Below are 144,179 nucleotides of genomic sequence, written 5' to 3'. Positions count from 1 at the left end.
GAGGAGGATTGCCCTTCCCTAGGTCACTGTCCCCACCCCGATTCTGGAATCAGAAGTAATCTGGAGACTCCACTTCCTTTGTGTGGGTGTATTGAAATACCACCTTTAGTCCAAATGACCTGGTGGGTCTCACTTCCACAAGGTGGGAGCTTGGATGCTGAGGGAGCTATCTGCTCACCCCGTGTTTGGCTGGCGTTGCCTCATTTAGCAGGTCACGATCTACATATTCTTAGCCCCACACACAAGCTCTGGCTTCCGAACACACAGTGCGCTTCTGTTATGAATTGAATCGTGTCTCTTGCAAATTCTTATTTTGAAGCCCTCATCCTCAGGGTGACTGTATTTGGGAAAGGGGGCTTTAGGGCGGTCATTAAGGTTAAATGGGGATAAGGACACCAATAGGACTGGTGTCCTTATAAGAAGAGGCAGAGATACCAGATCTCTCCCTCTTTCCCCCTGCCCCTCCCCACCCACCCCAGCTCACAGAGAACAATGGGGGCACACAGCAAGAAGGCAGCCATCTATGAGCCAGAAAGAGGGGCTTTACCAGAAGTCGAATCTGCTGGCACTTCGATCTGAGACCTCTAGGCTCTCTAAGCATAGGAAATAATTTTCTATGGTTGAAGCGCCTCAGTCTGTGGTACTTGGTCATGGCGGCCTGAGCTGACGAATAGAGCCTTTTAAATGGATGTATGAATGGATTTTTTTTTTCAATCAGTTGTAGAATTGTTGTTTTTCATTTTGTTTTGTGTGGTTTTGTTTTAGGCAGGCTCCATGCCCAGCGTGGAGCCCAGTGCGGGGGTTGAACTCACAGCCCTGAGTCCGAGATGTGAGCTGAGATCAAGATTGGACACTCAACCCACTTAGCCACCCAGGGATCTCAATTTAAGAATTTTTAAAAGGGTGTCAAACCTAATATACTGAATTTCTTTGGGTCCTACATTCTTTTTAATGCCTTCCTTATAGCCCCCTTGTCTCCCGCCTTTCTTAGAAAATTCAGTCACCTTTCTTTTATCTTTGCAGTTCTATACAACATATTTTACACGCATCTGGCAATTAAAACAATGGAGAGGTCACCTCTCAGTCAGTAGACTAGAGGTGGTGGTTGAAGTCATGGGAAGATCTGACAGCCCGAGGAAGAAAGGCAAGGCTGCTTATGGTCTCCAAAGCTGCAGGGGGACCACGCAAGATTAAGAAAAGATCCTGAGGTTTGTTACTAAGACATCACTAGGGAGTCGTGAGGAGTCATCTTTAGCTAAGTGGGAGAGGCAAAGGGCAAGGCTGAGTGCTGCAAAAGATGTCATAAGTAAACTAGACTAGTTTCACAGGACATTGAGCAGAAGAGAAGAGAAAGAGGCTGAGAGCTTCTGATGACAGCTGGTACTGGGCCAGGGCAGGGCCCGGGACACATGTATTTAATACAGGAGACAGTATGATAAGGCAGGGTGGAGAGAGCACCCTTGATGGAGCATGGTCCCAAAGACAGACATTAATCACTTTGGGACACCACTGAAGGGTAAAGACCCTTCTCTCCTTGCTCCTAATTTGAGGATGAGCATTAAGCAAGGAACACATACTATACCAGATTCCGCTAAGCTTCCCCTGCTGGTGGGGAGAGCTCAGAGCAGGGACTGAAGAGCAATTGTGGGGAAAAACAATTTCGGGCACAGGAGGAAACAGGGTCATCTGCGAGTCACTGTCTGCCCTATGAAAATCTGTGGATTCCGTGAGTGGAACCGGAAGAGTCTGAGGATGAATGAACTCAGCATTTGGGGATGGCAGTCATCCTAGTTCTCTCTCGTTTGTGTCTCACAATCATCCTGTGACATTGTTTAATCTACAGTTTTAGAGAGTAAGCTCAGAAGTTAAGTGACTTGCCCAAAAAGGCAGAGTCGCTCGGTGATGGAAGCCATCTCTGCGTCTCTTGGCTCTGAATTCAGTGTTGTCTGCACAACACAAGAGTCTCCTTTTCAAGCTCGTCTCTTTAACAACCATGTCACATAAGGTCACAGAATAGGAGCATCAACACAACAGACCATTAAAATGACATCACCATGAGAGCTCCTCCCTCTTGGACACTTCATCTCCTATTGTGGGTGATTCCCTGAAAATGCACCCCATTTACTCCTGGAGAGGCGGTTCCTGCCTGAATCCTGCCCCCTTTCCCAAAACTAGGAAACACCTTGGGACAAGCTATAAGAAAGTGTCCAATCGCCCCTTTCCTGGAGGTGAAAGGCAGGCCGCAGGTCCTGCCCCTGATTGTCCGCCTTCCCGCCAGCATTCCTCTGACCCTCTGTGGTCACAGGAGGTTCCCAAACAGAAGGCATCCAAAGTCCAAGGGAGGGATCACATGTATGAGGAGGAGGGACTCAGAATGGCCTTGAATGCTAGGAGCCACGACCCAAACGATACTGCGTGGGATTTCCCCAAACCAGCCAGTTAGCTTTTAAAATAGTCACAAGTGTGGCATCATCCCAAGATGTACTTTTACATGTAAGATCACCTCAAATTCAGATGTCTCTAAATTCTAATGAAGACATACATATACCTCATTTAGATGACTGTGAAGTTCAAAGACCTGCACAGCTTGATTGAAAACATATTTAAATACCTAAAAAACTAAAAAGAAACACAAATTCCAAGCAAGTAATCATTCTAGGTGGGAGCTGCTGATATCTGATGTTTGGATGAGAAACAAGTAATGTGTGTACCTTGACTCCTGGACCAGGGGCTCTGTGAGCTGTGAGACCAATGCCTTTAAAGCCTTGTAGCCCATGAGCCAGCATTTCTAAAAAGACACTCTTTGGGCTCAGTGAGTGGGAGTCGACAGCAGGAGATCTCTTCTATGGACAAACTCTGTCACTCGAAATTATCTCAGCAAATTGGATGCGCAGTGGACCATGTTTCCTTTGTGTCACACACTGCCAGCTCCAGAAGGTTTGGAATTAAATGTAAAAAGGTGTAAGAAGTCCAAACCACATATGTATATAACAGGTAACAATATGCTTGTAATGGTCTCTTAGTGTGATCACCTTCTTTCTCTCTATCACATTATGTGATTGATGAATCAGTTTAGATCCTTCATTTGTTTATTTATTTATTTAGGATTTAATTGATCAGAGAAAGAGAGAGAGAGAGAGCACAAGCAGTGGGAGGGGCAGAGGGAGAAGTAGGCTTCCCACTGAGCAGAGAGCCCTATGCGGGACTCCATCCCAGGACTTTGGGATCATGACCTGAGCTGAAGACAGAGGCTTAACCAACTGAGGTACCCAGGCATCCCTAGGCCCTATTTTGAAACCTTAATAAATTCATCCAAATTTAAAACATTTAAGAGAACTTTAAATCACACACACACACACACACACACACACACACACTCAAGTAATTTGCCCAAGAAATAAAAACAAGTAGAAAGTATTATCTCATAGGATGGCCCTGCCCTATTCTGTCCCCAAGGAGGCTCCAGTGAATGGGACAGGACATGGGATGCTGGTGGTTCAGTAGACAAAGCTCTTTGGGGCTTTCCGACATATGATTCATTTTGTACCAAGCATTTTGATTCAATAGACACTTATTAAATGTATTAAGAGGGTCCATGCTAGGTTCTAGAGACATTAAAACTATTTCACCTTCCCAGTGGAAAGCAGAAGAATGAGGTGGGTGGGTTTGTTTTATTATTGAACTTTTTACTTTGAGATCATTGTGGCTTCTTGTGGACTTGTAAAAAATGGTACACAGTAATCCTGTGTACCTTTTACCCAATTTCCCCTCAAGATGCCATCTTGCAAGACCATAATACAACATCAGTGTATTGACATTGATGCAGACAATACACAGAGCATTTCTGTCACCTGTCCTTCTGTACCCCACTGACCTTCCTCCTGAACCCCACCCTCCTTGACCAACAGCAACCACTCCTCTCTCTCCACTTCTATAATTGTGTCACTTCAAGAATGTAATATGAGTGGGGTCCTATAGCATGTTAACTTTTGGGATGGGCCTTGTTCACTCGGTGCAATTCTCTGGAAATTCACCCAGGTTGTTTGTCTACCAAGACCGCATATCCCGCCGCATGGACGTAGCATCGTTTGTACAACATGCAACCCTAAAGAACATCTGGGGGCTTGTTATGGATCGGATGTCTCTGCCCCCACCAAAATTCCATGTGGAAGTCCTACCTCTGAATGTGACGGTGGTGGGAGGCAGAGCTTTTAGGAGGTGATCAGATGAGGATGGAGCCCTCAGGAATGGGATTAGTGCCTTTATCAAAGAGATCCCGAAGAACTCTTTCTCCACCACATGAAGAAGCACCCAGAAAATAACCACCTGCAAACATGAAGGGGCTCTCACCAGAACCCAACCATGCTGGCCCCCTGAGCTCAGATTTTCAGCTTCCAGAAGATAATAAATAACTTTCTGGGGCTTACAACAGGCTCTGGTGAGCAGTTAGGACCCCAACAGACTCAGCAGAGCTTTTAAAAAAGAGGCTGTGAACATTTGTGTCCAGGTTTTCATTTCTCCTGGATAAACACTCCAGCGTGCAGCAGCTGGACCCTAGGGTAGCCGCATGTTTCATTTTTAAAGAAACTGTCTTTTTTCTAGAGTTGGATGGATCCTTTTGCATTCCTCCAGCGGTGTGTGACAAGCCAGCTTCTCTACAGGTACTGTCCCTACTCGGATGTCAGACGATTCATGCGTGTCCATCGTCTGGGTTCTGGCATCTACTGATGGACTCTCTTCATTCCATTTGGGGCCTTCCTCGTTCTCGGTATGATGTGTGATTTTCCATGGAAACCCGGACCTTTTGAGTGGTTTGTTCTGAGACGCGGGATCTCATTTAAACCTGTTCTGGCTGGCTTCCTCTGACATCACGCCTGTGGGGGAAGCAGGGGTGCCACATGTCCATGAACACCTGAGGAGGGGGGCTCCCTCCTACAGCTGGGAAGGGGCGGGAGCCCGGAGGCCTGTGGGGTGTTGGATCCGGTGATACATCCTTCACAGGGACAGACAGTGAAGCTCTGTATTGTCCCCAGGTAGTCTCCACTGACACTGGGTGGGGTGGCCTCATCTCTACTGGGGGTGGGGCAGGAGAAAAAGTCCTGACTCTCCAACAGGCCTTCTTGGACTCTCCCCTGGGGAGAAGGGTAGGCACCTAATTTCTGCTAGGTGGGGATGAAAGTCCTGGCTTCTTATTCCACCTTCTCTGAATCTTCCCGGATGAGGTGTTGGACAGTCTCATAGCCTGGCCAGGGGGAGGCTAGGTCATCCCACTCTGCCTTTACTAGTAGGGTAAGGGGTGGGGGACTGCAGTATTTTCTTTGATGTTTGGCTGGAGTAGAGCAGTGATTGTCTATTTTACTATCATTCTTTTTCTTTTTTAAAAAGATTTATTTACTTGAGAGAGAGAGAGAGAATGCACGTATATAGGGGAGAGGCAGAGAGAGAGAGAGGCAGAGTCCTCAAGCAGACTCCTGGCCAAGTGCCAGGCCCCATGCCAGGCTCAATCTCATGACCTTGAGATCTTGACCTGAGCCGAAATCAAGAGCTGACTATTTATACTGACCAAGCCACCCAGGAGCCCCTTTACTTTTCTGTCTTAATAGACTGCCCTTTTCTTGGTCTTTGCCAGAGAAAGCAGGCTTTTGTTTGGGTTTTTGTTTGTCTGCACCTTTCCAAGTTCCTGGCTTTTCAGTCCAGATCTGGAATATAAGAGGCCGAAAGGGAACCCAGGAAATTCACTCTGGTCTGCTTTTTCTACCTTTCGGAGTCTCTGTATATTTGTTTTATACATGCAGGAGGAATAGTACATGGACTCCAGCTTCCCAGAAGTGAATGTTTGGCAAGAACTAAGTTTTTAAGGGTTCAGATCCCTAGTTCCAAGGCATGAGTGGTTCTCCCACACCATCACCACTGACGCCAGCTCCTGCACCAGCGGGGGTCTTTGCCTCAACTCCAGGCCGATGCTTCCCTGAGACAGTGTCAGACTCTGCGGGGTGAGGGCTCAAGCCCACAGGACTGCCGATCTGCCCATCCCAAGCCCAGTTGTCACCCGTGCCCCTGTCCAGCTGGCTAGAGATCAGAGATTCCCATGCCCCCCTCCTTGGGAGTGATACATTTGCTGGAGTAGCTCAGAATTTGGAGAAATGTTTAACCTATTAGAATACCCGTCTAGGGACGCCTGGGTGGCTCAGTGGGTTAAGCAGCTGCCTTCGGCTCAGGTCATGATCACAGCGTCCTGGGATCAAGTCCCACATCGGGCTCCTTGCTCCTCAGGGAGCCTGCTTCTCCCTCTGACTCTGCCTTCCACTCTGTCTGTCTGTGCTCGACTCTCGCTCACTCTCTCTGACAAATAAATAAAATCTTTAAAAAAAAAAAAAAAAGAATACCCGTCTATTGTAAAAGGACAAGGGGCACAGAACAAGGTACTGGGAAGGGCACAGAGCTCCCACGTCCTTTTCCTGTGCTCCCCTCTCCCCACATGACACATGTCTGCCCACCTGGAAGCTCTCTGAATCCCATCCTTTGGGGTTTCTTTTTTTTTTTTTTTTTCCTTTGGGGTTTCTATGGAGGCTTCATCGCACAGGCGTGATTGATTAAATCATTGCCTATTGGTGATAGAACTCAAACTCTAGCCCTTCCCTGCTCCCCCAGAGGTAGGGTTCTCCTGGCAACTGGTTCCCACCCTTGAGGTGCCCCCCAGCCACCTCCTTAACATAACAAAAGACACTTGGATCCCCCTCTTCCCTTAGGAAATTCCAAGGATTTTGTGCCAGGGACAGCAGGGACAAAGATCAAATGCCTATTTCTTATTATAAATTACAATATCAGAGTTTTACAATTCAATTTAACCCTGAAAATGGAGCTTCCAGTTAATGGGAGTGTTTAGCTCCAGGGAAGGAAATGCTGATGCTCTCTGTCTCAGGGGGTCACATAAACTCCACTCCTGTCCTTTACCGGTCCGCGTTCTGGCCCCTCATTTCTCAACAGCCTCCAGAGGAACTCAAAAAATACCAGCCAGAGCAAACTGCTTGGATGTCTCCAAATTAGTATTTCCAATTCAACTACAAATTCTGCTAATGAATCCCAAGCTGTCTGGACGGCGGGTTCAAACTCAGTTTGTCGCTGCACATCCATCACGTCAGGGGAGTTAGCCGTGAGGCTCCTGTCTTTAAAGAAGGCCGGGATGGGGCCCCAGAATGGATGCCAGCAGGCCTTCCATCAATGTCCGCACTGCCGCCAAGTAGCCTTGCGCCCCGGGCCCTCGGGGGCTTTTGACTTGATTTCCTTAAATTAAAATATCCATCCCTATATCCATGTATACCCCTTGAATTCTGAGGAACTCCAAGGCATCCATTGTAATGTAACAACCCCAAAATGTTGAAGGGTTTGAAGCCAATGTTGAGCTGGGTTACATTTCTGCACTAGCATCCATGGGGTCAATCAATTTCATTTCTGCACTAGCATCCATGGGGTCAACTCAATTTCAGTGCATTGAGTTCATCTTTACAGGAACAAGGGATTAAGGAAGGCCTGTGCTCAGAAGAAACTGTAAGTCACATCTGTTTGCATTTACTGGCATTAACGTTTGGTGAGATCTTTTTTCAGAAAGGGTGTTCCAGGTCCCCTCCCCAACCAATTGGTAAAAGAAGCCCATTGTGGAGAGCCCATGCCATAGGAATCATGGAGCCAATCCCATTCTTATCCATCACAGAGGTGACATGACCCAGGCATGACCAACAAGCAGACCATTTTCCTGGCCTCACTGAGTGGTGCAGAGAGAGCATGTGACCACAGGTGGTCAATCAAGGTCTTTTCTACAACCCAATGTGCAAAACTAAGAGAGACTAAGAGCCCAGCATTCACAATGCTTATCCCTCCTGTGCTGCCAAGGGAGCTAGCCTGGGGCTGGGCCTCCACAGAGGAGAAGACAGCTGACAGAGGAGGAACTGATGGCGATCTTGTGGCTGGAAGATTTCCTAGAAGGAATTACTTGTCTTTCCTGCTACTTCTGAGATTTATTTTCCATGGGAAACTTCACAGGTGTGGTTTAATGATAGTGAGCTTGCTAGAAAGAGCCAGGAGAAGGCCTCCTTTTCTCTGAGAGCTTCCTGACTGTGAAGGAATCCATTTCGAAGTTCCTCTTGCTACTGTCAAGACTAGACCTGTCCTCTCAGGCTAAGGCTTAACCACATAGCCAAAGCCTTGATTATTTGAAAGGAAACCAGTTCAGCTCCTGTTTGCAAAAGAACAGAGAACCTGCGGTTCTTTCTAGACATCCCCTTGCCGCCGGCGAGACCTTCAGTCAGGGAAGCACCAACTCCACTCCAATGGAGAAAAGGCTTTGCAGGGTCTGCATCTACCTTGGAGGAAACTCCATCTTGAGTCACATCCAAATTCCAGTAAGGTTATCTCCTTGACTTCCTCCCAAAAACTCGAGGGCTCTGTCCATTCTAGAGGCAGGTTTTTTTGAGAAAGGTGAGACAAAGTTCATTTGATAGAGAGAAATTTTCATGAAACAGAGAAAGATACTACGATGTCCTATCCTAGAGACACAACGGTCATTCTCATGAATTCCATGGTCATGATAGAAGTATACACAAGATGTCAGGAAGTCAGTCTCCGCCTTGGGACAGAGAAGCCTGTCTGTGTGTTGTGCATAAGACCTCCAAGATTAAGGATGCCTAAGTGGCTCAGTCGGTTAAGCATCTGCCTTCAGCTCAGATCATGATCCCAGGGTCCTGTGATCAAGCCTGGCATCGGGCTCCCTGTTCAACGGGGAGTCTGCTTCTCCCTCAACCTCTCCTTCCTGCTCATTCTCTCTCTCTCAAAAATAAATAAGTAAATTCTTAAAAAAAAAAATTAAAAGAAAGAAGAAACTCTTAAAAAAAAAATACCTCCAAGTTTATGTCCTATGAACAAGTTACAAGTTGACAGTACTGAGTAGGGACCTCAAAGAGGTTTCGATTCCCATATCAACTCTAGACAGTTGGGTGGGAGATGCTTGCATAAAGATTGGGGAGCTGTGTGTGGCTTCGGTAAGACAGGACCTCAGTGTGTACCCACACCTGCCGTGGGGGCCCACAGCCGCGGCAATATGCCACACTGCACGTGGGCTATGTTACCTTAGAGGTCGTCCCAGCCCCCCTGCCCTTTCTGAGTTTACCTGATTCCGCGGATCCAAAGTTTGAGTTCATGCACGTCCAAGTGTTTATGCTCTGTAAGTCCCATCTTCCCTCTAAGAGTAAGAGAAGATGTCACGATGGGGCCCCACCTTATGTGGCAAACGATTTGACAATCCAATGACTCAAGAGTCACCACTTTACTTCCCCTCAGACAGACTTGCTCTTTGGGGCCCTGAGTTCGGAAAAATCATGGAGACTTTTGGGATGTTTTGGGCACTGTTTCTTCACCACCCTTCTTCTCCAAATGTCAGCCATCTGAGAATGGACTCTGGGAACCAGCTGGGATCCAAGTATGGCTTTTTAGCTGCTGGTCAGAGCCTATTATAAATCTTTTTTCCAAGGGGAACCCTCCTACACTGTTGGTGGGAATGCAAGCTGGAGCAGCCACTCTGGAAAACAGTATGGTGGTTCCTCAAAAAGTTGAAAGTAGAGCTACCCTACGACCCAGCAATTGCCCTACTGGGTATTTACCCTAAAGATACAAATGTAGTGATCTGAAGGGGCACCTGCACCCCAATGCTTATAGCAGCAATGTCCACAATAGCCGAACTATGGAAAGAGCCCATATGTTCATCAACAGAAGAATGGATAAGGAAGATGTGATACACACACACACACACACACACACACAGAGAGAGAGAGAGAGAGAGAGAGAGAGAGAGAGAGGAATACTATGCAGCCATTAAAAAGCATGAAATCTTGCCATTTGCAATGACATGGATGGAGCCAGAGTGTATTATGCTGAGCAAAATAAGTCAATCAGAGAAAGAAAATTATCATATGATCTCTCTGATATGAGGAATTTGAGAAACAAGACAAGATTGTAAGGGAAGGGAGGGAAAAATGAAACAAGACAAAACCAGAGAGGGAGACAAACCATAAGAGACTCTTAATCTGAGGAAACAAACTGAGTTTTGCTGGGGGGTGGGGGGTAGGGATAGAGTGGCTGAGTGATGGACATTGGAGAGGGTATGTGCTATGGTAAGTGCTGTGACTCTGTAAGACTGAAGATTCAGACTTGTACCCCTGGGGCAAATAATACATTATATGTTAAGAAAAAAACATAAGCACCTTTGTCCAGGTGCAGGATGGAAGGTTTGACTCCTCGTCCTTGAACACTGGCCCCCTGAGCCAAGCCTCAGAATCCCACTTAGATTGCAGGAAGAACCTTGACACAGGGAACAGAGGCTGGGATTTCCCTGGGGCGGGCCTTGGCGATCTGCTCAGGGGTGAAAAGAAAGCCCCAGCCAGCCCTTAAAGCACAGGAGCGTGCAAGAGGAACGGGTCTCTCATTGGACAATCCCCCCCTAGTGAAATGAACCATTGGACTAGCACATCCCCTCTGAGGGGGTTGGGAGAAGACTGAAGACCACTGCAGAGCTCCAGAGCCAGGGCCTGGGGGGAAACGTCCTCTTTATGCTTCTAGAAAAGACTCAGAAGGGAAAGAAGCGTTTCTGCCACAGGAATCCCCAGCCGCTGAAGGAGGAAGATCTGGGATGCCCTGTGCTCTTGTGCTCTTTGCAGTCTGGAGAGGCGAGGAGTGAACCCTGCCTGCTGCAGCTGGAGGTGGGAGGCTTCTGGAAGCCTGCATCCTGTACACGATGGAGGGACAATTTTGGGTTTTGTCGCTCCCTGGTGAATTCCAATAAGAAGCAGAGAGAGCCTCCATCCAAGTTAGTCCCCTGACCAGAGCCCCTTGCAGTGCAAAGACAAGGGCCATACCCTCTTCTCTGGCTGCAGGAAGAGGAAGTGTGCCAGGTTCCAGAGGGTCTGAGACCCTGCCCTGTGCGAGCAGTCTCCAAAACAGTTCTGTTGTGGTTAACGCCCCTGTTATACACCATTACAAAGGCCATTAAAATCACAGTCACTGATACTCAGGAAAAATATTCAACACTCAGAAATAAGTCAGAAAAGATGATCTCATTACCTTTTAGTTTCAGGCTAAATGATTTTCTAATGAGCGTGTCTGAAGGTCATCTGACTCTCGGGGAATACGCTGGTCTGAATAACAATTGATCAAGGCTGGGGTGCCTGAAGATAGAAAGACAGACCTGGGAGGCAAGGTTGCCCTGCAAGTTACAGATAATTGCCCTGCAGGAAGGTTAACCAGTCACACACCTAAATCGCCAGGTCTGATCCTGCATTCTTTTCTTTACGGACTTCGTGTCTCATGCCTACACAGACCCTTTGAAGCAGGTCCATTATTCCTGTTCCTTCATCTGTGAGTTCAAACCAGCTCTCCCGTGTGCTTCTCTTTATGTTTATGAGAATTGCAATTTTAACAACTTAAGAATTACCCTTGATCAAGGATTTGTTTTCATTTGTGAAAACGCATAAAATGTCATATTCATTTATAAATCTATCCATAGATCTGAATATAATCTCTCTCCTCTTGGATATATTTATCCATCTATGTCATCAATTCTGTATCCATCTGTCCATCCATCTCCCCATTCATAACTGTGCAGGAAAGAAGGCAGCGTCTGAAGTCTGGCTCTTGGGTTTTATTAAGCCTCTGCTAATTCCATTCTAAATTCTAACCACATGATTTTGGGCACATGTCTTGAAGCTAAAGGGGAAGTAAAAGGGGAGTGGTCAGGGACCACGGAATATAAAAAAGAACATCTACATAAAGCCCTCGGGGCAGCACCTGGTTCTCCCCCTTCAGTCACTATGTTCTTCCTAACATCTGTAGTCTCATCCAGAGATAAATAAGTCAAAGGAGAAGAAGGTTTGACAAAAAGTAAGCATGGCTTATCTGGGAACTTGGGGAGTCAGTTCTTGACGAGGGCTTGGAAATAAATCATCGTTCCTGTCCTTAGAGAAGGGAAAACCTGGACAAACGGAAAAGGGATGACTGTTCTGGGACCATTCTGAGAACCGAGGGCACAGGGCAAATGGCCTCACCCAAATCTGGAGAAAAAGGAGAATTTGGGGGGACAAGTCTCAAATCAGCTCTCCTAGAGCAGGAACTGCTGGAGCCGTCCACTGGCGGGACACTTAAGTGGGAATTGTGTCGGGCTACTGGAGGTTGAGTGTGTCCTACACTGAGAGAGAAGCTCCTGGAAGCTCTGGTCTTCGGGGCTTGCACATGTCCATGGGTTTTATCTGCAGGGGCTTCTGTGGGTTCTCAAGGTGAAGGTCTGAGAAAGACCCCTTCTTGGCTCTGGCAGGCAGAAGGGAAGAGTAATCATTATAAAATATTCCCAGACCCTTTTGCACAGCAGAGGTCTACTCCCCAGGGAAAAGACCTTGTCAGAGCCTCTGGAACATCTCAGGTAGGGGAAATGGATCCCTCTCACACAAGTGTTCTTAACTTTCTTATCCCATGACCAAGGGGCAGACACAACAAAGGCAGGAGGGATCCTGGTTTCAGGGACATAGACTGAAGATACTTCAGCTGGGGAAGGGGTGCAAGATGGGAGAGGAGGTCCCCAGGGGAGTGGTTCCTGGGAAGTTCAAAGGCCCACCAGAGATTAAGATTTTATCCCACTATCACAGAATGCCTCCCTCCCCACAATTACAGGTGCCCGTGAGGTATGAACCGTGGATGACGGGACAGAGCCACCAGTCGCATTGTCCCTCCTTAGAGGGACAATGCTTAGAGAATGCTTAGAGAAGCCCAAGGTCAGGATGGGAGACAAAAGGGAGTGGAAGAAAGAAGACCAGCAAGTAGAAAACAGCTACCCATGTGGCAGGTAGGGATCTAACCATATCAATAATCACTTGGGATGTGAATGGTCTAAATATAGCAATAAAATCAGATTGGATGATAAAACTAGACTCGTCTCCAGGCTGTCTACAAGACACCAGCTTTACATATAAAAAGTCAGGTTAAAAGTAGAGGGATGGAGGAGAACGCCATACTCTATGAAAACTCATCAGATGAAATCTGGGGTAGCTATATTCATTTCCAATGAAGATGACCAGGCCAGCCATGGGGGTGGGGAAGGGCAGTACATATTGGAAAAGGCAAACACCCAGGTTCCTACAAAAGCGCGTCAAAGTATGTGAAGACCTTCTCTGGTTAATGTGATTACGATGAGTCATTTGATTTCATTTGCCAGATATTCTCCGGCAAACGTGCATTAGTTTAAAATAAGCATGCCTCACTACCTCCCCATGTTGTACGCCCGCCCCTTCCCAGGGCGCCGGAATGGCTACGGCCATGGTCGTCCTGGAGGTCACATGTCCATTGAAAGATATTTTAAGAGCTCCTCTTTGCACTTGGCAAGTTCACCTTGTCTAGGAAGGAAAAAGAGCAGGAGCTCAGACTGAACAGATGGCCGCACAGGGGGTGCTCACCGCCGCAGAAATCTCAGAATATCAGCCTTTCAAAACCAAGTCTCTTTTCCTGGCATCCCAGTCGATCGAAGATCAACGGCCCTGTGGACAGGTTTTTGGGTAGTGTTTGGGCCACTGAAGCCAAATCACAGGGTGAAGAGTAGAGGCCTGGAAGCGTGTCGACTTGCACGTATTTGACCTTCAGAAGGATTTTAAACACTAACAGCAGGATGGTCCTCAGCCTTCAGGTGTGGGAGGGGGATGTGTGACCAGGGGCTTGGGCAGTGAGCCCCTCGCACACCTCACCTGGGAATGGAAAAGCTGGTTCCCGGGACTTATCATTCCTGAGCAGTCCTAAACATCGAGCGGTGATGCCAAATCCTCATTCTGGTGAAGAACGGTAAACCCTTGTCCTCAGAAAAATGCTATGCAATGTCCTGTCTTAGGGAAATCTTTAAAAAAGGACTTTTTTTTTTTCATTTGGGAACAAATCTTTCATATACCAAAATCTTGCTTAATGGGAAAACTTGAGAAGTAAACATACGAAGTTAAGATATGTTTCTGCCCACCTGAGAGTTCATAAAAAGACCTTTTGTTTTCACTCACATTGACAAGGAAATCTTCCCTGCTTTTTCCCCCAACACAGCTCCCCACTGGAGCCCTTTGTTGTTGTGAAATAATTAGGTCTTGCAATGACTCGTGCTTGTGGTTACCACGCTAAACACACGTCTTTCATCACTTAGCCAGGCCAGGGAGAATTAAGGAGAGTTACGTGAATATAACCTAATCCCAGGATCTACCATGATTTTTTTAGAGCCCTTATATCAATGCATTCATGATGATCCCAATGCACCCTGAAAGTAGATTGCAAATATTCTCCAAATCAGTAACAGCATCGCTGTACCAATGCTGGTGGATGGAGCCTTTCCATCACCATGTGTCCAACAGCCCTGGGCTGGAGCTGCGCCCATACATCATCCTGTGTCCTTGTTTGAGCCCCCACAGCTGCCACCACCCAGCCTCCAGGCAAGCATGGTGGACTCAGCGAGCAGAAGGTGGGAAGAAGCTGCCCCCCACTCCCTCACACAGGTGCTCACAGCCCACAAAGCTTCTCTTCTTGCCCCGGCCTGCCTGCCGTGAAATCATGATCTCATCTGGTTTTGAGCCCCGGTCCTCAAAGAGTTCAAAAACGGTTCCTTCAGTTAGCAAACACCCAGTGGCAACCTCCATGTGCCAGGCAATGTTTTAGAGACTAGGACTCTGGGGGGTCTCTGCTCTGTGGAGCTTGCATTCTGGCCAGAGAAGGCGGGAAATCATGATGAAACCAGTGAGGAAAACCTCAGTGGTAACACGAGGAACACCACAGAGGACATTCGACAGGGGTGGCGTTGGCACAGGTGATGCCACCTCAGGTAAGATGCTTAGAGGAGATGCTCATGGGAGTAGGACATGTGCACTGAGATGACAATGACAAGAAGCAGCCATTTCCACAAGGACTGGGAGAAAGAAGGGGAAACTGTGTCAAGAAACCACGTGCACTAATGGGCTGAGCTTGTGTGAAGAAGCAGCCCGGACCATACCAAGGGAGTAAGTTCTGAGAGGCCATGGAGAGGTGTTTGCTCATGGTGCGCTTCTCTGTGTTCCTCAACCTACAAACTGTGAAGACATTAGGCAGTGTTGAACTTCAGACATTCATGGTTCATGGCTGTTGCCAGGAGAAGGACAACAAAAAACCTCATGGAATAACATTACTTTGGCAACTGTGTGGGGAGGGACTGACCCCTCCCCTTCTCTCTGCCCATGGAGATTGTTCCCCCATCGTGGTGGGCACTGCTCGGGAGAGTGGTGCAGGGGTGAGGAGAGGAAGTGGCCCCAACCAGTGGTGGAAGGAGAGGGGGTAAGTCTTTAGCACCCACTGGAGGCCCAGCCTTCTCACTGTCAAGTTCATTTTCAAACGGGCTAATACTACGGTCCTGGGTGCTTCTTGGCACATCTCCTGTGTTATCCCTTATGGATGGATTTTTTAATTTCTTTTTTTTAGTATTATTTTTTTAAGATGTTATTTATTTATCTATTTGCCAGAGAGAGTGCACACAAGAAGGGGGGCAGCAGGCAGAGAGAGAAGCATGTTCCCTGCTGAGCAAGGAGCGCAATGTGGGGCTTGATCCCAGGACCCCAGGATCATGACCTGACTGAAGGCAGAGGCTCAGCCATCTATGCCACCCTGGTGTCCTGGTTTTTAAATTTTAAATAACATTTGGGGAAATTGTCTGTCTGATGGACACACAGTTTGACAACTCTATAATTTTTTTTTTTTTTAAGTGGACTAGAAGTGGACTAGAAGTACTGGGTGGTTTAGTCAGTTAAGCGTCTACCTTCAGCTCAAGTCATCTCAGGGTTCTGGGATAGAGTCCTGCATTGGGGGGGCGGGTCCCTGCTCAGCGGGGAGCCTGCTTATCTCTCTCTCTCCACCCTCCCTCCCTGCTCGTGCTCTCCCTCTCTAATAAATAAATAAAATCTTTAAAAAAGGAGAAAAGAAAAAGAAAAACAGGTCACCTCTATAGGTCTGTCCCTAAGGTTGTTTTGTGGTGGCTGATTGTACCCTGGTACAGGAGGAATCCCAAACTCATTGCAGAGCTCAGCCCTGGGAAGGAACACAGCCAGGATGGATGGTTTCACCTCTGTCTTTTCCTTTTACAAAGTTGTAATTCAATTTGTTTATTTCACCTAGTCTGCTCTGTAAGCTTCTGGTCTTAGTGTCTTATTTTGTTTATAGTGAAATGTCTGAAGCAGTTTTTGATTTCTCGACTAGTTCATGGCTCTTCCATTTTACCTGAATCTTATGGCTTTGATACTTTGGCCATGAGCCTCTCATCTCTGAAATGAACAAGTTTGATCCTTTGTATGTGGTTTCATTTCTCTCTCCACCTCCTCCCTCCGGAGTCCCGCTTGTTTTCATTGTCATTTCCCTTTAAGCTCCCGTCGCTTTAATGATCTGTCTCATCCAGCTGTTGTTTAATCATGATGTAGAGATTTGGCTCTCGATTTTGGGAATTGCAGTCATGGAGATCTGGTGGCAGGGTGACAGGTGTGGGAAAGTGTCACCTGACCCTGGACAATGTCCAACCCCACTTTATCGGGAGGCCGAGTGAAAATGGAACAGACACTTGTCACATTCACCCAGGGTCTCCAATGTGGGTCCTGTGACAGTGACTGAGAAGCATTTATTCCCATGAGAGCCAGAAAAAAGGAGGATCTAAAGAATTTATTTTCAGAATTCTGGTCTTTTGAAAATGTATAATATTAAAATTCTATAGGGAAAATATAAGTGTATTAGGGTGTGATATCATGGTTTATCATGAGTCATCAGAGAGAAGGCAGCATAGCCAAACCCTCATTTGAGGACTTAGGTTGTGTTATCTGAACAGAAGGGGGCAGATAGGAGAGGAGGCAGAGAAGCTATTTTAATAAATGGGCTTTAGCTCACTTAGAAAATCATGCACATGGATCACTTTCTCTAAATCAGATTTTCTTTCTTTCTTTCTTTCTTTTTAAAAGATTTTATCTATTTATTTGTGTGTGTGTGTGAGAGAGAGAGAGAGAGAGCACAAGCAGGGGGAGCAGCAGGCAGAGGGAGAAGCAGGCTCCCAACTGAGCAAGGAGCCCAATGCTGGACCCCATCCCAGGATCCTGAGATCATGACCGGAGCCAAAGGCAGACCCTTAACTGACTGAGCCACCAGGCGTCCCTCTAAATCAGATTTTCAGTAGGGACAGTCTGCTTTCCTGCTATCAAAGGCACTACAAGGTCAATAAAACTCTAAAGATCCTGCAGACCAACCAGATCTGCCAACCAGATCACCTCTGTGATCAAGCTCAGGATTCAGGGAGGACTTAGCCAAAGAGAGGGAAGCTCCTAATTCCCCTGGGATCGAGACCATGCCATTGCTGTCATCCAGACAACAAATCTTGAACTGGGTCCAACAGGACCATTCCACAATGCTGTATTTTAATTCCCAAGAGAGTTAAAAGTCTTTAGAAATCTCTCAAACAAGCCACAATGGTGAAAAGTCAGCGTTTCCTGCTCTGGATACACGTGCATTTATAACTGTCAAACATTTCACTGTATGTTGACAGAGCATGATGGCGATTAAGATGGTAGGAAAAATCGTCAAAACCGTAAAGGCAGAGAAAATTGAAGTGCAATGCATTCTGCAGACAGAAAATGGAAAAATAAATGGGTCTGATTCTCACTTCGGCAATTTGAGGGGAAATTTTTTGAAGTAATGAAGGGAACTAAAATTAGATAGGAGAAGAAATTGGCTCATGGATTGAAAAGCATCAGTCTGTGTCCTAAATAATAAGAAATTCCAGACATTGGTGAGAGGATTCACATTGCCTTCATATTATCTCAATAGAGTCTTCAAATGCTTAGTACATAAAGATGGAAAAAAATTCAGGCAAAATATATTAGCAAGAAGAGCATGGGATTGTAACAAAAACAAAAACAGGGGATGTTAAGTGTATACAATGTATCTGGCTGTGCCCTAAACATTTTAAGTGTCATTTCATCCTCTCAAGGGCTCTGTTGCTATAAACCAGGAATACGAACCTATATGGTTAAGCTCCTCAGTCGAGATTATACAGCTAGTATCGGGCAAAGCTAGGTTCTGAGGCAGGGATCTCTGAAAACAGGTACCTTGCCACTAGGTGTGACCTGTTGGTCAGCTCCGGAAACTCAGCCACTCTCAGCCACGTATTAGCTGTGTGATCCCCATGCTCCTCTTGGCTACCCAGCACCTGCTGTGAGCTGGACACTGAAGGAGGCGGGACTGAGAACTGGACAGACTGTTCCCACCTCAGCGGCCTCTTGCAAGCAGCCATTCTCTGTATCAGTCAGTGTGACTTCGGCAAAGCTGTTTCATTTCCTAGGCATCCAGTTTCTTTATCTGCAGAGTGAGAAATTTTTAACTATTACGTGGTTTGGAACTAAGGTCATACAGTATGACAAAATCACCTAACAAAGCTTTTCTTCTTTTTTAATTTTATCTTTTTTTTTTTTTTTTAAGGGAGGGAAAGAGAGTACTGGGGGAGAGAAAAAATCGAAAGAATCTCAAGCAGATTCCGAGATCGGAGTGGGGCTTGATCTCACAATCCTGAGATCATGAGCTGAGCCGAAATCAAGAGTTGGAAACTTACCCAACTGAGCCACCCAGGTGCCCCACCTAACAAATCTTTCATAAATAATGAAAATACTGGTTCAAGAAGATACATACACCCCTATGTGTGCTACAGCATTATCTACAATAGCCAAGATATGAAAGCAGCCCAAGAGTCCATCGACTGATGAATGGATAAAAAAGATGTGGTACATACATACAATGGAATATTATTTATCCATTAAAAAGAATGAAATTTTGCCTTTTCCAACAACATGAATGGAACTGGAGAGTATAATGCTAAATGAATTAAGTCAGTCAGAGAAAGACAAATGCTATATGGCTTCATACATATGTGGAATTTAAGAAATCAAACAAAGGAGCAAAGAAAAAAAGAGAGAGAGACAAAAAAGAAACAAAAACAAAACAAAACAAAAACAAAAACAAAAGCAAACTCTTAACTATAGAGAACAAATTGGTGGTTACCAGAGGAGAGGTGGGAGGAGGAATGGGTGAAACAGGTGAAGGGGATTGAGAGTATGTTCATTGTGATGATCACTGAGGAATGTACAGAATTGTGGAATCACTGTACTGTACGCCTCAAAATAATATAACACTGCATGTTAATTATATTTGAATTAAAAAAAAATTTTTCAACATAGTAACCAGGGTCCACTCCCAACCAGCTGAATCAAATTTGGGTTGAGATCTGAAGTGGAGTTAGGAAACTCTCAGTCAAGATGAATTTAAACCTGGATTTTGGGACAACTGCGTGGCTCAGTCAGTTAAGTGTCTGCTTTTGGCTCAGGTCATGATCCCAGGGTCCTGGGATGGAGTCCCACATGGGGATCCCTGCTCAGAGAAGAGCCTGCTTTTCCTTCTCCAGGAGAAGTGAGGAGAAGTGAGTCCCTGCTCACACACACACTCTCTTTCTTTCAAATAACTAAATTTAAAAAATAAAGCTATATTTTAAGAACCACTAAGAAAATGCTGACTCTAAATTTCTTTCCAGCTTTCACATTCTAGTCCTAACTTTAGCCAATCTTGAAATATCTCCCCGTGAGCCAGCACTCACACCTGCATGCTGGCAGGATATATCTAGTGGGTACCTTCTAAAATGGAGAATGATGAGGCATCTTTCAGTGGGCTGACCATGCTGAAACTCTCCCCTGAACAGAGTGCACAACCAACAAGACCCTTCTTTGTCAGGCAAGGAAGTGAAGACATCAGTGACTTGGATGCATTGTCCAGCCCATCCATGGTTTGGCCCCTTGGTACCATTTCAGAGACTTAGACCAGCACTTCCTATCCAGTGAGTCCTAGGCACCAGGTCTCTCACCAAAGAAATTCCAGTTCCAAAGACATTGTGGGTGGATGGGTTACTTTGAAATAAAAAGATGGAGTATTTGGCCCCAGATGATTGGGGAACCAAGATTAGGAATTTACAGAAAAGAACAGACAGGAAGTGAATCTCTCCAGACCATGCAGCTGGGGGTATGAGTCAGGCCGTATTGGTTTTTGGAACAGCAGAGACGCTGCCAACAGCATCCGGATTAAGTGTGTGTAAAACATCATTCTAGGAAATGTTTGCAGAAGCAGATAACTTCCAGCCCAAGCCACTTGCTATTCCAATGTGCTCCACCAGTGTCCACAGACTCTGTAATAAAGAAAGAAATGGAAGGCAGTGAACACAGAATCCCATCAATACACAAAAATCTGTGGGAAATATATATCAAAATCGGAGAAAATATAACCATAGAAAGTTACAATTCAAACTAGTACTAGACTGATTTTTTTTATTAAATTTTTTTCCCTTCTCTTCTATAAACTGAGTTCATGAGAATAGGGATTGCCTTCCCCTGATACCTGTGCCCTGATGGGATATCAGGATAATAGCAAGGTTAAACACTGGCAATTAGTGAAGGAAACACATGGGTGCTATGTGGAAATCCGTTCCCCATCTTCCTCCTTCATTATTTCCACACAGGCGCCTTATCTTCCATGAGCCCCAAAGGCCAATTCGGGAGGTCTTCTGGGATGTCACTAATGGTGGATCTCTAATAAGCCTGTCTGTTCCAAAAAGGGCACCACACGTTCATACACAGGAAGAGCAACCTAAACTTTGGCCCTCTCCACAGGTTAAAAATATCACCATTCCAGGGCTGTTCCTAGGCATGAACTAGGAGGACCCAAATTGGGGGACACATGGTACCAAGAAAATCTGGGAACAGTCCTTCTCCCCAATCCAAGAGAAGCAGAGCCAACATCTCAATGGCCACCAGCAGCCAAGTCTGAGCAATTAGAGCTAGTCAGGAATCTGCCAAGCAGACAAGGGAACGAGGATGCGACCTAAGGCTATCAATGGGATGTGCTGGCTTCCTTGCAGGGTACGGCAGGGTCCTCAGCACCTCTGGGATATGGATGCTTCTGAGAGATAGATGTGTGTGCTCTTTTTGGCACTGCTGGGCATCCCTACTGTAGTGGGATCCTACAGTAGTCTAACACCTATGGTTGGGCTACCTCTTCCCTGTAGGGACGCAGGGGCTGGTCATATATTGTGCCCCTTCTGGAAGCTTCCCAATACCTATATTGGACTGTCATTATTATCCTTCCCTTTGGGTCTGTGCGATGAAGTGTTTTGCAAAGTCAAAGCACCTATTCTTTACTATTTATTTGGTTATAAGCTTATAAAGTCCCCGAAGGAAATTATTTTTGTCTTGTTCATCTTTTTATTAATTGCAATCACACAATGTACTAAGAGCCGCTGGCTGACTCAGTGCACAAAATTCCCCCCAGTGGAATCCAAGGACTTGTACTTAGCTGCTAAATGGATGGCTCCCATTGACAGGAGGACTTCGAACTTCGGGTCTTATTGGTTCTGACCTTAGAGAATTCCAGAAGAAGTATTTTCTCCTTCCTTATGAAGGAGCAGAGAGTGGGTCCAACTGGTAGCCAGAGTCACAAGGGAGGTGTGAACCTCTTCCCAGACTGTCCACTTCTTGCTTGTGTTTGACTTGTGCTGTGGAGAACCCAGACTTGAGAAGAACACAGGCTCCCGCAGGCAGACTGCATAAATAGGAGCCCTCACAGAGAGGGGACTTTTGTGGCCCAGTATACCCAGCTTTGTCATTAAGACAATTTACTGAAGTATGTGACTCCAAAAATCCTTTAAAAAGAGAGAGAGAGAGAGAGAGAGAGAGAGCAAGAGATCAGATATATGGTCTTGTTTGATTTGATGACTACAGCAGGTCTCCGTGGAGAAACACGCCAAGTCTGGAGCAGCAGAGCTGGGTTCAAAGCCCAGCTCAGCCACTTGGGAGCCAGGGGACCTCAGCCACCAAAACCAGGGAAGCCTCAGGGTCTTCCTCTGTTTAATGGGGAGAAGTGGTTTGTGAGATCCTTCGTCTTCCTGCCTGAGATCAAATCACACCGTAGTAAGTGATAATCCCTAAGTAAATTTCATTATTGTTCTGTTATTAGCAGCAGGAAGGATTAGTCCCTAGGAGGCTAGAAATGAAAACGCAGTGGATGCAAAGCAAACACCCTAAGGAACCCATGCTGCCATCGAGGGAGGGCCGTGTGGGAGAGAGCCTCAGAGGACAGGGCTCAGGGCCAGGTGGTCGATCAACAGGGATGTCACTGGACTGGGCTCCAGACCCTGGAAGATGGCTGAAGTGAACCTCAGTCCCAGAGGCTCTGGGGTCTCCAAGTGAACCTCAAAGCAAGGGTTGAAACACAGAAGAGCAAGGCTCAGGTCCAGTGTCTGATGCTCTAGAAGGAGCTGCTTTCTGAAAATGAGGTGCTTGCCTCTCCCAGGGCTTAGCTGACCGGAAGCCTAGAGAGAAATCCCTCAGAGAAGACCACATACACGAAATGTAGCAGGTTTCCTGAGCACTGTGGCTGGCTCACAGGAGGCCCTCGATAGATGTCATTGCTGATGGCATGATCATCTTCATCGATAACATACTTAGAATCAAAGTAGGGGGTCCATCTGGACACCTTGTACTTGTTTTCTGCAGGGACCGATTCCCTCACATGTGGTCACAAGCTGCAAGGCAAGCACCTTCTAAGAAGGGAGGATATGCAACAAGACGCTTGGGCCATAGGCCGATGCCCACATCCCCTTTCTGTTCCAGCCCAGGGGTGGGACAGATCGTGTGGAGGGATGGCAAGGAGAGGCAGGAGTGGGGAGCAGGGATGCCCTCCTAACTCATACTTCATTCCAGTCAGGAGCCTTCCAAATTAAGGACTTCTTCCAGTTGTCTCTGGCTATGATGGCACAGTCGCTTTCTGAATGTGAAACCATTTGTTTTGAGCATTTGTTGCCTAAGCAGATGTGTTTTAACCTATCCTCTGTAGTTTAATGGACATTAAAAGAGTTCAGACTCTACCCTGCCAAGCCCCTGCAGACCTAGTTTTGAGAAAGGAGCTCCCAGGAGGTAAGGGCCCAGCACCCACACCTGCTCAGTGCCAGGGCTCTCACTGCATGGAGAGCACTAAGGTTTCTTACATGCTCCCCTTTAAATGAAGGCTCCGGTGCTCCCATACTCGAAGCACTGGTTGACATAAAGCCTGTGTCAGTAATCAATACACCCGGGCCATCCCAGCTGTAAGTCAGCCAGCTCACGTCAGCCTGGCCTTCCGGAGCAAGCAGCCTTCTCACTCTGGTCTGGGGACCTACGAAACCACAGGTTCTGGGACACCTGTGAACACTTAGCAGAGACTGACACTCCTGATGGTTCTCTGGAAGGTTAGGCGCCAGTCAAAGAGGCCCTCCCTCGCAGAGCACTGATAAGCAAACCCACGTCATAAAGACATGTGGGAAGGCTGTTAATCTGGTCTCCACCCTGGGGCCCTCCCCACAAACAAAGCAGCTCTGTGGAAGTCCAGTGACATCATTTTTATCAAAACTGCAGGGCTGAAGACTTGGGAGACCAGACAGCTTTTCAGCCCACACAGCGTGGGCTGGCCATGGTCATCTGACGTGTGTGGCCTGCCACCGGGCAGAGTCCTAAAATACAAGATGTTCAGCAATGAGTGAGGCTCCGCTCTCCCGGGCCTTTGAGCTTCCAAACTCAGACAGTGGTTGAGTGTGTGAAGACCTGGAGGTTCTCAGAGGAGTGTCCTGTGTGAGGGATGACAAACCCAAATCCTAATAGGGGCCCAAGAAGCCCCCCTATCCCCCTCTCATGTTTCCCTTGGCCCAGGGCAGGGCAGTAGCGAGACAGTGAAGGCCTACAGTGAGGGGCAGATTTGTGACAGAACTGGGGAAACTCCACTCCAACAAGCCAGTGCTGGCTGAATCTTCCTGCTTCAAGTTTCAGAGGGAAGCCTGACCTTTGACAAATCTCTCTGTGGTGTCCCCATCCTGGAAACTGGTGACGCAGAACCTGCCTGTCTGGGACGAGGCTGCCCCAGGAGTTTGTTCTGATGTTTTAAATCCCACAGAATGCTTGATCTCCTCAAGTCAGCTGACTCTCTGGAGCCAGGGAGATCATCATTAGTGAGTGTTTCGGCTGGGAACAGAAAAAGCCGTGGCTGCCATGCTGACCATCTGGAATTGGCCGGTCACTGCGTGCAGATTCATCTCTGAAGTGAGAACTGTGTTCTTGTCATCAACACAGACGGCACCCAGTTGACTTTTTTAGGACCCAGGTATTTGTAAGGAAGCAAGATTGAGTACCAAACACGTACCCAGGAGCCTAGAAGAAGCATTGGTCTTAATTATTGGGAATAATTGTGGCCTCCAAGATATGACCTGGAGAATCCATAAAGATTTTTTGGGTTAAAACCAACAGAAATTTAGGTCTTAGTAGTTGGAGCAAGAAGGAGGATTTATGAGAAGAAAATTGAGTTGTCTTATATAACAAAGTAAAGATGGGCTTCAGGAATAATTGTAACCAGGCAATTGACTGTCCACAGGACCCTACTCTCCTTCTCATGCCTCTGCTGTGCTCTGAGCATCAGCATCCCTTCTGGCCAGCACAGAAATGCTTCCTCCACATGGTGGAAAGTAAGGACACCAATACGGCCTGATAATTCAAATCTCATGGCTTCTACCACCAAAGAGCAACTGGCATTTCCCATGTCTGTTTCAAACCACTCCTAGAGAGAAACCCTAGTAGTCAGGCTTGGGTTAGGTCCATGCTTGGACCAAAAAGTTGAGGCCAAATGTGAAGAGCTCATATAGAAGGGAGAGCTGCCACAAGGAGAAGGGGGATGGTCTGGGCAGACCAGATGGTGGGGGAGGGGGCGTCCCAGACGCTGGGCTCATCCCTTCCTTGCTACAGCAGGGACTGGCAAAGGATAGCTCCCAGACAAAATCTGGCTGTCTGTTTCTGCTCATAAAGTTTTATTGAAACATAGCCACACTCCCTGTTCTCATACTACAATACCAGAGTTGAGTAGTTGTGACCACTTAACAGTAAAGCCTAAAATATTTACTATCTGCCCCTTAACAGAAAAAGTTTGCTGGCCTTTGGGTAAAGGTTAAGACATCCTGAAAGAGAGTCCAGTGGATGTTCACAAGGGCTGAAACAGATTCAAAAGGAGATAGTCATCCTCCTGCTTGCTATTTAGACGTATCCTGAGAAGAACTAAAATGGATACTTGGTGCCTTGGGCTGAATTTGTGGATGTGGAAGCTGCATGGCTATTTTCCTTGTATATCCTGTGACCCTCTGGGTCTCTGAAGACGTGCAGTGCAGGAAAGACCAGTGTTGGAGTAATGCTGCCCTTGAGGCTCTCAAGGGAACATGTCAGTTCCAGTGAAGTACAAGAAAAAAAAAAAAAAGGAGGCTATGGAGCAAAATGCATTTTTATCTATTTGATGACTTTGTATGAGGGATAATGGGGAAATAGTAAATTTCATGTAATAGCAAAATTGTGTCTTTTTTAAAGACTTTTTTTTTTTTTAAGGAAGTTTCAGGTTCACATAAAAATTGAGAAGAGAGTACAGGAATTTCCCATATTTCCCTGTGCCACACAAGCAAAGCCTCCCCCATTATCAATATCACTCATTGGAATGGTACACTTTTTACCAAAGATGAACCTACATTGACACACCATCATCATCCAAAGTCCCTAGTATACTTTAAGTTTCACTCTTGGTGTTGTACGTTCTGTGGGTTTGGACAAATGTGGACTGACATGTATCTATCATAATATACAGAATATTATTTTACTGCCCTAAAAATCCTCCGTGCTTCACTCATTTGTCCCTCTGCTGGCAATCACTCATCTTTTTACTATCCCCATAGTTTTGTCTTTTTTCCAAAATCTCATATAGTTGGAATCAAAAAGTACATCACCTTTTCAGATTGACTTCTTTCACTTACTGATATGTATTTGCGTTTCTTCCATGTCTTTTCATAACTTGAGAGCTTATTTGTTTTGAGTACTGAATAATGTTCTATTGTCTGGAGGCACCAGAGTTCATTTATCCATCCACCCATTGAAGGACATCATGGTGGCTTCCAAGTTTCCACAGTGATGAATAGAGTAGCCATAAACATCCAGTGCAGGCTCTGGTGTGGATGTAAGTTTTCAACTCTTTCAGGTCAATATCTATAATTGATGGATCATATGATAAGAATATGTTCAGTTTGTAAGGAACCCTTTGTATGTCTTGTAAAGAGGCTGTATCATTTTGCATTTCCACTAGCAAAGAATGAGAGTTCTTATTGCCTCACATTCTTGCCAGCACTTAGAGTTGTCTTTGTTCCAAAATTTGGGCATTCTGAGGAATGTCTAGTGGATCTGTGTCACTTTTCCTTCGCAGAATTGTATGATCTAACTTGTGATTCTCCACAGCGGTATCTCCGGAGGATCTCTGCAGATCCTGGGACTCAGAGTTGAGAGCAAAGGGGGTTTTCTCCACTTTGTATAGATGTCTGCTAGGCAACCTTCTCTGAAGGTGTGTCCTGGCCAACTTGAACACTTTTGGTGGAATTATAAAAGACATTCACTAATCTTTTATGGATGTGAGATATATTGGTAAGAACTGGAGAGGGTACCCCACAAAGGCTGGGCAGGTGTTCCCTGAAACACTGGTCATGTTCCCATCCCAGGGTTACAGGAAAAGCAACATGCCTGATAGACCCTAAAAACTAGCAATAAGTCCCTTGGCCTCTCAGAGAGAAAGCAAGTATAGAGGGACTACTTTTTTTGTTGTTGTTGTTTTTGTTTTGTTTTGTTTTACAGCGAGAGAGAGATCACAATTAGGCAGAGAAGCAGGCACAGAGAGAGGGGAAAGCAGGCTCTCTGCTGAGCAGACAGCCTGATGTGGGGCTCCATCCCAGGACCCTGAGATCGTGACCTGAGTTGAAGGCAGAGGTTTAACCCAGGCACCCCTGTAGAGGGACTTTTGACTCAAGGCTCTCTCCTTCCCCATTTCTTTCCCCATTCCCCCTTCCCCAGTTCACACAGAGAGGTAGGTAAAATAAATGAAAATTTCCACCCAGATCATGGCCCTAAAGTCAAGAAGCTAAAGGTCACACAAAGGATATAGAGCTCCTTTCTGGAGGATTTTCCTGTTAGTAGCTTGGCTGGATTCCCACACCACCTCTCTGTGGATTTTCTGAGCTGCCTTTGTCTTCTCCTTCATGTGTGAGCGTCCTTGACCTCAGGGTGGCCTGGGAGAAACATCCAGGGCCAACTACATCTCATTCTCAGGATGAAGTGGTTTCTCTGGCCTAATCTTTCAGGGCCAAGGTTGGGTCACCATGTGATTCAAACTTTCTCAGCTCCAAAGAATATGCTGGAGCTTAGTGCATGGGGTCAGAGGTCCAGCTAGTGATACTCTGACCCCTGAGATTGTCCTCTGAGCATAGGGCTCCATCAGAGACTTCCCAGGGAGGGGAGATGGGCTGAGGTAGAATTAGGGTACTTCTGGGTCTCCTAGCCCAATGTTATCTCATAATCTCACCTTCTTCGGCACAAATATCAGCCCTGATCATTACCCTGGACAAGAATGCTTCACCCAGAACCCAGAGTAGCCCACCACTGATCCCAACCTTCTGTCCACTTCTTTCCAGGCATGAGGGCAAGGAGTCATCCCAGGAATGTCCTGTTCTGAAGCTGGGAGGGTACCTTCTCTGTCAACTCAAAGATTTTGTCATAAAAAGAGAGGCAGAGTTGAAGATTTCATTTAAGAGAGAAAAAATGCATTTCAAGCTCATTTTCTGAGACATAAAACCCTTTCTGAGAAGCTTCCCAGAAGCTCTCCATGTCATTGAGTTTAGCGAATTCAGATGACTTGATTGTTTTCTGTTCACTCATCACCATTCTCAGCAATATTCATGGGTACAACAAAACAAAACAGACAGACAGACACTGCTAGGAAGCAAATCAAACATGGCGCACCAGACAAGGCAGAGTTCTTCTCCACAGCACGTTGCAGATGATGCAGAGCAACTGCCACCCAGTTGTCCCCCAGGCAGCTGACAATCTGAGAATGACACCCCAGCATGCTGAGGTCTCTCTATGAACCCATCGCGAGAACTCAATGTGTGCTCATGAACACTTGAGCCCTCCTAGAGGTGAGGCTCCTACACCTAGATGACCTAAGATGAGGAAAGATCACCTGCTTTCTGAAACGTCCCTGCACTGACCACACACCATCTCATTATGGGGGTGGGCTGCAGGCTAACCATTTACTATTTACTTCTCCTCCATAGGAAGGAGTACCAGAAGCAGAAGCTTCTTTTATTAATTGAAGTGGGTAAAATATCAGTGCTCTCTCAGTGGGAAATGCCTTCAGATCTCTGCAACAGAGAGCAACTTCCTTTAGCTCTCCTTAGTAGGATGATCCCTGAGACACGTCAGTCCTCAAAACAAGGTTAAGTGACCCCCAAGTACTCTCCTGATAGCTTCTTGATTTGCATCCTCATAGGTGAAAACTAGGTAAATGAAGAGGAAGTCTACCTTCCAGTCCTCAAAAAAAAAAAAAAAAAAAAGACAAAATAACAGCAACTTCAGTCTCTTTCAGGTGGATTGACAAGAGAAGATGGAATTGTCAAAATGCAAAAAAGCAACATGAGTGTATAAGTTGGTCTACGTTTTGCAGTTTTCATCAATCAGGTGGTGGACAACTTCTGCACGTGTATCTGCTCATCCCTGAGGGTGAAGCCTGATAAAAGCTGGCGGGAGGAGAGGCCAATTGCTCAAGTGGGAGCTCATTGTTTCCCATAGTTATTTGCTGTGTTTTCTTCCGGGGACAAAGACTGATGCACCTGTGCCAGAAAGAAAAGTCAGAGACTATTCAGTGAGCAGAATAAGCAGGCTTCCCTCCCGCTGTTTTGAACGCATTGCTTATTCTTGCAAGCAGAAACATGCTGCTGTAGCTTGCTTCCTAAACAAATGCCACCCAGTTGTTCCTGAATCTGACTGCACATTGGAAACACCTGGAAAGCTTGCTATAAATACACATTCTCAGACTCCACTCCCCCACTCCCCCACAATCCTCAACCAGTAGGTCTCTCTGGGACCCGGGAATCTGAATATTGAGCAAACACACCTGGCATCTTGGGGTGCTGGAATCCAGGTATCACATGATTTATCTCCAGTCTCAGACCCCACAACAGCATTTTTATTTTATTTTATTTATGTTCCCCAGAACATCGTTTTAGAGGAGAAAAAAAAGGGCCCTGGAGATCATCCCACTCAGCCTCTTTGTTTTACAGAGAAACAGCATTGAATCTGAGCAAAAAGACCTGGTTTGATCCAGCAGGGCTGTGACACTGTGTAACATGCGGTGTCTCTGCTGAGAAGCTATTGCCTCTCACCGGATTTAGAAGTTAGGAATGGGTTTCTGGAAAGGGTTAGAACCAAATGTCCTTATAGGGATAAAAAAGGTTATTAGAAGTCATCTATAGAGAAAGAAGCTTTTGTTAAGAAAAGATGGCTTTGAAAAAGCAAATGTTAGTGAAAGATGCTCCATCAGAGTAAGGCCCCGGGGCAGATCCGGCCCAGAGCACAAGGGCCACCCTTGTCCGGCCATCTGCAGTCTGCCTCTGAATGCCCATTGAAGGAGCAGGAGCTCTGACGCCTAATGGCTTTTGGACTCCAAATACAAGAGAAACAAAGCAGTTCTTAAATAAAAGAACTGCAGTCTGAAAGAAATTCTTAAGGAGAAAGAGCCGTATTGATGTGTATTCCTCCTAAATGGACCTTAATTAGGCCACACACACACTAAGACATCAGGGAGACACTGCAAGCCCAGTTCCCTCTTTATTGCTAAACCCAGGAGGAAGTCTGTGTGATTTGAGGCTGCCTCGGGAGCTCTACATGGATGATGTCCTTGGAACTACCCGTAATGACATGTAAACCCATATCCAAAAAACCTGGGCGCACTGTGCCCTCCCTGCAACCCAGTTCTTGAATCCCAGGATCTGGAAGAAAGACAGAGCTTTCTGAGCATCTCACCTGTGGGCCTGGAGGTAAGCAACGTGCAGATTGTGGGCTCAGTGTGGACCGACAGAGACTTAGCTATAATCAGTTCTGTACTTCTGGGCCTTTTCATCTCCATTCCACTGAAAATTCACCATGAAACAGGGGCCCTTTGAAGAATTCTTAACCAAGTGGAAGAGGATAGAGCAGAGCCTCCCTGAGGCCTTGCCCCAATCTGAAGGATTTGTAGAAAACTGTCATCCCCTGAGTTCACGATTTCAATTATTTTTAAAATTTTATTTATTTGACAGAGATCACAAGTACACAGAGAGGCAAGCAGAGAGAGAGAGAGAGAGGAGGAAGCAGACTCCCCGCTGAGCAGAGAGAATCTGATGTGGGGCTCAATCCCAGGACCCTGGCATTGTGACCTAAGCCAAAGGCAGAGGTTTTAATCCACTGAGCCACCCAGGTGCCCCCCAATTTCAGTTTTTAAAAAATGCCTACAGTTCACTTACCTGTGGATTTCTAACCCTGTGGTCCCCTATATACAGTTGACAAAATGGAGGCCCAGTTATTTGCCCTCTGGGTGTCAGTGACACAGCTGAATAAGACCTAGGTGTCCCAACACACATGCCTTCCACATCAATGTACAGATCTTCCAAATTAATTTCATAATTGTTAGTTTTATCCAAGTAACAGTGACATCTAGTCATGGTCCCCAAACCTGGATGGAATCGTTTAGAAGCTTTTGGTATACCTCTACAGGAAACACACCCTCGTGGACCCCCACTGAGCCATGCCCCATGCAATCCTTTCTTCTTGAGTGTAATTGGTACCTATGAGCTGTTTCTAACCAACAGAACAGCTCAGAGGGGATGGGCTGTCTCTTCTGGAGTGGATTATGTATGAGATAGTCACTCCCGTGACATTATGCTGTATAAAACTCCCTCATAGGCAACTAGAGTGAAAGATTCTCCTGCCGGCCTGAAGAAGCAAGCTCCACGCTGTGGGTGGGCCACATGACAAAGATGTGCTGGTGGCCTCTTGATGCTGAGAACAGGGCAGCCAGCAGCCAGCTAGAAAACAGGACCTCAGTCCCACAGCCACCACGGACTGAACTCTGCCAACCATCACCCATGCTTGGAGAACACCCAGGCCCCTCAGAGGAACATGGTTTGGCCGACATCTGCCTTTGAGCCCTTAAGCAGAGGATGCTGTTAAGCAGCCCCCCAGACTCCTGACTTACAGAAACTGTGAGATAATAAGTGCAATAAATGTACAGTCGATTCTCGCTTTTCACAGTCGTTACGTTCTACAATGTTGGTGTGAAAAGTGAATTCATGCCGTTGCTCCTAGGGGAAGTAGAGAGTTAGGGTCCTGCCAGCCTCTTGTGACGGCATTTTCTTTTCTTTTTAATTTAAATTTAAATTTTATTTTTTTCTAGATGTGAGACTTCTTTTTTAAATTTAAATTCAATTAATTAACATATAATGTATTATTAGTCTCAAAAGCAGATTCATCAGTTGCGTATAACACCCAGTGCTTTTCACATCACGTGCCCTCCTTAATGCCCAACCCCCCAGCTGCCCCATCCCCCATCCCCTCAGCAACCCTCAGTTTGTTCCCTATGATTGAGTCTCTTATCTTTTGTGATGACAGCATTTTCATCAATTGATCAATACATAACCTTGTTTTACGTGTGTTTCTGTTTAAAGACACCTTATTTAATGTACTGTGGATTCTTTAGCATTGAACTCACAGCCAACAGTGCTACAACGCATGTCTGAATGAAGGTCGTCTAGCACACAGATGACCTCCAGGAGGCACATCACAGCCTTGAGCTTGGCAGCACCAGAAAACACATTATTAGCACAATGCTTGGGGGCCACTTTAAACAGCAAAATTACCGATAAAAATCAAAAAAGGCAAAAGCGCAGCACAAAACAGACTACAAGAGGACTCTTGTTTGCAGTGTGAGTGCTGAAACCAGAAGACAGAGCATTGCCTTGTTCCACTGCCACTGGAAATGTGCACACTGGGTGACGTACTTTGCCGCTCTACCCGTATTTGCAAATGACTGTGAAAGCCTTGTGAGTACTGATTTTTTGAGGTTGCAGGTTAATTGTAGCCGATACAGAATCTGCTGATAAGGAGGATAGACTATAGGTTTGAAGCTGCTAAGTGTGTGGTAATTCATTATGCGACGAGATCCAATTAATGCAGCCTCTTCCTTCAGTTACACCCGTGGACATGCTCGTTCGCATCCCTGATGGCCTTTCCCCTTCACCTTGCCCCAGATGGGACTTCTGTTCTGTACCTATGAGGGCATGAAATACATTCTGTTCTTCTGTTATACACTGCTAGCTATTTGCATGGGTGAAGGAACATTCCCAGAACTTCCCAGCTTTATAAATGTATGAGGAGCCGGAAGCCTCTGCTGTACTTAGTGTAAGGTCTCTGTAACAGACACAACTCATTTTCTCAGCCTGGCTTAAGCATTAGGTCAAATCTTTGCTCTTAAATTCAAATGGTTCAAGCCTCCTCCTATCCTGTAAGGACGTCTTCTTCCCCTTCCTCCTCCTCTCCCCCTCCTTTCTCCTCCGCTCCCTCTTCCCCTCCTCCTCCTCCTCCTTCTCCCTCTTCTTTCTCTCCTTCATTTCTTTTCTAGGAATCCTACCTCCTTTCCCTGATGGTCAAAGAATCCAAGGGCTCCACTCATCATGATGCACCTGTCAAGTTCACCCGGATACAGAGATAATCAGGAAAGCTGTTCTGCTCTAGCCAGCCCAGGCCTCTGATGCAATGCCAGTGAGTGGTCTCTGCCCTGCTGCATTGCTCCTAAACCCCTGGCTGATGGGTCCCATCCCCTCTGCTCCTTACCATATATTGGCAGCAAATTGGATTTACACCTCAATAAGACTGACATAGGGCCTCTCCTCTTCCTCATCTGGTCCCTCTGTGCAGATACGCCTGCCACTGGACACAGCCTAGAATACTGGACAGGCCACACAGGCCTGCCTTGCTCTGCAGAACTGCAGCTCAGGGACCGCAGATGCCACGACCCCATAGCTCAGCCTCAGCTGTCTCCCCGGTAACTCGGCTGGTTGGGTTGGCTCATAGGCATAAATGCTTCTCCTAAGGCTCCTACAGACCAACAGGGAGGCTGTGTCTAATGTGCTTTCTGTTTTAGTCTCAATTCAGCTTTGTCTCAGAGACCCCCATCTAACTCTCCATATACGTGCCATTCCTTCGCCCTCCTCATCTGCTCCTTCCTCACTCTAGCTTCTCAAACCCAGCCTGTCCTCCAAGAAAAACATATATATGATACATAATATTAAATTATATTTTATAAATTCTAAATATTTATAAATATTAAATTAAAATTATTATTTATATATATATATATGGCATGGGACTTAGGCAAATAAAGCTATAAGAAGTTAAATTTGGAGAATGAAAGATAATACATAAAAATATATTTTTTCTCATATATAGTTGCATATATTCCAAATATTATGAAAAAGGGAACTTGGAATGATCTTTTTTTCATAACACAGTGTACACGTTGTTCACTTACACTCTACTATTACCATACACATCCATGGTCCTAACACATACATAGTACACTAACACCCTTACATTGGACTGCACCAAGTGCAGGACTTAGCCACATGAAGGGAACAAAGTCACCTTTATAAAAGGGGAAGAAAAATTGGATTGTCCACACACAATCAGTGATGCCTCCCCATTCCAAAGGCTACGTTCGCTTCGTAGTTTCCCCATGTTGCTAGGTTAATAATCATCATCTGCTTCAATGCAGCAAAATAGGAGGAGAATTAATGACCCATTTCACAGTACGCACTCACTACATCTCAGTGTATGCTCAGAATAGCCTCAAAAAGTAAATTACACAGACCTGCTGTGTGCTTTCAGAATGGAGGGAAGATCCAATAAAGCCATAATTTTCCCTTCTTTTAAGCCTCTGCACAAAATATATAGTTTTCCACTTCAGCTGATTTCCCCGGGGTTTTATATTGCCAGTGATTGATTTTCTTCATTTATTGTTATCAATTGATGCTATGTTCTCAGATCACTGAACATTAGCGGTGTCCCAATCCTGTTTACTGAAAGCTGTAACAAGTTAAATTTGGAGAATGAAGAACAATAATAAAAAGCATTCTAAAGCAAGTAAACTCTTTTACTTAAAAAAATTACAGATAATTGCAAAAATTTATAACATAATGCTGCTAGGACTTTGAGATTCCTTCTTCCAGAATTTTTAAATGAAATGAATTCTAAAATAATAAAAGGAACCAGAGAATAAAAGCAGAAGAAAATCCTTGATATAAAAATTACATAACCGTGGTATCCTTCAAGAAAAAAAAAGGGGGAATAGGACAAATCCATGCTCCAGTGATTACTTCCAACTCGGTCATTAACTCATTTGCATGACTTTATGATACATCACCTGCTTGTAATATTCCACCTGGCTTCCTGCTCCCAAATTCTCCTGCTCTCCAAGGATAAAATGATTTGACATTATTCTCATTTGACTTATTTATCCTAGACTTCTCCTTAATGGCTACCATCCAAACTATATTGAAAACTCACATAAGGCCATTCTAAAACAGATTGGAACCACTCATGGAAATCTGAAAGGATAAAGTAGCATTCCCTGAAATATTTCATTGGTATTCTTATTTATACTTCATCTTTTTCCAGAAAGGGTTTGAGATATCTCACTATTACACATATAATGAAATACAATTTTTTTTTAAGATTTTATTTACTTATTTGACAGACAGAGATCACAAGCAGGCAGAGAGGCAGACAGAGAGAGAAGGGGAAAGCAGACAGAGAGAGAAAGGAAAAGCAGGCTCCCTGACAAGCAGAAAGTCCGATGCAGGGCTCGATCCCAGGACCCTGAGACCATGACCCGAGCCGAAGGCAGAGGCTTCAACCCACTGAGCCACCCAGGCACCCCAATACAATTTCTTTTTAAGTAAGGGAAGAAAACAATGAGAATAATGGAAAATAAGGAAAAAAGGCGAGACAAAGTCTGTGTACCTGTATTAATAAACCAGTATTGTGTAAGTGCTATATGATGAACAATGACAAAATCTCAGTGGCATACAAGTTTTAACATCATTCTTGTTCAGTTTGTGAATCAGCCACAGAGCTCTTCAGATTTTGGTGTCTCTTATCTTCTTTCTGAGACCCAGGGCCAGTTGGTGCAAATTCTCCTTATTATGATGCCAGAAACTCAGGAAGGTAAATGGAGATGAACAATGTCTCTTAAGGCCTAGGTTCATAACTGCCTATTATCATTTCTACTTTCCATCTTGCATAAGTTCTTCTCATGGACAAACTCAGACAAAACTACAAGGAAAGGGATTCTGGGAAATGTAGTTCATGGCATCAGACATATATGGTGGTGATGGAGATGGTAATGATGGAGATGGTAGTGGTGGTGATGGTGATGATGGTAGTAATGCTGGTGATGGTGGTAGTGATAGTGATGATGGCACTAATGGTGGTGGTAATGATGATGGTGATGGTGTTGGTGGTGATGATAGTAGTGATGGTGATGGTGGTGGTGATGATAGTAGTGATAGTGGTGGTGGTGATGGTAGTGATGGTGGTGGTGGTGATGTGATGGTGATGGTGGTGGTGATGGTGATGGTGATGATGGTGATGGTGGTGGTGGTTATGGTGTTGATAGTAATGATTATGATGGTGGCAGTGATGATAGTGGTGGTGGTGGTGATAGTAATGATGGTGATGGTGATGATGGTGGTGGCAGTGATGATAGTGGTGATGGTGATGGTGGTGGTGATGATAGTAATGATAGTAATGGTTATGGTGGTGGTGGTGATGATACTGGTGGTGGTGGTCATGGTGATAATAATGATGATGATGGTGATGGTGGTGGTGGTAATGGTGGTAGTGATGGTGGCAATGGTGTTGATGATGGTGATGGGGATGATGGTATATTCAAACTCCTTCTCTAATAATAGGGCTAAATGGACTCACAATTAACATCACTTTAGAGTATTTTTAATATTTGGAAAAGCCATGTCCCCTCCTAATACTTCCTTTTCAAAATATTTAAAATTCAAGGTCATCACTTCATTCTTCCAAATGAACTTTGATATTATTTTGACAAGTCTCTCAAAAAGTATTATAGAGATTTTGTTTGCAATAACTCAAATCATGTAAACTGGGAAATTCTGTCATACAAAATAGTTAGTCTTATCATCCAGGACACATTTGGTAACCAATTGTTATTGCACATTTCTTGGTAAGTGTAATAAAAATATTTGTGTTAATAATTATGATGTTTTCTAAGTGGGTATAGAAGATACAAAGACTTGACATTTATTTATTACTTTCATTTTCACCCACTGAATCTACTGACAATGCTCATGTTGTTTTGATTGATGATGATGAGGTGTTTATGTATATTCATATTGGCTGGCAATAATAATACTTTCATCTTCATATCAAGTACATATTCTTTATTTCTGTCCTGTGTTTGGAGCCTTCAAAATAAGACAGCAATATAATGGTGGTAATGGGAGTTCTCATTTCTCATTTTGCTTTGCCATTGTTTCTCCATTTATTCTTTGATTACACTTGGCAGACGTGTTTATTATCTCTGCAAATAAATCACTTCTCATTTTACTTACCAATTCTACCTCTTTTCCAGCTGATTAATTTCTGCTTTTATATATTCCATGTTCTTTCTAATTAATTGCCTGCCTTGAATGATTATTTATATATTTCTTTTCTTTTCCACTAGATAATGAAAGAATTTAGGGGTAAGAATCAGCCTCTCCGGGGGCACCTGGGTGGCTCAGTGGGTTAAGCCTCTGCCTTCAGTTCAGGTCATGATCTCGGGGTCCTGGGATTGAGCCCCGCATAGGGCTTTCTGCTCGGCAGGGAGCCTGCTTCTGCCTCTCTCTCTCTCTCTGCCTGCCTCTCTGCCTACTTGTGATCTCTCTCTCTGTCAAATAAATAATTAAAAAAAAGAAGAATCAGCCTCTCCAGCTCTGTCTAACAGTCTTAGTAGTGTCCTCAGTTTTATGATTGCCTAAACCATCTGAAATAATATTTGGTGCCTTACTCATTATTTGGGACTCATTTTATTTTATTTATAATATCCAAGTAATTGGGTTATTCTTTCTAAATGTTTACTATAAATTTTGAATTTTAGAAGATTGTGACAGCAAATAATTTTTCTTTGAGGGTAATTATAAAGTCAAATTTATATCACTTTTGTAATTGCCCCATGGACACCTGAAAATAAGTAGTCCCATCAGGGTGAGCATGACCTTTGTCAAGTCTTACCATTATCATTGCAGTTGGTTGAGTGAGTAATGCTCCCAAATCCTAATCCCTGAAAACTGAGAACATTACTTAATACGACAAAAGAAATTTTGCAGATGCGATTAATAATCTCGAGATGGTGTGAGGGTCCTAGATTATCCAGATATGCTTTCATTGCAGTCACAAGTATCCTTATAAGAAGGTGGAGAGAGAGAGATCCAATATGGAAGAAGACAATGAGAGGACTCAAGGAAGCTGCCTTGCAGGCTCTGAAGAAGAAGAAAGGGGTCACCAGCCAAGGAATGTAGCCCCAGAGCAGGAGGAAGCAGGGAAACAGGGTTTCCTGCAGCCTCCAGAGGGAGTGGGCTCTGCCAACACCTTGGTTTCAGCCCAGTAAAACCAGTTACCGATTTTGAACTCCAGAACTGTCAAAGCATGAAGGTGTGTTCTTTTAAACAGTCAGGTGGGTAGAAATTTGTTACCGCAGCCACAGGCAACAAATACAACTGCAAAGCCTTATCTCCCTTCCCGGGCTTTTGATCTGTCACAGGGTGCTGGGATTGATAATTCTCCCTAACAATTATATTTTTGATCTTGACTTCTAAAGTATAAATTTAGAAATGCCAATGTAGTATACATTTATCAGTGCATGAAGGCTAACGACCATTTTCAGTATTGTGACCTCTCACAGCAAAACATGACTCTTATTACAACTATAAGGCTTCTTGATCAATGTCTGTATTTTCTTGATATTGACATTATCACCCTCCCTCTCTGCATGTATGAGCCTCTTCTCCATCTTTGCCCAGCCCCTTATTTTAAATGATAAAAGATCTCTCCTTCATGTCTGTCTCTTGTATTATGTAGTTCAATTTTTGCCTCCTGTCATTCAACTTAGCTTTGATATAATGAAATTTAAATTCTGACATTTATTATCATTACCCCAATGGTTGGTGCACGTCTCTCACCTGGCTTTGTTCTGCTTTCTTTCTGGTTTACGCTTTACTGTAGCTTTCTTTTTTCATTTTGTGTTATGTGCACTGCTTTAAAAAAAAAAAAAAAAAACAAACAACAACAACAACAAAAACCTACACCAGTGGATTCTTTTAATTTTTTCAAGTATCTATTTAAACATAATCTTTTAATCATTTAAGTCAAAATCAAAGCCATGACTATGGCTCCTTCTTACACAAAATAAAATTTATTGTACTGTATCCTTTCCTGGGCCCTCAATTACTTCCTAGTCTTTGTTAAATTAATTTTAATTCTTCTTTTTTTTTTTTAATTGACAGAGAGAGAGATCACAAGTAGGCAGAGAGGCAGGCAGAGACAGAGGGGGAAGCAGGCTCCCTGCTGAGCAGAAAGCCCGATGCGGGGCTCGATCCCAGGACCCTGAGATCATGACCTGAGCCGAAGGCAGCAGCTTAATCCACTGAGCCACCCAGGCACCCCGTTAAATTAATTTTACATTATACTCCTAGATTGGTACATTATTATTGCAGTTTTTAGTAATTTACATTTAAAACATATGGGTTTTTCTCTTTGGGGGCCATCTTGACATAACTCATTTTTTTCGTTCAACAAATAACTGTTGAGGACCTACAGTGAACAGGGCACTGAGCCAAGAACTGGGATAAAACCTTGGCTGGGACCTGTAGGCCGCTGCCCGGGGCTCATGGACCATTGAACACGGTGCTGTATAGCTGCCATGTTCAATGATAATTTGGGGGCCACCCTGAACTTGGTTTTGTTCTTCAGGACCACGCGTCCTCTCTAGGCCCATGCTCTTGGGTTTGTTCTTCCCTGGGAAGCACCCTTTCTTCTTCCACCTATTCTTTAGCTTTAATCCTCCTTATCCCTCTGGTTTCAGACTAGACATTCTCCAAGAAGCCAGCCCTTGACTACCCAAACCTGGACCAGGCCTCCCACTTAGGGTTTCCACAGAAGCCTACACTTGCCTCTTTGCCCAGCCCCTTATTTTAAATGATAAAAGATCTTTCCACAATGATAAAATGATAAATGATAAAAGCCTCACTACAATGTCATGCTACCTGTCCTGACAGACCCCCTGTCCAGATAGTAGGTGCTTGCCTGTTCATTTCACTGTCTCTCTGGGCTGTGGGCTTCCCAGGGATGTGGACCTCCTTTCATCTAGCATTTTACTTATTAGCACAGTGCTTCGCACTCTGTAGCTATTCATTAAATGCTTATGAACTAACAGAGTGAAGAAAGCACTTTAAAAAAAATTTTTTTTTTTTGATACTGATTGTTTTTCTGTTGGCTGGAATATAGCGCTAACAGGTTATTTCAGGAAGAGAACCTGAGTGGAGGTTTTGGATTCCACCGTACAACTGAGGATGACCTTGTACTGTAAGAACTTGACTGGGTACAAAAGTCTCTGCTCTTAGTTTTTTGGCCTCTTACAAGTGTACAAATTTTGGAGCATTGTCTTTGGACTTGGAGTGTTACAGAGAAAATGTCTGATGCCAGACTAATTTTTGTCTCTTTTTAAATAATCTTCCCCCATGTCCTCCTTCACCTAAATATAGAGAGATGGGCGCCTGGGTGGCTCAGTTGGTTGAGCATCTGGGTTTTGGCTCAGGTCATGACCCCAGGGTCGTGAAATCGAGCCCTGCGTTGGGCTCAGCATGAAGTCTAATTGGGATTCTCTGTCTCTCTCCTTCTGCCTCTGTCCCTTCCCTCTCTAAAATAAATAAATATATCTTTAAAAAGATAAAAATAAGTTAAATAAATATAGAAAGAAATTTTATTTTTCCTTAAAAAACAAAAAAAATACAAAAAATCTCAATATGTGTATTTTTGGTCTGCTTTCTTTCATTTTGCCTGGTAAATGGTGCATTCTTTCTCTCTGTGGATTAAACCCTTGTTTCATCCAGAGACATTTGCATCAATTACAACTTCTCCCAGAATTTGCCCCTGTCCCCAGGGCTTCAGGCACAGCCAATGAGACCATGAGCTATATCATCTTTACTCTTCTGCTTCCAGCCACATTCAAGATTAGAAGTTGAAGAAACAGAAATAATAAAAGTGGACGGGAATGGGAACATCACGGATGACCTCACAAAATAGTTTTCAGGTAGTGTGGGGGTGTCTGCTCTGTTTTCTGACTAATGTTGGATTCAAGCAAAGAGCAGGAATGAGAGTCAAGTCTTCCCCATCTTCTCCAGGACCTACCCTCCTGTTCTCATGCAGACAATAGACTGGGGGTAGCGCCCCCACTGTTGCTCCCGAATCGAACCCAATCCCTGTGAAATATGCACATAGTCACCCCAGACTCTAAGGTTAGCCTTCATTTTCAAAGCAGGGGAATGCTTTTATTTTTAAAATTAAAAAAATGAAGAGAACTCATCAGGCATAGGCAGCACTACATGAACTGTAAAATCTGCATCATCGTTTATCCTGGGGCATGAGGAAGCTGGAGACAGCTCTCAGATTCTGAGGCTGTGGAAGCACCAGGGGGAGACCTGACCCACACCACCGCCGAGTCAGCCTGGAACAGCCATGGGGAGCCTCACACCTGTCTTTCTGTCCCTCCCCAACCCCTCCCCAGCTACCTCCATCGTGGTCTCCATGTCTATTTGAATGGGTACTTCTCTTGGTCATTGCTTCTTTATCTCACAGCTTCTGAAGTCCAGAGTTAGGACGAGTTTTGATGGGGTATGGTAGTATTTGGTCTCTAGGGCCTGTACCCACACTCGGAGGACCCTGGAGCAGGTGTGCTGTGTCATCGAACACCCTGTAGGCAGAATGTGAGAGGGAAGCCATGTGGGAAAAGGCTGAACAAAGGGGTCACAGCACTGACCAGGGAGTCTTCAGGTGCTGATGCTGCCTCCAGATGCCCAGAGGGTTCTGTAAGCCAGGGCTGGGCCCAGAACCAGCGAGAGCCCAGGTGGCTGGGAGGAAATGTAGAGCACCATGAGCTACGTGTGCACAGGGAAGGGGGCAGACCTGCCTCTGGCCACAGCAAGATGCCCAACCATCCCGTCAAGGTCAGATGCTTTCATGCATCCATAAGCCAAAAAGCTCAGGGCTCTAGTGCACTTGTGTCAGGGAGAAAGCAAAGACCCAGCTCCATGAGGACTCTTTGGGTGAGTAGGAAACGCGGACCTTAGTTCTCTGCATCTCGGCTTCTGGACAGCAGGACGGCCAGTCATTCATGAGCGGTGACACCTCCCTCATCCTGTCTGCAGCCCAGATCCCAGCACACAGCGTGATGATCCTGCCAAGTGGTTTGTCCATTCATGTGCAGGGCAAGCCAGGTTGGGTTACGCATGAACTGCCTTGGTTCCTGTTTCTGGAAAGGAAAGAGAAGCAAGCCTGTGTCTTGTCCTGGGGTCACTAGAGGAGTAAGTATGATAACAAACAGAAGGCATACGATATGGAAAGTGCTCTTGAAAGCAGGGTGGCTCCCATCCCTTCTCTTTGCAACCCAGACTGAGCCCCCGCGAGCCCCCGGACCCCAGCAGAGGCCACCCGACTCTCAGCCCATCCAACAGCTTAACCACAGTTCAACTTCACCCTTCTCAACCTTTTGAACAGGAAATCCGACAGGAGAGAACGTTTAAATTGGCTCATGCAAAGAACAATATTTGCTCGGGGTTAGCTCCTACGTTATGAATTTTTAACCTCCCATAAATCAAACTATAAAAACGGACAAAGGCTGAATTTCCGCTGCCGGTACCAAAATAGAAACAGCCTCTGTCTCTTAAACAATTCCGATTATGTTTCTGTAACCAAATCATGGTGAGATGAATAGCTGGCATACTTATCTTTAGGGTCCTAAAGTATAATGTAAAAGAAATGGAAATGGTCTAACTCCTCAGTGTTGACAAGGTGCCTCTGTCCATCTGCAAAGGCAACTGGAAGACCACACTGTGGGCAAAGGCCACCATGTGCCTGCAGCAGGGTTTTGCTTCTCTTGGCTCATTGCTTTTCCTCCATAGCTCTTGTCACCGGGTCCCCACCACTAAGTGATTAATAGAACCCCCCCTCAGGGGGGAATCAGCCTATAGCAAGGTTCTCAATGCCTTCCTTTGCTTAGAAGCCTTATACTGAAGAAAGATGGAATCTTGTAACTGCAGAGGACGATGTTTTCATTAAATAATGCTTTCCTTGATTTGACAAACACATCTAGAGCAACGTCTATGAGCCACAAACTTAGAAGACTATCAAAGCAACAAAGAAAAGCACAACTAAGGCATTTTTCTTCTCTCAGTGTGGTGGAAAAGGAAGATATGAAAGCACCTGATTTACAGTAAGGCAGAAAGAAGCCGGAGCCAGAGAGGGTGTCCCAAGCAAACGTTCAAGACTTCCAGAGGCAGGAAGGATGTCAGCACACCAGGCAGAGCTGGAGGTGACCTTTCAAGAGTGATAAAGGTTTTAATAGGAAAAATCGAGCTGCAGAGGCCAAGGAAATTGTGGGTTGGCTGATGAGAAACAAGAGGGTGTGGGGTGGGAGTGTGTGATATGGAGCGCTTACAGAAGCAGCTTGGGCTCCGGATGCAAGTTGGAGGCTTACAAGAAGCTGGAGGCTTTTAAAGGCATTAAACGAGTGGGTTGGTAAGATGTCAGTGGTGTGAAGATTCATTCATTCATTTATTAGCTTTACAAATATTTAATGTAATCTTCGATGAGGGATAAAGCAGTGGATAACAGAACTGACCCCTGGCCCCTGGGACCTTACAGTCTTATAGGGTGACAAATAACCCATAAGTACATGTACAGTTACGAGCAGATGGGACACTAGGCGAGTCGGTATAGAGTAGTATCCAAGGACAGCAGGGAGCCCTAAATTATCCTGGGATGAAGAGCACGGGAAGACATCAGGAAGACCTGACTTTCATGCTGGGTCCTTAGGGATTTGGGGAGTTGGGGATGAGGTCTGTGTTGGTGTAGGGCTGTGGCACTAGTTGGGAACATTCCGTGTACAGAAAGACTAGGCATGAAGAAAAGGTTGGATTTTTTAAAGAAATCAAAAGAAAAGTGAATGACATTCTTTGACTCTGGAGGGATGGCATCTGGTTGGTTTTATAAGGCATTCGGGATGATGTGTGAAGAGCAGATCTGAGAAGGGCAAATTTGAAAGCTAGTGTCGTGGTCCAAAAGAGGTGTGTGGGCAGTGCTGGCAGACCAGCAATAAAAGGACAATTTGGGACTTACCTCCAAAGGTGGAACTGACAGCCCTCATTGATGGGAGGGGGGTTGGGAGCTGAAGAAAAAAATGTCAAGATTGACTCCATGTCCTACACTGAACCACCCAGAGGAAGGTGGTAACTCTTTCCCGGAAGATGGAAAAGGCTAGAGTAATTTCAATGTTTAGGGAACAGGGGAAAGAGGTCAAAGAATTAGCCTGGGATTTGGAAAAGCCAAACGCTTATGATGCATCAGGGGACAGTACAAGTAGATAATCCAAAATATGGGTCAGGAGCTGAAGAAAGAAAGGGATCATCTGGGAGGAGGGCAGCGAGGAGGGGGCAGCTGATTCGGGGCAGTTTTCCATCTTTCCTTCCTGTGCGGGGCTCTGCCCCAGCTGGCTGTTCTAGGAAGCCCACAGGCAGTCACCTGCTCCACTATCCCAAAGCTGTCCAAACGTGTCACCCTTAGCCTGTGATCCTGGTTCCCCAGGACCCTCCCCTTCCCATAGTGGGTCCTAGAATTCTCCGAGAAGAAAACTAGCAAATTCTTGATCTCATGCCCCCTTGCAGTCAGTCCCTCTCCCCCAAACCCGGGGCCCCAGGCAACCGTGGACTTTCTTCCCATCACTGCAGCCAAGGCGTTGCCTCTTCTACTCCTCAGTTCTTCGGATGTGATCTTGGTAATCTCAGATGCTTCCCGACTTGGCATTATGACAAGTTCCAGCCTCACTCTGCATTGACCTTGAACCAGAATCCATACCCATGCTCTCCAAGGAGCCCTGGCTCCTTTCAGTGGGGAACGGTATTTAGAGACCCCAATCAGGGTTCCATGAGTACTAGGTAATGCTAGTGTAGTCATTGCCAGGTCTTTTCATAAAGCTAGGAAAACTTTAAAATATAAAGCCACGTTTTGATTCACACTACCAACTTCCAATCCAATTCAAGATACAAACGTTTTACTCCAGCATGTTAACCCACCTGTATCTCTCCTATTTTCCCATCCTTGGCACTTCCAGTTTTCAGTGCCACGTACCATTCCTCATTTCCCTTGTGCACACCGCAGCCCCAGAATAAGAATGGTCCTACCGTCACCAGAAATGTAATTCCGGGAACTGTTTAATATCTTTAGCGGTTCTTTCTGTCCTGACAGCATATCATAGTAGGGACATATAACCAAATTACTGTCACAATCACTTGGAATATTTTCTCTTTGTGTACCTATGAAAGCCAATACATAAATTACAGAATTTTTTTCATTTTCCTTTCTACTTCTAAGAATGGTTTTTTAAAAAAGATTTTATATATTCATTTGAGAGAGAGAGAGTGTGTGAGAAAGAGATCATGAGTGGGTGGGGGGGGAGGGGCGGAGGGCAGAGGGAGAAGCAAGCTCCCCTCTGAGCAGGGAGCCGGATGTGGGGCTCTATGCTGCGACCTCAGGATGATGACCTGAGCCAAAAGCAGGCGCTCGACTGACTGAGCCACCCAGGCACACTAGGAATGGTTTTACCTGCGATTATGATTATCATTATTTTTTACAATTATGTAGAATGTTTCCTTGGTTCAAAAGTCCAACGACAAGATAGGGCCTAGTCGGAGAATTTTAGCTTCTCTACTTGTCACTTGGTTCCTCCACCCTGTCCCTTCCCTGCCCTTCCCTCCGAGGCGCCCTCTCTCCTTTAGTTTTGAGATTTAACACTTCCGTGGTTTCTGCACGCACGTGTGCGCACCCTTACGGTGCCTTTTCATGGATGTACGGGTGCGTACGGTGCACGTAATTCTCTTCCTCTTTCAAATCTGCTGGTGACACTAGCCCCTCACAGCCAAGAGACACCTTCTCTCCTACAGCCCGTACAGCTGCATGACCTGGATACACCATTGATTGAGCTTGTCACCTGGTCATGGACTTGGCGGTTCCTAGCTTCTTTCCGTTACGAAAAGGGGTGCCGTAAATCATCTTGCTCATCTGTGTTTTTCTACGTCTGCTAGCAGCACGGATTTGTTGACAGCATTCCAGGCCTTGCAGACAGAGCCGCGGGGAATAACCCAAGTCCTTGCCCTCGGGGAGCTGACATTCCACTGGGAAAGAGGACCCACAAATCACTAGAGAAGCTACCGAGCGATGGTAAAGGCTGTGAGGGAAAGTAGGCCGGGCGAGAGGGGGTAGCGGGTGGTGCGGGCTGGGCGGCTCCTAGTGTCTCTGTCACCAGAGATAAGGCCTCGTAGACACCATCAAAGGTCAGCAGAAACCTGGGAGGGTGGGGGGCGGTGGGCAAAGGTGCGCCTGGGGAAGGGCACTCTGGAAGAGGAAAATGGAAAGCGAAAGCAAAGCAAAGAGCACCTGGGAGAGAAGGAGCACAGGCCGGGGCGGGTGGGACACGGTGAGGGTGAACACGGAGGCGATGAGGTCAGGAACATGCTGTGGACAGACCACAAGGCCCGTGGGAGGGCGACATGTAATCCAGAATGCAAGACCACTGACACACAGACACAAGGACCATAACACCATAGCCACGTGCTTTGCCCACAACGTGGCCCCTGGCCAGTCCCCCAGTGCCTTTTGTGCCACTGGCCCTGCCCGGTCAGCAGGCCCCATGGGAACCCTAGAGGACATGCTGCAGCAGCTGGCCATGACCTCAGGCCTCTGGTGGCATCCCTCAGCTGCCCCCAGAGCGGTCTGCCTCACTCTGCATTCAGCCTTGCCTTCCACTCCCAAAGAATCTCCCTTTGGCTTGCCGACCTGGTTCACACCTCTGATTCCTTTGAGTCATGAAAAGTAATTACCCAGCGACGCCACCTGCTATAACCCTGGGTCAGAAACAGCCACCTGATGCCCTCCCAGGCCCCAGGCCCTGCTCTGGTTGTCTCCATGAGATTCTGCTACTGCTCACTGTCACGGGACACCAGTGGGAGTGACTTGCTGCCACTCAGTTAAGAATTCTTTAAGGAGGAACGCCTGGATGGCTCTGTTGGTGAAGCTTCTGCCTTCGGTTCAGGTCGTGATCCCAGGGTCCTGGGATCGAGTCTCCCATCAGGCTCCCAGCTCCGTGGAGAACCTGCTTCCCCCTCTGCCTCTGCGGCTCCCCGTGCTTGTGCTCTCTCCCCGCTTTCTCTCTTTTTGTCCAATAAGTAAGTAAAGTCATTTAAAAAAAAAAAAAAAGGAGTGGGGAGGAGCCAAGGTGCGGGAGAAGTTGACATAAAGCAGAGGTGGATATCAGTGGGTTCTCTGATCTTTGAACCCTCTTGGCCTCAGTTCCTCCTTTTTTTTTAAAGATTTTATTTATTTATTTCACGGAGAGAGATCACAAGTAGGCAGAGAGGCAGGCAGAGAGAGAGAGAGAGGGAGGCAGGCTCCCCGCTGAGCAGAGAGCCCGATGCGGGACTCGATCCCAGGACCCTGAGATCATGACCTGAGCTGAAGGCTCAACCCACTGAGCCACCCAGGTGCCCCTCAGTTCCTCCTTTAAAGGGATGAGGATAAGCCTGGCACCCATAACTAGGATGAACACATGGGTTCAGTGTCAGCGGTTAATATGCGTCAAGTACACAGAGGGTCACAGTGTGTGCACAGGAGGCGGACGGTAGCAAGTTGCTTGTACCGTTATCACCATCTTCAGCACACTTAAGAAAGCTAGCAAATTACTTCTGAGTCTCGAGTCTCGTGAAAGCTGGGAAGCTCTGTCAGGGTCCGATGGTGTCATTGTCCCCTCCTAGGGCCACGAGAAAAACGACCCAACAACTCAGAGAGCCGGTCAGGAGGTTTGGGAAGCATGAAGGAAGAGAAAGAAGGAAGCAGGGGGGTGGCAGTAACAGATTCCTCTGTGGAAGAGAGCCCCAGGGGGCAAGTGAGTGGCATTGACAGGCTCAAGAAGTTTTGTAGCAGGAGGGAGAGATGGGGTGTAGTCGGAGGGTGAGCTGGGGCAAGGGTAAGATCTGTGGGCATCTCCCTCAAGGCCCTTTGGGGAAGTAAACCGTGGCAGGGCTTCCAAACAGAGAGAATACAGTGTAAGTGCACAGAGGGGATGGTGACTCTGCAGTCCTGTGGGCCGTCACTGCCATCCGAGGCCAGAGCCCCGAAACTGGGCTCTCAGAAGGGAGCTTGGTAGAAGGACCTCATAGGAGCTGAGCAGACCAGGGAGACTGAGCAGATGTGGGGTTGAGCAGAGGTGAAGGGATTGAGGAGGGGGGTGGGGCTGAGTAGGGTAGGAGGGTCTGAGCAGGTTGAGGCAGAGGGAGCCGAGCAGGATTTCGGGTTGCTGAGCAGGGGTCTGGGGGGCTGAAAGGTTGGTGGCATCACTCCTTCTCCTCATTCCCTCTAATCTCCCTCCAGGGCTGCTGTGTGGCCAAACTTGACCCACAGCGGGGGCAGGGGGCCAGGCAGAGATCCCTGGGACCGGGAGCAGGTGGGGGGTCTTCGGGTCAGGACCCATGGGGGCCCCAACTTTAGGGAGCCGTGGGTGTGCTGGGGCCAGCTGGGGCAGGTGAGGAGCAGGGACCTGGATGGACATGGACGTGGGGAAGGGAATGCAGGAGGTCGAAATGAGGTGTGGCCACAGAGGTGGGGAAGGAGAAGGGATATTACGGTCACGTGCAGGTGAAGAGACTTCAAGTCACATGCTCCAGTAGGTAGAGCCAAGCTCAAGGGGCCAAAGTGAGGGGCACAGAGCAGGTGCCCTGCGCGGCCAGAAATGCCTCTGCGAGACTCAGTGGGGCCCCGCAGGGACATGGCGGCAAGTACAGCCAGAGAAGGGGACACCGGCCAGCAGTTGGAGTCCACCCACATGAGCCTACCAGGAACTCACTTCTTGGCTCAAGAAACTGAAGCCAGAGAATGAGGCTCACACAGCCCAAAGGGACAGGATCAGGACTGGGGTCAGACAATGCCAAGGACCATGTTCCTTCTGTCTGCACTTTGACCCTTATGGCAGGAAGTGAAGGTGTGAGAAAGGGGGACTCTGCTAAGACCCTGGTAGACGGATCCCCCACCAGAGACCTCCCACCACCTGCACCCAAGCTCAGCTTCCACCTGGCCCCACTTCCTGGCCACCTGCCCCTGCTTCTGCCCCCAGCCAGCCAGCACATCCAGATGCACATTCACAGCGCTCTCACACACTCACTCACACCCACCCCCACACCCACACTCAGATTTCTTTGTGTGCACACTCACATGTGTCCACTCTCCCTCACACCCACATGTGCCCTCGCAGTGCTCTCACACACCCATACCTGCACACACCCACACCCTCTCAAACACATCTCACATGTGCACACACACATGCACCCATACTCCCCACAACCACACGTGTGCATGCACACCCACTCACACTCACACACATTTGCAGGGCACACTTACAATAGGATCCAGTTGCACATTCACATGTGCACACCCATACCCTCAAACACTCACACACATGTGCTCACATGCACACACATGTTCAGACAGCCTCAAACATACTCTTGTGCACCCACAAATACTCACACACTCTTGCCCGTGCATACTCTCACACCCACACACAGATCTCACACATTCGCACTCACGTGAGCTCCCGCCACTTGCATACTTGCACACCCCCATGCACACACACACCTGCTCTGTCTCACACTCCCTTTCACACACACACACACACACACACACACACCAGTACTCCATCCATCTCAGTCACAGTGGCCAGGCCCCCACTGTGAGAAATGCCCACCCCTTGGGGCTCTCCTGGAGGAAGCCATCCCCCACCCCCGCCATTAGCCCCCTTCCCTGTGGAAGTCCCCAGAAGACCCACACTTCTCTTTGAAGTCCTCCTCCCATCACAGTTTGGCCTTTGTTCACGGGATCATGGGGAAGTCCATGACCTGAGCTCTGAGCTAGGACGTGCCGCGGGGGAACAGGCCTAGCGCCCAGCATGTGTCTTGATAAGCACTTGATGAATGGGTGAGTGGATGAAGCCGGACAAGGCTGGGAGAGAGAGAATGGCCAGCGGCACAAGTGATGACACAGAAATGGGAGTGGGTGTGGGTGTGTGTGTGTGTGTGTGTGTGTGTGTGTGTGTGTGAAGAGGGGAAATGTTTATTATCAGAAGATCTGGCCTAGACGCTCCTCGGAGAGTGAAGCTGCCCTTTGTTCGGGATCCTGGGAGTGGGTGGGTGGTTGGTCTCCCCTGAGGGCTGCATGTGGGTGGCACCCTGCTTCAGAGGAGGGAGTTACCCCCCACAAAGGGAGGGAGGGAGAGCACGGGGGAAGGGGCAGTGGGGCAGGGACAGAGAGACATGCAGGGCGGGCTCCCTGGACGTTCAGGGCACCTGCCTCCTACTCTCTACCCACCCGCTCTGCAAGCCATCCCGGGAAAGCCTCCTCCTCTCACCGCTGAACGACCAGCAGACCTCCTCTTGGCGGAGGCAGGGAGAGGGCTGGAGAGCAGGGGAAAGACTCAGCTTTACCTTGGGACTGATGATACAGAGTCTCATTAGTATTTCTGCAAAAAGACCCAGAAGGCAGGGCAGACCTCCTAAGGACACAAATAACAAACATTAAGTTCCTCAAATCTCACGGAAACCAGCAGTAGCGTCTTCTTGGCAAATTTGGTGAGCCTGTCCCCCAAGCAAATTCAATCCACAAGAATTTGGCATCAGAATTTTTATTTATGTATGTATTTACTTGTTTATTTATTTATTTAACTTCCTTATTAATACACCAGGTTTTTTTTTCCTTCCCCCCTGCACTGAGATTCTCCAGTGCCAGCTTGTTTTGATTTTACAAAGGACCGTCAGTCAGTCATCTACCTGAAAAGTTGCTTCTTCTCCTTGGGTGGTCCCCCAGCCTCCCCAGGCAGGCAAAACCCTGCAGGAGTTTGCAGAAGCTGCAGATGCCTGGGTTTCCAGGAGAAGCAGGATCAGTTTGTGGGGGTTGGGCCAGCTGTGCTTTTAAAGCACTCACTTGCAGGTGCTTTGAAAGTACATCCAGAGCCAAGAACCACCACTGCGCCCTGGTGACACCAATGCCATTTCAGCTGGAACCTCAAGGGTTGGTTAGGGGCCCAAACCCTTCTGCTGAGAACAAGCTTCTAGAAAACACACAGACTACCCCCTCCATGCTGTCACAAGGAAAAACTGAAATGTCTTGAGTTCATCAGTATTTTAGTCCAAGAACTTTGGAGATTTTAAAACCAAATGTCACAACCTTTAAAGTGTGCAGGAATGCACCCAGGAGTTTGGTTTGATAACAGCAGAGAACTGAAGCTAGAAACCCTGATGAGGAGTGTTTACATCAATCATTCCTAGATGTTCCTTTAGGACTTTGAATAACTCAGATAGTTTTTCCTGTTTGAATCCAATGAGCACTGAAAGTAGGAGTTCTTTGAAATATGGACTAATGCTTAGAACGTTGTGGCCTCTTTCCCCCTGTGACATATGTTGTCTTTACTACTTTGATATAAGCTGTAGGCACAGGCTTCATAAGTATCATCACATAACTCTTCTTCACAATCAAGGATTGAACTTCCTTTTGGAGAATATGTCATTGGGAATCTAGTTTCGGTAGAGGAAAAAAAAAACGTTTTCTATGTCTTCTCATATTGCTTTGGCCACAATTAGGTTTCAGTGAGAAAAATCAGGGTTGAGATAGGAGAGGAGAATGTAGAGATACTGGGAATTCATGAGACAGTCATCAAGTGTCCCCAGCCCTGTCTCCCCAGGGATCACAAGGTGGGGCTGGAGTAGGTGATGCCCCTGAGGTCTCAGCACCCTGGTTGGGGGGACGCTGTGAACAAGACAGAAGTGTGACTGGGACGGAGCGCTCAGTCCCTACCTCTCATCTGTGTCATTATCTCTAGCAACGACTGCAAGGAACATGGTTCCTGGTAAATTAGCATTATTCCCACTACTGCTCACCTTCCTTCTTACCCTCCCCTTCAGGAATTTAATATCCAGAAGTGCTAATTAGTCGAGTAGTAATTAAACATAGTTTAATGTTTACTGCCTGTCCACCCAGCTGGAATGCACATGCCACAGGAAACAGGGTAGGACTCTCTCCCTCACTTGTGTACCCCCCCCAAACCTAACACAATTCTTGGCACATAAAAGCAGTCATCTGTTGAATGAATCCATTTGCATGTGAATATCTATGTTTACACAGAAATCTATGTAAAATTTGAGGGGTATATGGCTGGACACACCAGCAAACAGCCCGTTTTCACTATCTTCCTGGGCTCTATTTATAAGAAGAAATTGTTTAGGATTCGCTCAAGGTCCCCATTTTGTTGGCTCTGATTTAAGATAAACAAAATCACAAAAAAAGAAAAAGAAGTACCCAAGTGAGAACTAGTTATTTTTCCTCTCGGGACTTTTTTTTTTCCTTCTCCTAACAAAGGCTCTCAAAAAATTTGAGTCTTCTAGTAGAATAAATTACTTTCTTTATTGTGTTCATCGTGGGTCGGTTTCCTCCACCTCTCCAGTACATCTCTTTCCAAGACTGTGGACATATTTGAATGGTCATCATTGCCTGTTTCTGCAGTTGATAAGACAAGCCCATCTACAAACATTTTTGTCTATAACCATGTTATTTTTTCCAACTGGGTAGCAGCATCCTATAGTCAACATGAGGGGAGGATGGTAGGCAGGATGTCAACTCCTAATCCCCAGAACCTTGTGTCCAGGTTACCTCCCATGGCAACAGAGACTCTGCAGATGTGATCAGATTAAGGATATTGAGATGGAGAGATGATCCTTCGGTTGGGAGATTATCCCAATGCCATCACAGGGGTCCTTATAAGAGGGAGGCAAGAGAGTCAGAGAAAGCAATCTGAGGACAGAAGCAGAGGTGACAGAGGGGAGAGACAAAAAGGAGGGAGATTTGAAGAAGATGCTCCACCACTGGCCTTGACCATGGAGCAAGGGTCCGTGAGCCAAGGAAAGCAGGTGGCCCTGGAAGCTGGAAGAGAAGGAAATAAATTCTTCTCTAGAGCCTCCAGAAAGAACACAGCCCTGCCAACCTACTCTAAATTTCCCACCTCCAGAAGTAGAAGAGTAAATCTGTGTTGTTTTCAGCTACTCAATTTGTGTAATTTGTTACAGCAGCCATAGGAAAACTGTTGCAGGGCAAGAAGGTGAGTCAATTCTTCCTCAAATTATGAAGCAGCCGTTTGCTTTTATTCTCCCTGGCCTCAGCTTCTGTAGCTTCACTTTAGTTCAATCTGACAAGCATTTGTTGGGCACCTGCTGAGTCCTATATGCAGAATTCCTGCCTGGCCCCTCTGTCTACACAGATCTCCAGGCTTTCAAGGACACCTCTACCAGGCAACAGCTCCTGCAGGTAGGAACTCATGTAGACCTCAATTATGAAAGGAACACGTGTTACTTTCAAAAACATACAAAATATTAAAAAGTATAAGGCAGAGAATAAGAAGAATCAGTAGCCTCACACTGAAGAAATAATCATTCTTTACACATTGATGCATTTCTTTTTCAGCCATTTTTCTAAGAAGGTGTGTCGAATATCCAGGTGCCTCTTCCATGTGAGCACTCAGGAGGTAAGAAGACTTCTCCAGGTTCATGCCTTAGTTTACTCCGGCTACTGTGACAGACCAAGACTAGGGAGGCTGGCAAGTCTGAGGTAAGGGACCAGCATAGTCGGGTTCTTGGCGGGAGCCCTCTTCCTGGCTGTGTCCTACATGGCCTTTCCTTAGTAAGTGCCCTCATAGAAAGAGAAGGATTTCGTGTCTCTTCTTTTAGGACCACGAATCCCACCATGGGGACTCCATCCTCACAATCTCTACTGAAGTACCTCATAAAGGCCCCAGCTCTAAGCCTCCTCACATGGGGGATGAGGGCTTCTGCATATGGATTTGGGGGGACACAATCAGTCACTAGAGGCTCATTAGCCTCACATTCTCCCATTCTACCCCCAATTAACTTTGGATTCTTGCACATGAGAAGAACTTTGCTCTTTCAGTCTGGCTGTCTTGTGATATCAAGGGCATTGAGGACCTTCCTCAGCACTGTGGCCACTGCCACCTTGGAGGACACTACTACCCTCATCAGAGAGTCCCTAAAATACCCCAAACCCTCCAAGGGCCACATGCAAACATGTTCTCCTGAGGCTGCACTCAACCAAGGACCTCAAGCCATAGTCCTTGAGGACGGAAAAAAGTACCTCTTTTCCGAATTTCTTTTGCACTTTGTCATCTGTCTTTGGGAAAGTAACATCAAATATTTTAGCTTGGTCTTCCCTTTCCCCAAATTCCCCACTCATGAGCCTTCCCAATTACTCAGGGAAGCAGACACAAAGGAGTTGGGGGCCAGGACACCACTGGTCTCACGGTCAATCTTGATGTGGATTTAAAAGCAAACTAGGGACACCTGGGTGGCTCAGTTGGCTAAGTGTCTCCCTCAGCTTGGATCATGATCTCAGGATCCTGGGATCAAACCCCACATCTGGCTCCCAGCTCAGCAGGGAGCCTGCCCCCCCTCCCTCTGTCCTGCTCATGTGATCTCTCTTTCTGTCAAGTAAATAAATAAAATCTTAAAAAAAAACAAAAAACCAACAAGCAAGCTCTGCATGTCTGCACACATTAACATCATTTTCAATCTCTCCATAAGCACAATGTCATGTTATTTGCTGCTTTATGTCATATGCGATGATGTTATGAATATTCCTACATGTTCAATTATTCAGAACATCTTAAAATCACTGCTTATATTACAGTGTGTTGATACACCATGATTTCTTTCTCCTTAGTGGGTATGTAGATACTTAGCATGTTTTTCTATTTTAAACTATCTCAAGAGGAATGTCTTTCCATATCAACTGTTGTCATTTGCCTTGGGGTAAAATGACTGGGTCAGAAGGCATTCACATTTTATTTATTCATTTATTTATTTATTTATTTTTAAAGATTTTATTTATTTGACAGACAGAGATCACAAGTAGGCAGAGAGGCAGGCAGAGAGAAGAAAGCAGGCTCCCCGCTGAGCAGAGAGCCCAACGCAGGGCTCAATCCCAGGACCCCGGGACCATGACCTCAGCAGAAAGCAGAGGCTTTAACCTATTGAGCCACCCAGGCACCTTGGCATTTACAGTTTAAACCATAACTTTGGTTATAGAATAAAATGTTTAAGCACAGGAAAGAATTGCCAAGCAAAGTGAATATAATTGTTTTTTGAGGGGAGGGTAGGAGATAGTCTCCCGGAATCACAGCAGGTGGGTGGCTGTCTACTACACTTATCCATGATATGTACATACATATGATTTTATATATATCATATATATATATATGCAGATGTATCTCTTAGAAATACCCCCAGCCGATTCACCCCTCAGCTCCTCCTCCTTCTCCCCAGAGATTTTGCTAATGAGAGGTGCGCATAGATCCTATGGAACTGCCATTAAAGGAGATAGCCTCTAATAACACTGGTCATCAACTGTCCTGAGAGCAGCCCTTCAGGGCGCCTGGGGGAATGCTCAGCATTGCAACAGCACGCAGCTGACCACTGACCCATTATGTACTGATTCTCAAATTCAGTTCAAGGATGCATTCAACTGTAAGAAATTTCACATGCCAGCTTTTAGGTAAGCTTTCAGGAAATGTCTTTGTCCCTATAAAACAGATGCAAACGACAAAACCATCCAGTAACTAGACAATGTTCAAGTTGTGCTCAGCACATTTCATTGATTCTTCTCACATCTGCCTATTCACTGATACGTGTAAATTCCGTGACCTCCAGAGTCAGAAAACCTACCTCATATGCACCAGGGGACTCACTAATGAATCCTTACATAATAGTCAAGAACATAAATAGTACCAGGGTGCTGCTTTGGCTAGCATACATATTAGAAATACTGAATACGTGAAATCAGATTACTAGAGGAGTCACTTGTTTTCCTTCAATAAATATTCATTGAACACTGAGTCTGTGTCCTGCCCTGTGCCAGATGTAGGAGGTGCCATGGAGGAAAGGCGGTTTGGTCCCTGCCCCCACCACGCACACTGGGCCACTTTGTCAACAGTGGGGCTATGCACTCCTTGGTCCTAAGCCTAAAGACCACTGCTATTAATCTCCTTTTTGGGGATTTTATTTATTTATTTGCGAGAGAGAACAAGCGAGAACAAGCATGAGCAGCAGGGTGGGGGGCAGCAGAGGGAGAGGGAGAAGCAGAGTCCCTGCTGAACATGGAGCCCGACATGGGGCTCGATCCCAGGACCCCTGAGCCAAAGGCAGATGCCTCACCAACTGTGCTACGTGCCCTAAGATCACTCTTTGAATCTTTATAATAAAATCCTGCAGAAATCAGAGTGAGGGCAGTCTTGTTTTCCGACATGGCCACTCATGTTCCCTCCGTCCCCCACCCTGAGGTGAATTCTCGCCTTGCCCTTGCACAGGTGGCCTGCCTCATGCTTTCCCCCGGTCTGAAACGCTAACTTGCACCTTTTCTTCTGACGGACATCATGCAGCCCGCTCTTCCAGGTCTACCTACAGCACTTCCATGGAGCCTTGCCGAGATCCAGGCAGAAGAGACCGTGCTCTCTCGCGTGCTCCTGTGCTTTGCGTGTGCCTCTGTGATGAAGCTCCCGCATCAGCCCGGGAGGACTGGCATCTCACGTGGATCCGTGGTATTATAGTATGGTACGTTCCTTCTCCAGGTGTGAGCTCACTGGGGACTGGGACATGGGTCATTTATGCCTCGTGCCTCCTGGGGGACTGAACGAGGGAATCAATAAAGGCGAATCAGACGCATACGCAGTTCAGCCACAGAGGAAGCATTCCTGAGACATTATTAAGAGAAAATAGGCCTTGAGTTGTTTTTTCGATTGGAGACCCTTGCCCGGCCTTAGGACTAGAATCCACATGGAGGATGGCTGGATGCAGAGGTATCACCTGCGTCCATGAAGACAGAAAAGACCAGAGGCTCTAACCCATCCGTAACCTTGACTCGCTGTCCCTGTCTGTTGACAAAAATTGTCAGAAAAATTGTGCCCCAATGCATGAAACAAATCAACCCCTCCCCCTCCTTTTTTTTTTTACAATTCTATAAAAAATTGACTTATTAAATGCAAACCACACATCGCCTGGGCCCTCTACTTCTGGGAGATTTGGCTACACTTAACCCAAACCCTAGATCCATAGCTAGCGGCTCCTGGAGTCCCCACCACAAGGTCTCAGTGCGCCCACAGCCACGTTTCCCTCTCTCTGGGCTCCTGTGGCCTCATGGGCTGGCATTAGAACACTCACGGATAGCGGACACAGAACCTGGCCTCTTCAGCAGTTCCCCACAGGAAATCCAATCATACCACCTGTTCTGTGATCTTCGGCCAATCTGTGCTGAAGATTTTCTTTGTCTGAGGAGCATTCACATACCCGGTACAGAGACTCTTGCCATCTTGTTGCCATCTTGTTTTTTTTTATACTTCTACCTTCCCTCCTCCTCCTCCTCCTCCTGGTACGGCCAAGATATTCCACACCTGATTCTGGCTCCATAGTTTAGTCTAGACTCAGTCCCTTCAAGGTGTTCATTCCTACTCCCAGGCAATAAAATTCTCTGAACAAATAAAGAGCTCCAGCCCATTATGTCACCTTTGGTGACCTTGACTTTCTTCCTCCCACTGCCTCAAATATGCGGTAGAGTTTAACTGTTCCCCTTCCTCCAATCTGCAGGACCTTTATTTGGAAACTGGTGGAAGTGAAGATAGTAGGATTGCTGGCAAACGACCACTATTTTCCTGTCTCTGTGGGGTCAGAGAGGTGGCAGCCTGGGTGACATTGGAAGGAGACATCGGAAGCTAAAGACAATGGGGGCTCTCTCTCCCCTGCAGACAGGTATTTACAACCGAAAGGATACTGGAGCCAAGAGATCTTGTTGTCTCTGCAGAGAGCACTGGTTCACATCCCAGAGCAGAAGCTTTCTTTCTTTCTGGGTTGGAGGAGAAGCAGCTCTGCCAGCAGCTCCTATGATCTCCAAGACTCTGAACATCTGGTGTGCGGCGCTGACCCCGTCCGTATACAGCACAGCTGGACCACACCACACTGCCCCGTGGGAGGTGCAGCTTGGGGACCTGGCACGAAGAGGGCCGGGCCAATAAATAGACATCTGTCTCTGATCCCCAAACCCTGCATTTTCTATCAGGACAAATAAATAAGCCTAGATATGAAAATAGGCGATGTGAAATGAGGACATCCACATTTTTGTAATTTGACCTAGGATGGATCTCTTATTTCTTAGATAAATATTCTAGAGTGGGGTAGAGGGGTATGTGAAGAAAAAACCAGGGAAGAGATCAAAAAAATCTGTGAATTTATTTTATGGTGATGCGTTATGTATTGCATCCAATCTAAGATACTAAAAAGCTATATGTTGAACCATTATCTTGTGTGCCACTAAGAAGAAAGGAAACAGGCTGCCACACTATGACACAATGCCTTCCAGTATCTCGGAAATCTTAATTTATTGAAAGAACTCTTTTAGACTTATTTAGAAGTCAATGTTTATCCTATGAAAGACATAATTTGGGGACAGACATACTGAGCACAGGAAGAGCCCTGGGATCCTCACCCTAGCAGGCTCCATGATGGCTCCTACCCATCCCTAAGGCAGAGGCAGGGATGCCCCACCCCCACAAGGAAATAAAATCCTCCCCCCAACTCCCACCCCAAACCACACCTCCTGGCCCTGAACTTGCAGCATTAACTCCACATCTTGAGAGGAAAAACCCTGATTGCTCACCAGTCTATCTCCACCCAGGACCCTCTGCGTAACTGGCTCAGAGCTGGTCCTCAGGGCAGTTGAATTCATTCATCTCACACATGTTCACTGACAGCCCAGAAAGAGGCACGTGTGGTTGAATCACTGGGAACACAGAAGTAAACGGACAGACTCCCTCACCATGAGGCTTACATTTTAACAGAGGCCACAAACAGAGAACTACCTCCCGAGTCCGGTGGCAATGAATCGGGAAGTACAGAGAAGCAGAAAAGAGATGGAGAGTTAGGGAGAAGATGAGCATGGTTGCTGCGTACATAAAAGGGGTATGAATCATGGTCAGATGAGTGCCATGAGGCTAACCTCCATGTTCATCAAACCCTGCCAATCTCCAGTGTCCATTTTACCAGAGACTGAAGATGTAAACACATACGCACGTGATCTCTTTAAGCAGCTACCTGTCCTGGGCAAACAATGATCTCCCTGGGTGATAGGAGGGAGATGGCCGGATGTTCAAAAGGTCGAAGGGTCAAGAGAAGGACATGATTCTAATGAACAAGAAAAAATGTCCTCTAAGAAGTGTGTTTGCTCCAAGGAGCTAGACAGGATTATCTTCAAAGTGTTTTTTAATACACATTTTTTTTTTTACTCTTAACATGATTGGAAGGCAGTTCTGGAAAGAACATCATCCAGAGGTCAGCAAAAATTGCTTTCGGTGGAAAAGCTATTACCAAATTTTAAAACATAATAAAAGAGTTTAATAAAGTATCCAGTTTACAGAATAAATCTATAAAAATCAATAGCTTTGTTTTACACCAATAATAACCTGGCTGAAAATGTAACATGAGGAAAATTCCATACACAATCCTAATAATAAATGTGAAATACCCAGAAATAACAATGATGAGACGTATTGAAGTCCTAGATGAACACTTGAAAATTTACTTGCAGAGAGAGGATATATCTTGTTCCTTAAGATGGAACAACCAACACTGTAGTTTGAAATTTCCATGCTGTAACTCTCATTACAGTTGTAGTAACTTGCTCTGGTGTCTGTATTCCCCACCATGTTATAAACTCATGATGTTATAAACTCAAAGACTCCCTGTTCCATTCCCTGCTGTGTTCTGGTACATTTCCAACTTCCTGCTTCATAGCAGGTGCTCAAAAATACTGGTTGGATCCACTAGTGAAGATGGAGGAGACCACAAATATAAGCTGTTTAAAAGGAATCTGGAGAATCCAAGATTGAGCCCTAGAGTCCAAAAGAATGATTTCAAATGACAGCGGTCCTTAAGCAATTGAGAATTTAATTCTCCCAAGACAGAGTTCCTGGAGCCTCAACAAAGACTGTAAATATTAAGTCCCTTGGACTTCATTCCTGGTCATGGGCAAAAATGGCAAAGAAGCTCCCCAGAAAAATGATCGTTCCTATGAAGCAACAAGAGCCAAATGTCCCTCTCTCACCAATGAGTCTCCTGAAAATGTTCCAGAAACTTCCTTGGAGAAGACGAAATGCCTCCAGGACCTCCCATGTCGATTACATTATCAATGTCAATAGAAGGAAACGCTTGTGGTTTGAAACAAAACCTATCCTGGTAAATGAAGCCTTTCTGGCTCTTAGAGGCTCTGAATCAAGCACATAAGGCACACAGTGGTGGAACTACGTCTACCACCTCTTCTTGAAGACATTGGTGAGGAAGGGAGGGGGGCAACTCTCGAAAGGGAGAAAGTGAGAGAGAAAACCAGAGGGAGGCCTGGAGCCCAGTTCAGTGAGAATGGTCAGGCATTTTCTAAATAGAAGTTCCATCACCCAGGTAGCCAGGCAACCCAACAGAAGGTTGTACAGATCCAGAAAAAGATGCTGTGCTCCATGCCTTCTCCTGCACAAAGGATAGGAAGCAGTGGTAGAGGGAAGTGCCAGGTGAGGTGGGGGGATCCTGTGCTAACAAATTCAGAGCCAGTGTGCAGAAACCACAGGGACACTTGGAGGCAAGGCTTGAGAGGCCAACTGGGTTCCTCCATGGACCTGGCAGAGAAGCTCCAAGAAGCTCCTATGATGCAAAACCAACCCCATGGCAGATGCGTTAGCCACGCAGAAGGTGACAGATGACCTTGTCCCACTCCATGCAGGACAGACCACACTTAGCACTCAAGTCCCACAGGGTATTCACAAAAGCCTGATGCACTTGCAACCTGGGCTTGTCTATAATTTACCCAGAGACAAGTGGGAGTAAAAACAGTCAATGAGGACTGATGGAAGGAATTTGGGATGTCTGGGCTAGAAACAGACAGCCTGCGGATGAGGTGGTCATCTCCAAGATGCTTTTAATTTGTTATGATTCTGGAGGGCAAAATGGGAGCAGAGGATAGAAATGACAGGAAAAATCACTTGAGTGGGATCTTCCTGGTGATCTGAAAAGTCCAAACATGAATGTGACTTCCTGTGAACGATGTGAAAGCCCTCTCACCCGAAAGAAGAGGCAGAGGAGATGAGAGCCCAGCTCTGGGGAGGGAGTCGTGGTGCAGCATCTGTGCTGAAGCAAGCTGAGGTGCTTCCATGGGATTCCGTGATTCCAAGTTCCCTGAGGATCCCAGTCGGAGCACCAGCCCCCAGTGCCCACCATGGGAAAGAGAGCTCTGTGCAGAGGCAGAAGCAGCTCCTTACATCATCAATGACAGGACAGTTTGGGGATCATTTCTAGAGTATGAACAGATGCCACTGAATGAACCTGGGGATAGACGGACAAAGACTCTTACCAAGTTCTTCGAAAGACCCTCCTCAATTGGGCTCTTCCTGGGGGGAGAGATTCTGGGAGCATCTGCTTTTCCAAGCACTGACTTAATATCATAGAATTGGGAAAACGGGTTGGTTCCCTGTACAGACTGAGTCCCAGTGTTTGGGACATCTGTGCTGAGCACCGACAGGGTTGGATGGGAAAGCTCCAAAGCAGAGAGCCTGAGGGTACCACTAAGGCTCCCTTTACCCTTCCAGGGCAGCCAAGGCCCTGGGATGTGGCATCAGAATCAGTGATCTCAGACTGTGTCAGCAGCAGTTACAAGGAGAGTGCTGGCATCTGCCACCATTCTGGGAGGCTCTACAAGGCCATGTCCCATCACCATCCAGTGACTGTGGGACAGGAGCAGGAAACCTGGAGTCTCTGTGTTCATGGTCATGATATGACCAACACGAGAGCACGCTCATCCTGGACCAAAGAAGAAATAGACTCGGGCACAGGGATTTTAAAATGTCACTGAAGATTCTCACTAAAAACCACTGCTTTGATTTTTTTGTGTGTTGCTGATACCCTTGGTTTTATTCTGCCTAGTGCCCTCCCCACCGATCCCCTGCCGAGCAAACTGCGTTATTAAACACTTGAATTCATAAAGTGATGTAAGCAGCAGGCTTCGGGGTGAAACCAGGCTCTCAAATGATCCAAGGCAAGAAGAATTGAACAGTGAAATAGGATTGGGAAGTTCCAGAGAGCAGACTGGGTCACAATCTTCCGAGGCCTGCGTATATGATTTTCTGGATCCTTGAATACAATAGCACAAGGAAAATGGAGGTTTGTGTAGCTAAGCTTGCTTAGATGGGTATAAAAGAGTATTGACTTAAAATTTACTGCCTCCTGGTAAGAGAAATTCTATAGCAAAAATATCACATCAACAGGAGGCTGACTTGAAGCTCTTGTAAAAAAGACTGAGTTAAAAGGATCCCAGAGGAAGGATGAGAACAATGGGGTTTGTTCTTACTCTTCCGACCATTGTACTTAAAGTGACATGTTTATTTCTTTTTTAATAAAAGTTAGAAGCCAAAATCCTCTCAAGCACAAAAACCATTGAGTTTAGAGAGGGCTTGATTAAGCAAAGAAACACTCCACAAAACCACTTACCATTTGGCTAAAAAGACAGCCGCAGCTCAGGAAAGGACTGGGGATGTAATAAGGAACCTTCCATCTCACCGAAAACAGGGTATGGAGCGGACGAATCCCGAGATGCATTTGTCATTTTTAAGTAGGTTCGTTTTCTCTTAATGCAGACGATAATTGAATACCAGGCACCACTAACACTGTGTTTTCAATCCACTGTGAAAATTATGTTTATTTCTCAGAGCCCCATGGCTCTAGACAGAAGGCTGGGGATTTTGGAGAGAGCGTTGTGCTCCTCACAGTGCAGAACTCTGACAAACAGACACACAAGCCGTCTAATCTTGTCGAACTTTGAAAAAATAAGTATAGATTTTGCAAGGGACAGAAACCAACTGTAAATAACTTAAGTGGAAAAGGAGAATGAATAGCTCATAAACCCATACAGAGGACAGAGTGAGGCCAGTAATTGCTACCCTGCATTCAGGTGATTCTCTCTCTCTCTCTCACACACACACACACACACACACACACACACGCACGCACCCCATTTCCTCTCTGAGCCTGCCTCATTCTCTCTGGTTGGCTGGCCACAGAGATCAACCAGACCCCTGCCTGAGCACTCTATCCTACAGAAGACTTGTGGCCTTCCCACCTCCTGACCAGCCAAGACAAAGGCTTCTCCCAGTTGCTGTTTTTTTTGTTTGTTTTTTTAAGATTTTATGTATTTATTTGACAGAGATCACAAGTAGGCAGGGAGGCAGGCAGAGAGAGAGAGAGGAGGAAGCAGGCACCCTGCTGAGCAGAGAGCCCGACGTGGGGCTCAATCCCAGGACCCTGGGATCATGATCTGAGCCGAAGGCAGAGGCTTTAACCCACTGAGCCACCCAGGCGCCCCCCAGTTGCGGTTTTTTAAAACAACAGGAAAGGAGTCTACCTGGGCAGCTGAGGTTACACGCCCATCTCTGGACCAATCCCCAAGACCAGCTGTGTGGGTACCCTCGCTGGCAGTCCTCACCAGAGCCCCAAGACTGGGGTGGTAGGAAGAGAGGACCTCCCGAGGAGGAGGACGATCTTCTGAGAACAGAGCAACATCATGCCCGCGAGTTCCTACTCAGCCTTTCTTTGGGGCGCTCAGACTCAAAGGGCAACAGGAACCAAAACAGTTCGCTCGCTCACTGGCCGCCCAGAAACCACCAGCCACGTGTGGTTCTTGACCCTCGAAATGGGTGTGGGGCATGCTGTGAGTGTAAAATACACACTTTATTCCAGAGACATGGTTGGAAAGGAATGTAAACTATCAATTTTGCATTTCTTTGTTTTTTTATTTTTTTTATGTGACTATTAGAACATTTAAAAATTATCTGTGTGGCTCCTATTCTCTTTCAGTTGGGGGTGGTGAGGGTCATCAGGAACTTTGGACTTCTTCCACACCTGAGGCAGGTGTACCCAGCAAACGCTAGGGGTACGGATGGGACAACAGGAACACACTCTCCCTCTTACAGAAGCATGTTGTCAGGTCTCAGTGTACTTGGTTCCAGGACTTGAACGTTTTCTCTTTACACTAGCCAGAGCCCCGCTTTGGTGTCCATGCCCTCATGAGAACTATGTCCAGGACAGGTGCCCATGTCTTTAGCGAGGCACAAAGCAACAGCCAGCCCACACAGTAAGGACTCTTCATCTGTGCATGTAGGCCCTAAGCTAGCGAGTCTTCATGTCACCCCATGATGCAGGTTGAGCAGGCTAAACGGTGGTTCAGGACAAAAGGTACATGTTTTCAAAGTCACACGTCACAAAGATTCCAGATTGCTGATGTGGCCGCCGCAGACTCTGAGGCACCAGCATCTGATGACTCGGAAGAGCTTTTCTACCCGTTTTCTACGTGTGACCCATTTATCTCTGGGAAGCCAATTCTGGGTGGGGAAGGAAAGTCTATGTTGGAGATTCATTGTCCTCCAGGCAGAAAGCTTTCGTTGGGAAATGAATGTGGATAATACAGCCTTAGTTCTCTGTGTATAGAAAGCACTCAGGACTTTGAATATATTACTAAGTTCCCTCCCAGAACCCCAGGAGGGGAGGAAGGCAGATCTCTGCCTTCTGGTTGACAGTGGGAGGATTTAGAGATGTCTATTTTAGTCAAAGCCTGCCCCTTAAAGCTTATGACCTAAAAGAAGCCCTCCAACCTTTCTGTGTGCTGGCTTCTGTCTCTGTTATGTAAGAAGACACTCAAGGACACTTCAGAAAATATTCCTGATCACAAACCACAGCACGCCCTGCTTAAAACCCTCCAGGGGCTGCCCACTCCAGGGCAAATACAATAAAATGCAAAAGTCTGCCATGGCTCCTAGGACCCTACAAAATCTGACCGCAGCTGCCGCCTCATAGAGGTGGAGCCGGTCCTACCACAGGGCCTTTGACTGGGCAGTGCCCCCTGCTAGAGCACTCTTCCCTTGGATCCTCACCTCCTCATCTCCTTGCCTCCGCAGAACAACCCCTCTAAATTAGTACAATACCACCCACTCCAGACCCACTCCAATTAGCTTATTCTAGTCTTTTTAGGACACGTGAATTTCTAGATGAAATCATCTTTCATCCGGTTAGTGGTTTATTGTCTACTTTCCCTGGATAAAGTGCAAGCATTCTGAGGGCAGGGACCGTGTTGAGGATTGTTCTTCTCAGATTTCCAGTGTCCCCCGCTGTACACGAGAGGGAAATGAATAAAATTCACATACACGCACATGCACACACAGGCAAGGATGGGAGATGGAGTACCTGACAGGTATTAATGGCTGAATTGTGATCCCCTTCCACAAAATTCAAATATTGAAGTTCTAATGCCCAGTACCTCAGAATGTGAATTTATTTGGAACAAGGGTTATGGCAGGTGTAATTAGTTAAATTAAAAGGAGGTCACACTGTAGTTGGGTAGACTCCTAACGCAATAGGATTAGTATTCTTATAGGAAGGGGAATATTAGGGGACCTGGGTGGCTCAGTTGGTTGAGCATCTGCCTTCGATTCAGGTCATGATCTGCTTCTCTCTCTCTCTCTCTCTCTCTCTCTCTGTCTCTCATGAATAAATAACTTAAAAAAAAAAACTTAAAAAAAAAAAAAAAGAAAGTGAACATTGAAGATATAGACAACGTATAGGGATCACACCATATGAAGAGGAACCAGAAACTGGGACAATGCTTCTCTACAGTGAAGAATGCCAAAGATTTCCAGCAAACCACTGGAAGAGCTGGGAAGAACAGGCTGTCCTCACACTCTCTGGAGCAACCAGCCTGGCTGATACCCTGATCTTGAACTTCTGGCTTCCAGATCTGTGGCTGTTTAAGCAGCCTGGGTTGTGGTACTTTGCTCTGGCAGCCCTAGGAGGTAAATTCAGTAGTTATAATGAGATTCAAATGACTGGTCTAAGTGCTTTATTATGGTGGGTAGACACATGTCAATCCTCTTTTCCTTCATGTGCTCACAGTTTGCAGCTAGAAAACAAAACAAAACAAAATAAAAAACAACTCTGTTTTCCTAGAGGAGAAGAGTGGGCTGTAGGTAAAAAAGCTATGATGGGACTCCATTGTTGAGTTAGTTTTTTTGGTTTTTGTTTTTATTTTAAGATTTTATTTATTTATTTGAGAAAGAGAGAGCAGGAGCAGGGGGAGGGACAGAAGGAGAAGCAGGCCCCCTGCTGAGCAGGGAGCCCAACGTGAGGCTCGATCCCAGGACCTGGGATCATGACCTGAGCCAAAGGCAGATGATTAACCCACTGAGACGTCCAGGTACCCTGAGTTGCTTTTTTTAAAAGTAGGCTCCATACCTAATCTGGGACCTGAACTCAGGACCCTGAGATTAAGACCTGAGCTGAGATCTAGAGTCAGATACTTAATGAACTTAGCCATCCAGTGGCCCCTCTATTGCTGAGTTTGATCCAACACTGCACTGCTAATCACTTCAAGGCCTCCTGGCCATCTTCTTCACCAGCCCCACATGGCCTCCAGCCTCTCCATTTATCCGATTAAATCCCTGTAGGCAAGATGTCTTGAAAATGTTCTGATACATAGTAAGTGCTCAATGAACCGTAGTTCACATCCTTCCTCTTCTTCTTTTTGTTTTTTTAAAGAATTTATTTATTTATTTGACAGAGAGAGAGATCACAAGTAGGCAGAGAGGCAGGCAGAGAGAGAGGAAGGGAAGCAGGTTCCTGCTGAGCAGAGAGCCTGATGCGGGGCTCGATCCCAGGACCCTGAGATCATGACCTGAGCTGAAGGCAGAGGCTTTAACCCACTGAGCCACCCAGGCACCCCGTCCTTCCTCTTCTTGAAGCACAATAGACCCATTCCCAAAACAGGTTCCACATGGCCAATTTGTATGAGCGACTGTGTTTATTCAAATATTTCATCACTCATGAGACATTGGTTGAAGGTTTACTATGTGCTAAAATTCTGTCCAGGGTCAGAATATAAAAACAAATAGGACTCCTTCTCTGCCCCAAAGACCTTGTATCCTACACAAGTGCAAAGTGAGAAGTGCAGGCAAATAAAGGAAGCGGTCTGTGAACCGTGCCCTGAGAAATGCAACCAGTGCCCGGAAGGGGTGGGTGGAGGTGGGGAAGATGGGAGGGAAATGTGAAAAACCAAAATGCAGAGGGAGGAGCAGCTCCGAGCACACCAACCCACCCCCAGAGAAGAACAAGGTCAATGTAAACCAATATCTGTTTGGAGGCCTTAAGACTTGCCCAGAAACCCAGGACTACTATTTGCTGAGCTTTAGTGAAGAATTCAATAACCACAATGGTCTGAAAAGGCTAAGTACAGCATGTCTCTCTTTTCCAATTGCGTATTTGTGTGGAGATCAGTTTTCTTCACACACGTTAATCACAATAACATATTGACACAGATTGAATGCAGGAGCCAGTAGAAGAGTCTAGCTGTCTTTCATTAAAGCAGACATCAAAGAGGTTTGGGAAAAAATGGGAAACAATGTCAGTTTTGTCACTGAATATTTTTGGTTTTGAAGACAGAGAAATTTTTTATAAAAATACATTTTAAATAAATTATGAATAGATGTGAAGGCTTCACTTGTTTTAGAATGGTAAATATCAATATATATATAACCCATATTCACAAAAGCTCTTTGGGGACTTCAGTAATTTTTAAGAATGTAAAAGGGTCTGGAGACCAAATATTTTGAGACTCATCCATCTAAAACACTTAGCAAAATCGACCCTATGCTAGGCTATGGGCAAGCTTTGATGAATTTCAGTTTTGGAATTATTCAGATCATGTTCTCTGACCACAGCTGAATTAACTCAGAAACCAATTCTCTTAAAAAAAAAGGACTAGGAGGGGCCCCTGGGTGGCTCAGTGGGCTAAAGCCTCTGCCTTCGGCTCAGGTCATGATCTCAGGGTCCTGGGATAGATTCCCTGCATCAGGCTCTCTGCTCGGCAGGGAGCCTGCTTCCCCCTCTCTCTGCCTGCCTCTCTGCCTACTTCTGATCTCTGTCAAATAAATAAATAAATAAATCTTTAAAAAAAAAAAGGACTAAGAAATCCCCAATATTCAGAAATCAATTCATTCATGTCTAAATGTCCTGTATGTCAAGAAGAAACCTCAATGAAATTAGAAAATAGTTTGAAGTAAATTACAATAAAAATATGATGTCAAAATTTATGGGATCCATATTATGGTATACTTACAGGGACATCTGAAGCACCAGATGTATATACTAAAAAAATAAGTGTTCTAAATATCTATTTCAAGAAGTAAGAACAACAAATTAAGCTCAAAATGTGTAGCAGGGGAATGGTTAAAATCAGAAGTAATGATTTAAAACACAAATATATTCAATGGACAAGTCAATAAAACATACATTTTTTATTCGAAAAACTAAAATATCATACACCCTCAAAATACCAAGAAAACTGGAGAAAGCATAAATTACCCATATGTTTGATATGGAAATCTGGCAAGGACATTATAAGGAAGAAAAATTATCAGCCCATTTCCCCTAGGCTCACAGACCAAAAATTCTAAATAAAATATTAGCAGATCAAATTCTACCATATAAAAATAGGATAACACACCATGACAGAGCCAAGTTTATTCTGGTAATCCAAGGTAGGTCGACCATTCAAACACAGATGAAATGTGCATGCCGCACACACCTATCCTTTTGCCTAGAGAGCCTCCAGTTTCTGGCCCAAATTACAAAGAGCTTGGAAGTCTTCACTCTCATCCTCACAGAAAGAAAAAAAAGCTGAAGAAACTGGAAGTCAACAGTTCTTACATCCAGCAGAGAATCGAGGTCACAGGACCACCTGCTGCCCTGAAAAGCAGAGACACAGGGGGCAGACACATGGTAGGCGGCAAAGCCATTACCAGTCGGACTGATTTAAACTGTCATGGATGACTCGCTGGCGGCTCAGCAGGGACAAGTTTGAGAGTTCAAAACTCCGGCACTGGTGGGGGCAATTTTAGGGGGTCCCCTTCCTATTCCAAGTCTTACCTCCAAAAAGTACCAGGCTCTCCCTGGGAAGAAACCCTCCTGCTTCCAGCAAGAAGAGGGACAAATCTCCATTCTGAAGTACGCCCAGAGCATTCTGTTCACCTCAACTGCTGCCCTTAAGGAACAGTGTTTCAGCAGAGCTTAACTTGGATATTACCAGGACCTCACTGGCCTGGAAGAGGGTAAATAAATGTCCAACTCAGGCTCAACGAAAAAACTGAGACCTAGTCTCAGGACCACAGGATACTCCCTCTTTCCCCACTGCACTCCACATCTACAGGGCTCCTGGGTGAGAAGCGGGGGGTGGGGTGGGGTGGTTAAAACTGAAGGTACTGCCAACCTTAGATGCCATTTGAGGAGTCTCTAGGAAAACCCAAAGACAAGAGGGAGACACAAATAAGGACACTAGAAACAAGTCTAGCCTCTGACATCATAGCTGTGGCAAACCGTACACATGGCCTGTCACCTAGCCAGATAAACAGAAACCTCACACTGAAGGCCTCTATTTCTCTTGCCTAACGCCTAATGTTAGGCTTCCAACAAAAAAAATTACAAGGTGTGCTAAAGAGCAAAACATACAGTTGGAAGAGACAAAGCATGCGTCAGAACCAATCTCTGATAGGGCAGAGATTATGGAATTATCAGATCAGAACTTAAAATAACTATGATTAAAATGCTAAGAGTTTTCATGGAAACAGAGAACAACACGCAGGAGCAGATAGGTAACGAGAGCAGAGAGATGGCAACTCTAATAATAGAATCCAAAGAAAAGGCTAGAAATCAAAAACACAATGAAGAATGTTTTCGACGGGCTCATCCCTAGACTAGACATGACCAAGAAAGGAATCAGTGAACCAGACGATACGTCAATGGAAACTTCCAGAACTGAAATGAAGAGAGAAAAAGGAAGGAATGAAAAAGATGGAACAGAATATCCAAGAATTATGGGACAATTACAAAAGGTGTAAAATATTGGACAGAATAATAAGTCCGTTTGTGAAAGCATCAAAAACATTACATACCTAATGAATAAATTAAGAGACCACAAGCCCTCTACATAGAAAATCACAGAACACAGTTGAGAAAAAGTAAAGATAAAAGTAAGTGAAAAATATATCATCTTCATGGATTGCAAGACTCAACATTGAGAGATGTTCATTCTTTCCAAATGTACCTATCCATTCAGTATAACTCTGATTAAAAATCCCAGAAAGTTTTTTTTCTATGAAAACTGAAAAAAATATTTCTATAATGTTTATGCCATGCAAAGGCCCAAGAGCAGCAAAGACAATCTAAAGAACAAAATTGATCGGGTGCCTGGGTGGTTCAATAGGTTAAGGGTCCAAATCTTGATCTCAGCCCAGGTCTTGATCTCAGGGTCATGAGTTCAAGAGTTCAAGCCCTGCATTGGGCTCCACATGGACCCTACTTTAAAAAAAAAAAAAAAAGTTGACATTTAAATTACCAGATATTAAGCCTTATTATAATGTTATGGAAAATAAGACACAAAGACTAGAGATGAGTAGAATAGAATAAGGAATTCAAAAACAGACTACACTAAGCCTTTTTATTTGTGAGAAAGTTTACATTTCAAAGCAATGGAAAAAGGATGATCTTTTCAATAAAGGACTAGTTAAGTATCTATATTTTTAAAAATGGATCTTTCTTCCTATTTACATCTTGGACAAAAACCAAGTTTAGTTGGATTATAGATATACATGTGAAAGGTTTAAAAAATTTCTAGAAGACAAACTAAGAGAATGTAGGAGTATCTTCATGACCTTGAGCAGCAAGAAGAACCAAAGCACACCGGATGCTAGCTGGTCAGCCCCCAGACGTAGAACACCTTGGGTGACCTGCAGCCAACCTCACATGCCTGAGGGAGCCCAGGCAGGCCCAGGACCTAACTGTGGCAATGCTGAAAGACTTCATAGACATTGTCCTGCCAGTGGTTTAAGTGAAAAATCTGGCAGCAGTTCCATTTTCTTTCATGTCCCTTTGGGAAGCTTCTGGGATTTTCTGTTCACCCCCGGAGGGTAGCAATATTGTCAACCTAGGTGTGTGATCATGTCTTTCCATGAGTCCTCCCTGGGACTCTGTTGACCGTTTCCATGTATGAACACCAGCCCTCTATAATGTGGGGAGTTTTTTCCCAGCATTTGCACAGACAATAGGTCTCCTCCAAGGTTATTCTATCATTTGTTTATCAACTGTCAAGGGTCAAGCATACAAGGTTCTTATTTTACTTTCCCTTATCATTTTTATCTCTACATGTTTCTCTGGGTTTTGAGATACGCCTTCCACTTCACCTTCCAGACCACTCATTTGTGTCTAAATGGAGGACATCATTGCTTTGAAGATGGGTACTTAATTTTTTTTAACTCAAAAATAATTCTTCAGTTCTGGTCCAAGCTATAATTGAATCTCTTAAGTGTTCTTCCTGGTTTTTAGTCAAGCTGCCATCTGTCTTCTGTAGCAGGACTTTTTCTGGCTGGCTGATGGCTCTTTCCTTCCTCTCCCAGCCTTCTGGGATCCATGCATTCCTTGTTTTTCTTCCTTGTTTATTTGTAGCTCTCTTCATCCACAAGTCCTCGCTTGCTACTGGGACACCTTAGTGGTGGTTGCCCCTGGGGGTTGGAGGAACAGTACACTCTGCTCCTGTGAGCCTACAGTGCAACATGGGGTGCTCAGGTTCCTGCCTGCAGCTAGGCGATAGCTCCCAGCCCAATTCAGTCTCAGAGGTGGGCCGCTGGGCTCACCTGATCAGCTTCCTGAGGCCCCTCTCCTTGAGGGTGGAGCATACTGGTTGGTTCCACCCTTCCCGATGGGTCTAGGAGCCTCTATGAGCTGGCATTGTTGAGCCCAAGCCTCAACCCAGGGCTCTGCCTAGAGAGGTTCAGCCTCCAGCCCTCCACAGCCTTTACGACTGCCTTACACCTAGTGGCCTCTGCCTCCGCTGAGTTTGGGAAAGGCAGTTGAGAGATGAATTCAGAGACTGAGAAAAAGGCATTGGGGGTAAGTATCTTCCCATAAATGCCCCACAATTTTTATTCTAATGTTTTGAACTTTGCATGATTTTATGTTACATTTTTAGTCAGAAAAAAAATAAATCTTTTAATACCAAAAAGAGCTTTAGTGAAAGCATCATAAAAAGAGAAAAGAATATATTTGACTTGATTAAGTCAGAATTTCTGAGTTTCTGACTTCCAAGATCATGTCTAGCAAAAGGCCAGAAGATGCTGTGTACCACAGTCATGGACGGGACACGTAAACTGTGACATGTCTATACAAGTGGAACACTGGGACAACAAGGCTGTAAAGGAAGGGTGAAGATCAATGTACACTGACTCAGAAAAATATACCAGCTTTTAAGGGTAAGGGGGAAAGTATGGTGCAGAAGGAGGCATAGTGTTTTTCTGTAAAGGGCAGCCAGTAAATATTTTAAGTGTGTAGACCACAGGTACTCTTGGTCATAATCACTCAACTCAGCCATATCAGCAAGAAAGCAGTCATGGACCATATGTAGACTAATGAGTGTGGCTGTGTTCCAATAAAACTTTATTTACAAAAATATAGGTAGTGGGCTGGATTTGGTCTGGGGATCATACCTTGCCAACTCCTAGTATAGGAGATATGCCTTAAGGTAATCTCTCATGAGCCACACTCTTATATAATCTAGTCCCCTCAGTGCACAGAGTCTGACTTGCTTCTTAGCCAGTAGAATATGGCAAAAGGTAAAAGAGTTTTACAAATATAATTGAGATCCAAATCAATTGGTTCTGAGTTAATCAAAGGGGAGCTTTTTCTGGGAGAGCTTAACCTAGTTAAATGAAGTTATGAGAGGCCCTTTCTGTGAATAGAGATTCTTCTACTGGATTTGGAGAAGCAAAGTGCCATGATTCAGAGCAGCAAGAAGAGGATGTCAGCCAATGACTTGAGGGAGGTTGGAAGGAAATCTTTCTCTAGTTGAGCCTGTGATGAGAGTACAGCCCAGCCAACATGTTGATTGCCACCTTGGACACCCTGTGCAGAGAACACCCTTGTTCCTGACCCACAGATGCTGGATAATGTGTTGTGTTAATCCACTAAGTTCACAGTAATTTGTTATACAGCTTAGAAAAGTAACAAGTCAGTTATATGAAGTCTGCCATCATTTATGTAAGAAAGAGGGAAAGTAATACTATATATGCACATATCCTTAAATGTTCATAAAGAAACACTAGAAAAATAAGTAGGAAATTAATCAAAGTGCCCACAAAATGAGAGAGAAATGGGTGTTTCTGCGGGGTCGGCAACAAGACTCTTCAGACCATAATTTTTTGTATCATTTGGATATTTAAACCACAAGTTTATTGCCTATTTAAAAAGCTAAATTAAATTTTGAGAAAATCTTCTACTTCCCTGTTTGATCATCAAATACTATTTCTCTGATCTGTACCTTTCATACATCACAGTTCTTGTTTATGTTCCTGATATCTTTGGCTTTGGTTCTTTTCTCTATCAACATTACTAAAATAACCTGTTTCTTTTCCTTCAGAACATCTTCTTTTAATCTCAAATTGCCACCTTCCTCAGTGTTGTTCTCACAGCCCTTGAAACAGAGGCCAGCATGGAGAACACCCCAGTGGATGCTTGCTGAGTGAATGAATGAATCATGGCGACCCTCATTTTGGCGTTTTTCTTCGCAGCGAATCCACTTGAACAACTCCTGGTCTAGACAACATCCTCCCCTTGGAGTCCAGATTTCACTCTTCACTTGAAATAAAGCATTTCGCAGAACAAGCTGCCTTGCCGCCTCCTTACCACCCACCTACCGTCAAGAGATGTTGATGAAACATGATTCCTACAACATTTTAAATATCTTTCGGGAATCTGTTATGCAGAGAAGACACAGTGATGGCAACAGCAAAACGGGGCATCTGTTCTTCTCTGGTTCATTTTCTGAAAACAACTTTGTCTCTCCCGCCTGCTCACTCTCAGCTGAGCCACCTTGCAGAGATCACCGCATATGGGGACTGATTCGGAAGATTTGGCACAGCCACACTGTCCCCTCCCCACTCCAACTCAGCTCTGTCCTGATCAAAGCTCAGATTGGGAGGCCAAGATACTCTGCTTTCTGGTCACCCAAGCCCCCAAACCCACAGAGAAATGGCATTAAACAGTCCCTGGTTAGAAATGGGGAGAGGAGGAACTGTCAGTCACATAAACGTACAAGATTTCCCCAGGTGACAACAAAAAATTCCCAACTGAATTCAAAGAACCAATAATGAGGAGAAATAAGTTCACAATATATTGTTAATTTTTTAAAAAAAAAAAAAGGAGGTTGTAAAACAGTGTGTTCTACAATACCATTTTTCTAAGTATATGCAGTTTACAGTTACCTTAAGCTTCCTTGAAAACTTAGACTCACCTACCTGGCCATCCTCTCTGCATGACCACCTTCATGTCTGCCAGGATATCCTACTTGACATGTCCCAGACTGAGGTGAGGACTCACCCTCCCAGCTGCTCCTCCTGGAGTTGCCTCCATATCAGGAGAGGGTGGCGCCATTCCTCTCAATGATCAAACCCACCATAGCTCCTCTTCCTTTTTCACCAGATGGTCAATTCACCAGTTGCGATAAAATTGAAACAATCTCCTGGAGAGTTGATAACAACAAAGACAGAGGAAATAGAAAATAAACAAGAAAACTAGAGATTCAGTCTAAGAGGTATAACAGCATAAGTAGTCCAACTGTTGTGTATGGGATTTAAAAAAAAAAAAAAAAAGAAGAAGAAAGTTAAGAAAAGGAAACTACTATTTTTTAAAATCAATATAAGTTTTCCAAGGACTAATAGATCTGAGTTTCCAGATTGAAGGCTTTTTTTTTTTTTTTTTTTTTGCAAGTTCTCAGCACAAATGATAAAAATAGATCCATGCCAAAGCCCACCACTGGGAAATTTAGAGTCCAGGAATAAAGAAGCTCCTAAAATGTTCAGAGAGAAAATACAGGCCTTGAACAAGGAGTTTCAAAAGAACAGGCCATGAACAGCATGCAGTTTCAAAAGAGTAGCTCTAGAATTGAAAATAAAGAACCTCTAAGGGGAACCTATTTCATACCAAGTCAGTCAGGTTTGGGGAGAGAATAAAGAAATTTTCAGGTGTCCAAACATGGTTCATTTCCTAGGATTCTTTGTTAGAAAACCACTTCAGGATGTGTTCTGCGAAAACAGAGGCGCAATCCACAAAACACGAGAAGGGTCTAGAAAGCAAGAGTCCATCGTAGGAGAGAGAAGAAAGTATTCCCAAGATGATGGTAGACAGAGGTCCAGAACATCAACAGTGTAGCAAGGGAGAGTGGGAAATAAACACTGCATATAAGAAGCATGACAAATGGAGGGAAGAGAATCAACCAGGAACAACATGGACCTGAGAGATTATCAGTATGTTTCTCCATACAGAGTTCTGACAGAGTTTGAAGACAAACTATTGACAGGTGCAAGGAAACTAGAAAAAACAAAGCTGTTGTTAACTCCAGGGGGTGGAGAATTACATAAGAAAAGAAATGATATCATAGGATATATGCTTCAACTGTGAATCATGTAAATATTACCAAAATATAATCAAGGTGATACAAATGAAGAATGCCGGTCTGAGAAATTGTCCATGTTGTTTCAACTACATATTGAAAGGATGTGGTGAGAGAAGTGGAGAGAAGGGTGGTGTAAGAAAGCCAAGTTGGCCTCGTTTTTTTTGGAGGAAAGTCATTAGATACTAATCAAAAGCAATAGCAGTATATCCTTGTTATTTAGAAATATGGAAGGTCAGGAAAAAATAAGACATCTAAAATTGCTGAAATTGATCACCTTTCTGAAGGGGACATGGGGGTGAGGAAGAGAGGGACAGTAGACTTCACTTTCATCATCAGTCTCACAGTACCTCTTAAACTATGTACACATTTAGGTATACATATTACTTTGATAAAAAATTATTTAACATAATACAGAGTCACAATGGAAACCATCATGAATTTCCCCTAGATAAAAAAATTTATAATTTCATAAAAGTAAAGAAGAGATTTAAAATCAACAAACGTTTAAATCAATAAGAACAGGGAAATAAACATTCTACAGAATTTTCTACTCTAGTCTAACTTATTTTCTCTCCGTGAATAGACTTTTGTTACCACTGATTTGTTTTGTTCCTTTTCTATAAATTCTGAGACATTATAATATGAATTTGAAGTTCTTACAAAAATGAAGCATATATATTACTTGGTGCTGTGTCTTGGTACCTGGCACAGTGCCCAGCATCTAGCAGCTTCTCAAGGAATATTTGTTGACTTGAATTAAAGGCACCTGGTCATCTTTGGGTGTGTTTCCTCAGATTTTCTCTCAGATTCCTTTAAGAAACATTTCCATGAAAAACATTGCTTAATTTTCTGTAAAACTTTCAAAGATGTTAGTCATTAACTTGCTTAATGTTTCTTTCAGGGAGATCCACAAGATAAATTTTTCTCTGAATTTAAAACCCACCAAAAAAGTGGTATCTAGCAATGAGAATTGTATAACCACACTTTTGCCTTAATGCCTAGGGTTACAAGTCTACTTTAGGTTAATAACCTGGAGCATTTTAAATTTGATAGACTCTAAATTTTTTTAATGCCCATAATCAGGACATGGGGAAGGACAGATTTTCTTCTTTTTCTAAGGTGTTGTTTTTAAATAGATATTTATTCTTGAGAGCATAAATTGCATTTCCCACTCTTTTACAGACCTGACTGTAGAAAAGCTTTCATTTCTTTTCCTGAATGAACATCCAAATATCAGAAGCCCTGGAATTCATACAATAACTAAAATCCTGATGCTATATAGAATTATAAAAAAATTACATTCTTCATATGTTTGACTAGATGGGTAGAATATGCTTTTATTCACTCTGATCATGAATCCAGAACCATCATAAGGAGCCTGGCACCTCAGAAGCTCCAGGGCATCCCCCTTGAAATCTCATCCGGACAGACTTGTGATGTTGGGTTGGCAAGATGCTCTCCAGATTTTTCCTTTTGGAAACTCCTATCTTCAGTAGACTGACCTTTGTTCTGCCAGTTTATGATTTCCTTGCATGTGTATTAAGTTTTTCATCTTCCACTGTGGCTTCTCATTGGAAGCATGGGATTTGAGGGAATTGTTGGAAGACACTTGTCTCTATGTTTTTCATCTTTGATCTGTGCCCCTTAGCTTCCTGCACCAAGAACTCAATATCTTCCTTTCTGAAACAACATCTTTCATCTTCCATGAGTTAGTTCTCTTTGCCTATACTCGACTCTGCAGACACACTGGGCTTGCCGTTGCCCTCATTGTCATAGTATCCATCAATGTGAGGAGTGCTATGAACCATCAAGCAGGCTGTCAGTGATCATTTCTCTCTCCCTTTCATAAACCTGAGAGAGTGGACACTGTTGGTTACCTGACAAGCAGTGAAAATCTACACATCAGGTCAGGACAGTTATGATTTTAGCAAAGACTTCCACTCCAAGGGTCAGGTTTCAAGCAAAAAGATATCCTAAACATTTTCGGATCTGTCCTAGAAAAAAAGAGTGATCTAGACAACTTTACCTAAGTGGCAGCCTTATCTTGCCACTGAGAAGTCCTGCATAGATTTCTTATTCTTGGATATATGAAGAAAGTGCCTGCCAGAGTAATGTCATGGATCTGAGGCTTACCAAGCCTGACATTTTGAAGGACCTAATCAACAGCGACAGTGAATAAAAGAGTGCTCAATTCTGCAAGTTGAGGATGTGTAGGTAGAATCTGGCTCTTCAGAAGGGACTCAATCTTATCCATGATAGGTGTTTGCAGTGAGAGTGTGGAGGTAATAGACAGCCAGCCTGTCTTCCTAACACTTCAACTTGGCAATGAGATGATTACTACTGAGCTGTCAAAATCTTCTTCACCCAAGTGGATTTTTCCGATGAAGATTTGATATAAAAAATTCTATCATCTGAAGGGAAGATAGACACATCAAAATGCCCTTTCCAAGATCCAAGATCAATGTAACTTTTTAAACACCCATCTTTTTTGTCCAAGTCATGAGCAGAGGTTATGCCTGGTTTCAGCAAAGAGCTAATAAAGTACGCTGAAATTACAAACAATCCTCCTACAATTTCCTTCAACTTTTCCAGAAATGTAGAAGAGAACTCAGGATGGAACCCTTTGTTCTCCCCCTTGTACTCCACATGGGACTGCTGCTTTCTTGTGTCATGCACATATACCACTGCTCCCATCACCACCGCCACCGTCACCACCACCACCACCACCATCATCACCATCACCACCATCATTACCACCTCCATCCATCCATTCATCACCACCATTACCATCACCCAACACCATCATCTCCATCACCACCATCATTACCACCTCCATCCATCCATTCATCACCACCATTACCATCACCCAACACCATCATCACCACCATCATCACCATCACCACCATCATTACCACCTCCATTCATCCATTCATCAGCAGCAGCAGCACCACTGTCATCACCACCACTTTGTAAACCCAAAAGTATCCATTTTAAATCCTCAGTGATGAAATGGTTTTGATCACTTTCACTGCAGTTTTATTCACTGCACCATTAATAATCATTCAACCAATTGTTCTGAGTTGGTAAAGGCCACAAACCTTGGCATAGGATCAGTTTCCCTGATCATTGGCTGCAATCTCCACATTCTCCTGATAGAAGACACTTGAAGGAGGATTAATGATGCCAGGATCAACAACAACCTCTGATCCATTTAATACTATTACAAGTCCTTATCCAGGAGAGCACAATGGCCCAGGGAAGGTGGATCTGGTTGATTAAGGAATAGTTAAAAAATATAGGAGCTGTGTGGAATAAACATAAACTGACTTTTGGTAATTAAAAGTTTTATACCTGTTCATATTCTAAATTAGATGTTTGTTTCCCACTGTATATAACAGCATTTTAGCTCTTTGAAATATCTTACATCCACAGTTTTTCCATTAGTCATAGCTAGATTGCATTAGTCATTTACTAAGACAAGAGATGATTCAATGTAGTAACAAAGTCATGTTCAAAATAGGCTCAGAAATATCTTTTTTCTGTCTTTTATGTTGGCAAAATGTTTCTAATGTTATGTAGCTCTTGTTCTCTTTTCTATTTTTTAAAATAATTTTCCTAGGGAGGCCTCATCTTTTAATGTAGAAAATAACATAAATGACTCATTCCTACATAACGGGTCTACAATAATTGCTATTTGATTCCAGTCTTTCTAGAGACAACTCAGTTTGAGCAACTTCTCATTGTTGGACTCAAGTTAGAGGGAAGAGCTCTTGTTGCCCAAAGCTTTCAGCCACAGTAGATTTGGGCCTAAACAGGACTGTTCTTTGCATGCTTCACCACATAAAGCATTGCATAAGAAGACCTGAATTGACTGTGCCCTATTTCCAGTTTATTCCAGGGATGCTTAACACTTTTCAATGATTGGGTACTTGCTTTTTGTTCTGTCTCTGTTTACTAGACTACAGCCTGGCACATGGTAAATCCTTAGTAATTGTGAACTATGTGGTTAGGGTTGTTATCTTGTTGCTTTGCCATTCTGCTTTACACTTTCTCTCTCACCTTTACTCTTGAATTTCCTCACTCTTCTCATTCCCTCTTGGCATTTCTGCACTGCTCATTGCATGTTCTTGGAGAACTTATATGTGAGTGTCACCAACAAGATCTGTGAAAAAGGATGCTCACAGGGTGTGCATGGTGGCAGAAAACAGGGCATCTAGAGAAGGGCTGGGACAGCACCTGTTAATGGACTCCAGTTAGGAAGCTCTCCCCATCATGGGGGCCAAAATGATCTCCCAAAGACTGCTTTTTCTTGAGAAAGGATGTTAAGCTACTGTAGGAGTTTATCATCTGATTCATCCACAATAGTAGGAGGCTGGTGAATTGGCACCATCATCAATCCAATCATAAGGAGGGAGCAAAACGTCCTGAATAAAGTAATTTAAATATCTTTTAAAATGCACTGATAGGCCCGCAAAAGTATCAGACAGATAAACTGGGTTGAAGAGTGTCCTCCCAAATTTCATGCCCAAACAGAATCTGTGAATGCAAACATATTTGCAAGTTCTTTGCAGACATAAATTAAGATGTGGTCATACTGGATTAAAGTGGGCAGGTGTCCTTATAAGAAGAGGTACATTTGGACACAGAAAGACAAAGACACAGAGGGAGGATGACTGTGTGAAGTGGAAAGGGGAGTTCTGTTTTCACAACCAGGGAACACCAAAGATTGTCAGCAACTTCCAGAAGCTGGGGAAAGGCAAGGAGATATTCTCTCCTAGGCTCCTCAGAGGGAGAATGGCCCTGCCAACAACTTGATTTCAAACCTCTATCCTCCAGAAATTTGAGAGAATACATTTTCACTGTTTTAAACCACTGCATTTGTGCAGTTTGTTACAGCAACCCTGTAAAACTAATACAACAGAAAATGAAAACCAACATTTGCTTGGAAGGCATTGGTTAAATCAAGGTAAACTAGAACCTTGCTTCCCGTTGGCTCAGAGGATGTGGTTAACAGAAGGAAAAACAAAACAAAACAAAAAACAACCCAGGACTACTCAAGGTGAAGAAATGAATAGGAATCTCCATATAAAGTGGGACCAGTAAGTATATGGGGAGACTAGCAATAAAGCTGCCCCCGCCAAAGGTCACTGACAGAAAATTCTCTCCCAGACTGGTGCTGGGTAAAGAAGGGAAAACCTCTACTCTGAAAATCTGTGGCAATAAACCAGTCCTCACATAGTTTGAAGTCTGAAGTCACACACCCTGCATGGTGTGAAAGGTCTTAACCTGACAATCAAGGTTAGGGTGACTTGATCCCATTAAACATTTGCAGAAGCAAATAAAAGTTTGTTCTGGTGCACACACCATCAGCCACATCTCAAAGAACTCCTAAAAACAAATACAGATCACCCCCCAAAATCACAAAATACAAAAGGAAGCAAGGCAACATGACCCTGAGAAAGCAGAATCCTCAACCAGCTGAGTCGGACCTGCAAGGACTTCATTGCTTGAATCACCTGACATAGTGGATGGAATCAGTAGTTTAATAAATTCAAGGTAATAGAAGAAAATTAAAGATCTGAATTAGGTGTAAGAGACTATAAATATGAACAAAGAGATTTAAAAAACAATATTAACCTATGTAAATAAAAGTACAACAATTTAAATTAAAAATTCAATTAGACACAGGTGAAGAGAGAATTAGCAGGCTAAAAGATGGACTGGAAGAAATCTCTAGTGTGGAGATACTAAGAATCAGAAAAGTCAGGAAACATGCAAGATGCAGTAAAAAGACTGACATGCAGGTAATCACAGTTCCATAGGGAAAAAATAAGAGATATTTACAATATTGAAAAGATAATAGCTGAATGAATTCCAAGCCAGGTTGGATAAAAAGAAATCCATACCTAGCAAATAGTGCCATTTTCAGTACACCACAGACAAAGAAATAAAAGCCAACTGCCTTCTAAAGGATGACAAACTGGGGACACAGATGATTTCTCAACAGCAATAATACTTTTTAAGAAAGCTGGAAGGCAGTAGAATGATATCTTCAATATACTGAGAGAAAATAACAGTCCAATAAAATTTTATATCCTGTGGGAGGAAAAAAAATGGCTTTTAGGAATGAGGACAAAATAAGGTCATTTTCAGATAATGAAAAACTGAGAAAGTTTACTACCAAAAGAATTTCACTAGAAGAAAATAGAACGGATGTACTTCAGGCAAAAGGCAAGTAATTGCACATTGATGGTGTGAGATGAAGAAGAGAGATGCGCAAAGACACTGACAGATACAGACAAATCTAAACAAAACTGACTACAATGAATGAATAATAATAATTTCTTGGGGGATTAAATGCTTTTAAAATGATAGAGCTAAAATGCATAATATGTCATTGGGGAGGGGAATACTTAGAGTTAAACGATTCTAGTGCCCTTATAGTGGTCAAGATTTTTAGAGAGTAGATATTCATGTTAAAATTAATATCTAGAATAAGCACAAAGAGAGTGGAAATAAGCATAGGGGAAGCAATAAACTGGAACAAGCACTTAACGGTAAATTCAAAGCAAGCAAGAAATGAGGAAAAATAGAAAAATCAGAATAAATAAAAAGTAAAAATGAAGATGTTAGAAATAAATCCAGATTTATACCCCAATTGTAGAAATCAATTTCTACAATTTTTTAAAGGGACTGGATATGTCAGTTTTAAAACATATATCAAATTGTATTTTTAGATCAAATTGGATTTTCTTTTTTAATCCAACTATCTTTTTTTTTATAAGACACACGCTATATCTGCTTACAAAGAGATTGCAAGTAAAAGATTGAAAAATATGTATCATGAAATATTAAAGAAAAAATAAACAAGAATATTTATTTGATAACAGATAACTAAAACTTAAGGCAAAAAAATATTAGTGGAAACAAGGTTACTATATAACGCCACAAGTAAGACAATGTACCAGGCAGATGTTTCTATTAACAGACCTTACAAATAGAAAAAAATGGACTAAGCTACAGAAAGAAACAAAAATACTCACTATCATAGAGGGAGATTTTAACATGCCTCTTCCAGTAACTAACTGACCATCCACTAAGAACAGCTGACTCCAGGATGGAGGCAGGGGAAATGCAAGATAAGTCATTGTGCCAAAAAACATGGAGGTATTCAAGGAATGATGGGGTCATACTGAAAGAGCACAGGGTTGCTTTGAAGTGGCTCCCATTGGCCAAATCTGGGACAATTTGAGCATCAAAAGAAAAAAAAATGATAGTAAAAGGGACGCCTGGGTGGCTCAGTTGGTTAAGCCTCTGCCTTCAGCTCGGGTCATGAGCCCAGGGTCCTGGAATAGAGCCCTGTACTGGGCTCCCAGCTCAGCTCAGGGCCTCCTTCTCCCTCTCCCTCTGCCCCTCCTCCTGCTTTTGTGCATGTTACTCTCTGTATCTCTCTCTCTCAGGTAAATAAAAAATTTTAAAAATGATAGTAATGGATTACAACTCTTTGACTAAAATATGAATCTATTATATATATTAATTAGTAATTGATTAATCAGTAAAAAAGAAAGAGAGGCTCTCCCTCATAGTAGAATGCCAACTAACAAATTCCAAAGATCATAGGATTGGAAAACTGCTGCTTGGCAATCAAATAATAATAATCGATTCAGGCAAAAGTCAACAAATGTTAAATCTGGAGGGGGGGTAGAGTCTGATAAGGAATAAAATATTTACACAGTCTCAAAGTATCCGCCCAAGGGATATTTAAGACTTACTTATTACTCAAGAAATCTGTCCTACATTTTACTTAAAAATACAGTGGAGAAACCTGACAACCATCATTTCAACCCAGTGGTACAAGAGCCAACATCCCAACATTGACACCACCATCCACTGAGCCTCCTGATGTGATGTGCGGGGAAGACACAAAGTCCCTTTGTGGACACTCCTGTCAGAACGGTATGACCCAAATCAAACCATGAGGGAATGTAAGGCAAACATACATTGGGAGACACTAAACTAATGAGAGGCTTGGACTTTTCAAGAATGTCAAGGTCAGAGAAAGAGGAGGAACAGGGATGAAGGAAACCGAGAAGGCATAGCCACAAGATGCAGTGTGTGATCCTGGGTAGGATCCCCATCCATGAAGGACCCTGTTGGGGCAGGAGATGGGCTGGGGAGGGTTTGATGCTGTAAGTGCACCAAGCTGATGTCTTCATTTTAATTCCCTGAACTTTGCAGATAGAAGCGTGTCTCATGTGCAGGAAAAGCCCCAAGGTGTGCAGGATGCTGAGCTGTGAAGTCTGCAGCTTCTGCCCAGTACAGCCCCTTGGGGCGTTCTCGTCTACCTCCATTCTCTTACCACGAGGAACAGACTTCCCAGGGCCAATGAACATGCTCACTGGAGAGCTGGGCACTCATCTGGACTTTCCAAACATCTAAGACCGATTGTGACCAGGTTAATCCAGAAATAAGTAACAGAAGACGGTGGGAAAACCTGCAATGGAAACGCTCCTCCAGAACAAAACCACCAAGGCCTCTCGCTTTGCAAAATGCCCCCATGCCTGAAATGGATATTCTTCCCTCAGCCATCAGTCTGGGTCGAAATGAGCCTTCTTGCTTTAACGGAAAGTAAGTTTGTGCCCTGTGACCTCCCAAACCCCAGTTATAGTCCTAAAATTCTCCATCAGAAGGGAAATCCCCTCCACCTCCTAGACCGCCTGCTGTAGTAGAGGGCAAAGACCTCGGGTTCCAAGTTCAGGTCCCACGACGCTTAGTCGGCTCCCTCGTGTAGAAAGAAGGGTTAATATTAGTGACTTCAGAAGATTAGCTGTGGGGTTCAAACACTGCAACAGGATAAGCCTGTTTTCATTATCAATGTGAAGATACATTTTCCAGACCATTTGGGAGAGAAAAGATGTCTAAGGTACTGAGGTTTGCATTCAGCCTGGTCTACTGTGTCTTAAACTATGGGTAGGAAAAATTTTAAAAAATGGGATCTGAATAAAATAAATATTGATGCAACTTTGTCGCACTCCTCATGGAACTGGCTTAGTGAGTTCCTGGGGGGGTTTTCCTCTTTATTTTTTGAATTATGCCTTCATTTGGCATCAAATAAATGTCCAGCAACATTGCCATGTTCATCTTGGGCAGACAGATGGAGGGCTTTCCCATTACGCACGAGCACTGCGCAGGGCGTGCCTCATACCCAGGGGAATCATTGTAGATTGTGACGCTGGCAGGTACGTCTGGGCAGAGAAGCCGGGGGTGCTGAGGGCAGGTCAGAAGGGAGACACCCTCTTCTCCCTATACCTTTCTCATCTTTGGAACTCTGTAGCTCATGAATCTCAAACCTTTTTTTTTTTTTTTTTTTTTTTAAGTTGAATTAATGTTTAATGACAAGGTTTTCGTTTAACTAAACTCGAATCCTGACAGCTTGGAGCACCTTCGCCACCCACTCATTTGAGTCATGAGTTTAGAAATCATACTTCATCTTTCTCCAAACTTGAGTAAATGTATAATTTTTTAAAATATTACATTACTGAGTTGGCAGGCAATGAAAGGGAAGGGCGAAGCATAAGCACCGAATGTTACCATGCATCTCAGAGAGAAGAGTAATAATGAACTCCTTTGGGACTCGGTGAGCAGGGAGAAAGTGATGTGAGGAATGACAAGCAAACACAGAGGTCTGGTAGGAGCCCAAGGTCTCATCATGACCACTTTAGCTATTTCAAAACTAGCTCAGGATTTACCTGGATGTAAAAATCTGAAGTAAATCCACAAGTATTAGTCTTTCACATTGGAAGAGTTTAGGGCTGGGGAAGGATTACTGTGTAATTATAATGTCCATGGCTGTAATTAAGATCTTCTTTAATTAGCTAACAATCTTGCTGGGGCTTGTAACAATTAGAGGGGCAAGATAACACAGGACTTTATCACCGATGTGCACACGCGCGTGTGCCTCGAGTCTGGAATCGGCAAACTAACCAAACAAAAGGGCTCCAAAGAAGACCAGCACAGTCTTCTGGAAAATCCAGGAGAAAAAGGAGTGAGACACTGATGGGAAAGGCAGAGCTGCTCGAAGAAGAGGAGCTTCTGCTGCTCTGAGGTGTGGGAGGACCATCCATGGAGTCAGACTCAAGCACAAATGCCAGCACCCATCAGATGGGGAGATGAAACACACTCCCGCTTGGGAGTGCTGAGCAGGGAGTCCCATAGCCTGTAAGCGTGAAGGCCACACATGCTTGCCAGGGAGCAACCCCCCAGCCTCTCCAGCCTCTCCAGATGCCTTTATTTGCTGAAGAGGGAACCCTTGCCAGCCCTGCCCCAGCTCAGCCAGAACCATCCCAGCTCAAGCCGCCCTGCTCTCTTGCCAACCCCATCTCGATCCTCGTAACTGCCTCCCTGCTTCCACCCTGGCCCCCACAGGGCTCTCCTTACAGCATCCAGCGGGTCCTTTAACCAAAGGACCTCCTCCTTTCCTCCCCGCCATGTACCTGCTCCGTTCATCATCCGGCATGGCTCCACTTTTTCCTCAGCGGAAAGTTAAGCCCTTGGGTCTTTCCAACAGCCTTGCCAGCCCTGTGTGATCCGGTCCCCTTCTTGGCCTCGACTCCTTCTGTTTCCCCCATACTCACTTCAGGCCAGCCTCACTGGCCTCCCTGTTGTCCCTCTGACAAGCCTGGTGTGGAGCAGCCACAGGGCCTTGACACTGGTTGTCCCCATGGCCTGCAACGCGGCTCTCCAGAATAGACATCTGGCTCAGTCCTGCCCCTCCTTCTTGTGTTGACTCAAAGGGCACCTTTTCCATCAGGCCAACCTGCTCACTCAAGACAAAATTGCAGCCTCTGGCCCCACCTTCACACTCCTAATCCTCTTTGTCCCTAAACTACTTTCCCTGCCTGCCCTAATCCTTACTACTGTCAAGTATACTCTATATATACTTTCCTTCCTTACTAGCTTCTTTGTCTCTCTGGCCTTGCTAAAATGTAAGTTCCCAAGAACAGAGAAAAAAAGAACATTTTTTTTTTCCACTGATGGACTCAGGTACTTGATCAGGGCCTAAAACAAAGATGGAAGTGGATAAATATGGCATGATTTACAGATAGGAGTTGTGGCAGACCAGGAAATGCAAGTTTTCATCAATGTTTACTCCCTCAAAGTTTATAACAAGGCAGAGCCTCATTATGAAATATCTGCTCAGCTGGCCTTTTCCAAGACGGGTAATGTAGCTGGCCCATAGATCAGGTACTCATTAGAGGGCTGGGGGGAGGGGGGCCATACCAGCCAGGACAACACCAGCCAGAAAAATAATTGCCGTGGGGACTTACCATCCTGACTCTCACAGCAATAATGAGAACCTTTGTTTCATTTGTTTCATTCAGTTCATTCAGTGTTTGCTTGCAGTTTACAAAGAACGCGCACGCTTATTCTCTCCTTTGAGCCTCTGCATTCCCCTTGAATTATGGATTAGTAATGTTGCGTGCACTCCACCCACGATCAAGCTGATGTTTGGAGAAGCCTAGGGTCACCTAACAAGCAGAGGCTTAGGGAAAATGGAAACACTGGTTTTGACAGTATCCCATACGGTGCACCTGCCTCTCTGAGATGATTAACACACGGGAGATTCTTAGTAGGATTAACCATTCAGGGAATGTTTGTTGTATTTGTTTGTGCTCACCTTTTACCATTCACAGTAGAATAGCTCAGAGACAGACACCCACACTAAGCAAGTGTGTGAGCTCGTGAACTACTTACTATGTGATGCACCTGTAACCAGTGCCCAGGGCAGAAAATAGAGCTTGGCAGTCACCCCCCAGGTCCCCATGGGTGGCCTGTCATCCCTGCGGCACACCCTCTCCCTCCCACCAAAAGTGACCAGTACCCCCATTTCTGTAGCAAAAACTTTCTTACATTTTTTTTTTTTCCAGTTTATGAACTGATGTGTATCCTGGGACACTACCGTTGAGGTTTTACCCTTTTTTGAAAACTTGGTAAGTCTCTTAATCGACAGTCTTCCCTGCCATTCTCTCTCTTCCTTAAAGTGTATCTACTGAGAAATTCAGGGCTCTCAACCTGCAGAATGTCTCACAGTCTGGAGAGCGCGTGTACACGTGCATACTCACACACACATAAGAAACACCTCTTTTTCTTTTCATTTTTTTTTTAAAGATTTTATTTATCTATTTGACAGACAGAGATCACAAGTAGGCAGAGAAGCAGGCAGAGAGAGGAAGGGAAGCAGGTTCCCCACTGAGCAGAGAGCCCCATGCGGGGCTCAATCCCAGGACCCTGGGATTATGACCTGATCCCAAGGCAGAGGCTTCAACCCACTGAGCCCTGAGAGACACCCAGAGAAACACCTCCTGAGGCGCCCCAAGAAACACCTTTTGAGTCCATGCCATGTTAAATTCAAATTCAGGACTCAGGGGCTTTATTTAGTTTCTTTTGTATGATGCTTTCATATTCCATCTTCCAACCCCAAGAATCCACATTCTCAAAACACAGGGGATGACAATCAGAATACTCTATAATTACCTGCTTTATCTCTCCTCATCCATATGGCTGAGAACACAGTAACACCACCAATAAGAATGGCTGAAAATGAAAAAAAAAAAAAAATCCCTCTCCTTTCCAAAGGCTGTACTGTATCTTAGCGGCCAGAACTCATGATGTTGCACAGTGTACTCTCCCTTTCAACCTTCACTTAGCCTTTGTCCTTGAAGCAGGTGGATGATTCATTTCCACCAGCAGTGCCATGACCTGGCATTCTGGTCATGTGAAAACCATTCCATAGTGGCTTTCCTCGGAAGGGCTCATGGGAACAGTAGCCACCAAGTCCTTCCTGCTGATAACAGCTCATCAGGCCCTTTATACTTGATGCAAGTGTATTGGATATAGAATCCTGTCTTTCCATTTTTTTTTTCCCCTGGAGCATATTACACACTCCACTCCCATTTTCTTCGGGCACAAAGCAATAAGGTAGAAAAGTCTAACAATGCAGACTCTGCTTTCCCTGTTAAATCACGTCCTCCCACCTGGTTGGTCCAAAGAGTTTCTTTTTCTTTTCCCTTTTTTTTCTTTCTCTTTCAAGTCTAATAATTATGTTAGAATGTTTGGTGTTGGCTGTTCTGTATTGATAGTTTCAGCATCCACGGATCCTTTGAATACATAGTTTCAAATATGTATTTTTAAATTTCAAGCTTTTTTCTAGGGGTGTCGTTGTTGGACTAAGCTGTAGCGTCTTTTCCGTAGACTCCAGTTCCCCGTAGTTTGGATCCTCTTTGCCTGTCTTCAATGTGGGCCACACTCTCTCTAACACTTTTGTTTTCTTCATTTCTTTTTCTTTTTTCATTCAGAGATATAATGGACATAGAACACTGTATTAGTTTCAGGTACACAACACGATCATCCCATATGTGTACATATTAAAAAGTGATCTCCACCATAAGTCTAGTTAACATCTCATTTCTTTTTTATCTAAAAATCTCCCCCCTTCACTTTCCATTTCCCATAAGGCATTGCTGCTCATTTCATTGCTCTTATTTTTCTTCATAACCAAACAATGTTATCTCTTATTTCTAACTCTTTCTTTTTTTTTTTTTTTGTTTTAAAGATTTTTATTTATTTATTTGAGAGAGACACAGTGAGAGAGAACATGAGCGAGGAGAAGGTCAGAGGGAGACTTCCCATGCAGCTGGGAGCCCGATATGGGACTCGATCCTGGGACTCCAGGATCATGACCTGAGCCGAAGGCAGTCATCCAACCAACTGAGCCACCCAGGCTTTCTTAAAGTATATTACCTCCTTCTGAGCTCTTCTCATTTATATATTATATCATTTCCTTAATACCTTTGAGCCCATTTTGAAAAAGCACGTCAAAGTTTTGATCTGTTATTTTCAGTTTCTTCTTAGAAGTATATGAGGTTGGTATTCTGCTTTGTAATTTTTTTTATCTTATGGTAACTTTATATGGAATTTATTCATGATGTTTTTCTGTTGCTCACCTTTGTGAAAATTTATTTATCCTCAATTTTTTAATCATTATTATAGAGTGTTAATAGTAATAGGGGTTTCCTTTCTGAGATTTTTCAGACTTTGTTTTCTCCCCATTTTTATCTAAATGATCTTTCTCTTTCTTGCCTGGGTCCTTCTCTTGCTCAGTTTGGTTCTTCTCCAGCAGTTTCTAGTCTACATAGGTGATCTTATCTGAAGAGGAGCTCCTGGTAGTCAGTTCCAAGTGTCCACAAAGACTAGCCTAGCCGTACCAATGGCTCAGACATTTATCACTATTACATTGGTGGAGGGGATTTAACCTGATTTAACCTGCTCTTCTCAAATTGACCCACCATGCTTTCCAGTGAATATATGTGGCTTATTTTGTGGATTCTTCTTGTCTAAGGTCCACTGGACATACTTCATCCCCCACAGATTCTGATAATACCTAGATCTTGTAGCTACTAGTAATATGTGCCCTCTGGTTGAAATTTGGAGATTATAAAACTACCTTGTAATTAAATTTGTTGTAAATGCTGTCTATCCACTTTGGTTTTTACTATCCAGATATTCTGTTTATGTGTGGGGTTTAAGAAGATCTAAAACTGCACTGCCACTATCCTGCCAACTTTCAAGAATCCATTTGCTTTTTAAAAAGAAGAGGATTTCACCAAATTAGAAATGGTAGGATGAGTTGTGTTATGTTATGTTATGTTATGTTATGTTATGTTATGTTATGTTATACATTATACTGTATTACATTCTCATATATACATATGCATTTATTATATTCTCAGGGACACTTCTGTTTCTGTAAGCCAACAAAACACCCCCTAAACTCTTCCCTCCTCAGTAGTCAAGGGCAGCACTTCCCAGCACTAATGGACATATAATCCAACTGGAAGTCTAACACAGTTCTGGTCCAGTGAGCCTGGGGTAGGACCAGCGATTCTGCACCCCTACCAGCTCCTACATCATGTCATGCTGGTGGTCCACAGACCAAAACTGGGTTAGTGAAAGCCCAGTTGTCAGCCAATTATCATCATATTTCTGGAAGATTAGCAATACACAAGTCTAACGAAAGGTTACTCTCAGTATGTCCCCAAACTTGGTGCTATTCTTGTAAGAGCTGCTGCTTCTTAAAAATAATAAAAGAAAATGAAGTCTAATATAGACATGAGTCTAGTATTATGCAACACAATATCACTTTCTCATTTAATCCATACTCTCCTCATTTTTTCCATTTTATTTTATTTTATTTTATTTTTTTCTTTTCGGTGTTCCAGAATTAATTGGTTATGTGCCACACCCAGTGCTCCATGCAATACATGCCCTCCAATAATACCCACCACCAGGCTCACCCCCCCCCACCACCCCAAAGTTTGTTTCTCAGCGTCCATAGTCTCTCATGGTTTGTCTCCCCCTCCAGTCTCCCCCAACTCACTTTTCCTTTCCACCTCCCAATGTCCTCCATGTTATTCCTTATGCTCCACAAGTAAGTGAAACCATATGATACTTGACTCTCTCTGCTTGACTTATTTCAATCAGCATGATCTCTTCCAGTCCCATCCATGTCTATAAGATAATTATCAGATAAATTTGCATTTTGGCTGGAATTGGGATGCAAACCTGAATTTTTTTTTAAGATCTTATTTATTTGAGAGAGAGAGAGAGAGCATGAGAGGGGTGAGGGGCAGAGGAAGAAGCCAACTCCCTGCTGAGCAAGCCCGCCCGATGTGGGACTTGATCCTGGGACTCTAGGATCATGTCCTGAGCCAAAGGCAGTTGTTTAACCAACTGAGCAACCCAGGTGCCCTGAATTTTTTACTCCTAACTCCTGTCACCTTCTGCTGCATCATGCTGCACCTTGTACATAATTTTCCTAATTTGGACTTTGCCATCTAGATTCAACTTTTTCTTTATTTTGTTCCAAAATATTCATTATTAAATTTTCAACCATTGCTCTCCACTTGTTGCAACATGTACATCAGTTTGGGGGTATTGCTTAATAAATTCAGTGTAATCTTGCCCAGAGAAACACAGCCTGGTTACCATGGCTTTTATTTAGAAAGTGAGAAAACGGAGATGTGACATGAGAATATCATCCCTTCATTAAATGACTATTCTCAAGGTAGCATCGTGATGTTTCTCATGACGTTACGCTGAAGTAAGGTTCATGAAACACAGCAGGCGTACAGGTTTGATCGATTCCACTGCCATCTAGATTTATGTTAAATAAATAATGTTAATTGTCTCTACAAAGAATTTAGGAATGCACAGAGAATAGCAATGTTTTATAATTGGAGAAAAAAGGGAAGCATGCCAGTTTTCTGAAATACCAAATTAATGATTAAATGAATTAACAGAGAGTCATAAGATTCCAGAAATAGCCTGTAGCAGATGGAGGCCCTCCTCAGAGCTCACTACTTCAGAGCTGCTGTTTCTCTGACAGAAGCAAGGTTGTGCCTTACTCCCTGTGGAACGTCGGCCTCTGTTCCTGCATGGGATAGCCAACTCCCTGCAGAGTATCTGCTCACGTGCATGTCTCCAAACCACCCTCTGGATCTGGGACAAGCACTCTGGTGATTCTGGTCCTCAGCTAGAGTAAGAAATTTCTGTTTGCGGGCTCCCTGTGAAGGATGCCCCCAGGACACCAGGCTGTGGGAAGCAAGTATGACTGATTGGCATGGCCATACCCCAATGGATTGTGACCAAAATGCAACTTCCCTTGCATCTCTCACCATCCCGTCTACCTATGCTCAGCAGAAGTGTTTGCTCAGCAGTGGAGTTTGCCCCTGGCTGCAAACTCCAGCACGCATGTATGCTTCCTTTCACTCACGTATCACCGATAGTTCAGTCAAACAGCCATTACAGCTTTTTAGCACAGAGAGTGGAATGATGGATTCTAGGAATTCTAATTTTGAGATAACCCATGTGTCCATTCACCAGGAGTGCTGCATCAAAGCATGACCAAAAAAGGTGGGTGGCACATACAATAGGCATCGCCTGTCTCGCTGTTCTGGAGGCTACAAGTCTGAAATAAAGATAGAGGCAGGGTTGGTTCCTTCATAGGCCCATGAAGGAAGGAGCTGTCCCCAGCCTCTCTCCTTGGCTTATAGATGGACAGCACTCTGCCTTCCTCCCACCCCCAGCCCCCCCACATGGTCTCCCTCTATGCCTCCTGGTCCCTGTGTCCAAATTTCCCTCTTACTAAGGACACCAGTCATATTGAATTAGCACCTTCCTCCAAAATAACCTCATTTTAATTTGATTATCTGCAAAAACCTTATTTTAAAATAAGGTTTTATTTGCAGAAAGTGGGAATTAGGACTTCAACATCTTTGGGGAAAACCCAATTCAACTGTAACGACCCACAAGGCTGTGGCACTTGGGAAGATCATTGTGATTGTAAGATTATGTTACAAACTTTAGAAAATGTGGGCTAGAAGCCGTTTAAGTGAGTCTGATCGATTCAGATGTACTTAAAATTCACTGCATAACTGTGCTACCTTCCTGCTGGTTCCTGCTCCAAGGGCCTTGTTGACACCCTTATGAGGATCCCCCTTTGTTCACTAAGTGATGAATTCGAGAATACCTCTTACCCAGAACAAGGAAATACTCTCTATTCCAGTCATACTATCTTGCAAGCACTGTAGGACACTTGTTATTAAGACTAATTAATGTGGAACATGTCAATTGGCACAAAGTCAGTGTTTGGCAGGTGAGTCAGGTAAATTCCCAATCCATCCAGATGAAGTTCTTAGCTTGGGGCTTGGATTCTGGTAAGTGAAACTGGGAGGAACAGCCCCTGCTGCCGCCCCTTCTCGGGTGCCCTGTGCCTCCTGCCCCTACCCCTGCGTAGTGTCCCAGGGACACAGCAAATTCTTGCTCTCCTGCCATAGAACCCCTGCACGCTGACTTTTACAGCCCATCTTGAGTTGTGCTGGACCTCCTGCTCCTGTGAGGTCTGCAGATGATCACAAGGCATCACAGGGCCCCCCAGGGTCAGCAGAGAAGGAGTCAGTAGTCTGTAGCTTGAGTACAGCTGCAGAAAGACAGAAATACTTCTCAGAGAGATTGAAGCATAGAGCCATTCTAAGTGTTTCCCAGAATGCATAAATTTTATGCAGCTTGCCAGCTTTCCCAGCAAACCCCCTCCTCCTTCTCCTCCTGTGTGTCTCCCCAATTCAGTAACAGAAGGCCATTGACCACATACCCAAGCCAGCCATGCTAGACTCCTTCTTCTCTATCAGCCCTGCTCACCCACCACGTCTGACATGCTGGCCCTCTGAACACCCCACCTCTCTGCTTGTGCCCCCAACTGCCTTCACTCAGCCTTTGATCCACGCCTCCTGACTTACTCTTGTAGCCTCTTGCCGTGTACCTGAGTCCTATCAAGGGCAACAGAATTGGCCACCCCAAAATGAGTCTCTTTGGCATGGGAATTATTTTTAAGCTTTTTTTTTTTTTTTTTTTTTTTTCAGAAACCGCAGACATAAGTGAAGCTCTGAAAATTGGATAGAAGGTTACCCTTTTGTAAGAGACACTTAACATTTATAAGGAAATCTCCAGTGGTCAGTGCATCTCCCGGCTACACCAGGAAGAAGGGGTGCCTCACTCTCTAGGAACTCTAGGAAGACAGGACTTATATCTGCACAACAGCTTACCCCTGTTTATTGGGCCTTCCCCCATCACCCCTCATATCTTCTTTGGTCTTGAGCTAAAGATGGCATTTTAGGCGATGACGATTTGGGCCACTTTGGGGAGTCACTCAGCTCTCCTGGGGCCTCCCATGGATACAGAGAGCAAACATACCTTAAATTTTTGTTCCTTTTTCTCCAGATAACCTGTCTCTCTCTCTCTCTCTCTCTCTCTCTCTTTTTTTAAGGATTTTATTTATTTATTTGACAGAGATCACAAGTAGGCAGAGAGAAGGGGGAGGAAGCGGCTCCCTGCTGAGCAGAGAGCCCGATGAGAGGCTCTATCCCAGGACCCTGAGATCGTGCCCTGAGCCGAAGGCAGAGGATGAACCCACTGAGCACCCAGACACCTGCTAATCTGTCTTCTATCCATTTGATTATTAGACCATACAAAGAACCCAGAATAGAAGAAGGAAGTATTTTTCTGCCCCTACCCTGACCACCTCCTTTCTTCCTCCAGCAGGAACAAGTCTTTAGATGGGGCTATAGGACTGGATGGGTAAGCCAGGAGTCCAAATCAGGGTGTCAGCAGGTTCTCACTCTCTCTGAGGTTTCCAGGGAAGGATCCTTCCTTGCTTCTTCCCTGCTGGTGGCCCCGGGCATTCTTTGCTTGTGGCAACCTCATCCCAATTCCTGCTCCTGCTTCACATGGCTGTCTTCTTTGTGTGTTAGTCTTCACACATATGTGTGTGTGTGTATGTGTGTTTAACACACTTGGATTAAGGGCCCATCCTCCTCCCACAGGACCTCATCTTAAGTAATTATACGTGCAGTGACCCTACTTCCAAATCAGGTCCCATTCCAAGGGATAGGAATTAGGACTTGGACGTATCTTGGACTCTGGGTGGGATGATTCAAACCATAAGAGACAGTACACTCATTTTTAAAACATTTTGGTGACAATAGAAAAGTCAATATTAGAGCAAACGTCACCCAGGTCAGACACTGGAGCCATCCTCTTCCTACCTCAAGGCACTCACTGGAACAGCAGTGGAGAATCACAGGGGAAGCCGAACAAGCCAGGGACATGGTTCCCTGGAGCATCTTAGGTCTGGTCCCTGGAAGCATCTTGGGAGACTTCGGAGGGGTCACATTCCTGCCTCTCATTCCTGGGTCTCTAAGAGGTGTTCATTCTGAGTCAATACAACATAAATCTCCACATACTTTCAGTCAACTACACTTGTTCTCTCAGGTTTACACAAAACCAATTCAAAAGCTTGGCCGAACCCGCTTTCCTCTGAATGAACTGTGTTGTGGAAGGCCGAGCCGTGTGTTGGCGTGCAGTCACGCAGGGCCGTGGGAGCCACCACATGGAGCTGCAGACACGTTTCGACTCTCCCCTGTTTTTTCCCATAATGAACCCAGCTCCCTGGGTGGCAGGAAGGGCACAGCCCTTGGACCACAGATACAATCACAAGACCATCCCCAGCGCCGGGTCCCAGGTTGATGTACATACACCATCCACAGCAATTCCTGTCCCCTGGGGTTGTCCGGCTGGGGGGTCTAAGAGGTGGGGTCTCACTATCTTCCTACCTTAGGGAGAAGATGTTTCTGCAGTGAGAACAGGCGACGCTAGGCAGAGACATGTGGGAGCAGAGACGAGAGGGTCTGTGAACAGCCCAGGCAGAACTGAGTCCCTTCAGTGTCACCCCCACTGATTCTTCTACCCTGCCTGCTTTCACGGCACCACATCCTCTCCCTTAAGACCCTGAACCTATTGACACATCAGTTCTGATGGAATCCTTGAGTCGTCGCTCCCGCCCAGGAGACTTGGCCGAGGAGAGCCCTACACAGGGACACTGCCCCAGCCCCAGGCTTGGCCGCCCTCTGCTCTGGATGTCCCCCTCCACCCACATGCCCCCCCCCAATCACAGGCCCCACAGAATGCAGGAACCACAAATACTTTAAGCATAATACATTTACATTCATTTAAAATTAATTAACAATAATTCTGCTCATCTCCTTAGAATTCAGTTAATTAATTAGGTAGGCCATGACTTTATTTTTTTTTTTTTTAAGCTAAGAGAAGACTGAACAGGCTCTTTTCTTTCTCCCACTTGAGAGTCTCCCGAGACCCTTGTCCATCCATGCAGCTACCCTCCAATCAGGGCGGACGTTTCCCAAAGGCCCTTTGCTGGATAGAAGTATTTTAGGCCTCACAGAGGACTTTAGATGCAACTCTCTGCAAAGAGCTGAGCTGCTGGCTGGGGACCCGAACACTGATTAGAAAGAGAGAGAAAGAGAGAGATGCTTGGCCACTTCCCACAGCTGCCGGCTGACAGGGACCACGACCCTTCCCACAGCCTCCCCGAGGCCCTGACCGGCTGCAGCTGCTCAGAGCACAGTCAGCCTTTGTGGATACCGGAGAAGGAGTGAGTCCAAGGGGCAGGAAATTAGACCCAGTGTGTCAGCCGGATGTGCACGGGGGGCCTCACTGGGGGATCCCCGAGTCTCCTTTCTCTGCCCAGCCTGCACGTCTGCATCACAGGAAACACCTTCGTAAAGGGAGCAACCATTTGAGGACAGCAGGGGTTTCCCCAGTGGAAGGGCTGCCGCTAATCTAGCTTCCACCCCGTGGGACCCCCTGCACCTATTCCATGCTCCCATCCACTCCTCGCCTGTCAGCCCCATTCCCAGATAAAGAAGCCCATGCCTTTGAAGCCAAGCCCCTTCACTGACAGGTGAGTGGTGGGGCTGGGGTCAGGGTTGGGATTGCCTGCCCCACAGCCTGGCTCGGCCTTCCTGGCAGAGCAACTTCTCAAAAGGGTCATCTGCTAGTCTAGGGACCTGACTTTGACATGCGTGACTTTAACTATGAGGAGCTGCAGACGGCCCTCCAGTGGGGATGGTTCTCACCGAAGAGAAGGGAGATTTTGCTCCTCTCCGGGGACATGTGGCAGTGTCTGGAGACATTTTGTGTTGTCACAACCTGAGGTGGGGGAGTTTGCTCCTGGCATCTAGTGGGGAATGCTCAGAAATGCTGATAAGTACCGTACAATGCACAGGACTACCCCTAGAGCAAAGAATCATCCAGCCCCAAATGTCCATTGTACTGAGGTTGAAAACCTGCCCTGTAAGATCTTGCCAGAACTGATTTCATTTTATTAGTCAGAGAAAGAGAGAGAACGCGCTAGCAGGGGGAGCAACAGTCAGAGCGAGAAGCAGGCTCCTGGCTGAGCACAAGGTGCCCAATGCAGGGCTCAATCTCAGGACCCTGGGATCTTGACCTGACCTGAAGGCAGGTGCTTAACCAACTGAGCCACCCAGGTATCCCTAAACACATTTTTTTTTTAAATGCCTGAGTCAGATAAGGGCTAATCAGAGAATTGCAACAAAGCAGTGTAATAGAGAGGGATGAGACATCTGATTTTGATCTGATAGCCCCAGTGGCCCCCTGCGGAACTGACATTTAAGCTGAGGTTTGAACCACAAGAAGGAGCCAGTCACTGACCAATCAGGAGAGAGAGCTTTCTAGGAAGGGAGGTGCTTGATGTGTCTGAAGAACAGACAAAAGGCCAGGGTGGGAGAGGAAGGGGGGAAGGCGGTGATGAGGACAAAACCTGCAGGGCTCTTGCAGTCAGCGAGAGGCAAGGGGCTTCGATAGGGGGTGTATTTCAGAACTAGTGGTTGCTTATGGAAAGAGGGATGAAGGCAGGTCTTGAATCCAGCATAACTCTTAAATTTGGCTTGAGCAAAGGGGAGCTGGAAGAGAAGAAGCAAATTGGGGTGGGGCGTGCAGTTAAAACTGAGCAGTTGGTTCTGGCCAGTTCTGTTCCAGATGCACATATGACCTCCGTGGAGCTGGCAGCTGGATCTGCACCTGGACTGGAGTTCCCAGAACGGTGGGGCTGGAGAGAAGAACCTAGGAGCTTCTCAGAAGTTACTTAAACAGATCCTCCTCCACTTTTGGTTTTCACCACTAAATGGGACACCAATGGGGCAAAACAACTGCCATGAAGTAAGCCCGGTAAAGCCCCTCATGCCTGCCACTGAATCTTTCTAAGCATAACAAATGACTCTTTTCCTTTGAACGTGTACAAATGCCCTCTAGAAGCACCCAGAACTGGGTTCTGATGCCCAGTAAGTGAGCAAGAGAACAGGAATACTGAGCAGGAACTAGAAAGAAGCAAGGTCATGGGGAGAAAGGACAAGAGCAGATGCCACCTGATGCCGGGGCCTCCATGCACACACACTCTGTCAGTGCAACGGACTCAGCTGGGAGAACGGATAGTCCTTCAGGGCCCTTGAGGGGAGAGGAAGCACAGCGACTTGCAGTTCCTGGAAATTTGCAAATGTGCCTGGAATTATGGAAATGTACCTAGTCTTTCTTGAGGAAGTAGCTCCCCTGACCTTGTAAGAAAGCCTGACGGTGCCATCCATGGTTGGATCCTGAGACTCCACCAACCCACAGTGATGGCCGCCAGGCATCCTTCCAGATCTCCTGCCCCTCGCACATGACAAGAGGAGAAAGAGATGGCTCTCATTATCAGGGACTAATTTCTTATAGATAATGACCTTTTAGAAAAGAAACAGCTCAGCCTTCTCACTCTTATACAATGGCTTCTGAATTCTTGGGGGAGTAACTAGGCTTATTCCTGCTTCAAAGACAGGAAGCCGGGGGCAGAAATGGAAGGGGACAAGAACGAAAGGGAACATTCCCCAACTGCCCACTATATACTAAGCATGCTTGGTGAAGCAAGATGTACTCCCTCGAGGATATTTCACAGCAAACCTTCCAGGTGGGTGTCAGGTATTAAGAATGGAGATGCAGAGAGGTTGAATAGCTTATTCAAGTAACGTAAAAATAATGGAGGGGAAGACCCCTGAACCCTGGCGTCTTCAAAAACACCTGGGTCCATTCTACTGTTGTCCGCATGGTTCTAGCAAGCTGACACATTGGCCTCGACTGCTTGGCAAGGCCTGTTAGGAGAGCTGTGACTGAGGACTTTCTGGTCTCTAGAGAAATTTCTGGTGACCCATCACAACCACTCTTGGTGCACAATTCAGTAGTTGCTAGACAGTCATGGATGTTTGACTCGGTGACCTTCCCCATCTCTGCGGGATCACTTACGGTGTCAGAGTGTTGCGGCTGCCATGTCCTTATCACATCCCATCAACCAGCCAGCCCTGCTCCAATCCAAATGCCTCATCTTGACCTGACAATATCTAGATTGCAAGTCTTAGAAGATTTAAATAACCTAATTAGCTTTGCTATTTGTTTTCAGGTTAGGGAGTTTCCATTTTTAGCAAAGTAGGAGGTGATTATTTAAATTGGTCAACTCTGAAATCCAAGGCAAATAGAGAGGAAATAAATTCACTATCACTGACAAGGCCAAGAAAACTGTGAAGAACACTGCACTCTAATAAAGACCAGGGATCAATTCTCATCTACATAAAGTGGAAAAGTATATTTACTCTTGGTTCTGAACCAATGCAAAGCATTTTCTGTCGTATTTATGAATTTTTTTTTCCAGTGCATCTCATTGTAAGATGAGTTTTTATTTTATTTAAAAAATGCATTTGTGTCAGTTACTGTTGTAGGGGACTTACAAGTATTATCTGAATTGTCCTCTTACTAACACACTAAGGTAGGGACTTCTGCTATTTATGTCTTATAGATAAGGAAACCCAGGCCGAGAACCACCCAAGTTCACCAGCAATCAGATGGCATTGCCAGGATCCTAGCTCAAGCTCCACTCTGCAACATCTAAAATGGAGAAGAAAGAAGACAGTAATAAAAAAAAGAAATCCTTACTTGTAAAATCAATTTCAAAGAACCGTTCTCTGATGTCCCCCCAAGCGCATTCCAGTATCCTGCTTTCTTCCCTCTGCACCATGTGCTCCTTAAACATGTAACTCTGCCCACATGGCTAAAAGTCACCGAGTCCTCCTCTGTGGTTCTGAATAATATCCTTAGCCTATTAATAAACAGATCCTTTTTAGATACAGTTACTATTCATAACACACAGAACAAAAGGGGTCTGTTTGATCACCTGCGAATAGTGTCTCTGTTAAGAAACTGGAGTGATAAGATCATATCTGATCCTGATCGTCAGAAGCAATAGGTGCAAGGATTGGTTGTGATAAATCACTGCATTAGAAGACAGGCTCCCGGGGCACCTGGGTGGCTCAGTGGGTTGGGGCCTCTGCCTTCGGCTCAGGTCGTGATCCCGGGGTTCTGGAATCGAGCCCCACATTGGGCTCTCTGCTCAGCAGGGAGCCTGCTTCCTCCTCTCTCTCTCTCTCTGCCTGCCTCTCTGCCTGCTTGTGATCTCTGTCTGCCAAATAAATGAATAAAATCTTTAAAAAAAAAAAAAAAGAAGAAGAAGAAGACAGGCTCCCTCTTCATTCTGAGACTTCTGAAGAGTATGAAGAGTAGATTAAATGCATTCCTTTAGGAGAAAGGTAGGATATCAGAAAATTCTGCTTTTTTGCTCTTTATTGGAATAGAAGTAGAGGAAGTCCTCCATATTAGGAATGCTTCTCTTGAGTCCTTAATATCCATGTATCATAGAGTCTCTCATACCTGAAGCCGTGGATTGTGCATTTTACCACAATTTGACATATTGATTTCCTCTCCCTCTGTAAGCATTCTCCCTTCCCTGCTTACACTGTCTGGATCCCACTGCTGAGCAGGGGTATTACCATTTTATTAAAACTACTATTCCCTGTATCTTGTCCTTCTGCCATACTCCCAGTAAAATGCCATATCCTGTTCTAAAGCCACGGTTCCCTAACTTAATACCTTTATCTCATTTCCTAAATGTCCTAAATTGGAGATTTGGGCTACAAACTGTTCATGGTCTCCAGGGAGGCTGGACCTGGGTGTTCTTCTCAATTATTTTGTTTGTTCTTGCTTATGTATTGTGGTAGGCAAAGTGATAGCCCACAAAACTGTCCAGTCCTAATCCCTAAAATGAGGAATATACTCCCTAACATGGCAAAAGGGACTTTGCAGTTGTGAGGATGTTAAGGTACCAGAGATGGGGAGATTATCCTGGATTATTATAATCATAAGGGTTCTAATGAGAAGGAGGTCAGAGGGTCAGAGTTAGAGAAAGAGATGTGATGATGGAAGCAAGGATCAGAGAGAGAGAAAAATTAGAAGATGCTATACTCCTGGCTTAGAAGGTGGGGCAGGGGGCATGGGGCATTGAGCCAAGGTCTGGGGGTGGCCCCTAGAAGCTGGAAAATCTAGAATACAGATTCTTCCCTAGAGCATCCAAAGGGAACAGAGCCTCACTGACACCTTGATTTTAGCCCAGTAAGATCTGTTTTAAACTTCTCATCTCCAGAAATTATAAGAGTAAATTTGTGTTGTTAAACCCACTAAGTTTATTATAATTTGTTATAGAAGCAGTAGAAAACTAATATACTTATTCCTCCAGTTCCTCCAGAAAATACACCAAAATGTCACCTCTTTCTTCATCAGCTCTACTCTATGGACCACCCCACCTATTATTTCATACACAAAAAATATTAAGTTAGAGGGTTAAAGCCTCTGCCTTCGGCTCAGGTCATGATCCCAGGGTCCTGGGATCGAGCCCCGCGTCGGGCTCTCTGCTAAGCGGGGAGCCTGCTTCCTCCTCTCTCTCTGCCTACTTGTGATTTCTGTCTGTCAAATAAATAAATAAAATCTTAAAAAAATATATTACATTAGATATCCCTTAATCACTTAGTCACAGACCCCTCCCCACCCCCACATATGTACACACAAACATACCAGTTCTGTAGCTTGTCTCTTGTAAAGAACTGAATTGGTTTCATTGGTCTTTCTCTAAATTTTTTGTTCTCAATTCTACCAGTTCTGCTTATGTCTTTATTAGTCTTCTGTTATTTGGGGGATTAATTTACCTTATTTTACAATTTCTTACATTTCTTTAAGTGGAAACATAGATTATTCATTTAAGAACTTTCTTCTAATGCAAGAATTTAATGCTATTAATTTTCCCCCTAAGCACTGCTTTAGCTGAATCCTATAAATCTTGAAATTTTGTGTCTTAAATTGCATTCAATTCAAAATATTTCCTAATACACCTTATGATTTCCTTTTTGACTCATTATTATTTAGATGCTTTTAGCTTGATTTGTAAATACTTGAGGTTTTCCCAGAATCTTTCTGTTATTGTTTCTAGCTTGATTACTTTATGTTCAGAGAAATCCTTTTTTTTCATGCCAATTTCTTTTTCTCTGACAATAAATGTGTTCATGCTTTACCCATTGTTAATAAAAAAAAAAAAAACTATTCTTTGATCCTACTTTGTCATACCTATTACTCTCTAACTTTCATTTTTCCTTATGTCTCCTTTTATTTCTCTTAGTTCTGAACCCTCCAACGTTTTTTGGTTTCCTCCTGCTTTCCCACGCCTGCGCCTCTGGACTCCCATTGGTTCCATAAGCCTCTATAGCCTTCTAAGAATTGTTCTTTTTTTTTTTTTTTTTTTTTTTTTTGTCTAAAATGTCCAGAGTTCATCTCGTTTGCTTCTAACCAAGAATCCTAACTGATGCAGCTTAAAACTACCAGAAGTGTGCCCCTTGGTCACACTGCCTCATAAATCCTCTTCCAGTTTCAGCACCCCATCTCCACAGCAAACACATCTTGTACTATGTAGCAATGTACGGAGAGGTGTAGTGTTACAGCAGCCAAGTGGGGAGAGCATTTTGAGAAGAAAGAGGTAAGGGATCTGGGCACATTCTGTTGAGAGGCCCAGTGGAAGGGAGCCAAAGAACCAGGGAAGGGAAGTATGAGAGACCACACACTAGGCAGACAGTGAGATGAAGCCGTCTGGGAGAACTTAAGACATAGAAGACAATCCTTGGCTGGGTTTTTAAACCCCCCAACACTTGTTCTTGGGAATGGATAAGGCCCATTCCAGTCTGCAGGACTCTTGAACTGGGTAAGCTCTGGACCAGCCATCAGACTGCGGTTCTTCCCATGAGGATCCTCACACACTCTGAGCTCTGTGCACAAGCCTGGGACACCTTCACAACAGTTGCAGACACTAGTCAGTGAGAGGTCATTGATGAAGTTGCCAAGTTGCTCACTCACCATCAACCAGCTCTCCAACATACACTTCAAAGAGCAAATTTTCCAAGGTCTCATTGAATTTCTCTGAGAACCCAACAGAGCATCTATCAGTGAAAGGACAGCACAGGGCTCCCAGGAGACTCATCTTCTCCCGTTGGGCCTAGTCCAAAAAGCCAGTCTATACTTCAACTCGTTTCATTCATACCAAAGTGCTCCAAGCTCAGGACTGTCTGGATTTGAACTGGGTTTGAACTCTGTAATCTTTGGCAAGGTATAGAACCCCTCTGCCTCAATTTCCTCATCTGTAAAATGAGTTTACTAACAGGGCCATGAAGGGTTGAGTTAATATGTATAAGCCTTCCCAAGGCCTGTGATAAGTACTATAACAAGATGTAAAGCTGCCTCCCAGGGACTGACTAGCTGAGGAGCCCTAGGACCTGGCCAACAATCAGCAGGAGAAAGTTCCCAAGACATCCCTGCAGACATGGGGATGTGTATACAGACATGGGGTATGTGTACAGACATGGGGTGCAACTGTAGGCTTGGGGGTGCACTGTAGGTGTGTGGGTGCATGTGAGGGCATGGGGGTGTGCATGAAGGCATGGAACTCTGTGTGCCTGCATGGGGTGCATGTGCAAAAGTGGGGGTGTGCATGCAGGAGGGGGTGCAGGTGTGGGGGTGCATGCGAAGATATGGGGGTATATATGCAGCAGGGAGGTGCACGAGCAGCTGAGGGGATGTCGGTGCAGGGATGAGGGCAGCCGAGGAGAAGGGCATGGAGGGAAGGACTGGGAGGCACAGACAGGCTGGAAGGGGGCGGGAAGAAGGAAATCCACCAAAACATTTTCTTGCATCGTTTACAAAAATAAATCCGTTTAGTCACCTTTCGATCAGTTCTCAGTGTACCTTCCCGTGTGTATGTCCTCATCCAGCACGGGTCTGGGTTTCAATGAACTTGAGGTAAAGCTTAAAATTGTATCCCGCCCTGGCCTTCAGGTGACAGAGAAGAGGCCTGGGGAAGAAGGCAGGATGAAGGAGCAGGACATAAGCTGGACTCTAACAGGAAGGAAGTCCCCACCGGAATCTTCCAATGCTAATTACACTGTGCACGTGATCGCCGCTGAGGGACCTGGGCCTCTGCTTCCTTTGAAGCTTCTCTCCTTCTGATCCTCTGTCTATTCAAATGATATCCCGTCACAGAGCAAAAAGTATGAACTACAAAAGAGCATAATCCTGAGGTTGCTGTAATCCCACAGGAGCTGGGCTACAGAGGATCCCAATTTGGAACGAGGTCCGGGAAGGAGGGAGAAGATTTCCTTCTCCTCTCTTGTGGGGGTGCCACGACTCCCCGAGAAGCCTGGCCACGCCCCTCGGAGTGCGAGCGGCTCCACCTCTTCCCCAAGATTCCCCCTGGAAAGGGTTTGTACGTGACTTTCAGATGCTCTTAGTTAATAAGACAGCTACAAGGGCCTTTATTCTGACAGCCTGTCTTGCCCGTTGGGAGCACAGAGCATCTGGCTGACAACATAACCTGATCCCAAGGCCCGAGCAGTCAGGCAGCGGAAATGCAATCAGGCTGACAGCAAAACGAGGCTGACAGGCTCCCCCTCTTCTAATGCAGGATCCAAGTCCCCCAAACTTCCCACTTAGTTCCCGCAGCCCCTGGGGGTTTACTGTGTTGGGGCTGTTGCTGGCCACCCCACTCGTCGTCCTGTAGGCTCTGGCACCGGACCGGTCCAGGTGAGAACATTGACGCTGGTCAGCTCCCAGGTTCAGGACACCCAGCCCCTCCTGAAGTCTCAGCACCCCCACCCCAACCCCCCTCTCTGCTAGGACTCCTGGGACAGTGTCCTAGGGTCCTGGTCTCCCCCTGCCCCTCAGCTGCTCTCTCCTGCCTCCGAGAAGCAGCACCTGCTATTTTATCCCTCAGGGCTGAGGTGTGGTCTGTGAAACTGAGCTGGGGGACAGAACAGACCCCATGTTGCCCCTCCACACCCTGTCCCCACGCAGGCCACCTTTTTCCCCTTGTTATCTTTCCCCCTTTCAGACCGACCTGTGCAGTCCAGGCCTTGGCCACACCAACACCTCAGTGGCTGGGCCCTTGTTAGGCCGTGGTCAGATGTCGGGTCCATGGAGTTGTTAGTGTGGGTGAGGGCACAGCAAAGGGCGAAGTCACAAGACCCTTGTCCAACCTCCTCACCAGTGACCTCTGGGCAGCCCTGTGACCTTGAACTCAGAGAGGTGGACCGACGGCAGGTCACAACACTATCTATCTCCTTGGGAGTGGCGTAAGGAGCAGATAACAGATGAGAAAGTAGCTCAGACACCACAGTGTGCTACCCAAATGCTTGCTATTGTCATGATTGACAATGACCCTGACAATAGGGTACGAATAGCGTGACTAGTAACAGATCAGAACACTCTGCAGAAAACCTCACTGGATGGGCTTATTCCCTCTGCTTTACACAAGAAGAAAACCACCATGTCCATGTCTAGGGCTCGGAGAGCACAGCTCCTCACACCTCGCCCTCCTAACTCCCCAGGACAGGAACAACAATGGGGGCAGGGGTTCCTGATAAGCTTGTAGAATGGGGTGGCACTTGGTTCGGGGAGGAGGACTATCTTTGCAAAAAGCACAGCTTAGTGAAATCCACACTTGCATTAGTTTGGGGACCCTGCCGTAACAAAATACCCAACACCAAGCAGCTGAAATAGTAGACATTTGTTTCCCCTCAGTGCTGGAGGCTGGAGGCCTGAGACCGAGGTGTCCGCATTGCTGCTTCCTTCTGGAGCCTCTCTGTTGGCCGTGTATACAGCCCACCTCACGTGGTCACAATACCCTCCCTCAGTGTGTCTTTGCCCTGGTCTCCCCTTCTTTATTTTTTTTTTTTTAAGAATTTTTATTTATTTATTTGACAGAGATCACAAGCAGGCAGAGAGGCAGGCAGAGAGAGAGGAGAAAGCAGGCTCCCCGCTGAGCAGAGAGCCTGATGCAGGGCTCGATCCCAGGACCCCACTGAGCCACCCAGGCGCCCCTGGTCTCTTCTGATGAGGACATGAGTCCTATTGAATGGGGGTCCACTCCAATGACCTCACTTCATTCGAATTACCTCTTTAGAGATTCCGTCCCCAAATACAATCACATCAAGCCTCTGGGAGCCTGAGCGGGGAGGGCTCATTACAATCATTATTATTTAATCTTTCCACAAGACAGGAAAAAATGTTCGTAAAGATAAGGAAACTGGGGGGGCGCTTGGGTGGCTCAGTGGGTTAAGCCACTGCCTTCAGCTTAGGTCATGATCTCAGGGTCCTGGGATCAAGTTCTGCTTCGGGCTCTCTGCTCAGCAGGGAGCCTGCTTCCCTCTCTCTCTCTCTGCCTGCCTCTCTGTCTACTTGTGATTTCTCTCTGTCAAATAAATAAATAAAATCTTAAAAAAAAAAAAAAAGATAAGGAAACTGGGGAGCCACAGAAGGTCATTAGCTGCCTGGGGCCTTCGGACCTCATGGTTACCTCCAAGCCCTGGATAAGAATGTCATAGCTTGTGCCATGATCCCGGTCTCCCAGCCAGGGACCAAGCACAGCGGAGAAGAAGGGCTTGCTGGATTCCATCCACACGGGGCTGCCCTAAGGGACCGGTCACACTGGGACCACTGTCAGGGACTTTGTAGGGTCTGCATTGGACATGGTCTGGGGCTTCCCTTGAAAAATCCCCTTCCCCATCCCTTCACAGCAATTCGTCCCCAATAAACGTCTGGTCCTCCTCTCCCACCTCCGAGCCCCCAGAGGATAACGGGGTCCAGACCGGCGCCCTGGCTCTGATGCCCAGTCTGCAAATAGGCAGATTGCAGGAAGATCTGCCACCCAGCTTCCTTGATGCTCAGTCTTCCTTGGAGGTGAGTGTTGGCTGGAAGGGCAGGGGTGTATCATAAGCTCCTAAAAATGCTGAAAGTTGGTCCAAACTGATACTGCTATTCGCCTAGTGCACACACGAACTTTTTCGGGATGAATGTGCTGGGAAGAGGTCACAGGGGGACGAGGGGTGTCATGAGGGGGCGTGGGGCAGGAAGGGGCTTCTGCCCATCAGGGGGACCCTGTGAAGACTCAGGCACAGGGATGCCGGGTAGGGGTGGGGGTCCGAGCAGTGTGCTCACGCAGACACCCAGACACATGTTTTCATAAAATTCACCCAGGCCAGTCATTGTGTTCTTTTTCTCAGCAGGGGGCCTTGAATCTTATAAACCACTGCCTCCGCAAGACTTAGATGTCCCCTGCTTTTCACAAACAGGCTTCTGGACACTTGCACTTTCTACCTTATGCACACATTACAGGGTAACTTTGTAACATAGTAACTAGTGGCTAGGTTACAACCCAGAAAGAACAGGAGGAAAGGGTAAAGAAAGAGAAGAAAATGAACATCAGGGTCAACTGCTCTAGTAAGACGTTGCAGGAGAAACAAGAGGAAATGCTAGAGACGGAAGAGAGGAGTTTTTATAAACCCGAAATGCAAATGAAATGACCCAGGACAGAATCCCTTTCAGTAGTCACGGTCCGGACAGGAGGAAAGCAGGGTTGCTTTTCCGGAGCAGTGAAACCAACAAGGCAAGGCATCTCTCCCAGGCCCCTTTGTTGTGCATTTTCTGCCTGCAGGGGAACCCTGGCCCACCAAGAGGAAGCAGCAGCAAAGCTGCCCCGAGGTGCTGAGCTGTGCTCTCTGCCCCCTGGAAAGGGCTCCCAGCCTCCACCCTCTGGCTAAAAGCCGCTCAGACACCAGGCACTGAGCCCAGACTCAACACCCACCCAGCAGGTGTCTGGGACAGAGAAAGAGATATAATCGCCCCCATCCATTTTGCTTTTACCAAGCCCTTTAAAGTGGTCTTCCCAGAAAGGGTATTAGAGCTTTTCAATAAAAATGCTGCCTTGCAATTCTCATGCAAGTCAGGGTGGGGAGGCAGACCCTGGAGATGTCCCGATTTTCCCAGGAAGTGAGAACAATATGAGGCTGTGTTCTGGCCCCAGCTGCCCCCGACAGACCCGCTAAAGGGGTGGTGGCTTTGGACTCCTGGTTCAGCCCTCCTCCGCTTGGCTTCCCATCCTGAAAAGGGAATCACCATTTTTTAGAAGCTCAGATATAATCATCCCTATGAAACCATGTGCAAACTGGACAGCGCCATCCAAACCGAAGGCTTTTCTCATTGATGTCATCTGTTTCCATGTGTGAATGGTGGTTGTAACTTAACCCAGAATTATACGAGAGCCCAGAGAAGAGTTTTCTAGATAAATTCTCTCCAGGCAGATCATTACCCCTGTGGGATGTCAGTGCCTCTCCTGGTATCTCCCCATTTCTGGGTGTGTATCCATTTGTCTTTCAGACCCTCGGTGGGCTTGCTCCCCACTCCTGTCCATGTTCTACTTCTTTCCTCTGTTCATAATTCAGTCCTGCTTGCTGGATGCTTTGTGCAACACTCCGCACAAACCACCCGACAGGCCTGTGCTAGACCTGACTCCTGGGGAACACATCCAAGCAAACAGCAGGGATGACGCAGGGAAGACCGGCCCCGAGCGCGGGGGGCTCGGGAAGCACGCAGCCTGGCGTCACTGGTGCACACAACTAGCTTTTGTGTGTTTTATTTCATGTTTTTATTCCCTTCCCGGAATGCTTGGTATTTTCACCTCCCTTTGAGGTGATCAGATTTTGACAAGTTTGCTGACAATGAATTGGAAAACAGGGAGGCGTTAAGTGTAAATGCACGGGTGAATGACTTCCCGGGAGAAGCACGTTCCAGGCCTAATCTGGTCATCACTGGTCTAACAGGCTAGTGAGCCAAGGACACTTCATCTACTCTAGAGTTTCAAAAAAAATAGAGCCAGGCACGATGTCGGGGAAAGCACAGGCAGATAGGGCCCTTGAGACTAAGAATATGCTGGGCACACAGGGATCTCTAACCCCAATCTTCCAGACCCGGTCTTGAGGATTTATGCATGCAAATGTTCCTGCTGTAGGATTAACAGAGCCATGTAAATGGGTTGTGTGTTAGAACCCTTGCAGCAACATGCCAGAGACCAGCATTGTATATCGGCTGGGAAATTACTTTACTAAGAACTCGCCATGGCAGAACAGTGGGTCTGGTCTGGCTGGACCCCAGAGCGCAGGACCATCACACTTGACTGTCCTGCTTGATATTTTGGAAGCAGCGCAATTCTAAAAACGCAGTCACCAGCCACTATGAGACGTTAAGTGGAACACCATACTTGGTGCGATGCGTGGAAACCCAGCTAGGGAGACTGGTGTAGGCTCCATTCCAGGGTATTCATTCCTGGGTCTACCCGTCCTGGGAACCTGATTCTCCACCGCACTGCCATCAGGATATCCTCCCGTATCCCTGACCCCAGTTCAAATCCCAGCTCTGCGGGCTTATCAGTCCTCTCAGCCTCGTGTTTGTTTCTCAGCTCGACCAGAAATCGGGGTGCCGGGTTTGGGGAATTCACTGCAATACTCTGTGCTCAGCCCAGCGGCCCTTGGTAAGGGCCCAACAGAAGATAAATATCACTATGAAAGATAGATATTATCATTAATTAAGCCCCTGGAGGAGCTCTCTTTACAAAATGCAGGAAGGGTTGGTATGTTCGGAAGGGCGTATACCACAGGTCTTGTCTAAGTGAGATGATGTCCCCAACCAACGACAAGCTCTTGACCAAAGAAACCCCCCTGCCGGGCTCCTGTCAAGCGGACCCTCCTCCTAGTCCCTCCCCTAGCTCTCCTGAAGTCCTGATACGCTCCCTCACATGACCCATAGCTCTCTGGGCATCTTTGCAGCAAGAATTTAATACAAATCACAGCCTCCTCCTGGTCTTGCTCTCTCTCTCTTTCAGCGGCTAGTTCACAATCTAAGTTCAGCTGCCATCACGTGTACTTCTCCAGCTTTGGACTCTTTACCTGCTAAAGGCCTCTGCATGGATCTATGCAGCACAGGAAAATAATGAAATTCACTCTTCTCCCAGGGTGTTCAATGGAAGAGGAAATGCCAAGTCTGAGGGGCTAGCTCTCTGCTCTTGCAAGCCCCCCATAACTCTGGGTGGGACAGAAGTAGATGGGAGGTCCATTGCGTCTTTGTGGGGTGGGTGGTGTACGTGTGTGTGTGCACGCATTTTAGTAGGAAGAGAATCTCCAGATTAGGTGCTATGCTCCTGAACAGCACAAAGGCCCCTGTTATTTCCCGTGTGTTTCTTCATCAAACACGTACAGCTCCCCTTCCCCATGGCAACGACAGCCTGAGGTTTTACTGTAAAGAGTAAACATTTATTTAAAAGTTGTTGTGTTGTTGACCAAAGCTTATAGATTATCTAAATCTACCTGTATCTATATCTGCATCGACATATTACATAGACCTATCAAATAAATCTTAATATATAGTACATATCATCTCTCTAAATCTCTTTGTATATTATTACATATTATGTCTCTAGATATCTAAGTATTAAATGCAATTTGGGATGTACCCTTGAGCCTTTGTGACTCGGCATTTGCTGTTTATACATTGTCTTTACTATTTGCACAGTTCTGCTCTATGTGGATGGAAAGTCCAATCCGTGTCTCAAACGTGCATTTCTAAGACATAGGATTCTGTTCCCCACCATGCTTTCCAGGGTACATACACCCTCCCTTTAAAGACAAAACTACGACCTGGCTATAGTCCCTATTTGGGAACATTGCCTATTTCTGCAGACACAGATTTTCTTTTCCTATTAACAATACTAATGAAATACATCCAGCATAACCTCGGGTCTAGAATGTTCTCTCTCAGAAAAAAAGAAGAGAGAGAGAGAGAGAGAAATAATAACTGATGTGAAAAGCTTGTGTTCAGCAAGCAATTTCAGTGGTGATTCCAAGAGTCAGACTCTACAGGAGAGACCAGCTCATCAGCGCAAAGCAAAAGCCAGAAAGAGGTCTAGGATCTGGCTTTGTAAGCAGAATATTTGCTGCCCTGGGCCCCCGTTGACACTTGATGGAGGAGCCTCTATTCTAACGGTCGCTTGGGCTCCCAGGTTTTGCACAGGACAAGCCGGCTGCAGCCTCCGGCCAGTCTCCACGGTGATCCCGGACAGACATCCTCCCGATTAACAGCCCCGGCTGTAATTCACTGCGCCGTTTTGCAGGCTGCAATTTCCCGCACGGCCATAAATTCTGCCTCTAATCTCAGGCTCAGAGAAGCCTTTCGACGTCTTGCCACTGCTGCGTCAACGTCTGCAGAGCCAGCTTTTAATAAACAAAGAGTGACGGACGGGCCGAGAGCCAGAGGAAAAACATGGCGAGCAGCATAAAATTTATCTCAGCTCGCTCTCCTCTTCTGACCAAAGGCCCCCCTACTCCTCGTACACGAACCAGAATTTTTATTTCTCTCAGCTGGCTTGGTCCTTAAAGAAAATACTGGATAAGTTTATCCATGCAAAAATCCGAGGTGGAATATGGTAACCTGTCCGGAGATAAAGTGTATTTTTAAAATCTGGAGTTTAGGGGTTAATTAAAAATAGTGGTTTTTAATGTGTATCGGTTTCTTGAGAGAGAGAAAAAGAGTTCTATGAAGAGAAGCTATGAAACGGATGGATATCACATGTCTCTGTTAGGACGTCTCAGAATCATGAACACGGTAATGTGAATTTTATCTCCAAGAAGAAACTGGAGTGTTCATCATCTCCTAAATCTTTTTGGCCACAAATCCCTTTTTTTAAAAGAACGCCTGGAGGGATGAATTGTTCAGATGATTGGCTTTGGAACCAGGGATGCAAGAGATTCATTTCTAAAGATGGAAGACAAGGGTAGCAAGGTCTTCCGGCATCATCATCGGGTGGACTCCTGGGCCGTGGCCAGAGGCTGACCACCTCAGAGGGTGCAAGACTTCAAGGCTGGGGACTCTCAGAAAGGCTGGAGACAGGACAGCTGGGACAGAAGTAGGTGGATGGGCCCACAGCAGTGGACGAGAAGGGCACGGATCTTTGCTAACGCCCCCCAGACAGCACCCACAACAGAAATGGCACTAACCAGACATGCAAGAGGGTATGACTCATTCCCCGCCCCTTCCCCTCCAGCCGCCTCGCTGCAGACGTCCTAGATGATCCCCAGTCATCCCATACAATGCCCTCACCCTCGCTGAGACCCTCGATGTCAAGTGCCCTCAGGGACAAGGAGCTGCCTCCAGCGAATGTTGGATGCCAAGTTCAGGGCTCAGCCTATTCCCTCCCGGCCACAGAGTTTGCTATAGGGTTAGCAGATGCCTCAGCTGCTACTGGTGTCCTTCCACCCAGGTCCACTCCCAGCGCTCCCCAAGTGTGCTCCCTCGTCCCCCTCCTGCAGGCACATCTCTCTCTCTCTCAGGCTCTCGGGGAACCTAACCAGAGATACGTGGATAAGGAGCAACTGGGCTCTGATACTTCAACAAGAGTCCAGACGATCAGTTTAATAGGAAAAGCATTTATTGACCGCCTACGACATACAAAAAAGTACATACACTGTACTTGGGAGGCCTGGGGGATACGACACCATTTAACCCCATCCAGCAATCTATAGGGAGCACCTTTACTGTGCAGGCCCTGGGCTAGGCTCTTGAGATAAAAACAAGAAAAGGGGTTCCTGGGTAGCTCAGTGGGTTAGAGCCTCTGCCTTCGGCTCAGGTCATGGTCCGGGGGTCCTGGGATAGAGCCCCGCATCAGGATCCCTTGGGAGCCTGCTTCCTCCTCTCTCTCTGCCTGCCTCTCTGCCTACTTGTGATCTCTGTCTGTCCAATATTTAAAAAAAAAAAAAAAAATTTAAAAACAAAACAAAAAAAAAACAAGAAAAAGAAATGTCCTCTTCTCCCAAAGCTCATGAGTCGGGGAAGGAGCAGCCACCAGATGGCCTGTGCACCTCCCTAGAGCAGAGAAAGAAAAAGGCAGTGCAGAATTTTTGGAGGCTTGGGGCTGTGCTCAAGATCAGCGAGAACTCTCATCCCCTGCTCTGGCCCACTTTTCCCAGCTCCATGTTGACTCCCAACATCTAGTGCGTTCTCCTCATCAGAAACCACTATTAACTTGACAAAAATTGTTTGCAGACCAGACAGGATGGAAGAGGAGCCTCCAGCCCATGCAGCAGACCCGAAGAACAGAGCCTGGAAGTCCAGAGGGGTCACCGCTGGCAAAGCTCCACCAGTGATCATGAGCTCTGGCTAAAAATGAGAGCCAGCCCTCAAAGGACAACCAAAGACCCAATGTCACAGCAGGGGCAGGTTCCCAGGATGACTTAGCCAGTCCGGTCCCTGTGAGCAGGAAGCAAGCAATGGAGCTGAGCACCAGGCTCTAAAGTCACCTTGCTGCCTTAGCATGCCCCCAGCTCCCCACCTTGGAAAAGGGTAAGCTTTCTCTCTCTCCAGTTGACAAAGGCAGGTGCCTTCTGAAGGGAGATTCAGGGAAAGTCAAATCAGTGCACACAAGGGCATGCTGCCCAGAATTCTGTCCCTTCTATTGCATGGATTCCCTCCGAATCCTGGCCATCCCTCCAGGGAGAGAATTGAGCCACCAGGATGGTTCAGAGCACTGCACTGGAAGGAGTAGGTGTCTCCCAAAGCCCTAGGGAGCCCCCAGACTCAGGCTGTACTGTCTGTTTCTGAACTGCTTTTTGTGACAGAGTAACACACTTCTCTTTTTCCCTGCCTTTTTGATTTGGGTCTTCTCTGTTATAGACACCTAAACTTTGTCTTCGCTAACACAAGCACCAACTGCAGGTTGGAAAGACATTTTCACAAAAAAAGGAACTGACTAGAAGAGCCATTATGGACTCTCCCATAATGCATTGCCTCTCTCAAGACTCTCCCATATGCATTGCCTCTCCCAAGTGGCTTTCCACCAGGCATGAGAGCTGACCTCAATGTCTCTGGAAATCTGAGGTGTCCCACATTGCTCTCCAGCTGCTTCTCCATGGCCATTGGGATGGGGAGGCTGCACCAGCCCAGGGACACCCACACCGGTCTCTACAAGGCCAGATCTTAGAGCCAAGAATGGGACACCCTTTGTCTCAACCAGACCGTGTGAGGGCATTATCAGAGACAAAGGGGGCCAGATGAGGTTTGGACGATGCCTTTGACTCTTCCCACTTGTTGGTGCATAAGATGGTCCATCCTGGAAGGTCCATCTTTGAACAGATTTGGACTTTCACGATCTGCCCCAGTCTTCTCCTCAGCAGCAGCATTGGGACAACGGGCTTCAATTACAAAAACTCAACCTCTGCCTTCTGGATAGGGACTTCCTTGCCACAGCCTCCCAATAAGCAAGGACGGTCCCCTTCCCAGGGACCAACAATACAGCTGGATGACATGCCCAAGAGCGCCAAGCACCATACAATCATGGGCCTGAAGCAGCAAGGTTCAGTGTCTGGGCTAGCTGGGAGCCTGTGACCGCAAAGGCCATCTGCTGCAGCCCACACTCCCAAGCATGGGTGCTCACCCACGCAGGATCCTCGACTGTGCATGTCATTCTGGTCCACCCGGATTTTCTCTGGCTCTCCTTCACCATCTATCATCCCTCCCCTTCCACACCCATCAACATTTCCCATGCCCCTTCCTTGCTCTATTCTTTTCCCCCTCACTCCCATACAAGAATCTCTGGAATGTACCCGTTGTGTTCATGATTGCCTGTCTCCACCTTCAAGCTCCATTAGGGCAAGGCTTTTGTCTCCTCCATTCTCCTATATCCTCAAGGCTTAGAACCACATGGAGGGTGCCCAGTAAATCTTTGTGGAATGAGTCAGTAAATGTTTGGGACCTACTGGCCAGTCCCTGCACTCAGTGGGCCCGAATCTGGACCTCTTAGTGACCTGATGTCTTGAATGTGAATGGAGTTCTGACAAGCAGGCAGGCCCTGGCTTCCCAGTGTTCCGCCTGCCATACTGCAGGGATGAATCCAATGGAGGTAATGGACAGAGCTGGTCCTCACTAGTTCCTCCCATGAGAAAGTTGGTCCATTTCTTCAAATTTCTATAGACCTCTCAGTATGGAAGAGATGAGATCAGAGTCCAGATTCCCTGGAGAACCAGCAGCCAGGCAGATGGGTGGCATTACATGCGTGGTTGAAGGCAGGGTAGAGGAGGACCAGGATTGGGGACCACTAAGGACCGCTGTGTGGTCACAGAATCAAATAGTGCACACAAGTCAGACCAGTATTTAAGACGGCCCACAGCAAGACTCTTACCGTGAGCCAGGCACCATAGTGGACACAGTCTCCCTGCCCCGAAAGGCTGATCTTGTTCTCCCCATTTGGTAGATGGAAAAACCGAGAACAAGGAGGGACTCTCACCACCTTACAGAGCCTGGAACACATTAGAAGTTCATTAAATATTTATTGAGTATGAAGAAATGGTTTGAGAGATGTTCTTACTCTGTTGCACTGAATGAAGGTTTTGAGACAAGATAAAGGTGACATACACAATCCTGGATGTGAAATGTTTGGACATCAAACATTCATTCAAGAAAAATGTATTGGTTCCTTTCCATATACAGGACAGGCTGGGTGCTGGGGCACCTTCACAGGCCCCAGGCTGCAGGTCGTGGGCAGTGTTAGCTGGTAACACCTGGGATGCTCCATGGCCCATTTCCACAAAGGATCCATTTTCAGTTGGGACCACAAATCAAGAAACTCCTCTCATCTTTCCAAAGGGAATGAACAGATTACATGAAGCCCTCCACTGCCCAAGCCCAGGAGCACTCACTGACTGTCATATGGACACACTCTCAAAGATGACTCAGACGAAACACAGAGTTACTTCGGTGCAAACCAGTCAAGCAGGCAGCCAGCACTTTGCAGAGCAGACTGGAAGCAATCTACTAGTTTCTGCTTAAAATGAACTTTGAGCTCTTTGCATTAGAGCTGAGGCCAAAAATTACTCCCCACTAACTGTAAGGAGGCCTTTGAAATAAAAGAGCTGGGTTCTTAGCACAATCTGTATGGGACAGGAACAATCTGTATGGGACAGGAACAATCTGTATGGGACAGGAACAATGAGAAGCGCAGGGAGGAGGATCAGCAGAAAAGGGGAGAAGACAGCACCGAGACAATCCCCTTTGCACCACCTCTTATGAGGAAGAAATGGGGTCGGCCTCGCTGTTGTTCATGATCGTACTTAGTTATGTTATCAAAACCCAAACCCATCTGTGGTTCTTAACTCCTATCATCAACAAAATGTTGTCATTGTGGGCAGCCTCAGTGAAGGACACCCACCTGGCATTGACACATAGTCTCCTAGCCATGGAGGATCTCAAGAACAGCTAGTTCAGACTCTGGTGCCCAGAGCTCAAGCAAACTCCATTTAAGAATTCTGTCTTTCCAAGACTTATCGCTATGTGTGTGTGATATTCCTTGTAAGCTGACACCTTCATGAGGGGACAGAGCTAAAGTATCCACAAGCCTAGAAATATAATTTTAACAAAATTGATAGAAGTGCTTCGCACATTGCAGAATTCATTCTGCAGCATGAAAGCTGGTCAAAGAATGGATAGGAGCCACTGAAAATCGTGGTTTTAGGGAACACTGATGACGCAGAACTCACAGACAGGAAAGCATTAGAACACACAGCAAAATACAGAATATGAAAACATTATTTAGAGAACAGTGTGATTCGGGGCTGCTGGGTGGCTCAGTAGGTTGGGTGTCTGACTCTTGGCTTTGGCTCAGGTCATGATCTCTCTAGTCAGGGGATCAAGCCCTGCATCAGACTCCACACTGGGAGAGGAAGGGGAGTCCACTTCCCCTCTTCCTTTGCCCCTACCCCTGTGATTGTTCTCTCTCTTTCTCTCTAAAATAAATAAATAAATCTTTTTTTTTTTTTTAAAGAAATACAATAAGTAATAAGATGAACAAGTTTCCTGTTCTCATGTCACTAGGGATGGCATATTCTGCGACTCTAAATTATTGTTAGTGAGGACCTAAATAGAAGCACCCCCATTCATTAAGCTCTTTCTCTGTGTGGTCCCTGCACTAAGTGGCATTGTCTGGTTAACAGCAAGTGAGGACAATCCCTAGGGAGGCCCTTAGTGGGGAAAATAAGCCAGTGTCAGAGGGGCTTTGCCTTCCAGTCTGTGAAACTCCAGCTCCTGGACTTCACTGCCCAACTGTGCTATCTTGAAGAAGGGCTTTCAGACTCTAGAATGGCTATGGGCTCTACACATCATGGACGGGTTCCCCCAGAACTAGAATCAGAGACATACATTCTAGTGTAAGGAGTATGTTGGGGGGAAACTGGAAACACAGGTATGGAAGGGGGCAGTGAGAGAGATGGGCAGAAAGTCAGGAAGGGGTTTGTTGTCAAATAAGTTTCTACTGTGGCTTAATGTTCTGGGATCATGACCAGGAGTTATTTCATGTCCCATGCAGAGGGGAAGTACCTGGTTGTTTCTCCACCAGCTTCCCTCAGTCAGAGCTTGAGTGCGGTGGGCATTTCCCGGCACTTCCAGCCCATCCAGCATGTGGGCGGAGTGGGCAAGGAGAAGCAGATGGTAGCTCTTGGAAGTCTACTGGTTGCACAGAACTATAGGAGCTAAAGGATAATAGAGAGGACCATCGCCAACAGCATCTGTGCCAACTCCTGCTATGAATTCTCAGTGGCAACCACCCATACATTTATTCAACAAACACTTAATGGAGAACCTACCAGCAGCTAGACTTGCTCTGGGCATGGCTCCTAGTCAAGAGCTGGCAAGCAAGACTTGGGACATACTATGGCTGGACTCTCACCTTCTTCAGAGGGCACTGCCCATGCTGTGCTTAATCTGTACCTGACCAGTCAAATGAAGAGGCATGGCCCTTCCAGTGCAGCCCTGGCCTCACACCCTTGGCTATTGGGCCTGTAGTATCTTCACACACATCATTGTTCCCTCTCTGGCCTTCTCTCTTCCTAAAAGCTCCCGTCACCAAAGGTGTTCCTGTTTTGAGTTGGAGGGACACAAGAGAGGGCAGACAGAATGAGAGGTGGGATTTATTCTGTCACTCACCGGCAGTCAACACTCCATTTGTCATCTTCCTCATGGCATTCCAGTCTTGTCCTCAGAATCCCACCTTATGGCTAAGTCCTCTGGGGGTCTCCCAACCCACCCCATCCTGCAGTTCCCCTCTGCTCAGTGGCACATCCTGTGTGCTCCTGCTCATGCTAACCATGCCTCACAGTCACTGAAGCCTAATTAAAGTAATAAAGACAGAAGAAGGAGCCGGGACACCTGGAAATTGAGAGACCAGGAATTGAGATTGACAGGAAGTAGATTTTGCTTCCAAGAATGATGAGGCACATGGAACAGGGCTGTCAACATGGCAGGAAGTGTGGGAAGCAAAGGGCAGATAGAGGGGAAGCCAAACTAGTTACCTTTGAGGCTGCCTGCCCGAGGGTGACTGGACATAGATGTGTCTGACTGTGGCACCTGATAGATGGAATCGAAAACCGTCTTCTCATTGGCCACACCACTGAGTATAAGCAATCGGTGTCCAAGAACACTAAGACAAGTACACAGGGAGCTGACTGTGGGCCACATTGGGGGGTCCCCATTTTTGTGTAAATGCCAAGGAGCTCTAACCTATTTCTTCCACCCCGTATAGGGAAAAAGTGTGTCATTTTTTAAGATGTACCATTTATTTGGTTATCAGAAACGCTAGACTTTTTTTTCATAAGTTTATTGTCCATTTGCATTTTTTTTCTTTTGTGAATTTCCTCTTTACAGACTTGACCTATTTTTCTTTGGATTGTTACTTTTCTTACTGACTTTTCCTGTCAGGTAGGATTCAAATATTTTGTTTAGGTTTTATTGGTCTTCTAAATTTTTAACATCTCTTACCATTCAGAAGTTTTGTAATGTTATGGTTTTATTTTAGTTTGGTTTGGTCTTTTATGTTTGATGTAGTCATGTCATTTTAGCCTTGGTGTCACACTAAGATTGCTCTTCTCAACCCAGAATTATAAATCCGCTTTGTTTTGTTGCTTTCCAATGTGAAAGATTTTTTATTTGTTTTTGTTGGGAGGGAAGAGGCTGCTGTTAATTTACTCTTTATTCAAATGCATGAATTATTGCTCTTAGAGCAAGAAAGAAATGCAGACAATTACATGGCTCGGACTTCATGTAAATAAGGTTGTTTGGTGGAGGAGACTGGAGCAGTTATGTGACCAAAGCAAGCCCCATGTGTAGTGACAATAAGAAGAGTTTAGGACACAACCCCCTGCTTTAGTTCTGGATGATTCTCACTGTACCACTCCCGTGAGTCGCTACTTTTATGAAGTTCTCTCCATTCAGCTGCCCCACCCAGCAGAGGTTAACAGCTCCTAGCAGTAATGGGTTCACCATTAGTCCCACACAACTAGCATTTGTGCTGCTTACCTAGCCAAAGCCCCCACATGAAGAAACAACTACCACACATCTTCAGATGCCAAGCAGACCCTCCTCCCAAGAGCTCAGAAGACCAGTAATTCCAGGTCCCTCCCTTTCTGCCCATGCCCCAGTGTTAGATCCACTTGCTCCTCTTCCAGATATTGCAAACACCATTCCCAAGCCCCATCTCCAAGACAGCCAGTTCTGAAATTGTTCTGACATTTGCAAAGAGCAGTTTTGAATACAACAAACTCCAAATGACTTTTCTAATCCCTCTGCTATTGTTTACTGGAATTCTACTTTGCTGAAAATTGCTTAAGTAAGATAGATTTATAAATATTTCTATATGCAAGGATTTTCAATTTAATGGAATCAGAACTGAAGTTGATTTTTTAAAGCATCCTCAGAACACTTAATAATCATCTCCCCTGCACATTGAGAAAATTCATTCATTCAAAAACAAAAATCAAACCTACATATTTTGAACACTTACTGTAGATGACAAGCTGTGGTCCCTGTATCCACGTCCTCTGCAAGGTGGTTTGTCAGCCCCTCCTCCCATCAAGAAGTAGAGTCTATTCACCTGCCTTTGAATCTGGGCTGGATTTGCAGCCAGCTTCAGCTAACAGGCTGTGTCAAAGGTGGCACTGTTCACAGGTGCCTGTGGGATTCTGTCTCTTTTTCTCAAAACCATGCCATCGTGATGGTAACAAGTCCGGGCTAGTCTACTGGAGGGAGATGAGGGGTCTCATGTGGCAAAGCCAAATCATCCCGGCTATCCCCGCTGAGCTCCAGATGTAGAAAGAGCCCAACCAAGTTCAGCAGAGCCTCTGAGGTAAGCCCAGTATAGGTCAGCAGAATGGCCCCACTGACCTATAGACACTCAGCAAAACTCAGTGCTTATTGTTCTATGCCACTGAGGTGTTCTCAGTGTTTATTACTGAGCACCATTGTAGCAATAAATAATTGATGTTAATTTTGATAGTCTTGGCTCAAAAATGTATATCCATGATGTATATTCAAGAAGTAAAAGGACAATGAATTCCTGTCCTCCGGGAAGGTAGGATCTTATGGGAACTTCTAAAACAGCCCCCAGGATACAGTGTGCTGTGTCCTATTAGGAAGTTACACACAGCATCCTCTGGTAGCATGGAAAGGGATGCCCTCAAGGGTCAGGGTGTCAGAGACGACTTCCAGGGCTCAGGAGGTAAGTCCTGAAGGATGATTTTTGACTTTGCATGTGCAAAGGCCCAGAGCTCACACCAGCACAGTGGCATGGCATGTGGGCATAACTGCGGTGTAGGACAGTGGGAGTTTTCCCCTTGGAGTCTCTTCGAAGACCTAAAAACACTCAAGTCTCTGAACTCTACCCCAGAGTTTCTGGTTCCAACCCAGGAGGTCTGGGTTGGAGCCCAAGAATTTACATTCTTAACAAACACCCAGGTGGGGCTGAGGCTGCCGCTCTAGGAACCACAGGCATCAGGATGTGAAAAGCACAGAATCTGGCCTCCCCACATGGACCTAAGACCAAGTTCTGGTGGCCTCTTGGGGGCAGCGAGACTCTGAGAAAGTGACTCAATTTCTCTGAATGCCCACTTCTTCCACTGGAAAGCAGGGTCTTGATGCTAATGGCCTCAGAGAGCTGAAGTAAACCTTGAATGAGCTAATGCATAAAAAAGCCCTAGTCCAGAGCTGAGAGCAGAGGAACATTCAGGAAGATGAACGATCGCTGTCACAGGCATTATTGGAATTGTCTCTATGGTGATTCCTGTGCACTTGCTGGAGCATGGAGGAGTCATTGGATAAGCAGGGAGGGTGGAGCAGACAGGCCAGGCCAGGCCAAGAAGGTCCCAGGGTTTGAGTCTTACCCCGAGGTTATATGAGGCCATAGAGGGTCATATGGTGCGGAGAACACATTTAGACTCACGTTTTAGAATGATCACATGGGCACTGGGATAGTTGGTCGAGAAAGGCAAGCCAGACAGGATAGGAAGCTGTTCGAGAGGCATCTGGTCACATCTGTGCATGCCTTGATGGGTGCCAGGGGCAGACATGGCACCTGCCAACAAAAGGCACCTGCCTGTCCTTTGACGAACCAAGGACAGGTGCTCTGAAATGTCCATTATGTGGACATCTGACGCGCCAGAGCAGACAGCCGATCCCTCCCAGCCCTCACACGTGCCCACCTACCACCACCGGTCTGTCTCATGCAGGAAATGGCCACCCAGCTTCCTCCTGACCATCCCCTCCTATAGACGTCTCATCTACAGTGGTGCGCATTGCTGCCTTGCACAGCTGCTCACCCACTGAGTCCTTGCTTGCAGGAAACTCTGAGCTAGGAGACAGGCTTGCCTCCGGCTATGGGGCAGTGCCTAGCACCATGGGGCAGTGCCTAGCACCATGGGCACCATCACTGAACGTGACCCAGAAAACTGAGCACACACCCCTGCCTGAACCCCACCATAGCATCCAGCCATCTCTCCTTCACTCGGGTCCTAAAGAGAAGTGCCTGGTCTGCCACAGTCACAGCCTGACTCGACTCAGGAAAGCCACTGGGTTTTTCTGAAATTCGGTGTGTCTAGGGAACAAGTACCACTTGCCAGTAACCCCAGTGAGATCTCTTTAATTAGCACAGCCTGGGGGAGAATCAAATTTCGTCATGGGGATTCATGTTAAGGGGAGAACATATGTGTGTCATTACACAATTTATTTGCTTTTCTCTTGGAATCTCGTGACTTGTAAGAAAGCCTGTTTGGACAGTTTCATGACTTAGAAGCAGCCTTCCCCACCCAGGTCCCAGCATCAGGAATGATGAATGCAAGGCCAGGAGAGAAGCTGTGTTTATTTGACTGAATGCTCCAAGTTCCTAAGCAACCAGAAGAGCAGGCTGACAAAATCCACCCCCATCTGCTGAGGGCAAAACCTTTTGCTGACAGGTGGCCTCCCTGTCCATATGCATAGAGCCTGGAGTCAGAAACTGGCCTCCCAGAATATTCTCCGGGCAAGCTCCACTCAAAGTTCAAAGCTAACTAAGCATGTTTAAAACATGTAATTGAATCAAAACAGGAAATCAAGAATACTTTGTTATAAAAACCTTAGCTAAAATGGAAAAGCATTGAAGTTTTAAAAATTTGAATGAAGAATAGATCATTTCTGGTGTGTGTTGCACAGCATACAAACTTCAACAATCAAAGTTGCATCAGACTTTGGAAGCCAGCTGCTTAGGGAATCCCCCCTGGAACTGGCCTTGACGGATTCCTCTCCTTTCACTGCAATTGTGAGCGACGGGGAATGAAATTAGGGAAGCGCTTCGGAGCTGCCCTACCTCCCACCCCATTAGGGACTCACCGCCACGCTGCGCTTAAAGCAAGGAGAATATCATTTACACTTCCAACAGCCTGATGCCAACAGCCTGATCTTTACAAATGTCCACGGCAGTGAAATATGCCACTTAGACCAACGTCATGATTGATACGGGTCTCAGATTTCTAACTCACACTCCTTCTGACTTTCTTTAATTGATGGGAAATCTCTGATGAACCTAACAAGAGGATTCTGGCTGGCTTATCGTCTCTAGAGCCAAAACAAAGAGTACAGGTCAGGAGTGCATGAAATACAGCTCTGTTCCAGAGATTTCCAGCCTCTGGACGTGCCTTGTCATCTTCAATGCACACAGTCAGCTTGAGCTATTTGGCTTTCACAAATCAAGCACCTAAGTTTGTAAGCTTCAAATGTGTGTTTCTGCCTCAGCTAAATTGATTTGTTAATTTTCTATGGCTGCTGGAACTAATCACTACAAAAGCAGTGGCTTAAGCCCATACAAATGTACTTAATATAGTATGGTTCTGTAGCTTAGTGGTCCTATACTCTCCTGCTGGGCTAAAAGCAAGGTGTCTTCAGGGCTGCTTTCCATGTAGACGCTCTGGGGAAGAAACTGTGCCCTTGAGGCTGCCTGGTACCCGGGCGTGCAGCCGCTTCATCTTGAAGGTCAGCCAGTAGTGGTAAAGTCCTCCTCATGCCCATCACTCTGTCCAGCTGCTGTGGTCACACCTTCTCAGATGCTGACTCATTTCCTGTCTCCTCCCACTTTCAAGGCTCCCTGTGGTTACTTTGGGGCCCATTGGGCTAAGCCAAGAAAATCTCCCTGTTTTAAGGTCAGCTAATTAGCAACCCTATTTCCATCAGTTCCCAAAATCTCCCTTTGCCATATAATGGAACACATTCATAGGTCAACGATTAGGACATGAAATCTTTGGGGGTCATTATTCTGTCCACTACATTAACCAAATTAACCATAATATTTATAACCCCATATTTACACACTTATTTACACACATGCACAACCTGCATGCACATGCACAAACACACACACACACACACCCCCTAACAATATCTCAGGCCTAGACTCCAGGAGAAGGTGAGTAGCCAGCATGGGTCTAAGACCAGCTCACTGGCCTGCCATGCCCCAGCCAGCACTCAGCCTCCTCCTTGTATCGCTGCGTCATTTAACTACAAAGATGAGTCAGCCTCCACTGATATCTGAACCTTTGAAATGTCGAGATAGCTAGGTATAAAAATACTCAGGAATATGCAAGTTTAGTATATTCTTGTAGGAAGATAAGATGATGTTACAAAATACAAATTAACTTTAAAACCAAATTTCTGATGATGGAATCCTTTTGTAGACACCAAATAACCTCACAGGCTAAAGAAAATGACTTTAAACATGTCATTCTTCATCCAGTCTTAGAATAGGCATTCCTTGTAATGCCTTCAATATGCCAGGCACATTGCTAGGGATGTGACAATGTCCTAGAGAAATAGATGGCAGAAATAAGTTGATCTTCGAGAGAAGAGGATGGGCTGATTGCTGTTCTCTCACCCCATAACAAAACACATCGGATTTATATATATATATATATATATATATATATATATATATATATATCCCAAGTAGAAGATCACAATTATGCATATTGGTATAATTTTTACTCAACAGGCTAATTATATTTACTTCCCTTACACAGTTATTTTGGGAAGTAAGAGAGTGTTCAGTTGGGAAACAGAAGGCCTCAGTTCCTGCATGAGCCCAGGAACTGCTGAGCTGCATGAACAAGAGGCAGCCACACATGCTCTCTGAGCCTTTGCCTCCTCACTGTTAACAGCCCTCACTGGTAACAATGAGAGGACCACTTTAGTCCCTTCCGAAATGTCTCTCAAACTTGTCTACTTATGCACCAGATTTGGTTGGACATTGAGACACTGAGAGGAGAAAAAAATCCCATTAGACACTTGGTCTAAAGACACATGAGTGAAATATTAGTATTTAAAGGGGGGTTGACCAGTTGTCCCCAGTCAGGGTCACCCACAGATCACAGTATCTTCTGCAGGTTAGAATGTTTAAAACAAAAGGACAGCTGAGTGGCTCAGTCAGTGAAGCATCTGCCTTCATCTCAGGATGATCCTGAGATGGTCCTGGGTTTGAGCCCCGCATCAGGCTCTGGGCTGAGGGAGACCCTGCTTCTCTTGCTGCCCCTTCCCCTGCTTGTGCTTTCTTTCTCTCTCTTTCCATCTCTCAAATAAATGAGTAAATCTTTAAAAAGAAGAATGTCTAAAATGGAAAGCGTGCCAAGAAAAGACTTACCCTATGCAGAATTCCTCAAGCATTGAGGGTGACTCTGCCTTTGCTGGATCCATCCACACCTGCAGCAGACTCTGCGGGCTTCTCCCTCCTGCAGTGGCCATGACCCAGGTGGACACATCTGGCTTGTGGACAGTCCTCTATGTCCATTCTTCTCTCATCCCCTGGCATCTGGCATTCACCACACTGCTGGCACCCTTCTGAGTGTCCTCTCAGATAGGACCAGGGTGACTCACACAGTTCTCTCTTCAGGATGGCCCACCCCTGTCACACATGATGTCTGCCCCCCTCATCCTGACATCAGTCCCAGCTGGCCTCTCTTACTGCCACATACTCCCTGGGCTTTCTTGGCCCCAATCCCCAAGCATCAGATCCTTCTAGCTGCACAGAACAGGGTTTGGATGTGCTTCCATCACTGTGAGTGAGCTGTTCCCTCCCCACTTAAAGCAAGAGGATGGCAGGTACCATGAAGGTAGAAGACACTCATAAAATACAGCAGTTCTCTTCAAAGTGACCTTGTCACATGTTTCTCTTCCTCCGTCTGATCCCTTTGTACCTTAACCCTAGACAAGAGCCTAGTTTTAGAAAACGCTCTTTTATAAATTTTGTCCACAAAGAGGAGACATGATATCCCATTTGGTAAATATCTGTCTTATTGGACTTCATCAGATTTCCATTTAACTGCCTGTTTCATTTGCCTGGCTGTAAATCTGGGAAATAAGTCACAGTTTAGGAGATGGACGCCATGGTAGGCAGTGTGGACGGCCTCTCCGCAGCCTTCCCCACCCCCTTCCTCATCGGCAGAGTTCCCGTTTATTCAGAGAGCCCAGGGAAGGGGCCCTCCTCCAGACATGAAGGGAAAGAGAACCCAGAGTCTCATCACCCTGCCTATCTTTGGATTTGATCCTAGCCTCGGATGCAGGTCTGGTCAATGAGATGGAGGATTTGGGAAAGACCTCCCTTGCTCTTTAAAAGAGACAACCAGGGACACAAATCTGTCTTATCCATGCAATGGCATATTATCTGGCCATAAGAAGAAATGATGCACGCTCTAACGTGAAGGAACCTTGAAAACATGACGCTGAATGAAAGGAGCCAGCCACAGAAGCCCACCTGCCATATGGCTCCATTTATATGAGAGCAAACCCGTAGAGACGAAAAGCAGATCAGTAGTTGCCAGAGCCTGGAGGGAAGCGGGAAGTTGCCATTTGGGGCGACAAAAATGTTCTGGAACTAAAGACTAAATAGAGGTGACAGTTGACAACACTGTGAATAATCTAAATGGTGCTGAACTAGATACTCTAGAATGGTTGAAACAGTGGGTTCTGTGTTATGAGGACTTTATTGCAATTGGGGGGCAAGGCAGACCCAGAGAGAGCAGGGGATTTTCTACAGCTCTGCATGATGGCGAAGGACAGTCTGCTGGAGCCACTCCTGCCGCTGTCCAGAGACCACGGGGACAGATGGGGCTCCAACCCAGAGCCCAGGAGAGGCATGCACAGGGGCCCCCAGAGACGGGACCTCAAAGTCTGTGCCCCCACACTCTATCCCCAACATCCCAACCTCTGGGTTTCTTACCATGGAAGAGGTTTTCTAATTGGCTACGTAGAAGTAGGACTCCCTGGAGCCATTATCTCCCTTCAGACCACTAAACGATTTCCTTTTCAACCAACTGCTGATCTGAAAAACTCATTTGCCAAGAAACATTCCCTTGAATTCCCTGAGGGTAAGAGACTTCTTTCCTGTCCCCTTGAGAAAGTCTCTACCCAAACAGCAGAACCAAAGAACAGATTTGATTTCGCCTCCATTCCGGATGTGATTCAGCCAATATGGTTACGGGGTCAGGGGGCGAGGCCGGAGGAGCAGGCTGTCGGTGGGCGGGCTTTGGTTTTGTTTTTGTTTCCTGCAGTCTCTGGGCTTTGTTGAGGTGCGTCAGGAGTCGAAATACATTCTGCAGAAATCAGGGAGTAATTGGCATGCTTATGGCCTGAAAGGGGCCCATGGCGAGGCGTGGACGCCAGGACCAGGGTCCGCCCCGAATTCCTGAGGCTGCTGTCCAGCTGTGATGTCACCTGGCCCACATCCCACATCCACCCTTTCAACCATCCCTGTAGTCAGCGATCCCAGATAAAATTCCTTTGATGACATTTACATTTAGAAATTGAAATTGACAACTTAGGATGAGAATTGTCTACCGCACAAAAAAAACAGGTCTGGTCCAGTGGGAATTGGCAGGAAAGGGCTCCAGGCTGACACCGTGCTCAGCATGACCAACCGTGATGGTGCAGAAAAGGGAGCAAGGTCTGGGAGCCGAAGATAAGAGTCAGTGGAGGAGCCCGGTGGGAGCTGATAAACCCACCCACAGGAACTCGGAGCAGCAGGCCTATGAGGGAGGGCCTGGAAATCAGCTCCTCAGGGAAACAGGCATTATGACCCGCGTGACGAGATTTCTACAGATTGTATTTTCTTCCTTATATTTCTTTCTGATCTTCTGATCTGCTGATATGCCCCACAACCAACGCAGATGACTTTCAAAATAAGGGAAAAAACCTTACTTTTAACATATATATCAAATTCACATTATCTACAAGTGCACAGGAAAGTAAGTTTGGAAGGGAAAGCTCTTTTGCATATCCTTGCATTTTAAAAACTTTTTTTAGGGACGCCTGGGTGGCTCAGTCTTTAAGCGTCTGCCTTCAGCTCAGGTCATGATCCCAGGGTTCTGGGATCGAGTCCTGCATCGGGCTTCCTGCCCAGAGGGAAGCCTGCTTCTCCTTCTCCCACTCTTCCTGCTTGTATTCCCTCTCTTGCTATCTCTCTCTGCAAAATAAATAAATAAAATCTTAAAAAAAAAAGGGGGGGGGGCGCCTGGGTGGCTCAGTGGGTTAATCCTCTGCCTTCGACTCAGGTCATGATCACAGGGTCCTGGGATCGAGCCCGGCATCGGGCTCCCTGCTCGGCAGGGGGCCTGCTTCCTCCTCTCTGTCTCCTCTCTGCCTGTGTCTCTGCCTACTTGTGATCTCTGTCTGTCAAATAAATAAATAAAATCTCTTAAAAATTAATTAATTAATTAATTTAAAAAAATTTTTCAGCGTATCTTATGATACGACCACATCATTCCCTGGATTCTCTGGGCTCAGGACAGTGGCTGCTTCATGGAGCAGCTCTGTCCAATCTCTGCCCAAAGCCTCTGACGAAATGGTTGTAAAACCTTTAACTTTATCTAAATTAATGGTCTTCAGCCCATTGAACAAAACTGGGGGAAACATGTTTTGGTGTTTAAACGAAACCATAATGCTCTCGGGTGGAGGGGGCGGGGGTGTCGCCCTGGATTTTTCTTTTAGAGCACCTGAAATTCAGGCTATTTCCTGTGCTAATATTGTCAGAGCAATTCTGGGTGGGCAAAGGTTCTGCAGACCCATCACAGCCTCCTCACGAATCACAGAGCAGAAGAGGAGAGCTACAGGATGGTTTCTGACCCTGGGACGCCCAGATCCAGCATTTTGCTTGGCCAGGGAATGCCTTCCTAGAATTTACTGTAAATAAAAATGCCAGCCACACCCCAAGTAGAGTAGAGCCATGCCCACTCAAGCTGTGCCTCCCCTCTCTCCCTTTCGGTCCACAAAGTATTTTAAGTCTCCTTTAAAGCTTGAAAATGTACAGGTTTTCATAGATGTTCAAAGTCACTCGTGTGAGTGCAGCGTTTTTCGTATGATATGCTAACCAGATTCATAAAGATGATGATAAGAATAATAAAGCTCAAGTGTGAGACAGGCAGCAAGAACGACCTCCCTCTGAGCATTTTCTCCCAGGACTGAGTCATGGGGGTGGGGAAACTGGCCGGATTCCAGCCACCCACGTAGTCAGCCACCTCGCACCTTCATTAAACAGACAGGGTGTGTGTGTGTAGATGAGTGTGTGTGTGTGTGTGTGTGTGTGTGTGTGTGTAAAATCTTGAAGTTTTTGATTTCAAAGCTGAAAGTCCAGTCTCTCCCCCATGGTCATTAACTCTCATCACACGGTGTGACTTCATGAGCCTTCATTTCTTTTCTTTTCATTTTCTTTTCTTTAGGATTTTATTTATTTATTGGAGAGAGAGAGAGCACAAGCAGAAAGGAGAGGGAAAATTGGGCTCTCCATGAGCAGAGAGCCCAGTGAGGAGCTCAATCCCAGGACTCTGAGATCGTGACCTGAGCCAAAGGCAGACGCTCAACAGACTGAGCCACCTAGGCACCCCCATTCATGGGCCCTGTTTCTAAAGCAGGAGGAGGCACCTAGTCCCATGCAGGCACCACTGAGCGAGCTGCCCCGGTCAGGGGATTTCTCATCCAACAGATGGCCGTTTGTAGAGAACTCCAAGGTCCATTACCCTCTCTATCAGATTGCACTGTGTCCCCCAATAAGACACATCCAAGTCGAGCTCCCAGTAGCTGAGAATGTGACCTTACTTGGAAATAGTGTCTTTTTGTAGTTGTAATTAAGTTAAAGATCTCAAGATGAGCCCAAACTGGATGGTGGCTGGGCCTTCACTTATTAGGCCCATCTCCTATCAGCTGTGCTGATAGGAGAAAGAAAATCAAGACTGGAGACATAGAGTCGAGGTCGCTCAGAAGAGGGGCCTGGGAGACAGGAGCAGAGGTCCGAGCCATGTGTCCACAAGCCAAGGAGCGCCAAGGACTGGCAGCTGCCCTCAGAAGCAGCGAGAGAAGTCTGGAGCCGGTTCTCTCCCCTAGATCCTCCAGAAGGAACCAACCCCGGCCACACCTTGACTTTGGATTTCTGGCTCCAGAAAAGTGAGAAAACAAATTTCTGCTTTTAAACCAGAATTTGTGGCAAGGGGTCAAGTAGCTCTAAGAAATGAATATGTTCCCCTGACCTAGAACCTGGTGGTTTAGCCACAATCTCCAAAGCTTGGCTTATCCTGCCTCTTTTTAGAAGCCAAGTCTACCGGGAGCCCAGCCCCCAGCCTGCAACCCAACCTAATCCAGACTCTTCTGCTTGGTGTCTCCTGCCCACCCAACAAAGCCCCTGCTGTACGGGAATAAGAGGGAGAGTTCTTAAACAATGCAGAGATTGGGGCCCCACCAGCGATCAAAGATCAATTAAGACTGTCTCAGGGGTAGAGGGGAGGGTGGTGAGGTCCAAATACCTGAATTTTTTAACAGCCTTGAGTGTGGTAATGTGTAGCCAAAGTACAAGATGCTTGCTGTACGGGTCATAGGGGCTCCGGCAAACAGCCCCCCATCTTTTCCCCACACACCATCCACCAAGGTCTCTTCCACAACCACACTGGTACAGTTCCCTGCAATACACACCTCAAATTTGAGGTTTTATGAGAATTTCCTGGGTGTTGTCTCCAAGTGCAAATTCCCGGGACCCCACCCACAAAGATGATTCTGTAAATCCAGGGTAGGTCTAAGGATATGAGTTTTTATAATCTTGAACTTAGGTGTGTGTTAGAATCCACTGGGGAGATTTACCAAAAACAAACCAAAAGAAGAAGAAGGAGGAGGAGGAGGAGGAGAAGAAGAAAGGAAGAATGTCTAGACCACATCCTCAGACCAACTGAATCAAAAATTCTGGGGGAAGCACACAGGCATCAGAATTTTTTTAATTTTCCAGCTGATTCCAACATTAAATCATTGTTTCAAGAAATGCATACAACGTGCCAGCAACAGTGATGAGGAAATTGAATTATTTGTACCCTCCTGGAGGGCACTGTCAGTTGCGGTCTTTCAGAGAGACCCACGCATCATAGGGGACTGTCCCTTTGAGCAGGAGTTGGACATAATAAGTGGTTGTGAGGGCCAGAACATCCCAAGTAGACAGAACATTACATGCAAAGGCCCTGGGGCAGGAGGAAAAAGATACATTTGAGAAGAAAAGGAAGTGTGTAGCTGAGAGGCAGTTAACAAAGTCAAGGAATGCAGGGGCCTTTCATCAAGAAGCAAGAAAAATAAAGCAGGAGCAGGTCTGAAGTGTGGGAGGGCGGTGACAGACCAAGCTAGCAGCAGCAGATGTGTTGGTGTGAGATGTGCCTGAGTTACCCCTGTTGAGACGATAAGCAAGCAGCTCTACACCCTGGTCTTCACCAGGCTGGGAGACCCAAACCCAGCAGTCTTGCCCTTAGAAGATGTTACAGTTATGGGTCACGTCAGCTCACTTGAGAGTCCACGTTGACAGCCCCCTTTCCCTCTCCAAACCTCAAGCAAGTGGCAAACAGAGTCCTTTCAATCTCATCCACCTCCCAGGCTACCCTGTCCTGCTCCAGCCGCCAGCACGTCAAAGCCGAGACTACAACATCTCCCCTTCCCAATCCAGTCACCCCGCTCCTGAACAAGCTGATTGATCATTTCTACCTCTTGTTCACATCTTTTCCGTAACTCAGAGTCACCTAGGGGATGATGGCCTGGGCCTTGCCCACCAGGTGAGGAAACCCCGTCTCCGGGGTGAGTTACTCAGGCTGACATGAGCAAAGAGAAACAGAATGTCCCAGCAGACTCCCTGAAGCCCAGCGTGGGCATGTCGGATGCTGCACGAAAGTTCCAACACTCTCCACGTAAACCTAAGCTACTTTGAATTAGAAAAATGTCCTTTGCAGCCCCAACCTGTGAATTGTGCGTCGCTGGTGGAGAAAGAGTGGTGGCCAAGAGGTTTGGGGGCAGGCGAGAGTCAGAACAGCCCCTTGAGCCCCAACTGCCTGGTTGGTCGAGGTCCTGCGCAGTCCACCAGTTGACAGGTTTCAAAAAGACAACAGAGACAGGGGACTGGAACGTTTAAATCTGCCCCCTGAAGCCCAGACGCTGTCATCTTTGCCTGCCCAGAATCTATTCTCAAGTGACATTTGGGGCTTCCCATCTGTTTCTCCCCCTCAATTCTGCAGTTGCAAATCTACCCACTTCCGTTCCTGGTAAGTGATACGTATGGTGCCCCGTGCAGCGCTCCTGGAATTTCTGACCCACGCTTGGCTCAGGATGGAGGGTGGACCCAACAAAGCTGGGCAGAGCTTTACACCTGACTGCGCTCCTGGCCGTGAGGTCATTCCCGCACACCCTGAGTGCAGAGACCATGCATCCAGGAGCTTTCCCCAGCCATGCTAGGGCTGAACCTTTCCTCCTGATGCCTTCCAGAACCTGTCCAACTCCTGCCCACGCAACACATCTGAGCTTCACGAAAGGAAATGCATTCCAGGAGTTGGGAGCTGAAGAAAGTCTCTTAGAAAAATGTTGCCTTAAAGAATTAGCTGTTAGTGTTATGTTAATAACTACTTTTTCTGATCTGAGTTTTTGGGCCAGTTGAAAACTCTTTGTTTCTGCTGCACCCACCCACGACACCTACCTTGCCATGGGCTCTCAGGAGACGCTGTCAGCTCTCTGGCCTCAGTTCTCCATCTTTCCAGCTCCTGGCAGGTCAGATCTAAAGGAGCAGTAGAACCAGGCAGGCCTGTCAAAATGGCAGTTCGCTGCTGGGCTTTCAAGTGTGTGAGGGTCACACGGGTATCTTCAATACAGCAGATCCAAACTCCAAGGATCACAGTCTAATCAACCCTCTGCACACCTGTTCTCCGCACCCCAGCGCCATCCTGCCTAGGGTCTCACCTCTGACCACCAGGTCCCCTTGACGTGACCATCCCCATCCCCTCCTCTGCCCCCTCCATACTTACTAGGAGATCTTCCTGTCACCTCCAGTGCATCCTGTCACTCTTCCCGTCCCTACACAGCACAGGATTTCTGCCTGCAACCTTTCTGCAGATCCCAGTTCCCCACAGGGTAAATTCCAAAATGCCTTCTCTGGACTTCCAAAACTCTCCAAAATTTGGCCATTGCCTAGCCTTTCAACCGTGCCACCGAGGGTAACCATCTGTGCCAGTGTTCTAGGGACTAAGGAGGTTCTCAGGATGTGGGACATTTAGCACAAAGGCCAGGAAAATCCAAGGCAAACAGATGTTTTCTACTCTAAAGAGGCTGAACCTCCTGTAGTTCTCTTATGGGCTGAGTGCTCCTGGCCTCCGAAAATGTCTCTGTTGGACCCTTCACCCCTCATGTGACGGTGTTTGGACGTGGGGCCTTTGGCCTCTCCTTCCTTCTCTTCCCTGCCCTCCCCACTCCTTGAGCACACACTGAAGAAGAGCATTGGGAACGCACATGGAGAAGGTGGTCATCTATAAGCCAGGAAGCAAACTCTCACCAGGAAAGGATTTAGCCAGCACCTTGACCCCAGATTTCCAGGCTCCAGAACTCTGAGAAAGAGATGTCTGTTGGTTAAGCTGCCCAGTCCATGCTGTTTTGTTATGGTTGCCTGAGCTAACTAGGAAAGTTCCCAACAGTCCTCTGTTTATGGTCCAGGTACCTCTCCTCTGTCTCTATGGAGGTCTGAGATGCAGCTCTCACGGGACTGCCGTGGGACTCGACATGCTCCTTGGGTATCTGGTTCTCTCCCTGGAGGGGATGGAATCACAGACAGGACCTCAGTGTCATTCATCTTGTACCCACAGCCCCACCTGGCCCCTGACATGTAAGAGGCGGCCAATCAGTGACTCAATCAGTTACGAGAACACCCACATAGAAACCGCTGTTAAAAGAAAAAAAGAAAGAAAAAAAGAAAAGAAAAGAAAAATCCATTTCCAATTAGCCCTTTGACCATTTTGAATACAGACATTTTCCAGTTGGGCTTTTTAGATGTGCCGTGCCCAAGAGGAAACTGATCCCACATTGGCCAACAGCCCTGGAATAACTTCAGTGTCTCCAAGCACATGTTAATGATTAATTTGGAAATCTGCTATCAGATACTGCATTTACTGAACATTTTTGGAGGGACTGAGATAGTCACTGAACAGTTTTTTAAATTTGACCCTATTCATATGTCCTTGTTATTCTGTAAGCATTATTAGAGGTTCAAAATAGGTTTCAGAGATGTAACAAATGTAATAATGCAATAAATAGACACATGTTTCAAAACACACAAGCGCTGATATGAACATCACACACTGGCACTGAGGTCATTTGCTCTCATTGTGGCTCTGATGCGGTCTCCTCTCACACCCACAGCACCCTGAGCGTGGAAGGAGTGGAAAATCCAAATCCATAGAGCTCCTCCGCTCACTAGCTCATGGCTCCTACAGTAACGACTGCATGCTGAGACTCCAACTCCATCAGGCCAAGTGGGGACAATACCATCTAACCCCATGGAGTTGGAGTGCAAATATCAAGTTAGTAAATGAACAAAGCCTGAAGCTCCAGAGGAGAATGGTGTTGGTGATGGTGTTGGGTAGGGATGTCCCTGGGGTGGGGACGCAGCTGGACAGGATGCTGGTGGTGTTAATGGTGACTGTGATGATGGTGACTGTGTTAATGGTGACTGTGTTAATGGTGACTGTGAGGCTATGGTGCAGGTTGGTGGGTCCCAAAGTTTTCAGGCTACTGCATCGGGGCTCAGTGCCCTGCTTGTCAGGAAGGCGTTCAACAAAGATTTCTTGACTCATGGATAGACTGAGTGGCCTAGGAGTCATTTTATTCTAGCACGCTTTGTCCACCATATGAAATTCAACAGGCTCAATGATGCTTAATATTATCTGAGTCCAAACTGCATTAAAATAAATGTGGAGCCAAGACTGGCTTTCCAGGGCCAGATTTTCCTACAAGATCATGATTACTTCAACTAAAATCTGGTTTCAAATATGGAGACTTGGAATGTTTTGCCTTCTCCTCTTCTCCCTCTTGCCCAAGGATGACCTCAAGTTTTCGTATTATCCCTACTACACAGACTTCCCAACCTGAGCGAGAGCAGGTGCTGCTGCCTCCATCTCCGGGCGGGATGCCCAGATGTGGCCAGAAAGAGCTGATCTTGCAACTTCCCCTTCTTTTCTCTTGAGCTTCCCCCACTTTGGAGCAGTGACCAGCAGAAAGCTCCAAGCTCTGTTCTAAAATTAGAATTAACCACTTTTAATTAAGTCTAGATTTTGGCCAAGAAGTCATTTCAACTCATAGTTAATCTCTGAGAGTAAACAAAGAAGTCACAGAATGCATGTGACTCCTTCTTGGCCAGACTGGAGGGGTCACAGCCCATGCCTGCAAATCAGAGGTGGTATGGTTGCTCAACCCGCTGGTTTTTCCCAGCCAAACACCCACACCACAACTAACGACTAGCCATTATTCTTCCTTTCCTCCCCTGCAAACCACCGCTGCTTAGCAAAGTCCAGACTCATTCCACAGATGCTTATGTGAGAGCAAACCCACATTAACTCCAGATGAGAAAAATCTGCCTGAAAGAGGAAGAAATAATTTAGTGTGGTAATTGAAGACTTTAACGCTTATGTAATTGACATTAGTCTGTGCACGGAAATTATAATGCATCCATGATACCTACACGGGGATTTACTAAAAGAATCTATGCCCCAGCACATGACCATAAGATCATGTCATAAAACAGTACAGGGTAAAGTAGATGTGTTTGCCTGGCATTTATACATAGGCTTTATTAATAAGGAAGTCTCATTGCAGTCATGTAAGCATTGGTGATGTCCGTTCACCTCTTTGACAATGTTTGTTACTGGCATTATTTAAGTCAAGACCATCGAATGGGGCTATAGAAAAAGTGAAGAATTCTAACTGAGGAAAAGAGACAATATGTACCCTCAGAAATCTCCATTAAGAGCCAAAAAAATCAGTACCAAATCTACCTAATTAAAAGCACATCCTTGACTTGAGACGTGATTATAGTTTGGGTGTTGGGTTATATCTATCATCCGTTCATTTACTCGTTCATTAATTATTTCTTGAACATCTCTTCTGTCCCTGGCACAGTTCTATGAACAGTGTAATTCTTTAGGCATTTGTTACATTCCAAAGAAGTTTCTTGCAAATAAAATAAAATAAGCTGTAGTATGTGATTAAGTTCAAGTTACCATCTCAAAATCTTATGAAGCAAAGCTATAGTATAAAAGTCAAGTGTAGAGATGTCTTTGATATTCTTCATTTCCTTAGTTAATGATGTTAAGCTGAAATATGTGGAAATATTTCTTTCCTTTCTTCTAAAACTATATAAAATTTCATACGGTGAAAGCCATTTTTAGGTACACTACCAACCCTGATGCCCTCTGATTTTAGTGCCATTTTATTTCAACCCTCAAAATAAAATCTCACCCAAAGTATTTCCCACTTCCCAAACATTTCTTTCCTGGGCTTCATTGTCTCTGAGAAGTATAGCTGTGAGAACTCCCAAAATCCAGATTTGTCATCTTAATTCTGCTCCTTGCTCTTTTGGGAGAAGAACCTGTGTGAGATACAGATTCTTAAAGAGAAGATCCCCTGGCTTAGAAACGAAGGCTGCCCTGGTGTCAGTCACTGGACCATCCGTGAAGACAACAGCCATGAGGGACTTGGGGCCAGTACGTTGGCATTGTCTGGGGCCGATGTGCCCAGACAGGCACGTGTATTGATGGCAGGTGTCCCTGCACTGTGCTACAACCCTTTGGGAAAACCATTCACATTTCACAAGTCCCGAAAGTCTTAATTCACTTGGATTAGTGATCTCGATCCTGGGAAACGCTTCTTTGGAAACAACATCTTTTAAAGCAAGTGACTTATTCATAAAGATTCATGATGCAGTGGTCATAGGGGATAGGACTGCTGACGGACATCTGATTACCATGGATTGAAGCCCTCGGTTCCCAACAGCACTGCCAAGACTGGATTTGAAGGACACCCGTGTACTCATAGTCACCTCAGCCCTCGGGTCCTTGCCCCTGTGCACGCTGTCCTCACTGACACCATGTCCACTCTGAAAGGAAACTCAGTATTTTCCTCACTGACACACACATATGGACACACATACAGACACACGTGCCTTTCCAACCATCCATAAGTGAGTGCCATGGCAATTACAGAAGACTGGCATGGTTGGGCCAGGGGTTGGGGGGGGCACTATGTGGAAAAGCGTCAATGTCATGGCCACATAATCAACTTAATTTGACAATGGGGCACACAGACTTGAAAATATTCTTTGGCCACTAAAGACTCTCCATGTGACTCTTTTCTTGTGTTTTTGTCCTTCTCTTCTGACTGCCTCAACCCTTCCCCCCTGGTATTAAGGGTGCCTCCTTAAATATTGTGCCCCAAGTGCCTCTTTACCTCACTGATCCCAGGTCCTCAGAAGGTACCAAAGTCAGACCCTGGACGAGCAGACTGTGTGTCTCATTAATGATCTCCATTCCTTTGTTGATACTGTCCCAAGAACACTTTTTTCAGCTGACCAATTATGTAAGCTTAACAATTTTCACTTTTTAAAAATGTAAGACCCCAAATTTAATCTAGTCTATTGAGCAAAATTTGTTTTGTGGTCATAAGAACACACCACGATCAATAGTACAAACATCCACATTTTCACCTGCTATATACTCAAGAGATAAGGTAGGGTCCTTGGATAGTTCCTCAGAAGTATACCTCTCCTACCGGAACCACACCAGCAGTGTTGAAACATATCACCCACCCCCTGCCCCAAACTTGGGGGACTTCAGGGTGTTCCAATGGCCAGCGCTGGTTCTACAGAAGCTACATTCACCTATACTTTGTATCAGTAAAGTAGAGCACACAGGTTACCTCCCCGCATCCCTTCCCCGGGGGAGAAAGTGTCTCTTCCATTCTACTTGGCTCTGGTATTGTTTGGAACGTCACCCACTCCTGCCTTCAATGATCGTCATGTGACCCTGGTCTGGCCTATCATTATTCATTATCCCCTTCTCTCCAGGGGGCCCAGGACTCTACAGAACCAACCAGAATCCTGCATGGAAGTTGATACATGCCCAACTTGAGATGGGGTGATGAGAGCGAAGGTGGTGGAAGCAGGTAGACCTTGAGTCCAGATGAGATGTTTCAGTACTGGATCCAGTGGTCTAAAGCCTGATCCTCCCAGACCTCACAGGATGACATGAAAGTGGGGGCGATGGAACTTGGTTGGTTTTGTTCTGTTTGCTTGAGGCCATCTGAGCTGCTCTTCTGGTCATTTCCATTGCAACCACAGAGAGTCGGCACAAACGAAGCAAACTGAGGCCATCATCTCACTATCTTGTTCAGCATTTCTCCTGGTGTCTTTCCTGACTCCTTCACTGTCCTTCCTTCCTGCTCTCTGTATGCTTGCCATCATCGACATCCTATCTCATTCCCAACTCAGCAAGTCCCAGGCCAGACTTGTCCACACAGGCCATCCCTCATCTATTCCCTGAAGGAGCGTTAGAACATCTGGCTTCCCCTACAGGGTTCTGAATTCGCACTCTTGTAGTGTAGACACTAGCCAGTTTATTACTCTGGATGAACAAAACCTCTAGCGGTCGTCTCCTTCAGAGAGAAAGTCAACAATCGTGGCTCATGTCCAAGGCTCTTGAGATGGTACCAGTGTGGTGATTGCTTGTGCGTAGTTTTTCCCCTTCCCATATATAACAAGGTTAATTGGTAATGACTGATTCATCCATGGAAACCATGCTGGGCAAAGCTATCCAATTTGGTACAAGTACACAGAGAAGAAAATCATATACCTGAAGATTCTCTTCTATTTTGTACTTCCTCTTCCAAGAGTTTTCAGTAGATTAAGATACATAGTTCCTTGCTTCAACAAAGGCAATGTGAAGATACATAGATGCATTAGTGAGGAACTGGAAATAAATACTAAAGGTTTGCAATGGATGTTTGAAAAGCCAGATTAGTAAATCTTCGCATTTAATGGCTAGCAAAAGTGGATACCCTCACCAATCCATGAAAACTCTCTCCTCTTTGATATAAAATGGATTTTCTTGCGGTGCCTGAGTGGCTCAGTCAGTAAAGCATCTGCCTTCAGCTCAGGTCAGGATCCCAGGGTCCTGGTATGGAGCCCCACATCGGACTCCCTCTGCTCATCGGGGAGCCTGCTTCTCCCTCTCCCTGTGCTCCTCCCCCAACTTGTGTACACACACACACACACACAGTCTCTCAGATAAATAAATAAAATCTTAAAGATATAAAATAGATTTTCTTAAAAGCTATGGACGTTATTTAAGCACAACAGTCTTGGAATTCATCATCAAATTAGTCACGAGAATAACGAAAGATTAAAAGCATCCAAAAGAAGGGAGCAGACATCCTGTTCCATACCCTTGGGTGGGAGGCACAACCCTGCAGGTCTCTCTGGACAAGGCGTCAAGCCCGAGATCAGTTGGGAGTAAAGTGACCAGACAAGAGAATTTTCATGACACCGATTAGGAACAATGCCTAAAACCATTTGGCTCAATAATAATAATAATAATAATAATAATAATGTTGACAGCAGAGGGGTCAGTTGAAGGAAGAGAGAGTCAAAGTCAAAAGCAGGAAGAAAATAGATAGCGAAGGACCTTGCATATCAGGCTAAGGATTTGGGCTTATTCCTCTGGGAGGTGGGAAGACGCTGGAGGCTCTGGGGCAGTTCTGGTCTGAATGGTGGTGTTTGGGGAACACCACCAGTGCCATCCAGTTCTTATGAGCACCCCGTCATTGCGTGGATGGCACAATGTGGTTGGTTGGGTCAGGTATAGCTCCCCATTGCTGTGGGGAACTCTGCCCCCACTCCCATCCCCCACCCCGGGCTCTATGGGCGTGAGTTGGTTTGTGTGAGAAATAGGAATCCTTGGGGGGGAGATTTTGTGCTTGGGCCCCTGGACGTGAAAAGGTCAACCCAGAGGGAGGAGCAGCCAGATCTCTGCTGAAGATCTCTGCTGAAGAACCCCAAGAACCAGAGGGCAAGGCTGTGAGCAGAACGCAGAGGAGCTGCTTCTGTGAGGGCCTTTACACAGGTCAGGGCTGGGCCAGCTCTCAGCTGAGTCACTGGAGAAGCAGAGGGAGCAAGATTTGGAAGGAGGGTGCAGTTTCCTCTTGTACCTCGCCACTGGCTTCCTACAAGGGAGACTGCAGGTCATGTGGGGCAGGTGGTTATTTATACAACATATAAGCCCTCTCTCATGAAAGGAATATGCAATTACAATACAAAAGGGAGTATTTATTTTGCATGAAAAGAAATTACAATAAATTATAATTGTTGGCTAACCAACAGGCCTCGCACCATCCAGAATAACACTATTTTATTAATTAACCTGACATGCTTTTTACCTTTCTCCAGATTTTTTTGGCTGTATACTCCCATTGCCTTTCAAATTTGTCAACAACTTTATATCAGAAAGTTAAAAAAAAGGTAAGTTAGTCTTTGTCGGAGCGTAGTTGAACAACATTAGCTTTTTCAGGGTGATAGTTTAGGAAAGTTTCTTTATTGGTGACATCATGTAAAATTTCAGAAATGTGGTCAAATGTGGGGCCGTTTCTCTAAGAGGCCTATCGAATATGAGTTGTAAGGAATATTTGGGGGCCTTCGGAATACCTAGTCTATTTACTAATGCTAAGTATTTTCTGGATTGATGACACTAGTTAACGAGGTTGTCTCTGACGCACCTCATTGCAGTGACACATTACGAGTTTATAAATATCTTTGCCAGTATCAGTACTTTATATCAAACATGATGAAATTAATTAGATTCCCCCCTAAGATATGTCTGGGCAAGGCCTGTCACGCCAAAAGAAGAACATGAGCAAAGACATGGTCCAGCGCAGTCTCGAGTCCGCTTCCTGGGACAGGAAGCAGGTGACACCATGGTGGATAGGATGAAGCCAGGAGGTAGGGAGCCGTGTTCGAGGCTGGCATGTGGCTAAGATTCCTCACGTTTTTGGTTAAGAAATCAAAGACTTGGTTCTGGTCCCAAGGTCATGAAAGCCAATACTAAGGTCATTATCATTTAAATCAGCCAAACACAGATTTGAGTCCCCAGTCTGTCACTGACCAACTTGTGGACTTTGCTAAGTGTAACCAGACTCCCCGAGGCAGTGGCTGCGCTCTGGGCGTGCGTGGGTAGAATGTAGAGACAACACACACGTACAGTCTTGGCATCTGCTTCTTGGAGGCCCCAGACTAACACATCGAAAGCTACTTTATTCATCATTTAGATATTATCATCATCCATGCAATATTAATGTTATCAAAAATATGAAGACTAGAAAAAATAGCAACATGATAGTGGGACAATAGCTAACCGTGACTACACACATGAATCTGTTCAGACCTCACAGCTCGCAAGGAGCAGGTGCTGCTGGCATCGCTGGTTTATAAATGAGGAAACTGAGACACAGAGAGTTTAAGAGATTTGCCCAGAGTTCCACAGCAGGTAAGTGGAGAATTCAGCCTTTGAACCCAGGAGGCAGGTGCTCAGCCCCCAGCCTGAGCCCCGGCTCAGCCACTTCGGCTTCTGTGCATTCCTTCCAGCTGGTGACCAGCCTGTTTCGTCCTCAACCTGCCCTTCTCTGTTGTTCTCTGCCTATCGTGTCCTGCTCATGTAGTCCATGGAACTTACTTAAGTTATTGCAAATTTATCTTTTGGACCACTTGGAATGTTCCATTGTTTCTCACTGTGTGTCCGTTTGCTCCGTCACTCCCAATGGACCCCATTCTGAAAGCAAACAAGTGCTTCTCTGTTAGGATCCAGAGCCCACTCCTGCTGGGCACAGGTAGGTGCTCAGTAAAACCCTGCTGAATGCTTTGAGTCATCATCAGACCGCTTGGAAGATTCTAGGCCCTGCTTTTCATTAATGTTATGCCGTGAACATGTCCCATGGTGCCCCCAGTCTTCACGCCCACTGGTTTTAATGACTGTGTAATAGACCGTGACTACTAAGCATGGACATCCAGTCAGCCACCCCAATACTGTGAGACACCGTGAGCTTCTGATTACAGAATGTAATGTTATAAAAGGCGATGTGAGGACTCTTTCTATGTGTGCAGCTTGTCCTGTTGCAATCAAATTCAAAATTATCTGTGAGCCCAGAGAAGGAAAGCACCCCAACTGGTGTATTTCCTCTTGGACCAAGAGATGTTCCTCCTGCAGGGTAGTCCTTCTCTTGCACATGTGGGGAAGGAGGCATGTCACAGCTTCAGCTGAACCAGCCCACACCGGCACCTGTCCCCCAGCTGTCCCACAGTGAGGCCATCAGGCCCCCAGCCTCTGCCAGTCTTCTGGTCCAGTCTGCTTTGCTCTGCTACATGCCACTCCCCTCCCTTTGTCCCCTGCAACACCACATGCTAGGCTTAAGTGCCCACCACAAAGTGGTCAATGGCCTCACATTCCATGTCAGGCCTCCCTGACCTAGAAATTTCATCTTAGTCCCTTCTGCAGGGTCTTGTTTATGGCTGTTCTGTCCTGGTAGGCCCTGACCTCTGGCAGATGTCTCTGGAGATGTCTCTCTTCCTGGTCCCTCCACCCCTGGTCAGCCTCCCACCTCCCACATTCCTAGTACCATAGTTTAAACTCTCCCTGCCTCTCTCCTAAAATGTTTACAGGCCCACCTTTGTATTTTCCCAAACTCATTAAGGACTGTGGAAATCCAAGAGGACTCCACAGCCATCAGTTCTGACCTCAGACTTTTCTTGCCTGGGGGCAGATGGGGAGGGGTGCCACTGCCTGCCCTGGCCAGCGCAGATCCAGGGTCTTGTACCTCTATTGGGTGTCTGAGGTTCTTGTAGAGGCCAGGCCACAGAGTGAGCCCCAGGAAGGAAGCCGCATGGTGCGTGGTGCTATGGGGCCGGTACGTGCGTGTGGCCTCTGAGACGCCAGCGCCAGCCTGGTGCTCAGGAGGGCACGAGATGAGGATCCTCAGGGCAGAAACCACACACCTGTTCCTCACCTGGAACTTTTCATGGTAGCCATTCCCTGGACTGCAACTGCAGCCTCTCCCCCTCCTTATAACACTGTCACATCAGCAAAAGAAACCCAGATGCAGCAGGGGGAGGCTGCGGGCCAGTATCTATTGAATGTTCTCAAAGCCTCACCCCCCGCCCCCTGGCACTGTGCTGGCACTTGACCTGCCCTATTTCCCTGAGCTAAGGACAGTGCCTGGTCCCCAGCCATTCCCTGAGTGAGCAAGTCACGGAATCCTCAGACCACGAGGTAAGGTACAAGTCATCTGTGTTTTACAGACCAGGAACTACCACTCAGAGAAGTCAAGGCCGAAGAACAGAAGGGTCAGGACCCAGCCTGCAGTGGTCCCCCCTTCCTGCTATGATCCTTGCTCACCGTGCTTTCCATATTCCGGGACGTCGGCAGATGGGAGATGGGATGCTTCCTTCCCAGTGATGTGGTGGTTACACTGATTCTTAGGGAAATCTTCATAAAAAAGATTTGTCGTTTGATTGCAATATTGAATCAGAAATGCACAGTGTATAACATCCCTCATATTCAACAGAGGAACTTGTATTTAAGTCAATTTCAAGCCAAATAATTAAATGTAAGCCCTTAAGCTATATCCCCTAAAGAAGCCGTGCTTTGTGCTGTCTTTGATGAACGCACACAGACACACTCACAGACACACACACTCACCTGAAGATTGATGGTAGAAAGATTGAGAATGCTGCCCGTACACAACATGCATCCGGAGTCTGAGACCTGGAGAGCAAAAAATCATCATTAAAATTAACATTTTCCAGTATTTGATTTCATGCTTGCTTCTGAGAACCCATTTGGATTACAAGTGCAGGTAGCCTTTGACTCTGGAGGCTCCTGGGCGAAGCGTGTTTTAATTCGTCTGGGATTATGGTCATCAAAATAACCTTCTGAAGATGACTTTGCAGACTGCTAAAGGAAAGATCAATGTACGAATTTGTGAAGCTTATTTTATGTTCAACAATCCTAACCTAGGTGATTGTTTTAAAACAAACACAGCACAGTTGGCCATCAGATTTCCTGCCACGCTCCACAGCCTCCTGTAAGAAGGGCCCACAGAAGCACAAGAGCCAGGATGGCCAGGACTGTGGGCCATGGGGGATATTTATGGGGAAGAACAGCAAAGCCTGCTTCTCATAAACTCATTAGGTCAAGACACCTGCTCACTGATCGTTGGCCCAGTCTCCCTGCTGTGTACCACCAGACATTCACACTGGAGCCTCTGAGGTAGCAGAGTGTTTATTTTTATAGCAAAACATAAATTCTGCCATTATTTGCTTGGCAGATTCCAGATTAACACCACATCAAGTTTCTGAGGAAGTTGACATGGTGTCTGCTTCAGGGAAGGGTCGTAGCGGTGGATAATGTGGCATTGAAAGTGACACTGTCCTCTGAGTGCCAGGTTCCCTCCAAGTCCAGACCAGCTCCCTGGGTGTGCAGGAGCCTGGATGAGAAGTGGGGCCATTGGGATAAGCACAGCCCTCCCAGGTCTTCAGGCTCTACCAAGAGCGTCTTTGGAAGCCTTGTGCAGATGGGTGAGAGCTACCCACCATTTCAGTAAGAGCATACTTTG

The 144,179-nt window shown here is 45.8% G+C and overlaps 2 long non-coding RNA genes across 2 annotated transcripts; one reads left to right on the top strand and one right to left on the bottom strand.

Moving 5' to 3' along the window:
* Positions 1-26,807: 26,807 nt before the first annotated feature.
* LOC309843845 lies at positions 26,808-125,015 on the bottom strand. Its single transcript, XR_014300369.1, has 3 exons — positions 124,849-125,015; positions 41,469-41,655; positions 26,808-28,855 (listed from the first exon to the last, which is right to left on the bottom strand). It is a non-coding gene; the product is annotated as an uncharacterized lncRNA (long non-coding RNA).
* LOC309844484 lies at positions 29,863-31,307 on the top strand. The gene is made up of 2 exons (XR_014300731.1): positions 29,863-30,061; positions 30,966-31,307. It is a non-coding gene; the product is annotated as an uncharacterized lncRNA (long non-coding RNA).
* Positions 125,016-144,179: the final 19,164 nt, after the last annotated feature.

This window comes from Mustela nivalis (assembly GCF_964662115.1).
Source record: "Mustela nivalis genome assembly, chromosome: 11".
In the NCBI taxonomy this organism is placed as follows: Eukaryota; Metazoa; Chordata; class Mammalia; order Carnivora; family Mustelidae; genus Mustela; species Mustela nivalis.
Note: the sequence above shows the minus strand (reverse complement) of the source record. Positions and strands in the feature narration are given on the sequence as shown.